This window comes from Pituophis catenifer, unplaced genomic scaffold, assembly GCF_029215685.1.
Source record: "Pituophis catenifer annectens isolate HBS135680 unplaced genomic scaffold, rPitCat1.0.hap2 SCAF_15, whole genome shotgun sequence".
In the NCBI taxonomy this organism is placed as follows: Eukaryota; Metazoa; Chordata; class Lepidosauria; order Squamata; family Colubridae; genus Pituophis; species Pituophis catenifer.
In genome coordinates this window covers 9,110,600-9,248,426 of record NW_027256895.1, presented here as the reverse complement: position 1 = coordinate 9,248,426, position 137,827 = coordinate 9,110,600, and the positions used below count along the sequence as shown (strand labels likewise).

At 39.6% G+C, this 137,827-nt stretch overlaps 6 protein-coding genes, 1 non-coding gene and 1 pseudogene across 7 annotated transcripts in view; 5 read left to right on the top strand and 3 right to left on the bottom strand.

Annotated features, from left to right (window-relative positions):
- Window positions 1–35,001: 35,001 nt before the first annotated feature.
- On the top strand, window positions 35,002–42,736 carry LOC139324992 (vomeronasal type-2 receptor 26-like). The gene is made up of 5 exons (XM_070954778.1): window positions 35,002–35,286; window positions 35,403–36,263; window positions 37,912–38,139; window positions 38,666–38,792; window positions 41,835–42,736. The coding sequence occupies exons 1-5, from the start codon at window positions 35,122–35,124 to the stop codon at window positions 42,734–42,736; spliced, it is 2,283 nt and encodes a 760-aa protein (XP_070810879.1). The 5' UTR covers window positions 35,002–35,121.
- Window positions 42,737–47,513: 4,777 nt separating this feature from the next.
- Window positions 47,514–60,062, bottom strand: LOC139324316 (vomeronasal type-2 receptor 26-like). Its single transcript, XM_070954039.1, has 6 exons — window positions 59,860–60,062; window positions 58,943–59,234; window positions 56,510–57,373; window positions 55,338–55,565; window positions 48,550–48,676; window positions 47,514–48,412 (listed from the first exon to the last, which is right to left on the bottom strand). Exons 1-6 carry the CDS (start codon window positions 60,060–60,062, stop codon window positions 47,514–47,516), a joined length of 2,613 nt encoding a protein of 870 aa, XP_070810140.1.
- Window positions 60,063–71,199: 11,137 nt separating this feature from the next.
- LOC139324315 (vomeronasal type-2 receptor 26-like) lies at window positions 71,200–71,667 on the bottom strand (the record flags this gene model as incomplete). Its single annotated transcript, XM_070954037.1, has 1 exon — window positions 71,200–71,667. A coding segment is annotated over one exon (468 nt), but the record flags the coding sequence as incomplete, so codon positions are not given.
- A 1,453-nt stretch (window positions 71,668–73,120) lies between these two features.
- On the top strand, window positions 73,121–73,227 carry LOC139325011 (U6 spliceosomal RNA). Its single transcript, XR_011601073.1, has one exon. It is a non-coding gene; the product is annotated as a U6 spliceosomal RNA (small nuclear RNA).
- Window positions 73,228–79,640: 6,413 nt separating this feature from the next.
- Window positions 79,641–85,057, top strand: LOC139324314 (vomeronasal type-2 receptor 26-like). Its single transcript, XM_070954036.1, has 6 exons — window positions 79,641–79,837; window positions 80,628–80,727; window positions 81,252–82,115; window positions 83,215–83,442; window positions 83,900–84,026; window positions 84,159–85,057. Exons 1-6 carry the CDS (start codon window positions 79,641–79,643, stop codon window positions 85,055–85,057), a joined length of 2,415 nt encoding a protein of 804 aa, XP_070810137.1.
- A 5,975-nt stretch (window positions 85,058–91,032) lies between these two features.
- Window positions 91,033–102,218, top strand: LOC139324272 (vomeronasal type-2 receptor 26-like; annotated as a pseudogene).
- A 5,614-nt stretch (window positions 102,219–107,832) lies between these two features.
- On the top strand, window positions 107,833–117,665 carry LOC139324313 (vomeronasal type-2 receptor 26-like). The gene is made up of 6 exons (XM_070954035.1): window positions 107,833–108,026; window positions 108,622–108,913; window positions 112,779–113,642; window positions 115,263–115,389; window positions 116,443–116,915; window positions 117,633–117,665. Exons 1-6 carry the CDS (start codon window positions 107,833–107,835, stop codon window positions 117,663–117,665), a joined length of 1,983 nt encoding a protein of 660 aa, XP_070810136.1.
- A 9,684-nt stretch (window positions 117,666–127,349) lies between these two features.
- Window positions 127,350–137,827, bottom strand: part of LOC139324312 (vomeronasal type-2 receptor 26-like) — a 13,773-nt gene continuing 3,295 nt past the window's right edge. Inside the window, exons 4-8 of the mRNA XM_070954034.1 lie at window positions 133,544–133,771; window positions 132,887–133,013; window positions 132,566–132,740; window positions 132,323–132,463; window positions 127,350–127,440 (exon numbers count right to left, since the gene is read on the bottom strand). Coding sequence (XP_070810135.1) covers window positions 127,350–127,440; window positions 132,323–132,463; window positions 132,566–132,740; window positions 132,887–133,013; window positions 133,544–133,771 — 762 coding nt within the window. The remainder of the gene's footprint in view (window positions 127,441–132,322; window positions 132,464–132,565; window positions 132,741–132,886; window positions 133,014–133,543; window positions 133,772–137,827) is intronic.

The following is a 137,827-nucleotide window of genomic DNA, read 5'->3' as shown; positions in this document are numbered from 1 at the left end:
TATGTTTAAAATTGTTGTTGTTCAAACACTAACTCATGTCTGACTCCCTTCAACTTCATGGCCTTGTAATCAACTGTCTCCTGGAGTTTGCCCAAATTCATGTTCATTGTGTAGATGACAGTATCTAACCATCTCATCCTCTGCCGTCCCCATCTCCTTTTGCCTTCAATCTTTCCCAACAACAGAGTCTTTTCCAATGACTCTTCTCTTATTTGGTGGCCAAAATATTTGAGCTTCAGCTTCAGTATCTGTCCTTCCAAAGAACAGTCTGGATAAATTTCCTTTAGGGTTGGATTTTCAATATAGGGAAAAAGTATCTTACTGTGGTCCCTGATCTCGGCCTCTCCTGTAGCCGGAACACCAAGACACAAGAAGCACACGAGTCCAGGAATCGGGGTCTCTTGGTTTATTCAGTGACAACAGCTCTCGGTGGAGACCGGATTGCAAAAATACAAGTAAAGACGTGGCTGCCGGGAGCCGGCGTCCGAAACCTTTATAGGAGTGGGCACGGAGTGCTACCAGCTGGGGTTAATTCAAACTTCCCGCAGCTGTCATCCCGAACGCGCGCAGCGATGATGTCATCCGCCCTGGTCTTTGGCGACGGCTGCATTGCCTATAGGCTCTCCACCCACCCACGCGGCCCCGGTAAGCACCCGTGAAAAAGACGCCTATCGCCATCCCTAGCCCCTTCACCTAGCACCCAGTGCCCCCCTCCAACCCCCAGTCCCTCTCCGGCCCCCTGGCAAGTACGCCGTCCATAGCAGCTGGGATCATGGTGTCGAGTGCGTCACGCCGCTCGACAGGCGGCCCCCCTCACCAGGTATCCACCTGTAAGGGAAAGAGATAAACAGTTATTAGTGACTTCTCTTTGGGCGCACCTTATGGGGGTTGGTTTTGTGGAAACGTTTCAGAAGACGTGGGGCGTTTATGTCAGCCACTGGAACCCATGAGGATTCCGTATCTGGGTAGCCTGTCCACCTCACCAGGTATTGCAGCTGGCCTCTATGATATCTAGAGTCGATAATGTCCCTAATCTCATAGTAGGACCCGGACACCGGGCCAGGGGTCTTGTATGCATTGGTTGTTGCGGCAGCTGGTTTCAATAGGCTGGAATGAAATATCGGATGGACTTTCCCCAGTAAAGGGGGTAATTTCAACTGAAAGGTGACTGGGTTTATCACTTTTATGATAGGAAAGGGACCTATATATTTGGGACCTAGTTTTTTGCTCGGTAATCGCAACCTTAGGTACTTAGTGGAAAGGTACACTCGGTCTCCGATCTGGAATGGGGGACAGGTGGTTCGTTTCCTGTCTGTATGCGTTTTATATTCCTCGGCTGCTTTCCGTAAAGCTTCCTTTACTAGAGGCCAGATCTTCTGGATATTACATGACCAGTCAGTTGGAGTGGTGGGTTTTGAAGGGTGGAGATCCAGTTCGGGGATAGCCGGGAAGTCTCGTCCCATGACAATTCGGAAAGGAGCGTATCCGGTGCTGCGGTGTACCAAATTGTTGTATGCTGTTTCAGCGAATGGTAAATAATCCACCCAGTCGTTCTGTTGGTATGAAATATAGGACCGCAAATACCATTCCACCATGGCATTGGCTCGCTCTGCTGCCCCGTTCGTACTTGGGTGGTAAGCAGAACTCAAACTCTGTGTTGCTCCTATGTCATGGAGGAAACCACGCCAGAACTTGGCCGTAAATTGTACTCCTCTATTCGATATGATCCGTTTGGGTACCCCGTGTAAGCGATAGATATGTTGAATGAATAAGCGGACTAGCCGCTGTGCCGAGGGTAGCCCCTTACACGGAATAAAGTGAGCCTGCTTTGAGAACAAATCAAGCACTGTCCATATCACAGTATATCCCTTGCTACTGGGTAGGTCCACAATGAAGTCCATGGAGATCTCCTCCCATGGTCTGTTCGGTTCGGCTACAGTTTGTAGCAATCCTAGGGGCTTCCCGGGTCTTGGTTTGGAGACTGCACAAATGTGGCATGTTCCGACATATCTGTCAATATCCTTCCGCATCTTTGGCCACCAAAACTGTCTCCTGGCTAAGTGCAGAGTCTTCAAAAAGCCGAAGTGTCCTGCAGTTTTATGATCATGACAATGGGTTAGGACATGCTTTTGTAACGTCTCAGGTATGTATAATTTATCCCCCCACCAGGCTAGTCCATCACGGTGGGTTACGAGTGACTGATTATCACACAGCCACTCATCAGTAGATAGGGCCTGTTTTAGTTCCGACATCCAATTGTAGGTTTGTCGTGTTCCCATAACACAGGCTCCGACAGACATAGGAGGGAATAGAGATTGTAATTCTTCTGCCCTTTTACTGTGATACTGCGGCATGCGGGATAAAGCATCGGCTAGGAACAACTTCCCCGCGGGCTTGTACTTTAGGACGAATCGAAATCGTTGGAAGTATTGCGCCCATCTGACCTGTTTTGGGGACAACCTGCGAGGTGTCTGGAGCGCTTCCAGATTTTTGTGATCCGTCCAAACCTCAAACGGCTGTGGACTACCCTCTAGAAGGTGTCTCCAAGTCTGCAAGGCCCACTTGACTGCAAAGGCCTCTTTTTCCCATATGGCCCAATTCCTTTCTGTTGTTGTAAATTTACGTGAAGTGTAGGCGCAGGGTCTTAGGACGTTGGTCATGTCATTCTGCAGAAGAACAGCTCCCACAGCCACGTCACTGGCATCCGCTTGTACCACGAATGTCTGTGACGTATCTGGATGTTTCAGGACAGGTTCTTTGGCGAACAGGCGTTTGAGCTCCTCAAACGCCTTTTGGCAAGTGGAGGTCCATGGTAATCTGTATCCCGGTTTGGGTTTTGTGCCGGGCTTCACGACCCCTTTCGTTCGTAGTAGGTCCGTGAGGGGTAATACCGTCTTAGCAAATGATGGGATAAATCGACGGTAAAAGTTCGCAAAACCAAGAAAGCTCTGCAGCTAATTTCGTGTTTGTGGGGCCTGCCACTCTAGTACTGCCTCTACTTTTTTCGGGCCCATTTGTATGCCGGTTTCATTGATGCGAAACCCCAGATAATCAATCTCCTTACGATGGAACTCGCACTTTGAGAGTTTAACGAATAACCGGGCTTCCAATAATCGGGTTAGTACAAGTCTGACTAATTGAACATGTTCTTCCATCGTCTTTGAATAAATAAGGATGTCATCCAGATATACCAAGACCCCCCGGTACAGGTAGTCATGCAACACACCGTTAATAAGCTGCATAAAGACAGTGGGGGCACCCTGCAGACCAAAAGGCATCACGAGAAAGTGGTAACTACCCAGGGGACTGTTGAACGTGGTTTTCCATTCGTCCCCCGGGCGTATCCGCACCCGGTAGTACGCTTCACGGAGGTCTAACTTCGGGAAGATTTTTCCTGTAGCTAGGGTTGTGAGTAAATCAGACATCAATGGCAATGGATACAACGGTGCTCGCTGGCCTCCAACGTATCGTCGGCCACAGCCCCTTCCACCTCCTCCTCCTTCTCCATGGTCAGTGGTCCGCCGGGCAGTGCCTCCGTACCTTCTGCCATGGCGCTCCGCCAAGAAAAGTTCGGTGAAGCGGACCCGCGTCTTCCTCTCGGCATCTCCTGTAGCCGGAACACCAAGACACAAGAAGCACACGAGTCCAGGAATTGGGGTCTCTTGGTTTATTCAGTGACAACAGCTCTCGGTGGAGACCGGATTGCAGAAATACAAGTAAAGACGCGGCTGCCGGGAGCCGGCGTCCGAAACCTTTATAGGAGTGGGCGCGGAGCGCTACCAGCTGGGGTTAATTCAAACTTCCCGCAGCTGTCATCCCGAACGCACGCAGCGATGACGTCATCCGCCCTGGTCTTCGGCGATGGCTGCATTGCCTATAGGCTCTCCACCCACCCACGCGGCCCCGGTAAACACCCGTGAAAAAGACGCCTATCGCCATCCCTAGCCCCTTCACCTAGCACCCAGTGCCCCCCTCCAACCCCCAGTCCCTCTCCGGCCCCCTGGCAAGTACGCCGTCCGTAGCGGCTGGGATCATGGTGTCGAGTGCGTCACGCCGCTCGACACCTGAATTTTGTCCTGAATTTTATGATGCTTCTGTATTCTATGATGACAGCATGAGTAGGTAGATGGATGGATGAAAATTAATGGATACAACAATGGAGATATGGTAAATCAATGGATGGAAAGTAATCAAGGAGAGGAGCAATGTGGAATTAGTGACTAAGAGTGACAAGAATTAACCAGGGGAACAACTTGCTGTCAGAAGTTGTGGGGACTTCATCACTTGAGGTTTTTAAGAGACTGGACAGCCACTTGTCTGAAATGGTATAGGGTCTTCTGCTTGAGCAGAGGGGTGGACAAGAAGACCTCCAAGGTTCCTTTCATGTAACACTCTCTACATGGGGCTCCCCTTGAAGAGCACTCGGAGGCTCCAACTGGTCCAGAATGTGGCCGCGCGGGTGATTATGGGGGTGACTCATCGAACCCACGTAACACCTCTCCTGCGTGAGCTGCACTGGCTCCCAGTGGTCTTCCGGGTGCGATTCAAGATGTTGGTCACCACCTTTAAAGTGCTCCATGGCTTAGGACCGGGGTATATACGAGACCGCCTTCTGTCGCCAACAGCCTCCCACCAGTCTCCCACAGAGAGGGGCTCCTCAGGGTGCCGTCGGCCAAACAATGTTGACTGGCGACGCCCAGGGGGAGAGCCTTCTCTGTGGGGGCACCAGCCCTCTGGAACGAGCTGCCACTAGATGTGCGTATGATCCCAGACTTGCGCACCTTTCACCGCGCTCTGAAGACCCTCTTGTTTCAACAAGCCAGGCTGGCCTAACATGAATATGAATTTTAATGGGTGTATGTAAGTTTTTTTTTAATTTGTGTGCCACATTTTTGTATATTTGATTTTAATGGTTTTTAAATTTTGTAAATTTTATGTGTTTTAATATGGCTGTACACCGCCCTGAGTCCTTCAGGAGAAGGGCGGTATAGAAGTCTAATAAAAGTAAAGTAAAAGTTTCAGCTCTATTCTGATATATTAATTATGTTCTACAGGTATTAGAGTCTTATATGAATATTTGATCCATTTACAGATCTTTCCTTCTCTATTGAAGCTTCTTTTTTTTCCCTTACTTTCACATTTTCATAGAAGATAAAGTCCCAGAAAATGGCAGATCAAGTGACAGTTAACAATTAATAGAGTTGGAAGGGACCATGGAGGTTTTCTAGTCCAAACCCCTGCTTGGTCCGGTAACCTTATACCCTTTCAGACAAATGGTTGTTCAATAACTTCTTAAAAATTTCCAGTGTTGGAGCAGTCACAACTTCGGGACGCAAGTTGTTCTACTGATTAACTGTTCAACTGTCAGGAAATTTCTCCTAGTTCTTGGTTGCTTCTCTCCCTGATCTTGTACCAGCCATAGGTCCAGGTTTTACAAAAAGAGAGAAGAACAACTAATTCAAATAAGGTTGAATATATATATATATATATATATATATATATATATATATATATATGTCTTTGGTCTTTGGTTATTTGGGTTTTCTCCCACGTAAAATTGGAGAAAACCCGAATAACCAAAGACCAACATACAAACACCTGCGAAAACCTCACAATATATATATATATATATACATACATATATATATATATATACATATATAAATATAAATATATATCTATATCTATATATCTATATATCTATATATCTATATATCTGTATATCTATCTATCTATCTATCTATCTATCTATCTATCTATCTATCTACACATATATATGTCTTTTTCTTTTTTCATAGGCTTTTATGTGCATATTCTTTCTAGCCAGGTTCCACCTATGTAAGCCCTAGTTCTGTGAAATCTCATTCACAAGTTTCTGGACTTTTTGTATCCTGCTGAAAAGCAACAACTCTGTGCTGCAATTTGGGAGACTCAAATAGCTATTTCTGCTTTATAAGGCGTCATCAGTGAGCCACACCCTCTTTTCAAGTATCCTCCCTGTAAAGGTACAATGTGTCTTTTTCTTTTTTCATAGGCTTTTATGTGCATATTCTTTCTAGCCAGATTCCACTGTATGTATGTATGTATGTATGTATGTATGTATGTATGTATGTATTTATGTATTTATGTATTTATACTTTTTAATTTATAGGTTTAAATGTATGATATTTTTGTAATCAGGGTTTTTTCCTATGTAGATAAAGTTGTTAAATTTAAATTAAAATTTAATTTTAATTTAATATGAATTAAAAAGTATAAATATTTGACCTTTACAGGGAGGAGTCATAAAATATGGGTGTGGCTGGCTGAAGAGGTTCAAAAAAACTGAAATAGTGCTATCCCAGTCTCCCATAAATCTCAGAATAAACAACACAAAATGTCTGACAGGCCTGAAAGTGATGATTGGAGATTTCATCCCACCATGGCCATTTAACAACTTTATCTACATAGGAAAAAACCCTGATTACAAAAATATCATATATATATATATATATATATATATATATATGTTTTCTCAGGTTTTCGCGGGTGTTTGTATGTAGGTCTTTGGTTATTCGGGTCTTCTCCCACGTAAAATTGGAAGTGTCTTGGCGACGTTTCGACGAAGTCTCATTCGTCATCTTCAGGCTGGTGTTCTCGGCTTCGTGCTTCCAGGAGCACGAAGGAAGCTCCTGGAAGCACGAAGCCGAGAACACCAGCCTGAAGATGACGAATGAGACTTCGTCGAAACGTCGCCAAGACACTTCCAATTTTACGTGGGAGAAGACCCGAATAACCAAAGACCTACATATATATATATATATATATATATATATATATATCAATTTTCTTACTTCTTCGTAGGGTCTATGTGTGTTTTTCTTCTAGCCAGGTTTTCCCTACGTAGCCAAGGTTAGATGAGATTCTACTGAGCTGGAGCTACAAAAAAACCTTGGCTACGTAGGGAAAACCTGGCAGGAAGAAAAACACACACACACACACACACACACACACACACACACACACACACACATATATATATATATATATATATATATATATATATATATATATATATAGAGAGAGAGAGAGAGAGAGAGAGAGATTGAGATTATTGATCATAGAGTTTATATGATGACATGATGTCTGTCTGTCTGTCTGTCTGTCTAGCTATCTAGCTAGCTATCTACCTATTTAGCTATCTAGCTATCTATCATCTAGCTCTCTAGCTCTCTAGCTATTTGGATCCACCCACCCATCCCCCCACCCACCCACCCACCCATCCATATATCATCTGTCTATCTATCTATCTATCTATCTATCTATCTATCTATCTATCTATCTATCTATCTATCTATTTATCATCTATCTCGATAGGAAATACTACCTGCAGAAACCTGAATGATAAATGGATTGGAATTGGAATAATGGATGGAAACTGAACAAGCAGAGGTTCAACATGGAAATAAGGATAAATTTTCTGACAGTGAGAACAATCAACCAATGGAACAGAAGTTGCCTTCAGAAGTTGTGGGAGCTTCATCAATGGAGCTCTCACTTTCAAGGAGAGACTGGGCTTCCATCTATCAAAAATAGTGTAGGGTCTGCTTGTGTGGAGGGTTGGACTAGATGACCTACAAGGTCCCTTCCAACTCTGTTAATCTGTTAATAAATTAAGATTGTGATTCAAGGATTAAAAAATGAATATTTGCCCTGAAATATTCATAAATCTAATAATGATATGCATCCTAAAGTAATGTGTTACAGTTTGCTTAAGGATATCTGCTTAAGAAAAGCTTCCTGGAATGTCTAACATACCCATTTGATTTGAAATCTTCCCTTCCAAACATCGAACGCAGTCATAGCAACAGAATTTTTTTCCTTCATCTCCTTTTTTCCAATATCCAGGGAAACAATGGTCATTACATCGAGAATGTGGAAGAACCTGGTGATGAATATAAAAGGTTTTGAAAAGGGAGATCTTTAAAACAGTTTCTGATGTTTTTCCTTTATGGAGGCAGATAGTATTTTATTTCCCAATTGGCTGCTGAATTTTATCAACTTGGATTTCTACTGTGCATATTTGTGCAGGTTTTTACACAATCATGATTACCTACCTGGTTAAATCCAGGGTGCCAAAGGATTGTGTTCCTCTCAATGATGAGTTCTTTTCCTTCTGGAGCATTGGACCTTAACTCTCCAACTTTAACTCTCTGAAAAGATCTGTTCGGAAAAGTGATCATGTTGACAATGTCAAAACCACCTTGACCTTCCCTTTTGTCTTTAAAGAAGACTCTTTCTCCAGCTGAGTTGTTAAAAGAAATCCCTTGAAGAAATTTGTGGAGCTACTTGAAGAAGGATAAGAAAAAGGGAGTCCAAAAGAAAACAAATTATTAGGGATAAAAGGATTAAAACTTCCCATTATGTTATTCCCAGTTTCCAGGAAATGAAGTCTAACAACCCGGTCTTTTGACTAAATCACAAAATACTAATCAGAAAAATGAAATCTCCACATTTTAGAAAAGTGTATTGGGCACAAAGTAAAGAAACACTGCCTTCAGATGTTTCTTCATTCAATTTTTCTTGGAACTGGGCTGGATACATTTACAAGACAGGTCAATTCTATGTGGAAATGACTATTCACTAAAACAAAAGATAGTTAAACATCTTTTGAGACATTACCTGCCAAGGCTGAAGATCTGGAAATTCAAATCTTAGAATCTCTCTCTTTTGGGATCTTGAACTCACCGCTTCGTGCAAAGAATGTGCCACTGCATAGACAGCATTGTAGATACTGTAGCTTTGGCCAGTCATCTGCAACTCAAACAGAGGCGCAGGCAGATTCTCCAAATGTTCTTCTCCACTACAAGTTTGATCAGATATTAAGGAAAATCCTTCATTTGAAAATGAACAGTCAAACAATTGCTCCCAGACTTCTTGAAAAAATCCATTTTTGTGGGTTGAAGGCTTGATGCCTTGAAGAAATTCTTTGAAGCCTTGAACTTCTCTTGAGTGCACTGTAAAGGAAAGAGCCCCGTGGAACACCTGGAGATCAAAACTTCTTTGCAATCCTGTCAGTATGAAATCAGTTGGGTCCATCAGGATCCAAACCTTTCTAAAGGATGTGCTTTCTTTATCCTCTAGATCACATAGAAACACAACCATTCTGAGCCACAAAATTGTGAACGATTCTCCATAGACAAGAAAAGCATTTGCTTCTTCCTCTATCAGTTTATTACAAATAGATGAGTTTCCCTGAAGTAATTCAGACATGTTTCCCAAGTTTTCAAATTGTGGAATATTTTGTGAGAAAGCTATGCAGATGCCATTCTGGGAAAGCAATGACTGCAGTTTCTGGAAGAAACGTTCTCCTTTAATATTGTCAGGAGTGAAGACTCCTATCCACGTCCATTCAAAATGAAGAAGAAGTTGTATAACTCCAGTGTACTGATGGTCCTCATTTGGGACCATGCAATAAAGTGAAGATAACTTAGTAGTCTGGAACTCTTCTTGGGCAAAAGAGCCATAAGTCAACTAAACTAAAAAAAAGGGAGAGCCATTATTCATGAGAAGCAAGGGGGAAATATGGGAACAAATGATTGTTGCCGGAAGTAAATTGAATGAAGGTGTCCCTACAGTGAAAATTTTTCCAATTATACATAGATTATGGAAGATGAACTTTATAAGCAATAAAGTTTCAAAATAAAATATTTTCTCACCTATGCAATACAATTGAATTAGAGTTCTCATGAACACCTGGAATGTAGCTAAATCTGGACAGAGGCTACCTTGAAGCAACCAAAAAGAGAAGCAACCTAGAACTAGGGAGAAATTTCCTAAATCAACCAATAGAAGAGCTTGCCTTCAAAAGTTGTGGGTTCTCCATCACTGAAGACTTTCAAAAAGAGACTAGACAATCATTTTGGGATGGAGAGGTACCACCTATTGCCAGATAGTGGTCAAAAAACAAGTTTAAGGTTGTTCTCTAATTATATGTTTTCCATTTTAATTTTCTGATCTGTGATCATGATAAAAGATTTTGATTTTTTAAAATTGCATTACCTCGAGCCAATATGCTGTATTGTGACATCCAATTAGAGAAGGATTGCAAAGTGGACTTCAGTGAAGTCCTGCAGAAAGGCATAGAAAACATCTAATATCTAACATTCATTAGAAGTCAAAGTTTCTCTCTCATCCCCCACCCAAACTACCTGTGGAATTTTGTAGACATTTACACTTTCTGCCATATAAGATGATGTATCCGAGCCTAATCCTCCTATGATGGCCATGAGATTCTTCTGGCTATCACATTTGTAGTTAGGGACAAATTCCTGGGATTTGAAAAGCAGGTCCAGAGTGGTGCGATAGGTCATCCTTGGATTGTGATAACTATCATAGATGTGGAATCCAAGAGTGATGTTAGGTAAGATCTGGGAGTCCTCATTGATCTCCTTCACAGCAAAGGCTAAGGCAAGGACGTGCTGGTAGAATTTGGTTATTACACTGCAAATAGGTTAAATACCTCAGTTCAAAAATGATTCTACAATTCTTGTAAGGTGGCAACATAATATAAGAAGAAGAAACATTTCTGCCTCTTACTGAAGTAGATAGCTTACAGGTTTTCTAAAACCCTCAATAATTAGTGCAGAATTAAAATATACTTTTTACACAATAATTCTATGATTTGCAACAGATGTGTACTACAACCATAGATTAGATTTTTTCAAGCTACCACTTTTATTTTCTATCCACAAAACACTAATCTGAATATGAATAGAACATGTAGACCTTTTAAAAAAGTACCTTCATCTCACTAAACGTTCCTCAAAGGACTTCTTGCATACATTTTACAAGAAAGACTTTAACATAATATAATGGAAATTATTCCTTCTCCCACACCCAAATACACTTGAAAGACAAACAGCGTTAGATAACATTACAAAACCCAGCATTTATGTTCAAACGGGTTTCATTTGTTTTCAGAAAGTTTTGGAGGATTTGGTTAAGATTAGAAACTGCGTGGAAAGTAAAGAAAACCCTTACAGTGGTAAGCCATAACCTTTTAAAGACGGATGCTCCTTAAAGTTAATTTCATAAAAATGGTAAACAATGTGAGACACCATCCCACCAAAGATAAGGCCACCAGGCTGGTACCACTCATGTGGCAGAAGGAAAGCATCACTTGCAGGGCAGCTCAGAGTCACCACTTTGTTCATCAGGAATACCAGAAGAAGTAACTTCATGACTCTCTGCTTGGGGAGAAAATATTTGGGTCTATCATTGAAAGAGACGTTCTGGCCGAGAAGGCAGGAGATAGAGAATGTGTGGAAGTGAAGCCCAGAGATTCAGCATTAGCCCTTTCCTGCCTCCATGTGGCTCTTGAAATATTTATGTGGATGGTTTCTCACTTCCTATTCCTTTCTGCACAGAACTTCTGGTGTTTTGGCCTTCTAGAATAATGCAGTGATTTCAGTAATTCATAAGGGACATAATTATCATTGAACAATAGGCAACCTAACAATTTTCTTTATGTAGCCAGTCGACATCTTTCTTTTAGATAATGTAATGCATGACTGAGACTGAACCTGTTTTGAAAACACCTGGAGAAATAGCATTGGACACTTAGTGGGTTAAGAGTTGATATTGTACTTTGTATTTTTATATTATTCTGTACAGACGTGCATACTGGATTTGTAAATAATATTTCCCTTTGTATATAATCTAAGACGCTAGCATGCTGAAGGTGATAAAATTGGCTTCACTAAAACTTGCAGGTCATTTTCAAGCATGGAAAGCCACAATGAATCTTCCAATGGCTAGGAAGCCCATGTAGCCAGGGGTGAAATCCAGCAGGTACTGACAGGCTCTGGAGAACCAGTAGCGGAAATTTTGAGCAGTTTCAGAGAACCGGTAGCAGAAAATTTGAGTAGTTCAGAGAACCAGCAAATACCACCTCTGTCTGGCCCCAGAGTGGGGTGGGAATGGAGACTTTGCAATATCCTTCCCCCAGGAGTGGGGAGGGAATAAGGAGTTTGCAGTATCCTTCCCCTGGAGTGGGTGGGAATGGAGATTTTGCAGTATCCTTCCCCTGCCACACCCACCAAACCACACCATGCTTGGTGTGCCCATGCCCACAGAACCGGTAGTAAAAAAAAATTGGATTTCACCACTCTATGTAGCCTAGGACAAAATAGAACTTTGTTGAAGATCCTTCAATACCCTGCCCAATGGTTTCTCCAATGAACAAATTCACATCTAAATCGGCACCCGATCTCCACTCTTTCCGCCGTGGCCTAAAGACTTGGCTATTCCATCAAATGGGCTGATTCTGATTCTGGGGTTTTTACTATTTAATTATTTTAGATTTCTAATTGGTTTTAATTAGGATTTTATTCTGTTGTTGTTTGTTTTTCAATCTTCTGTTCACTGCCCTGAGTCCTTCGGGAGAAGGGCGCCATATAAATACATGTAAATAAATAAATAAAATAAATAAATCAGGGTGGGGGGGGAGGGAGAGTGAGCCAACCGCATCAGATAGATGCCCATTTGAATGACAGAGAAAGAGAAGACAGTGGAAAGGGCCATTTTTTCCCTTATGCATTTCTTTCTGAATCGGACCGGACACTGGTAAGATCCCATATTAGGACTTACCTAGTGGCGATAAAAGCAGCAAAATGTACGCATTTTGCTGCTCTTATTGCATCATCAGATAATCGCCCGGCCGCCCTGTTTAGGGTGACCCGCTCCCTGCTCCACCAGGAAGCGCGGGAGGACCCCTTGGAGGAAAGAGCCGAGGACTTTGTTCAGTATCTGTATGACAAAATCACTCAGATTCGGGAAGGTCTGGACTCTGACTGGGTAGATCCAGCGAGAGTGATGGAGGCAGGTCTTGAGACTGTTATCTGGGATGAGTTTGATCCTGTGACCCCAGATGACGTGGACAGGATTCTGGGTAGATTGAACGCGACCACATGTTTGTTGGACCCGTGTCCCTCCTGGTTAGTGCTGGCTTCCCGGGAGGTGACACGAGGCTGGCTCCAGGGGATTATAAATGCTTCATTGGGTGAGAGTGTCTTCCCCGCCGCCCTTAAGGAGGCGGTGGAGAGGCCCCTCCTCAAGAAGCCTTCCCTGGACCCGGCAATATTGGCTAATTATCGTCCAGTCTCCAACCTTCGTTTTGTGGCAAAGGTTGTTGAGAGTGTGGTTGCGAGACAGCTTCCCCAGTACCTGGATGAAGCGTCGTATCTGGATCCATTCCAGTCGGGTTTCAGGCCTGGGTACAGCACGGAAACGGCATTGGTCGCGTTGGTTGATGATCTCTGGAGGGCTCGGGACAGGGGCTGCTCCTCTGTCCTGGTCCTGTTAGATCTCTCAGCGGCTTTTGATACCATCGACCATGGTATCATGCTGCACCGGTTGGAAGAGTTGGGGGTGGGAGGCACCATACTAAGGTGGTTCTCCTCCTTTCTCTCTGACCGGTCGCAGTCTGTGTTGACAGGGGGGCAGTGGTCGACCCCGAGGCCCCTCATATGTGGGGTGCCACAGGGATCGGTCCTCTCTCCCCTTTTGTTCAACACTTATGTAAAGCCGCTGGGCGAGATCATCCGTGGTTTTGGGGTGAAGTACCATCAGTACGCGGATGACACCCAGCTGTACATCTCCACCCCGGACCACCCCAACGATGCCCTTGAAGTGATGTCCCAGTGCCTGGAGGCCGTACGGATCTGGATGGGGAGCAACAGACTCAGGCTCAACCCATCCAAGACCGAGTGGCTGTGGTTTCCGACGTCCCGATATAGTCAGCTAGTGCCATCTCTGACTATTGGGGGCGAATCATTGACCCCCACGGAGAGGGCTTGCAACCTGGGTGTCCTCCTGGATTCACGGCTGTCGTTAGAAGAGCATGTGACGGCTGTGTCCGGGAGGATTTTTCATCAGGTTCGCCTGATCCGCCAGTTGCGTCCCTATTTAGATCGGGACTCCCTACACACAGTCACTCATGCCCTCATTACTTCTCGTCTGGACTACTGCAACGCTCTCTACATGGGACTCCCCTTGAGGTGCACTCGGAGGCTCCAACTGGCGCAGAGTGCGGCCGCGCGGGTGGTGATGGGAGCGACATGGAGTTCCCATGTAACACCTCTCCTGCGCGAGCTGCACTGGCTCCCGGTGATCTTCCGAGTGCGCTTCAAGGTTCTGGTTATCACCTTTAAAGCGCTCCATGGCTTAGGACCTGGTTATTTATGGGACCGCCTGCTACCACCAATAGCCTCCCACCGGCCAGTACGCTCTCATAGAGAGGGGCTCCTCCGGGTGCCGTCGGCCAAACAATGTCGGCTGTCGGCCCCTAGGGGGAGAGCCTTCTCTGTGGGGGCACCTACGATTTGGAACGAGCTCCCCCCGGAGATACGTAGGATCCCGGATCTGCGCACCTTCCGCCGCGCGCTTAAGACTTTTCTATTTTATCAAGCTGGCTTGGCCTAAATCTTCCCCCTTTTTAAATGTGGAAATTTTAAATTTTTAAATTTTAAATTTGTCTTATTTATAGGGGCATGGCTAAGGCGTTTTAAATTGGGGAGCCATTTTGGATTTAATTCTGTTTTAAACGTATTTTAATGTTTATATTGTATGTTTTTTAATTTTGGCTGTTCACCGCCCCGAGTCCTTCGGGAGAGGGGGCGGTATAAAAATCTAATAAATAAATAAATAAATAAATAAATAAATAAATAAATAAATAAATAAATAAATTTGTGGTTAAGTCTGGTTTTATGGCCACGAAGGCAATAGAGACAAGGATGGTTTTGGTTAGTATAATGTATACTAACAGTATACTAACCCCTAACAGTATTAAAGAAATCTAGATTCTCAAAATCTTCTTGAGGTGAAGCGTTGAAAGGGTGAGAGGAGTTAGGTTAAACAATCTTCAAAAATATTTGAAAATGCAGCATCATGAACACTTCTTTTTGAATGGGTGACATTAATAAATCTTAATAATCATAATAATCTTCCAAATATCCACCTTTCACAGAAATAACTTCTATTTGTTTCATATACACAGAAAATAGGTTTTTTATTCTTCTTTGTCAGTATAGCAAGAAAAAGTATATGATGTACTAATTCCTCTTTATTAGTTGCTCCCTGTGGTTCAGCTGAGGCCTGAAAACAATGATGTAGCATTTTGGCAAAAATATGCATCCCAGTAATGCAGCGCTGGAAGCCAAGATGGAGAAGATCTCCACAGCTGCCATGGCTTTTCCTTTTGTGCTCAGATAGGCTGGAAAGAAGGAGATCCACACACTGCAAAAGGCCAACATGCTGAAAGTGATGAACTTGGCTTCATTAAAGCTGTCGGGTAATTTACGGGCAAGAAAAGCCACAATAAAGCTGGCGATGGCCAAGATACCCATGTAGCCCAAGACATAGTAGAAGAATGAAGCTGACCCCTCATTGCACTGTAAAATCATTTCTTGGAGCTCTGAGTGCCTATCCAACTCAGGGAATGGGGGAGATGTTGACAACCAAAGAATACAAATGCATACTTGTAAAAGAGAGCATGAGAGGACAATAGAAAAGGCCAATCTTTTCCCCACCCATTTCCTCATCTGAGATCCTGGTTTAGTGGCCATGAAAGCCACAACCACAGTAATAGTTTTGGCCAGGACACTAGAAATGGCCACTGAGAAAGTGATGCCAAAAGCTGATTGTCGGAGAAGGCAGGTCACTTTGCCAGGCTGGCTGAGGAAGAGGAAAGAGGAGAGAAAACAGAGCAGAAGAGAGACAAGCAGGGTGTAGGTGAGGGACCGGTTGTTGGCTTTGACAATGGGAGTATCCCTGTGTTTAATAAAAGTGCCAAGTACCCACATTGTGAAGAAGAAGAAAGAAAGAGCCGTTGAGGCTAAACCAATTCCTAGGGTTTCTTCAATATTTAGAAAGATCACCGGTTTCACAATGCATTCTATCTTTTCCTTATTTGGATAATGATCTTCTGAACATTCAAAACAGTCATCCATATCTGAAAAAAAAAAGTCAAGGAATTTGTTATCTATGCATTCCCTATTTTTAAATTTTATTTCAGAGTGGGAGCCACATGTTATTCTTTTGAGTTGTTTCCAATGGTTATCAATTCGATCTTGTTTCTATATAAACACAGTTTTACTTCTATTGTATCATTTAAGATTGGCATAAAATAAAGTGCAATTACTCTTAAAATGCAGTCTTTTTAACATTTTCAAAATTACTACAATACTACTTCTCCAAAAATGGAGAAGAAAACTCTGATGATGGATATAAGATTTGAATAACAGAAGCAGATAAAGAACTTCTTATATTCATTCCAATATAATTAATTTAAACCCTCTAGCTTTTCTCCTTCCTAAAGAGTGAGTAATCTAGGAAACATTGGTATTTTTATTTTGAAGAAAAAGGTGTGGTTCAACAAGCAAAAATAAAATTACACACATTTACTTTTAAAATTGATTTATGTATTATTTATTAGTCCAATTTATATGCCACCCTTCTCCGTAGACTCAAGATGTTTTACAATGCATTATAGCAATAGCCTGCATACTTTTTTGTATATACCTGCTTATTAAGGCTTTCGGCCCCCCCTAAGCGGTGTTGTTCTGCACCACCAAGGCTCTTAAAATTGTTGTTGTTCAAACACTATCTCATGTCTGACTCCCTGCAACTCCATAGCCTTGTTGTCTACTGTCTCCTGGAGTTTGCCCAAATTCATGTTCAATGTGTCATTGACACTATTTAACCATCTCATCCTCTGCTGTCCCCTTCTCCTTTTGCCTTCAATCTTTCCCAACAACAGAGTCTTTTCCAATGACTCTTCTCTTATTTACCTACAGGACCGCCTACTACCACCAATAGCCTCCCACCGGCCGGTACGCTCTCATAGAGAGGGGCTCCTCCGGGTGCCATGAGCCAAACAATGTCGACTGGCGGCCCCTAGGGGGAGAGCCTTCTCTGTGGGGGCACCACCCCTCTGGAACGAGCTGCCACTAGATGTGCGTATGATCCCAGACCTGCGCATCTTTCGCTGCGTCCTGAAGACCCTCTTATTTCAACAAGCCAGGCTGGCCTAACATGAATATGAATTTTAATGGGTGTATGTAAGTTTTTTTTAATTTGTGTGCCAAATTTTTGTATATTTGATTTTAATGGTTTTTAAATTTTGTAAATTTTATGTGTTTTAATATGGCTGTACACCGCCCTGAGTCCTTCAGGAGAAGAGCGGTATAGAAGTCTAATAAAAGTAAAGTAAAAGTTTCATCTCTATTCTGATATATTAATTATGTTCTACAGGTATTAGAGTCTTATATGAATATTTGATCCATTTACAGATCTTTCCTTCTCTATTGAAGCTTCTTTTTTTTCCCTTACTTTCACATTTTCATAGAAGATAAAGTCCCAGAAAATGGCAGATCAAGTGACAGTTAACAATTAATAGAGTTGGAAGGGACCATGGAGGTTTTCTAGTTCAATCCCCTGCTTGGTCCGGTAACCTTATACCCTTTCAGACAAATGGTTGTTCAATAACTTCTTAAAAATTTCCAGTGTTGGAGCAGTCACAACTTCGGGACGCAAGTTGTTCTACTGATTAACTGTTCAACTGTCAGGAAATTTCTCCTAGTCCTTGGTTGCTTCTCTCCCTGATCTTGTACCAGCCATAGGTCCAGGTTTTACAAAAAATATTTTGTTTATTGAGTTGTAGAGAGAAGAACAACTAATTCAAATAAGGTTGAATATATATATATATATATATATATATATATATATATATATATATATATATATATATATATATATATGTCTTTGGTTATTTGGGTTTTCTCCCACGTAAAATTGGAGAAAACCCGAATAACCAAAGACCAACATACAAACACCTGCGAAAACCTCACAATATATATACATACATTACATACATACATACATACATACATACATACATACATATATGTATATTGCTCCTGGAAGCACGAAGCCGAGAACACCAGCCTGAAGATGACGAATGAGACTTCGTCAAAACGTCGCCAAGACACTTCCAATTTTACGTGGGAGAAGACCCGAATAACCAAAGACATATATATATATATATATATATATATATATATATATATATATATATATATATATATATATGTGTGTGTGTGTGTGTGTGTGTGTGTGTGTGTGTGTGTGTGTGTGTGTGTGTGTGTATAGTTAATATTTCGGGTTCCTCCCCATGTAATTGTGGATATATCCCTAAAAGGGTAGAAGCGACGTTTCGACAGAATCCCATCTGCCATCATCAGGCTTATGTCAGCAGTCATTTTGCACTAACTGCCGTTGGTATTGGTATTTTGGTATCCAACAAAAAATTATTCCCAGAGAAAAATCATCAAAATGCCCAAAACTGTATGGCCTCCCAAAAATACACAAAGATGGAATACCTCTCAGACTCATAGTAAGTTCCATAGGCTCACCTTTACAAAATCTAGCCAGATATTTAGCAAAACATCTTCAACCTTATGCAGAATCTGCTGCTTCATATGTACAGAACTCATACCATTTCATACAAATAATAAAAAAGCAACACATAAAAGAAAGTGACCTTCTTGTAAGCTTTGATGTTGTATCACTATTCACACAAATACCTATCAAAGAAGCCCTGTCATCAATTAAAAACAAATATCAACTACCAAAACATATCACAAACTTAACAGAACATTGTTTATCCAACACATATTTCATACACAGAGGACAGAGATATAAACAAGTAGAAGGTGCACCAATGGGATCACCATTATCACCAGTCATCGCTAATCTTTTCATGGAAGAATTCGAATCCAATGCCTTAGAAAAAACTGTTAACAAACCAAAATTATGGCTCAGATACGTTGATGACACCTTTGTGATCTGGCCACATGGAAGAGATAAATTGGAAAACTTCTTAGTATATTTGAACAGCCTCCATCCAAAAATAAAGTTCACCATGGAGATAGAATCAGAAAACCAGTTACCTTTCCTCGATGTATTAATTTATAAAAAATCTGATGGCACCTTAGGACATACCATCTATCAAAAGAAGACACATACAAACCGCTATCTCAACGCCAAATCACACCACCATCCAGCACAAATAAACTCTGTTGCCAAAACATTAACCACAAGAACTAAACGTCTGGCTGATGAAGCACATTTACAAACTGAATTATATACACTAACTAATGTACTGACATCAAATGGGTTCTGTAGAAATAAAGTCATCAATATGATCAAACATACAACACCAAGACAGAATAAAAAACAACAAGAGGAACAAAACAATGGGAAAGCCATCTTGCCCTATATAAGGGGAACAACAGATAAAATTAGCAAAGTACTACATAAACACAACATCAAAACCATATTTTGCACAGATAGAAAGATATTGTCCATTCTGAGAAACCCCAAAGACAAAATAGAATTAGAAGATCAAGGCATATACAAAATCCCGTGTGCTTCCTGCCCATCAACATACATTGGACAGACCAACAGAAGAATGAGTGTGCGCATCGAGGAACACAAAAACTCAATACAAAAGCAAGAACACACATCATCATTAGTTCAACATATAAATACAACAGGACACAACATTAATTTTAATAAAACAAAAACAGTTGCAAAAATAGAACATCTCAATGGCAGGATAATCAGAGAAGCAATAGAAATAGAAAAAAGACCATATTGCATGAATAAACGGGATGACACTTCACGTATGCCTACTATTTGGAAACCTGCTCTCATAGATAGACGAATCTTAACACCATATATAAAACATAGACGAAACATTAAACAAAAAAAATCCCAACCAAATCATATTCAAACCAGCCACAAAGATGAAGCCCTGCCACCTAGTGGAGAAAAACCGACCATACACCCGAAGCCAAGCCAATAAACACATACTGGGACTCCCAACCAATCAGAATGAAAAGGTGGAGCCATCCCAGAATACCAGCACCAGATTTGAAATACCAACGGCAGTTAGTGCAAAATGACTGCTGACATAAGCCTGATGATGGCAGATGGGATTCTGCCGAAACGTCGCTTCTACCCTTTTAGGGATATATCCACAATTACACAGGAAGAAACCCAAAATATTAACTATACACACATACATACCCGTGAAAACTTACATAAACAAATTATATATATATACACATACATATATACATACATACATACATACATACATACATACATACATATATACATATATATGTCTTTTTCTTTTTTCATAGGCTTTTATGTGCATATTCTTTCTAGCCAGGTTCCACCTATGTAAGCTAAGTTGTTCTTCAGCCCTAGTTCTGTGAAATCTCATTCACAAGTTTCTTGTCTTTTTGTACCCTGCTGAAAAGCAACAACTCTGTGCTGCAATTTGGGAGACTCAAATAGCTATTTCTGCCTTATAAGGCATCATCAGTGAGCTACACCCTCTTCTCAAGTATCCTCCCTGTAAAGGTACAATGTGTCTTTTTCTTTTTTCATAAGCTTTTATGTACATATTCTTTCTAGCCAGGTTCCACTGTATGTATGTATGTGTGGAGAGAGAGAGAGAGAGAGAGAGAGAGAGAGAGAGAGAGAGAGAGAGAGAGAGAGAGAGAGATTATTGAGCCATAGAGTTTATATGATGACATGATGTCTGTCTGTCTGTCTGTCTGTCTGTCTGTCTGTCTGTCTGTCTAGCTATCTAGCTAGCTATCTACCTATTTAGCTATCTAGCTATCTATCATCTAGCTATCTAGCTCTCTAGCTATTTGGATCCCCCCACCCATCCCCCCACCCATCCATATATCATCTGTCTATCTATCTATCTATCTATCTATCTATCTATCTATCTATCTATCTATCATCTATCTATCTAGCTATCATCTATCTATCTATCTATCTATCTATCTATCTATCTTCATCATCATCTAGCTAGCTATCATCTATCTATCTATCTATCTATCTATCTATCTATCTATCTATCTATCTATCTATCTATTTATCATCTATCTGGATAGGAAATACTACCTGCAGAAACCTGAATGATAAATGTATTGGAATTGGAATAATGGATGGAAACCGAACAAGCAGAGGTTCAACCTGGAAATAAGGATAAATTTTCTGACAGTGAGAACAATCAACCAATGGAACAGAAGTTGCCTTCAGAAGTTCATCAATGGAGACTTTCAAGGAGAGACTGGGCTTCCATCTGTCAAAAATGGTGTAGGGTCTGTTTGTGTGGGGGGTTGGACTAGATGACCTACAAGGTCCCTTCCAACACTGTTAATCTGTTAATAAATTAAGATTGTGATTCAAGGATTAAAAAATGAATATTTGCCCTGAAGTATTCATAAATCTAATAATGATATGCATCCTAAAGTAATGTGTTACAGTTTGCTTAAGGATAACTGGTGAAAGCTTCCTGGAATGTCTAACCTACCCATTTGATTTGAAATCTTCCCTTCCAAACATCGAACGCAGTCATAGCAACAGAATTTTTTTTCTTCATCTCCTTTCTTCCAATATCCAGGGGAACAATGGTCATTACACCGAGAAAGTGGAAGAACCTGGTAATGAATATAAAAGGTTTTGAAAAGGGAGATCTTTAAAACAGTTTCTGATGTTTTTCCTTTATGGAGGCAGATAGTATTTTATTTCCCAATTGGCTGCTGAATTTTATCAACTTGGATTTTTACTGTGCATATTTGTGCAGGTTTTTACACAATCATGATTTCCTACCTGGTTAAATCCAGGGTGCCAAAGGATTGTGTTCCTCTCAATGATGAGTTCTTTTCCTTCTGGAGCATTGGACCTTAACTCTCCAACTTTAACTCTCTGAAAAGATCTGTTCGGTGATCATGTTGACAATGTCAAAACCACCTTCACCTTCCCTTTTGTCTTTAAAGAAGACTCTTTCTCCAGCTGAGTTGTTAAAAGAAATCCCTTGAAGAAATTTGTGGAGCTACTTGAAGAAGGATAAGAAAAAAGGAGTCCAAAAGAAAACAAATTATTAGGGATAAAAGGATTAATACTTCCCATTATTTTATTCCCAGTTTCCAGGAAATGAAAAAAAAGTGCCTTTCTAACTTGAATTATAGAAGAAGAAAATGTTAACCCACATTGAATGATCAATAAATAAGGTTTGGAACTCACTTTGATTGTACAAGTAAATGATGACAAGTATTTTAAGCTCAACAATTTTCCTGGGAGTTTACCTTAAGTCTAAAAACTAACATCATTTCATGGAAATAGTACACCTCTACTGCAGAGGTGGTATTCAGCAGGTTCTGACAAGTTCTGGATAACTGGTAGTGGAAATTTTGAGTAGTTTGGAGAACCGGTAAATGCTACCTCTGACTGGTCCTGCCCCCATCTATTCTCTCTGCCTCCCCAGTCCCAGATGATTGGGAGGAAATGGGGATTTTGCAGTAACCTTCCCCTGGAGTGGGGAGGGAATGGAGATTTTACAGTATCCTTCCCCTGGGGTGGGGTGGGAATGGAGATTTTACAGTATCCTTCCCATGCCACGCCCACCAAGCCATGCCCGGTAGTAAAAGATTTTGAATCCCACCGCTCTCTACTGATAAAAAAAGGATTGCCATAGCCTTTCAATTCACAGTCTAACCACCCTGTCTTGACTAAATTGAAAAATACTAATCAGAAAAATGAAATCTCCACATTTTAGAAAAGTATATTGGGCACAAAGTAAAGAAACACTGCCTTCAGATGTTTCTTCATTCAATTTTTCTTGGAAATGGGCTGGATACATTTACAAGACAGGTCAATTCTATGTGGAAATGAAATGACTATTCACTAAAACAAAAGATAGCTAAAGCATCTTTTGAGACATTACCTGCCAAGGCTGAAGATCTGGAAATTCAAATCTTAGAATCTCTCTCTTTTGGGATCTTGAACTCACTGCTTCATGCAAAGAATGTGCCACTGCATAGACAGCATTGTAGATACTGTAGCTTTGGCCAGTCATCTGCAACTCAAACAGAGGCGCAGGCAGATCCCCCAAATTCTCTTCCCCACTACAAATTTCATCATACATTAAGGAGAATTCCTCATTTGAAAATGAACAGTCAAACAATTGCTCCCAAACTTCTTGAAAAAATCTATTTTTGTGGGTTGAAGGCTTGATGACTTGAAGAAATTCTTTGAACCCACGAACTTCTATTGAGTGCACTGTAAAGGAAAGAGCCCCGTGGAACACCTGGAGATCAAAACCTCTTTGAAATGATGTCAGTATGAAATCAGTTGGGTCCATCAGGATCCAAACCTTACTGAAGGATGTGCTCTCTTTATCCTCTAGATCACACAAAAACACAACAATTCTGAGCCACCAAATTGTGAACGACTCTCCATAGACAAGAAAAGCATTTGCTTTTTCATCTATCAGTTTATTACAGATAATTGAATTTCCTTGAAGTAATTCAGACACGTTTTCCAAATTTACTAATTGTGGAATATTTTGTGAAAAAGCTACGCAGATGCCATTCTGGGAAAGCAATGACTGCATTTTCTGGAAGAAACGTTCTCCTTTATTAGTGTCAAGAGTGAAGACTCCGATCCATGTCCATCCAAAAGGAAGAAGAAGTTGTATAACTCCAGTGTACTGATGGTCCTCATTTGGGACCATGCAATAAAGTGAAGATAACTTAGTAGTCTGGAACTCTTCTTGGGCAAAAGAGCCATAAGTCAACTAAACTAAAAAAAAAGGGAGAGCCATTATTCATGAGAAGCAAGGGGGAAATATTGGAAAAAATGATTGCTTGCCAGATATAAATTGAATGAAGGTGTCCCTACAGTGAAAATTTTTCCAATTATACATAGATTATGGAAGATGAACTTTATAAGCAATAAAGTTTCAAAATAAAATGTTTTCTCACCTATGGAATACAACTGGATTATGAACCAAAATTAGCATGATATAGAGTTCTACCTGGAATGTAGCTAAATCTGGACAGAAGCTACCTAGAAGCAACCCAAAAGAGAAGTAACCTAGAACTAGGGAGAAATATCCTAAATCAACCAATGGAAGAGCTTTCCTTCAAAAGTTGTGGGTTCTCCATCACTGAAGACTTTCAAAAAGAGACTGGACAATCATTTATCTGAAATGGTATATGGTCTCCTGCTCAAGCAGGGAGTTGGATTAGAAGACCTTTAAGGTCCCTTCCAACTCTATTATTCTATATTCTATGTTCTTTAGAGATAGATCTATTGAATTACCTTCTGCTCTTCTTTGTAGCTGCCAGAATAAAACATTTAAGTATAAAAAAAACTATCCATGAGTTTCTGGAGAATATCTAATATCTAATGTTCATTACAAAAGAAGTCAAACTTTCTTTCTCATCCACTGCCCAAACTACCTGTGGAATTTTGTAGACATTTATACTTTCTGCCATATAAGATGATGTATCCGAGCCTAATCCTCCTATGATGGCCATGAGATTCTTCTGGCTATCACATTTGTAGTTAGGGACAAATTCCTGGGATTTGAAAAGCAGGTCCAGAGTGGTGCGATAGGTCATCCTTGGATTGAGATAACTATCATAGATGTGGAACCCAAGAGTGATGTTAGGTAAGATCTGGGAGTCCTCATTGATCTCCTTCACAGCAAAGGCTAAGGCAAGGACGTGCTGGTAGAATTTGGTTATTACACTGCAAATAGGTTAAATACCCCAGTTGAAAAATGATTCTACAATTCTTGTAAGGTGGCAACATAATATAAGAAGAAGAAACATTTCTGCCTCTTACTGAACTAGATATATAACAGGTTTTCTAAAACCCTCAATAATTAGTGCAGAATTTAAATATACTTTTTACACAATATTTCTATGATTTGCAACAGATATGTACTACAACAATATAGTAGCTTTTTTCAAGCTACCACTTTTATTTTCTATCCACAGAACACTAATCTGAATATGAATAGATCATGTAGACCTTTTAAAAAAGTACCTTCATCTCACTAAACGTTCCTCAAAGGACTTCTTGCATACATTTTACAAGAAAGACTTTAACATAATATAATGGAAATTATTCCTTCTCCCACACCCAAATACACTTGAAAGACAAACAGCGTTAGATAACATTACAAAACCCAGCATTTATGTTCAAACGGGTTTCATTTGTTTTCAGAAAGTTTTGGAGGATTTGGTTAAGATTAGAAACTGCATGGAAAGTAAAGAAAACCCTTACAGTGGTAAGCCATAACCTTTTAAAGACGGATGCTCCTTAAATTTAATTTCATAAAAGTGGTAAACAATGTGAGACACCATCCCACCAAAGATAAGGCCACCAGGCTGGTACCACTCATGTGGAACAAGGAAAGCATCACTTGCAGGGCAGCTCAGAGTCACCACTTTGTTCATCAGGAATACCAGAAGAAGTAACTTCATGACTCTCTGCTTGGGGAGAAAATATTTGGGTCTATCATTGAAAGAGACGTTCTGGCCGAGAAGGCAGGAGATAGAGAATGTGTGGAAGTGAAGCCCAGAGATTCAGCATTAGCCCTTTCCTGCCTCCATGTGGCTCTTGAAATATTTATGTGGATGGTTTCTCACTTCCTATTCCTTTCTGCACAGAACTTCTGGTGTTTTGGCCTTCTAGAATAATGCAGTGATTTCAGTAATTCATAAGGGACATACAGTAATTACCATTGAACAATTTTCTTTATGTAGCTGATCAACATCTTTCTTTTTGATAATGTAATGCAGGACTGAAACTGAACCTGTTTTGAAAACACCTGGTGAAATTGAATTGGACAGTTAGACTTAGAATAATTTTATTGTCACTTTGAATGTACACTAATGAGCATACATTAAAATAAAGTTTGTTGCATACAGCTCTCAAAGGGTCTCCACCTCCAATATACACTACATAAACATAACAAAATAAATAAATACAAAATTATGCATATACCCACATATATTATATGACACAGAGAAACACCACAGTCTAGTTTGGATATATACATGTATAAGACAAGAAAAATGAATCTTTCAAAACTGATGGCCTAGGGAACAAAGCCATTACAGAACCTGGTAGTTGTGCTAGAGATAGTTTTAAACCTCCTCCCAGAGAGGAGCAACAGAAACAGAACGTGAAGTTTGTGTGTGTGGTCTCTAACAATGCTTTGTGCTCTAGGACATAGCGCTTGTAAGCAGCATCCTGAATGACAGGAAGTGAGCTTCCTGTAATCTTCTCCGCTGTCCTTACTACTCTCTGTATGGACTTTCTATCTGAGGCACTTCTGCCACCAAACCAAACAGTCATGCAGTTTGTCAAAATGCTCTCAATCATGCCTCTGTAAAAAGTGGCCAGGACAGAAGGAGAAATATGTGCTCTCCTCATCCGACTCAGGAAATGCAGATGCTAGTTTGCATGCTTCACTAAGGATGTCGTGTGGAGAGACAAGTTCAGATTGTTAGTTATCTATGCCCCCAGATATTTAATACAGTTGACCACCTCTATGGCTCCATCCTTAATACTGAGTGGAGTATGACCATGCTGGCTCTTCCTAAAATCTACGATGATCTCCTTTATTAACATTTAGAACCAGGTTACTTTTATTGCACCAGTCCATCAGAGCCTTTACCTCTTCCCTATAAACATCTTCACTGTCATCCCAGATAAGACCCACCACTGCCGTGTCATCCACATTAAATCACAATATGATTGAAACTATAATCAGTTAAGAGTTAATTAAAGGACCCAGATTATGGGGGCAATAAACTGACTTTGTATAAATATACAAAAGTATGAAGGCTATTGCTTAACACATTGTAAGCTGCCCTGAGTCTCCAGAGAAGGGCGGCATATAAATCAAATTTTAAAATAATAATAATAATAATAATTGGGATTATTGGTTAACGTATTTCATATGGCATAATAGAATACAGCAATGTTTCTCAAGCTTGACAACTTTAAGCTGTATGGAGTTCAACTCCCAGAATTCCCCAGTCAGCTCTGGAATAGAGCATTAATGCATAAAATTCACAAAAGCAGCATATAGAATATGTATCAAAGTATAAAACATCAGAACAATGAATTATTTTGAAAATGCACAATATGGATGATGAATAAAATTATGAAAAAAATAAATTATGTATGAGCAGTTATTAGACTACTTAGACTAATAACCTAAGCCTAAGGCCAGATATCTAGATCATTTAGACTTTGGATAGCAATATCCTCAAGATGATGTAGTTCTTGCAGGGAACCAAGGAACCTTCATTCCATATTGGCATTCCACTCACATTTAGTATTATCAACCAGCCCCCATTTGTTTTTCCAATATTTTGCTGTTGTTAGTTGCGAAGTCATGTCCAACCCATCACAACCCCATGGACAACGTTCCTCCAGGCCTTCCTTTCCTCTACCATCCTCTGGAGTCCATTTAAGCTCACGCCGACTGCTTCAGTGACTCCATCCAGCCACTATATTCTCTATCATCCCCTTCTTCTTTTGCCCTCAATTGTTCCCAGCATTAGGCTCTTCTCCAGTGAGTCCTTCCTTCTCATTAGGTGGCCAAAGTATTTCAGTTTCATCTTCAGGATCTGGCCTTCTAAAGAGCAGTCAGGGTTGATCTCCTCTAGGACTGACCGGTTTGATTGCCGTGTAGTCCAAGGGAGTCACAGGAGACTTCTCCAGCACCATAGTTCAAAGGTCTCAATTCTTTGGCACTCAGCCTTTCTTATGATCCAACTTTCACAGCCATACATTGCAACTGGGAAAACTATAGCCTTGACTATACACACTTTTGTTGGCAGGGTGATGTCTCTGCTTTTTAGTATACTGTCTAGAATTGCCAGAGCTTTCCTCCCCAGGAGCAAGCATCTTTTAATTTCTTTGCTGCAGTCCCCATCTGCGGTGATCTTGGAGCCTAGGAAAATAAAATCTATCACTACCTCCATTTCTTCCCCATCTATTTGCCATGAATTGAGAGGACCAGATGCCATAATCTTAGGTTTCTTAATGTTGAGTTTCAAGCCAACTTTTGCACTCTCTTTTTTCACCTGCATCCAATATTGGTACCTGCCAATTGGGATCTGATTGAGTGCTGTCTAGTTTTTCCTTGGTCTGTTTGGTAGGAACTGCTGCTGTTCCCTGACTGACCAATGGAAACTCCTGGAAACATCCATAGGGTGTGTCGGCTGTTTTTTGAATTGGCTTGCCGTAGGATCGTTGCTGGATACTTGGTTCTTCAGGTATGTCCTCCAGTTCCTTCAGGATTGAATTAGCTGTGGAAGGAGTGTGTTTTAAGATAGTTTTAGTGCTTCTGGACTATTGTGGCATTCAGGTTCTCTAGTGGTGGACAGGCTGAGACTGCTTCTGAGTTGGTCTATGTGCTTTCTCCATAGCCGTCCATCGGTTAGCTCTATCTGGTATGAGCGAGGACCTGTGATACCCATTATTTTACAGGGTACCCATGGTGCTCTGTTAGCATAGTTGTGTGCATATACTTGGTCCCCTATGTTAAAGGATCAGGTTTGGCTGGCTGAATAGGATGGGTGCTTGGTAGAGTAGTTTGGGTGCAACTGGTCTAAGATAGATCTTAGCCGGCAGCCCATTAATAATTCCGCAGGGCTTTGGCCTGTTGTTCCACTGGGTGTAATATGCTGTACTAGGTGGAATTTATCTATTTTGGCCTGCCAATCTCCTCGCCCCATTCTTGAGAGCGCTTCCTTGGCTGTCCTCACCATTCTCTCTGCCTGCCCATTACTGGCTGGATGGAAAGATGTGGTCAAGGCATGCCGGATTCCCTGCTCTGCTAAGAATCCCTTGATCTGGGTGGCCATGAATTGTGGCCCGTTGTCCGAGACCAAGACATTAGGCAGACCATGTGTGGCAAACATTTTTCGGAGCACTCTGATCATGGCCTCCACTGTTGTTGTATTCATTGGGACTACCTCTAGCCATTTCAAATAGGCGTCCACAACAATCAGGAATGGTTGGTCATGCACAAGTCCTGCAAAGTCTATATGTACCCTGGACCAGGGTGCTCGGGGCTTGTCCCATGCCAGTACTAGGGCCACTGGTGGAGCTGGTCAGGATTCCTGGCACTGGGAGCAGGTGGTAACCCATTCCGTAATATCTTTGTCCATGTTAGGCCACCATACATAACTCCTTGCCAGAGCTTTCATCCAGACAATCCCCAAGTGCCCCACATGCAATGCAGTTAGCACATAATTTCTTAGTTTAGGTGGAACAATTACTACCCCCATAACAAACAGCCCCCTTGAGCTGACATTTCATGCTGTTTTGCAATAAACGGTTTAAATTCTGTGCCAACCAACCTTTACGCCAGCCCCTCCACATCCAGTTCAAAACAGAGCGGAAAACATTGTCTTTAGCCGAGTGCCTGGCAACCTCGGTGAATGTCTGGGCCTGAGTCTAGACAGTCAACCAGCAGGACAGGGATGCCAGGGTTCAGGTCTTCCAGCAGTTCTGGCAATGGGCACCTGCTGAGGGCATCAGCATGCCTCAGGGTCTTCCCGGACCAATGGATCAATTTGTAGGTGTAGGCCGCAAGGGTTAGGGTTAGGATTAGGGTCACCTAGTAAGACGAGGGGCCAATGCAGCAGGGGTGGGGTGGTCCCCAGAGAAAAGGCCCAACAGTGGTTTGTGGTTAGTGATAAATTCAAAAGTCCGACCATTATAGGTATTTATGGAATCATTTTATCCCAGCCACCGTAGCCAGTGCTTCCCTGTCCAGCTGGTTGTAGTTCCACTCCGCACTAAACAGAGTCCTGGAATAGTAGGCGACTGGGGCCTCCATGCCATTGGGAAGATGATAGCTGAGGACAGCCCCAACGCCAAAGGGGGAGGCGTCACAAGCTAGCACAAGAAGCAGGATCTCATTATATTGGATTAGGAGACTGTCAGCTGAGAGTAGTTTTTTAACAGCATCAAAAGCTGCAGCTTCTGCTCAGCCCCAGGTCCATTTGGCCTTTTTACCCAAGAGTTTGTGCAGCAGCTCAGCTATGGTTGCTTTGTTACGGAGAAAAACACAGTAAAAATTCAATAGACCGAGGAAGGCCTGCAACTCAGTCCGTTTTCAGGGTGTGGGAGCATCCCGGATAGCTCTCAGTTTGCTCTCAGTGGGGTGGATACTGGCTCCATTGATCCAGTAACCCAAGAACTCAACTTCGGGTACTGCAATCTGACACTTGTCGCTTTTTACTTGGAGACCCACATCTCTAAATTTGGTTAGGATGTCCCGCAATCAGCTTCTGAGTTGTTCGTCATTAGCAATGATAAGTACGTCATTGAAATAGGGCACCACCCCAGGGATTTTTTGCTTTCATTCTAATGGGACCTATCTGTGTGTCTAGATTGAAAGATATTGGAGTTCCCACATACTTGCCCAGGTCTGTGCTGAAAAATTCTGAAATTCACAGAGTAGGTTGTCCGTGTCACCGTTGGCAATGGTGTTGATATCTGACACTCACATGCCGAGGGACTTGAACCAATCTAAGCTGAGCAGGCTTGGCAAGTTCCTGCTGACTACAGTTAGTGACAACTCTCCATCAAACTTACCAAATTATACCTGGAACTTGCCGCAACCCACAATGGGGATCCGATTCCCTTAATAGTCACTTAATTTAAGGTGTTGGTGTCTTAGCTATCTTCTCTGGAGGTGCGGAATTGCCTTTTTGATTGGCCAGGAAATGATGGTCACTGATGAACCGACGTCGATCTCCATCATGAATGGAGACCCTTCAATATGGATTGTTACATGTGGTTTCTTGTTGTAGGGAGTGCTAGCTTGCCTTATTCGCATCTGGTATGTCTCTGGCACCCCAGGATAGTTGTTTTTATGCTTTGGTCTCCCTGAGTCTCATTTGAGTCTCCTGGCTATTTGATGGCCTGGCCCATTGAAACGTGGGTTGGCTTGCTCTGTAGACCCGGGCTAGGTGCCCCTTCCATTTGCATCGCCTGCATATAGCGTCTCTGAAATGACAGAAAGCTCTTTGATGTTGCCCCCCACATCTGGCACACCCTGGTTGCTTTTCCCCAGCCTCAGGGTTCTTTTTTTGTTCCATGCGGAAAACGTCTTCATCACTGTCCTTGGCACATTCATATTGTATGGATTCTTTATGGATGGTGGCCATTTTTCAGGCTACTGGGGGGGGGGTGGCCTGTCTTTGTAGTGACTCTGCCACTTGGTTGATGATTCCGTTGCTCTCACTTTATCTAGAGTGATGTACAGAATGAGGTTTGTCTTTGCCAACAATCGGCGTTGTAAACGGATGTCTCTCATGCCGCAAATGAGTTGGTCAAGGAGAATGTCGTCTAGATCTCTGAACTCACAGTGTGTGGCAGCCCTCTGTAATGTCATGATGTATTGGTTTATCAATTCCCCATCCTTCTGGTTCCATTGGCAGAACTCATGGCATCACACCACTTTTGACAGAACTGGGGCATAGTGCGTTCTCAGCGTATTCTCAGCACTTGCCATGGCACCAATTGTACCAGGGTTGGCTCTGATAGTGACTCTGCCATGTTGAAAACATCGTGCCGGCAATGACTGAGAAATAGAGCCCTCTTCCGATTATCCGACAACCCGAGGAGATCCTTTGCCTCCATTAAGCATTCGAAATGAGTCATGTAGGAGCTCCATTGCTCCCTGGCTGGGTCAAATGGCATTGGCGGGGTGAACGCAGTCATCTTTGCCAGTTTCTGGAGTTTTGATTTTGGTGTGCAATATGTCCGTTGCTCCGATGTCCGTTCCTACCTGGCTGGATATAGTTGTCAGCTCTTTTTCTCCGTCTACTTTATCCCACCTTCGTCGCCAGTGTTAAGCAGAGTGATTGAAGAGACAGAAAAGTTCTTTGTTATAACTATGTACAATCCAGCAGCTTGCCTACCTGACAGCTTGCCCTTATATAGGGAACTGTCAGGAGGCTCAACCAATCAAGTTCTAGTATTTTTCTCGCTTGTTCAGCGGACCTGAGTGAAGCCTATTGCTTCACTGGTAATATCTAACAAGTTTTAATTGGCTCCATAGATTTTCAAATGGGTTAAGGTCTGGGCTGTTCCCAGACCATTACAGCAGTGGAATATAATTATCTTGAAACTATCAAAAAAAAAGTGTGTTATTAGACTTCAAACCTCAAAAATACACTTTTCCCAAAAGGTTTCCACAATTTTGGCCACTACTGTAGTCCAGACAGGGTCTCATTAGGGCATGAGTGATAGTGAGCAGAATTTCTCAGTCCAGGAATGAGCACAAGTGGTACATTACTGAAGATGTGCAATGGGTCCTCTGGCCATGGATGCCATTTGTTCTTCCAGAAGGCTCTAAGCATACAAAACTCTCAGATCAGCTGTGAGTTTCACATATTCTTACCACCGGTTCACCACATGTGCGTATGCTTGCTTTGCTTGTGCCCATGCCTTCTGCGCATGCGTCCGGCCTCAAAAACATGGCTAGGGTGGCATTACGTTCAGACAGGTGAACGGGCCCACCTGCAGTCACCGCTACCAGTTCGCCTGAACCAATACGAACCGGCTGAATACCACCTCTGTCTCAGATGTATGCTGGGTCTGTCTGGGCCAGTGCTACATATTTTATTATGCTATTTATTAATTGTGTTGTTGAGATGAGAGGAAAGGAGTGTTAGCTATTGCATTACATTCTTGTAAGTTATTGCATTACATTCTTGATTAAATTATCTTTCCATTGATATATAATTTTATGGTACTACTAAAAGAAATAAAAAAAGCTAGTTTTAGAAAATACATCTTTCCCAAAAGATTTCCACAATTTTGGCCACTAATATACGTTGAGGACTACCTTAGATGAACGTCTCACCCAAACCTTGCTTTTTTTAGAAGAAGCTACTCCTGAGCTATATTCTGTTATCCATGTATAAAATCCTACAATCCCACCTAAAAAAAGCTCTGTTCTCTATATGAAATACTGGAAAATAATTCCATCGAAGTATGAATTTTAGTAAAGCAATAACAACTGCAAATATGTTTCTGCCATTTGGGGTTTGGTTATTTTAAAAGTTGAATTTACAGAGAATTTGCAAAGTTGACGATGGCTGTACTTCCCCTAAGAGAAGAGTGCTTCTGGGAGAAACTGGGAAAACAATTACACGATCAAATCTAATTTTTACTACTTCATTATTTATAAAATAGTTTCTTTTAATGACAGATGACATTCAGAGCGAAAATTGATGCTCTCCACTAGAATTATTTTAGTGACTGTCTTTTGTTCTCTTGGGCAAAGACGTAAACATCTGAAGCAAAGACAAACAATCTGTCAGTGAGAATGAGAAAGTATATAAAGGTTTTATCCCCATAGAGAGTTGCAAGTAAGAGTAAAATCTGGGAAGGGTAGAGTCTGTGTTTTCATTTGCTTCGAACTGTGGTTTTCAATAGTACCAGGGAGCTATCCTTTGAGCATAGTGTTGGGTGGATTTGGCAACTTTAATAAAGGACGTATATTGAACTACATTCTTGTTTTATATTAGTAGTAGCAAAGTTCTTAAGAGATGTATTCAGCCAGGCTAATAGTTGCTAAGGCAGGATTTTGATTGTAGTGAAATCAGATCCACTCCTATTGCAGAAGACGTTCAGATGTTTTTTCTTCTTCTGTTAATGATCCCAATAGTCAGAGTGAATAGTTTAGCAGGTCATGTGGGGGATCCAATACCTACTCTGTATGAGTGGTACCAGCAAGGTGACATCATTTTTGGAGGGATGTCTGCTCTGATACATTACCATTTCAATGAAGTTTCATTTAAGAAGCATCCTTCTCAAGATTTTTTTGCATTTGAAGAGTATGGATTTTCTATCTTCTCCTCTTTAGTAGTTAGGAAAGTTTCAATGCATGGATGGAAAGAGGGAAGAGTGGATGCTTTCTTACATAATGGCAATTCTTTCTCTCTGAGGGTGTTTCTACAACTCTGGAATTCCAGACAGCTTTTAATGAATGAAAATTCTGTCTGCCAAATGTGCAAAATTAGATCAGGTAACCTAGTTTATGTGGTGGCAGGGTGCTAGAGAGAAATAGCATGGTGTTTTCTCTAACATCAAGCCTACAAGATGAGAGCAAGCTATCATATCATTATAAGGCTTTATTTTAAGTTTGTAGGGAAGAATGAAGAACAGCTTTAGGTTTTGAAATTTTATTCGTGAAAACTGATGATATGTTGATTCATTCAGTGACCATGCCAATCGCAGACAATATTTAATTATGACAGAATTGTCAATTGACATAAAATATCTCTACCTAAAACATAGAGAGTAGAGAGTAGAATAGAATAACAGAGTTGAAATGGACCTTGGACGTCTTCTAGTCCAACCACCTGCTTAGGCAGGAAACCCTACTCCACTTCAGACAAATGGTTCTCCAACACCTTCTTTAAAACTTCCAGTGTTGGAGCATTCACAACTTCTGGAGGCACGTTGTTCCACTGGTTAATTGTTCTAACTGTCAGGAAATTTCTCCTTAGTTCTAGATTGCTTCTCTCCTTGATTAGTTTCCACCCATTGCTTCTTGTCCTACCCTCAGGTTCTTTGGAGAATAGCTTGACTCCCTCTTCTTTGTGGCAGCCCCAAAGATATTGGAACACTGCTATCATGTCTCTGCTAGTCCTTCTTTTCATTAAATTAGGCATACCCAGTTCCTACAACCGTTCTTCATATGTTTTAGCCTCCAGCCCCCTAATCAGTGGTGGGATTCAAGTAATTTAACAACCGGTTCTCTGCCCTAATGATTTCTTCCAACAACCAGTTTTCCAAACTGCTCAGAAAGTTAACAACCGGTTCTCCCGAAGTGGTGCAAACTGGCTGAATCCCAACACTGCCCCTAATCATCTTTGTTGCTCTTATCTGCACTCTTTCTAGAGTCTCCACATATTTTTTACAGGTTATAGATATATTTAACTCAGCTAAAGCAATTGTTGTTGAGACATAAAATCTCCTTTAAAATTATTGATTTTTTGTTAACACTTTGTAAATTTTGTTTACAGGGTGTTAACAAAATACTACCAACATGTCCTTTCCTTGGCCTTTGCTGTAAAGGAGATCAATGAGAATCCACAAATCCTGTCTAATGTCACTCTTGGTTTTCATATCCATGACAACTATTATCACCCAATGATGACCTATCGGACAACCTTGGACTTACTCTTCAAATCCCAGCAATTTGTCCCCAACTACAAGTGTGACACTATGAAAAACGTTATGGCCATTATTGGGGGACTCACCTCTGAAACATCATCCTATATGGCAGACATTGTAGGTTTATACAAGATACCACAGGTAGGTGCTTGAAGAATAGACACAAGAGAGTTATGTTTCGGCTTACAATGAACTTACTAAAGAAGTTAAATATGTTACTGGCAATATCTTTCCACAAAATGTGTTTTTCCTTTTAGCTGACTTATGGTTCATTTGCCCCTCGGAATAGTGATAACGGTGAAACGCCATCTTCATACTCCATTGTCCCAAATGAATCTTCTCAGTACATTGGTATTATCCGGCTGCTTCAACATTTTGGGTGGACCTGGATTGGGATCCTTACTACTGATAATATGAATGGAGAACGTTTCTTGCAGATCATGGAAACCCTCCTTTCCCAACATGGAATCTGCTCTGCTTCCATCCAAAGAATTCCATATTTAACCCAATGGGATAAAATGTATGACATGATTGGAAAAGCAACAATTATTTATGATGGCATAACTGATGAGAAGATCAATACCTTTATTGTGTGTGGAGACTCTTTGACAATTGCATGGGTGACTACTATTATATTCATGCTGGATCCCGGAGTTGGGCAGAGTTTCTTGAAGAAAGTGTGGATCATGACCGCCCAGATTGATTATGTTTTAACAGGAATTCAAAGAAAATGGGATCGACAGTTCTTTGATGGTGCCCTTTTTTTCACAATTCGCTCAAAACAAATTCCAGGATTCAAGGAATTCCTGAAATTGATAAAACCTCCTTGGATTCAAGAAGATGGATTTTTTCCATGTTTCTGGGGACAAGTGTTTGATTGTTCATTACCATCACCTCCTTCGACCCCAGAGGACAATGATATTTGTACTGGAGAGGAAAAGTTGGAGGATATTCCTGGGTCTATGTTTGAAATGCATCTTTCTGGGCACAGCTATAGTATCTACAATGCTGTCTATGTGTTGGCTCAAGCTTTACATACTCTCTTCTTACTTGGATCTAATCACAGGCATTTGAGGAGACATAAATTATTAGACTATGAAGATACACAGCCATGGCAGGTGATTTGTGTTGTAAAAATACATTATATGAAACCATGGTAAATGCAAAGTTAGACTATATGATTCAAACAGGGAAGAAGCAACTGTTCAAATAGTTCATCCTTTGATAAAATTTATATTTATTCCTTTATTTCCATACTTCAAAATATTTTCCATTTTACTCCATGAACAACTTCAGAATGCAAGGATTAAGATTTTAATGAAGTGAGGTCCGGGTCCTGGTTTTCAAATTCCTATAGCTTTTTAGGCATTTCACTGACTGATATTATTATTTTTTTAAAAAAAAAAATTATTATACATTTTCCTTTATTATACATCACATTTTAAGTTTTGCAATGACAGTGTACTGGTTGTATCGTCCTTTTTAAGTATACATAATATTATACACCCTGATTATAACCATAATTCTCGTAGTCATACAAGTATAGTCTCTTTTCAATACATCATATTGTATGTCATAATTATAACCATTATTTTCAGAGTTGTACCATAATGCTCTATACATGTATCACTCTATACGTTTTAATCTATAGTCATATATCGTCCAATAATACTATTGCTTACAATATATATGCTTATATGTATCTATACAACTTTATTTATTTCTATTTTGTAAATCTTCTTTCGTTATTAAGTTACTAATTTCTGCACCTGTTATCTAACCATTTGTACAATGAATCCCGTGTTAAGCAATACTCTGATTCCTCTTTATCTTTAAGTTCCATTGTTAACCTGTCCAATTTGACACATTCTAATATTTTCTTTATTACCTTTTCATCTATAGGTATACTTTTGTTTTTCCAATTTTCTGCATATGTGATTCTAGCTGCTGTTATTACATGTAACATTAAGTATGTGATTCTTTTAATGTATTTTCCTGGTAGTATATCTAGTAAGAATAGTTCTGGTTTTAGATCTCTTTGTTGTGCTGTCATTTCTTCTAACCACCTTTTTATCTTTGACCAATATTTTTTTGCCATTAGGCAGGTCCACCACATATGATAGTAGGATCCTGGTACCTGTTTACATTTCCAACACTCTGGTGACATATTCAGGAACATTTTTGCTATTCTTGCTTGTGGCAAATGCCATCTATAAAACATTTTGTACAGGTTTTATTTGTATGCTGTTGACATCATTAATTTGTAATTTCTTTCCCATAACTACCAATATTATTGAAGACAATAGAGGGATTTTATTTAATTGTGTCAGCTATCTTTCAGTCTTTACCATATTCATAGCAGCTTTATGTCTGTGAGAATTGAATGAAATGAAAATTGGGTGGAAAGTCACAAGAAGATCAGTCAGGTGAGGCTTACTTATAAAATGAGGAAGAGATCAGAGATAGAATGAGATTTTGGAAATCTAGTTCCACATCATTTCCTAGGCTATGTTGGACTGGGAAAAAACTTGCTGCAATTCATTTCTGTTATTTGACTATGACTCAGAAAAAAAGTATCTGACCATTCGTATTATCCCCCAAATGTAGAGGGCAGGAAACACATTCTCAAGAGAAATATTTCTCTCAGGACAAATAGTCTTTCCATATTTTCAGAGTTTCTCATTCAAAACCTTACCACAACTAAGACAAAATTACTGATATCTTTCTATTCTTTGTTTTCTATTTTTTTTATTCCCAATAATATAGCTTCACCAATTTCTTAAAGGCATGAAATTCAATAATTCTCTTGGAGACATCATGACATTTTATGACCAAAAGAACATGGAAGGTGGATTTGATATCGCCAACATAGTCACCTTTCCCAATTCCACTTTCCAGAGATGTCAGATTGGAAAAGTGGATCCTGATGCTTTCAAAGGACAGGAAGTAGTCATTAATGAGGACATGATTGTTTGGCATAGATCATTTAACCAGGTATGGTTTCAAAGAGAGTTTATATGACATTCTCATATGGATAATTTGGATTGGAAATTTATTATTCTCTTTCCAGGCAGATCCTGAGGGATAACTAGATCAAAATTACATTTTCCACTTTGTTGAAAACTAACTTCACTAATATTGTGTACCAATATGTGAAAGAAAATAAAGGCATTTAAATGACTATATTTCCTTAGTTAAGTGAAACTTTGATGTGATTTAGAGCAAATTTGGTTGACTCATTCCTTTTGATTAAATGGATGAATTGATGTAATGAGTCACACATTCAATTTCTGGTATGCTACAAAATTGGAAATCCAGATCTAGTATGCTCATTAATTCAAACAGCAGATTTAAAGTTGGTTTGAAATACATTCTGAAATCCTATTTATTTCTTGATCCTTTTATACATATTACGGTTTGGACATTTCTTTTTAGTGTAACAGTGAAACACAATTAACAACTGGTTTTTATTCAAAATAAGAAATCCTCATTTTCCAACATCTTTGATATTGAAAACTAGGTGCTTCCCATCTCTCGGTGCAATGAACATTGTCAACCTGGTTATCAGAAAAGGAAGAATGAAGGGAAAAAATTCTGCTGTTATGATTGTGTCCCATGCCCAGAGGGAAAAATCTCAAATACGATCGGTAAGTTAACAAGATCTCTGATTTTGTTCTTATAGAGATGAACTTGAAATATCAGCCAGAGTGCTAATACAAACAAGTACACCATGGGAACAAGATTTCTGCAACATGATTTCAGCTAATTAGTTTTCAGGTTGCATATTCATTAGTTTTTATTTGGAAACAGCAAAGATATACAAAAGTGATTGTAAAATATAAAAAAATCTAGCTATATTACAGTATCTGAAAATGAGGAAGGGAAAGGAAGAATGCCAAGCTCTAAACAATTAGATCATCCTCTTTTAATGACCCCATAATCCCCTGCAGGGTGAAGTCTAAGTAACTGAATGGAGCTGAGTGTTTACTGGCCGGATACCCTTCCTGTTGCCAATGTGGAGTTTTGTTCAGCAGATATATTCTCATTGTGCCCAGAGAGAGAAATATCTGCCTCTACCTAGGATCGAACTCATAGCCTCCTGATTGTGCGGCGAGAGCTCCACCTCTAGGCCATCACATCACCCAAGCTCTAAACAATTAGATGATTTTATTTATTTATTTAGAAAATGTATATGGCTGCCCAACTCACTCTGGGAAGTTTCTAAAAATAAAACCCCAATACAAAAGCCAATAACCTCCAAAGACCTTAGTGACAACAATCAAACCAACCACTTGATGAGCTCCATGGTACACAGGAGACCCCAGGCCCATTGTTAAAACCAATGTTTTCAAGGCCTTTCTATAGAACGTCGAAGGGGGACCAATCTTAATTCTACAAAGAAGATGTTCCACAAGGAAGGAGCACCATGGAAAAATCAGCAGATTGTTCCCTTCAGATGGAGTTCCTTAAGAAAGCAAGCTCACAACATATCCCACTTCCTATCTCAAGTTGGGTATAACTGGGAAAAAACAATATCTCAAATAATCTGGTCCCTAAGATATGTAGGGCTTTAAAGGTGAGAAAAAACATGTTGAAATGGCATCCAATGGAACTTCTGTAAAAGAGGTGAAACATATATAAATCTTGGGTTGCCTAGAACCATGCAGGCCACCTCATGCTGTCTTTAGAAGATCATTTGACGGCCGTGGCCAGGGGGGCTTTTTATCAGGTTCGCCTGATACGCCAGTTACGCCCCTTTCTAGATTGGGACTCCCTACGTACAGTCACTCAGGCACTCGTCGTTTCCCGCCTGGACTACTGCAATGCTCCCTACATGGGGCTCCCCCTGGGGTTCACCCGGAGGCTCCAGTTGGTCCAGAACGCGGCCATGCGGGGGATTATGGGAGCGACAAGGCGCTCCCATGTGACACCTCTCCTGCGCGAGCTGCACTGGCTCCCGGTGGTCTTCCAGGTGCGCTTCAAGGTGTTAGTGACCACCTTTAAAGCGCTCCATGGCTTAGGGCCGGGGTACTTACGAGACCGCCTTCTGCCACCAATAGCCTCCCACCGGCCAGTACGCTCGCACAGAGTGGGCCTCCTCAGGGTGCCGTCCGCCAAATAATGTTGGCTGGCGACCCCCAGGGGGAGAGCCTTCTCTGTGGCGGCGCCCACCCTCTGGAACAACCTCCCCCCAGAGATACAGACCTCCGGATTTTTTGTTGGGCCCTGAAAACTTATTTATTTCAACTAGCTGGGCTGGCTTGAGTTAAATTTTAAATTGATTTTAAATTGGGTTGTTTTAATTTACGGCCAAAATATTTAATTATTTTAAACTGTTTTTAAATTTTGTATGTTCTGTTTTTTACTTTGGCTGTTTACCGCCCTGAGTCCTATTTGGAGAAGGGCGGTATAGAAATGGAAACAAACAAATAAATAAATAAATGTTGAAACAATTGAAGCTCCCAGATACATTTTAAGGGCAACCCCATGTAGAGCACTATCATTCAAATCTGAATGATAGTCATTTAAGCTCCATTGGTGAGGAAGGAAGGAAGGAAGGAAGGAAGGAAGGAAGGAAGGAAGGAAGGAAGGAAGGAAGGAAGGAAGGAAGGAAGGAAGGATGGATTGAGAATTTATGTTTTGTTATTAGACTAATGAAACATTTTGTCAGCTGTCTGACAAGTGAACCCAAAAAACAGAAACACTCTTGGGATCTTTGAATTTCTGAAAAGTAAAACTTTATGGGATACACCATTTTGGTACTGAAGAATCAAAACCAGCTCTGGTTTTCCTGTGCAAATGCTTTCTTAGTTAAACAGTACTTTCCCATTCTTCCCACCCCTAGGTGATCACATTGTCCAATTATGACCCGTCCTTTTGTTATGAGAATAGTCCATCTCTTTCTCAATCACCTGCAGCGGTGACCTCTCACAGTCCATGCACACATTCAAACATTCTATTTTCCCCCCCTTTCCTCCCTCCAGTTCATTGACGTTGAGAAGTGTTAGTTTTGAAAGAAGTAAAACAGTTCAATCTTAACAAGTTTATTTAAAAATAACAACAACAATAATACTTTATTTCAAATGCTAATCATTTTCATTTCCCAATTACATTTATTATGCTCCACAAAAATGAACTTTAAAAGAAGTGAAGAGGTGAGAGAAATAATATATATTGAAGAATATAGGATATTGATATTGTAACAATTCAGATATTATAGGTAGATGTCATTAAGATGTTGCTTGTTGTAAATTGTTTTACTTGCATTTATAAATGTATTATGTGGTTTCTTAAATTAATAAAAGTTTAAAAATTTAAAAAAAAAGAAGTGAAGAAAGAAAAAATAGAAAATAAAATTATTATATAAAAACTATGTCTTGTAGCATCAGAAAATTATGTTTTTGATGTAGTTTCTCCTCAAAATATGCGTAAAATATTGATCTTTTTGGAATTACCTCTTTGATAGTTTGTTTTCCCTTTTCACTTGAAATTTAGGGGAAACATTTCATTTCATTTACTTGCTTTCAATGTCCTGGAGATCTGTAAGCAATTATAACAAAAAGGAATACATATTAAAAACAATTAGTGACTTGTCTTACACAGAACTTTCAGGAATCAGTTTAGCCAGTGTTGCTACTCTACATTTATTCACTGCAACATTGGTGGGGTTTTTTTTCCTTCAATTTCAGACATGGTAGCTTGTTTCCAATGTCCAGAAGATCAGTATGCAAACCAAGAAAGAAATGGATGTCTCCTGAAAATGATAAACTTTCTGTCTTATGAAGAACCTTTAGGATATAGTTTAGCTGGTCTTGCTGCTGTGTTTTCCCTCATTACAACATGGGTGCTGGGAACTTTTATTAAGCACAAGGACAGCCCTATTGTGAAAGCCAACAACCGGGATCTCACCTACACTCTCCTCATCTCCCTTCTCTTCTGCTTCCTCTGCTCTTTGCTCTTTCTTGGACCACCTGGGAGAGTCACCTGTCTCCTCAGACAGTCTGCATTTGGTCTCATCTTCTCATTGTCCATCTCTTGTGTCTTGGCCAAAACCATCCTTGTTTCTCTTGCCTTCAAGGCCACCAAACCAGGATCCCGGATGAGGACATGGGTGGGGAAAAGACTGGCTGTTTCTATTGTCCTTTTCTGCTCTCTATTCCAAGCAAGCATCTGTATTGTGTGGTTGTCAACTTCTCCCCCATTCCCAGAGTTAGATGTGCACTCAGTCACTGAAGAAATGGTTCTACAATGCAATGAAGGTTCAGTTGTTATGTTTTATTGTGTCCTGAGCTATATGGCCCTCCTTTCATTTGCTAGTTTCATTGTGGCTTTCCAGGCTCGTAAATTACCTGACAGCTTTAATGAAGCCAAGTTCATCACCTTCAGCATGTTGGCTTTCTGCAGTGTGTGGGTCTCCTTTGTCCCAACGTACCTGAGCACCAGGGGAAAAGCCATGGTGGCTGTGGAGATCTTCTCCATCTTGTGCTCTACAGCTGTGCTCCTAGGATGCATTTTTTCCCCCAAGTGTTACATTATTGTGTTGAGGCCTGATTTAAACAACAAGGAACAACTGATAAGAAGACATGCTTAAATATATTTTTATTTGCTTGATTATGTTTTTAGGTTAATAGGAGTAAGATTCATCAAAATTAGAAAATAAATTTTAAGTTATCCATATTAAAGGGTCTTTAACATTCTGATTTACTTGTTCTGAAATCTGGATTTAGGGGAAATCTGCATTAAGGGAAAGCTTAAGCTTTTCTCCAATGATATTTTAGGATGTCTCACAAATATAGCGTGGGAACTAGAGAGAAACAATTTTATAATCAAGCATTGATAATTTTCCAACTGTCCTCATATATTCTCTGGGCTGACACAATTAGTTTTCATGAACTACCCATTGTAAATGTGAGTATAATGATGAAGTTTAAAATGTGAAGCGGAAGTCCCACTCTGCATTAGAAAGTTTCTTTTTTAAGTGAAAATATAGGGTATCTACTATATAGTCACAGAAGTAATGTAAAATAATGTAATGTAAATAATTTCTTTTAAAATCAACAATTATTTTTAACAATAAAGCAAGAAAACAAAATTGATCATCTTGAATCATTGGAAGGATGTTCTAACACGTGTTTGCTTGAGTTTGTTCCTCTGGGGAATGGTGCGCCCCTGGGCCTCTGCCCCCGACCCAAGGCGAAGAGCGAGTTGGCATCATGCATTGCTTATCTTTGGTGAGCTGAGCTGAGTGAACGAAGCAATTGGTGAGGTGATTAGCTGGGCCGCATGGCGAAGGCAACATATATAGGGTGGAAGGGCTGGAAGAGGTGAGTGTCGAGCCGCCGGAAGAGGCGAGCGGCCGGAAGGGGCGAGTGGCCAGAAGGGGACAGTGTGGGTGGGACCAGTCAGTACCAGTTCGGCGAACCAATTGAAATTGCTGCTACCGGTTCACCCAAACTGGTCCAAACCGGTCAAATACCACCTTTGGAACAAATCTGTTCCAAAGAAGTCCTCCTTCCCCTCATCCAAATCAGCAGTTGACACCCATGTTGCTGGCTGGAAAACATCTATAATGTCAGCAAGTATCTCCCCCTCATCCTTGGGACATGAATGCCCAAGTGGATAGTTGTGCATCATCAACCATTCTGCTTCTCCCTAGTGGTACCCACTGAGGCTGGTTAAACCTGTCATCTATGGATTACTTGGGTGAAGTGTGGTAGGGAGCTGGAAGTTTGGTGAGACAAGGCTTTTCAGGGAAATATTGGTGGAATTGCTGCAAAAAGTTGGGAGCACTCAGAATTTGGGTCGAATACTGGATGCCCTTGCCTGGATGCCTTCATCTAGAACCCAAAATTTCTTCCATTTCATATACTCTCCCCTCCAATAACAATGGCAAAAGTGGTGTCAGAGTTCCAAGTAACACCCTCAATGAAAGAAGACTCCAAGGCTAGTCATTCCTCAAAGTTCTATTTTACTAGAGATGTCATATTGGCACATCTGGTAAAACCCAAATCTGAGAGTTCCGGGTTTTCCACACCCAAAAGAAAGTCAAAGATCAATCTCCTGCACCCACAAGTCCATCACATGGTCCAATTATTTCAATGTCCCACCTGGAAATGGCCCCCAGTCACTCCCATTCAGGTGCAGGCTGAATGCCCTTGACTCCCAGAGAAAGGAATGTTGTTATGGCTAATCGTCCTCCACTCTGTGCAATCCCCCTCCCGTTTTCCAAGACACTAAATGTGGCAGCCCTGAAGCTCCAAGGATAAATATGGCATCCAGGGCTGACAGGCATAAGAGTTGAGAGCACAAGGTGCTTAGGGACTCTTTGAGCAACAACAAATGGTGAAAAACTGGAATTTGAAAGGAACTTCCCTTCAGCAGTTCCAAGAAGATTCCATCCCCATTTGCACTCTGATACAGCTGGCCTCAAGAGCTCTCAGGGAGAGTGCTAAGACCAGATGACTGCAAAGAAATTTGAACCTTCCAACCCTTCCCTTCCCCATCCTGGCAAAACCTTACCCCCATGGCCCCCACCATCCTGGCCAGAATCAATGAAGCTTCCTGGATGAGAAGTTTTATTTAAAGTGGCTTTGTTTATCTAACATTTAAAGGCGATAGAATAGAATAACAGAGTTGGAAGGGACCTCGGAGGTCTTCTAGTCCAACCCCCTGCTCAGGAAGGAAAACATCTACCATTTCAGACAAATGCTTGTCTGATCTCTTCTTTAAAAATTCCAATGCTGGAGCATTCACAACTTCTGGAGGCAAGTTGTTCCACTGATTAATTGTTCTAATTGTCAGGAAATGTCTCCTTAGTTCTAGGTTGCTTCCCTCCTTGATTAGTTTCCACTCACAGCATCTTGTCCTGCCCTCAGGTGCTTTGGAGAATAGCTTGATTCAGTGGTGAAATTCAATTTTTTTTACTACCAGGTCTGTGGATGTGGCTTGGTGGGCGTGGTGTGGCTTGGTGGGCATGGCAGGGGAAGGATGCTGCAAAATCTCCATTCCCACCCCACTCTGGGGCCAGCCACAGGTGGAATTTGCCGGTTCTCCAAACTACTCAAAAGTTCCACTACCGGTTCTCCAGAACCTGTCAGAACCTGTTGAATTTCACCCCTGGCTTGATTCCTTCTTCCTTGTGGTAACCCCTGAGATATTGGAACCCAGCTATTATGCCACCCCTATAATGTCTTTGTCTCTTTCTTCCTCAGGGAAAAAACATCCTAGCTGTCTTTTTCCAGTTGCACCAAATTCTGCATCTTTTGTATTGTTTGGTGAATTGTCAAAGGGCACAGATTTCACAAATGGTGCAGTACAGCATTCACTATTGGATGGTCGGTTGCTGCTTCTGCTTCTAGATTAGCTGCCGTTCCAATCAGTGGTGGGATTCAATTTTTTTTTTACCACTGATTCAGTGGGTGTGGCTTGGTGGACGTGATTTGGTGGGCATGGCATGGGAAGGATACTGTAAAATCTCCATTTCCACCCCACTCCAGGGGAAAGATACTGTAAAATCTCCATTTCTACTGCAATGTTCTCTACATGGGGCTCCTCTTGGGGTGCACCCGGAGGCTACAGTTAGTCCAGAATGCGGCCGCGCAGGGGATTATGGGAGCGACGGGGCGCTCACATATGACACCTCTCCTGCGCGAGCTGCACTGGCTTCCTGTGGTCTTCCGGGTGCGCTTCAAGGTATTGGTGACCACCTTTAAAGCGCTCCATGACTTAGGGCCGGGGTATCTGCGAGACCGTCTTCTGCCGCCAATAGCCTCCCACCGACCAGTTCGCTCACACAGAGAGGGCCTCCTCAGGGTGCCGTCGGCCAGACAGTGCTGGCTGGCGACCCCCAGGGGGAGAGCCTTCTCTGTGGCAGCACCTGCCCTCTGGAATGACCTACCTCCTGAGATACGCACGATATCATACCTCCGGACTTTTCATCGGGCCCTGAAAACACACCTATTCCATCTAGCCGGGCTGGCTTGATCCCATCCTCTCAGTTTTAATTGAATTCGGTTTTAATTGGGTTGTTTTTAAATCTTGGGCCGAAATTATTTAATTGTTTTTTTAATTGTTTTTAAATTTTATATGCAATGTTTTATCTTGGCTGTACACTGCCCTGAGTCCTGCAGGAGAAGGGCGGTATAGAAATAAAATAAAATAAAAAATAAATAAAATAAATTTCCACCCCACCCCACTCCAGAGGAAGGGAAGGATACTGTAAAATCTCCATTCCCTCCCCACCCACTAACCTGCTTTCCAGCTTTTGTGTGGGGCAACAAAAGCAAACCCAGCCAATCAGCTGGGACTCGATCAGCTGGGAATCAGGAAGCAGTGAATAGATGGAGGCGGGGCCAGTCAGAGGTGATATTTGCTGGTTCTCCAAACTACTAAAAAATTCCCCTACCGGTTCTCCAGAACCGGTCAGAACCGGCTTAACACCACCTCTGGTTCTGGCATTTTCCTTTGCTCCCCAGTAAAAAAAATTGAGAGTGGAGATAATGTCAGGCAGAAAAAAGAGATCCACAAGTGAAGGTTCAAATAAATTGATTTATTGCTTAAAGTCCATCCAGAGGAATCTACTCAACTAATGGTAACCATACTTTGAGAAAGGATCAATGGCTTTCAAGGGGGTTTTAGACTTAGTTCACTTGTGGTTAGGTCTCTAAACTAATCCCTTTTTTCACTCTACCAACCTTCCATACAAATAAAATCACTCGTCATTATAGTTATTGGGTAGCAAACACCTTGAATATAGATGAGGCAGAAGCAAGAATACATTTCATTTCATTTCACTAAATTTCAAGTATTATTAATATCTGATAACTGATAAGATTGAAAATAAATTTCTGGGTAGAGGGTGAATGTCCCAGCTAAAAAAAAGTGTAATTTTTAAAGATTAAACTTAAACGTACGGGATTCACAAACTCAATAAATTTTACATTTGAAAGAACCATAAAAAATCCAAAATTGATATTCTGTGATACTGAGTTAAATAAATGTTTCTAAAATAGAAATCAGCTTTTTACTGAATTCAAAGTATTAAAACCATGAAAATGTCTCTGCAAATCTGGAACTTCATTTGAGTCAATTTGTCAAACACCTTAACAGGAAGCAGGAAAGCTAAATTATCAAAGTCAATAGGTATGCTGAAAAGGAGAAAGCATTAGGTTAAATAATCTTGGAAAATGGTGAAAATAAAGCACAATGAGCACTGATTTTGGAATGGGCAATCATAATAAATAATCATAAATGCCCTACACAAATCTTTCTTTGACAGAGGTAAAAACTTATGTTATATATTTTTCCTACAGATAGAAGTCTTTTTATTCCTTTTTTCAACAATTTCTCTGACCCAGAAATATAACACATTAATTTCTCTTTGTGAGTTGCTCCCGGTGGTTGAGGTCAGGCCGGAAAACAATGATGTAGCATTTTGGCAAAAATATGCATCCCAGTAATGCAGCACCAGAAGACAAGATGGAGAATATCTTCACGGCTACCATGGCTTTTCCCTTTGTGCTCAGATAGGCTGGAAAGAAGGAGATCCACACACTGCAAAAGGCCAACATGCTGAAGGTGATGAACTTGGCTTCGTTAAAGCTGTCGGGTAATTTACAGGCAAGAAAAGCCACAACAAAACTGGCGATGGCCAAGATTCCCATGTAGCCCAAGACACAGTAGAAGAAGAAATCTGACCCCTCATTGCACTGTAAAATCATTTCTTGGAACTCTGAGTGCATGTCCAACTCAGGGAATGGGGGAGATGTTGACAACCAAAGAATACAAATACATACTTGTAAGAAAAAGCATAAGAGGACAATAGAAAAGGCCAATCTTTTCCCCACCCATCTCCTCATCTGAGATCCTGGTTTAGTGGCCATGAAAACCACAATCACAGTGCTGGTTTTGGCCAGTACACTAGAAATGGCCACTGAGAAAGTGAGGCCAAACAGTGATTGTCGGAGGAGGCAGTTCACTTTGCCAGGTTGGCTGAGGAAGAACAAAGTGGACAGAAAACAGAGCAGAAGAGAGACAAGCAGGGTGTAAGTGAGGGACCGGTTGTTGGCTTTGACAATGGGAGTATCCCTGTGCTTAATAAAAGTTCCAAGAACCCAAGATGTCAAGAAGAAGAAACCGAGAGCTGCTGAAGCTAAACCAATTCCTAAGGTTTCTCCAAAAGTTAAAAACACCACCAGTTTCAGGATACATCCTTTCTTTTCTTTATTTGGATAATGATCTTGTGGACATTCAAAGCAATCTTCCATATCTGGAAGGGAAATCAATGATATTTTTTCATCTAGACATTCCAAATTATTAAAAATCACTTTATTAATGTTATGTAACATAAATAAAGTATTAAAGCTTGCTTAAGTCTAATGAAAATTGGTAGAATTTCAACCATACCGTTTTGATTTGAAATCTTCCCTTCTGGGCATAGAGCACAGTCATAGCAGCAGAACTGATCCCCCTCAATCCCCTTCTTCCAGGATCCAGGGAAACAAGGGTCATTGCATTGAGAAAGTGGAGGAAGCTGATGATAAACATGAAAACATTTGGAAAAGAAGAATTTTTAAAACAGTTGCTGAATTTTCTTCTTAACGGAGTGACATGATTATTGACTTCCCAAAGGGATACTGAGTTTAACAACTTCACCAAGAACTTAAAATCATATAAAAATTATAATGATGTACTTGTTTGAAAGGCAGGGTGAGTACATAATTGCACATGGTATCAATCTCGTGGAAACATGTCCATTCGTATGATTTCAAACAGAAATGGAAACCAAATATGCAAACATGGCTTTTACATTATCATTTTGTCAATTTGAGGAATGCTTGATCATCAGACTTGAACATTAGGTGCTATCTAACAAAATGAAATTCAACAGTGAAAAAAGCAAGGTTCTACATTTGGGGAAGATAATCAAAATGCATAGGTACCTCATATGTGGTACCTTGCTCAATAGTAATAACTGTGAGAGGGATCTTGGAGTCCTAGTGGACAACCATTTAGATATGAGCCAGCAGTGTGCAGCAGCTGCCAAAAAACCCAAGACAGTTCTGGGCTGCATAAACAGAGAAATAGAATCAAGATCACGTGAAGAGTTAATATCACTTTATAATGCCTTGGTAAGGCCACACTTGGAATATTGCATTCAGTTTTGGTCACCACGATGTAAAAAAGATGTTGAGACTCTAGAAAGAGTGCAGAGAAGAGCAACAAAGATGATTTTGGGACTGGAGGCTAAAACATATGAAGAACGGTTGCAGGAACTGGGTATGTCTAGTTTGATGATGAGAAGGACTAGGGGAGACATGATATCAGTGTTCCAATATCTCAGGGGTTGCCACAAAAAAGAAGGAGTCAAACTATTCTTCAAAGCACCTGAGGGTAGAACAAGAAGCAATGGGTGGAAACTAATCAGGGAAGAAGCAATTTAGAACTAAGGAGAAATTTCCTGACAGTTAGAACAATTAATAAGTGGAACAACTTGCCTGCAGAAGTTGTGAATGCCTCAACAATGGAAATTTTTAAGAAGATGTTGGATAACCATTTGTCTGAAGTGGTGTAGGGTTCCCTACCTGGGCAGGGGGTTGGACTAGAAGACCTCCAAGGTCCCTTCCAACTCTATTATTCTATTCTATCAACAACATTTGAAAGAATATGCCATTGTTTATTCAAAACACAGAAATTAGACTTCTAAAGAGAATACATTAAATATGGAGTTATAATAGATTAAGGCATTGTGGATTCATTAATTCGATACCTGTTTAACATCTGGGTGCCAGACAAACCAAATATGCAAACATGGCACATACACTGTAGTATCATTTTATCAATTTGAGGAAATGTTATTGATCATCAATAACATTTGAAAGGAATGTTTCACTGTTTATTTTAAAAAAATCAGAAATCAAATTAGACAATTAGTCAATATGGGATCATAATGGATTAAGGCATTGTTATATTCAATAATTAGAAACCTGGTTAAAAGCTGGGTTCCAGACAATCACATCTTCATCAATGAATAATTCTTTCTCCTTTGGAGCCTGTAGATCTTTCCAACTCTAACCCTCTGAAAGGATCTGTTTGAAAAAGTGATTAAGCTGGTGATGTCGAATCCATCTGTTGCTTCCCCTTTCTCATTCAGGAACACTCTCTCGCCAGCTGAATTGTTAAAAGAAATGCCTTGAAGACATGAATGGAGCTACTTGGAAGGGAATAAAACATAAAGGGAATTAAAAGCAATAAAATAGAGAAGAGAAAATCATATTCAAGTTTCATTCACTCATTCTTCCCATTCCTGTAACTAGTTTTAAGTATGTAAACTTAGAAATTTGATAATCAATATTGCATGATAATGTGCATGTCCACACTATACATCTAATCTGATTTTAATATAAGGAAAGGTAAGAATGGACTGAAGCAGAATGAAAAAAGGATTTTGGAAATACAGGTGAAACTCGAAAAATTAGAATATCATGCAAAAGTTCATTTATTTCAGTAATGCAACTTAAAAGGTGAAACTAATATATGAGATAGACTCATTACATGCAAAGCGAGATAGTTCAAGCCTTGATTTGTCATACTTTTGATGATTATGGCTTACAGCTCATGAAAACCCCAAATTCACAATCTTAGAAAATTAGAATGTTACATGAAATCAATAAAACAAGGATTGTACATAGAAACAATATCAGACCTCTGAAAAGTATAAGCATGCATATGTACTCAGTACTTGGTTTGGGCCCCTTTTGCATCAATTACTGCCTCAATGCGGCGTGGCATGGATGATATCAGCTTGTGGCACTGCTGAGGTGTTATGGAAGACCAGGATGCTTCAATAGCGGCCTTCAACTCTTCTGCATTGTTCGGTCTCATGTCTCTCATCTTTCCCTTGGCAATGCCCCATAGATTCTCTATGGGGTTCAGGTCAGGTGAGTTTGCTGGCCAATCAAGCACAGTAATCCCATGGTCATTGAACCAGGTTTTAGTACTTTTGGCAGTGTGGGCAGGTGCCAAGTCCTGCTGGAAGATGAAGTCAGCATCCACATAAAGCTCATCTGTGGAAGGAAGCACGAAAGGCTCCAAAATCTCCTGGTAGACGGCTGCGTTGACCCTGGACTTAATGAAGCACAGTGGACCAACACCAGCAGATGACATGGCTCCCCAAATCAACACAGACTGTGGAAACTTCACACTGGACTTCAAGCATCTTGCAGTGTGTGCCTCTCCGTTCTTCCTCCAGACTCTGGGTCCTTGGTTTCCAAATGAGATGCAAAAGTTGCTCTCATCAGAAAAGAGGACTTTGGACCACTGAGCAACAGACCAGTTCTTTTTTTCTTTAGCCCAGGTAAGATGCTTCTGACATTGTTTGTTGTTCAGGAGCGGCTTGACAAGAGGAATACGACATTTCAAGCCCATGTCCAGGATCCGTCTGTGTGTGGTGGCTCTTGATGCACTGACTCCAGCCTCAGTCCACTTCTTGTGAAAGTCCCCAACACTTTTGAATGGCCTTTTCCTGACACTCCTCTCCAGGTTGTGATCATCCCTGCTGCTTGTGCATCTTTTTCTCCCACACTTTTCCCTTCCACATAACTTTCTATTAATGTGCTTTGATACAGCACTTTGGGAACATCCAACTTCTTTTGCAATTAGCTTTTGAGGCTTTCCCTCCTTATGGAGGGTGTCAATGATGGTTTTCTGCACAACTGTCAGGTCAGCAGTCTTTCCCACGATTGTGATTCCTACTGAACCAGACTGAGAGACTATTTAAAGGCTCAGGAACCCTTTGCAGGTGTTATGGCTTACTTAGCTGATTAGAGTGGCACTTTGAGCCTCGAATATTGAACCTTTTCACAATATTCTAATTTTCTGAGATTGTGAATTTGGGGTTTTCATGAGCTGTAAGCCATAACCATCAAAAGTATGACAAATCAAGGACCCTCCTTTTGAAGCAGAGTATTTCATGATGATACTAGTGATGTATAAAGAAGCTCTTGGAATGCATAGTTCAGTAAAGAACCTGTATTAATTTAGAGGGTCCTTCCTTCCTTCCTTCCTTCCTTCCTTCCTTCCTTCCTTCCTTCCTTCCTTCCTTCCTTCCTTCCTGACAGCTGACAACCCACTATACAGTCCTAATACATATAGTAAAAAAATATGTTTCCACAGCCTTTTTACAGCCCCATCTGAATCTCTGAGGAAATTTTCAATAGTCACTATCTGTCAGCATAAATTGCTTGGAAGTTGACCTTTTGAGCCCACAATTAAACTTTGTGAGAAGTGTCACAGAAGATGGCTTCCTTATTGGAATTCCTCTCTGGGTTTTCCTGTATCATTGGTACTTAGCTACTCAGAAAATGAGCCTAGTGTAGGGAAGCTAACCTTAACCTTAACCATGCCCTGAAAGTACTACTGACATCCAATCGATGCACCATCCAAACTGGAGATGCCTCCCAGTCACACCCCTCCAGGTGCAGGGCAAGGTGTCCTTGACTGTCTGAGAAAGGAATGTTATTATGACTATGTCAGCCTTCCAGAAAACCCCAACTCCAATTAAAATCTCCGAGACAAGCATTTTCTCAAAGTTCCATTTATTAGAGTAGGTATACTGGCACATCTGGGAAAACCCGAATCTGAGAGTTCAGGGGTTTTCCCTCAGTAAATCAAAATCCCCAAATCCATCCCCTGCACCCATCAGTCCATCACATTGTCCAATCACCATCCATCCCATTTCAAGATATCATTCCAACCATTCCTTCTCCAGATGCAGGACTGCCATGACCTTGACCGAAAGGAAGAATGCTATTTTGTCTAACTATATTCCCTCTAGTAAATCCCCCCTCCTACTTTCCCACACTCAAGAAGATGGCAGCGTGGAAGCTTCCCTTCCTAATATGGCTTCCAAAGCTGACATATATCACCCCTGCTCCATACAATCCCCCCTCCCAGTTTCCCACAGCATTAAATGTGGCAGGCCTGAAGGCCCAATGCAAAAGATGGCTTCCAGGCCTGACAACAGCATTCACTGTTGCATGGGCCCCTGCTTCTGCTTCTAGATTAGATGCAATATTGGTGTTTTCCATTGGTCCTCAGTAAAAAAAAATTCAAGGGGTGTTGGACTTAGTTCACTTGTGCCTATGTAAGGCCTCTAAACTAATCCTTTTTTCACTCTTCCCTCTGGCTCTACCAGTCTTCTATACAAATAAAATTACTCTTCATTATAGTCATTGGGCAGCAGCCATTTTGAAGATAGGATGAGGCAGAAGCAAAAATACATTTCATTTCACTAAATTTCTCGTATTATTAATATCTCATAACTGTTTGCAGTGGAAATTGATTTAGGGACTGAAAGTATAAAAACCATGAAAATGTCTCTGCAAACATTGGACTTTGTCGAAGTCAATATCTGAAATACCCTAATAGTAAGAAAGAAAATTAGATTGTCAAAGTCAAGCTCAATGGATGTGTTGAAAGGGAGAAAGGTGTTTCTTGGAAAATTGTGAAAATAAAGCAGCATGAGCACTGATTTTGGAATGGGCAATCATACTAAAACTTAATAAACATAAATACACAAATCTTTATTTGACAGAAGTAAAAACCTCTATGTTTCTATAACTTTATATATGTTTCCTATAGATAGCAGTCTTTCTATTTATTTTTTAAAGGAATTTCTCTGACACAGAAACATAACATGCTAATTTCTCTTTGTGAGTTGCTTCCTGAGGTTGAGGTCAGGCCGGAAAACAATGATGTAACATTTTGGCATAAATATGCATCCCAGTAATGCAGCACTGGAGGACAAGATGGAGAAAACCTCCACGGCTACCATGGCTTTTCCTTTTGTGCTCATGTAGGCTGGAAAGAAGGAGATCCACACACTGCAAAAGGCCAACATGCTGAAGGTGATGAACTTGGCTTCATTAAAGCTGCCAGGTAATTTACGGGCAAGAAAAGCCACAATAAAGCTGGTGAAGGCCAAGACACCCATGTAGCCCAAGACACAGTAGAAGAATGAAGCTGACCCCTCATTGCATTGTAAAATCATTTCTTGGAACTCTGAGTACATGTCCAACTCAGGGAATGGGGGAGATGTTGACAACCAAAGAATACAAATACATACTTGTAAGAAAAAACATGAGAGGACAATAGAAAAGGCCAATCTTTTCCCCACCCATCTCCTCATCTGAGATCCCGGTTTAGTGGCCATGAAAGCCACAACCACAGTGCTGGTTTTGGCCAGTATACTAGAAATGGCCACTGAGAAAGTGATGCCAAACAGTGATTGTCGGAGAAGGCAGGTCACCTTGCCCGGTTGGCTGAGGAAGAACAAAGTGGAGAGAAAACAGAGCAGAAGAGAGACAAGCAGGGTGTAGGTGAGGGACCGGTTGTTGGCTTTTACAATGGGAGTATTCCTGTACTTAATAAAAATTCCAAGAACCCAAACGGTCAAGAAGAAGAAACAAAGAGCTGCTGAGGATAAGGCAATTCCTAAGGTTTCTCCAAAAGTTAGAAACATCACTGGTTTCAGGATACAACCTTTCTTTTCTTTATTTGGATAATGATCTTGTGGACATTCAAAGCAATCTTCCATATCTGGAAGGGAAATCAATGATATTTTTTCATCTAGGCATTCCAAATTATTAAAAATCACTTTATTAATGTTATGCAACCTAAATAAAGTATTAAAGCTTGCTTAAGTCTAATGAAAATTGGTAGAATTCCTACCCTACCATTTTGATTTGAAATCTTCCCTTCTGGGCATGGAGCACAGTCATAGCAGCAGAACTGATCCCCCTCAATCCCCTTCTTCCAGGATCCAGGGAAACAAGGGTCATTGCATAAAGAGAGTGGAAGAACCTGATAATAAACATGAAAATGTTTTGAAAAGAAGAATTTTTAAAAGAATTTATGAAATTTCTCCTTAATTGAGTGACATGTTTATTGACTTCCAAAATGGACAGTAATTAACTGGGATTTATAGTGTAAATGAAAATGATGTAGATATTACAATGTTTTACCAAGTGCTGTTGCACCATTTTTTTCAATTTGAGGAATGATTGATAATCAGCATTTGAAAATAACATTTCACTGTTTATTTTTTAAAAAATCAGAAATTAAATTTCTAAAGAAACTATTTTCAATATTGGATCCTAATGGATTTAGGCATGGTTGATTCACTAATTCGATACCTGGTTAAAAGCTGGATTCCAGACAATCACATCTTCATCAATCCATAATTCTTTCCCTTTTGGAGCCTCTAGATTCAGCTTTCCAACTCTAGATCTCTGAAAGGACCTGTTTGGAAAAGTGATCAAGTTGGTGATGTCGAATCCACCTGTTGCTTCCCCTTTCTGATTCAGGAACACGCTCTCCCCAGCTGAATTGTTGAAAGAAATGCCTTGAAGAAATGAATGGAGCTACTTGAAAGGGAACGCAAAAGAGAAGGGGTTAAAAGCAATATAATAGAGAAGAGAAAATCATATCCAAGTTTCATTCACTAATTCTTCCCATTCCTATAACAATTATTAAATATATATACTAAGAAATTTGATAATGGATGGAAATGTACATCTCCCCACTTATTATTCTATTATTAATTTGATATTACTTAAATAACTAATTCAACTTAGATCATATCTAATCTTCCCTCATTGGTACAAAGCTATTTGGCAGCCTGGGGTCAGGCTAATTTTCTTTGGCCAAATTTTAGAATCTGAGACTCAAGCATTTTTCCATAGATAGATGAGAGATTTAGGGATTTAAAAATGACCACTTTTATTTCATTCCTCTAAAACTCTGATAGAGACAGAAAGTTGTTTGTCAGACTGGAAAAATTCCTAAGCCACACAGAAATTTCTTGGAGAATTATTATTCTTGGAAGAGACAAATAAAATAATCTAAAATATCATTTTAACTATCTCTCATTGTGCAAGCTATGCTGATTTACTAAATAACTCCTATCAACACTTAAATCATGATTGATACAGAAGTACCCGGATGATCAGAATAACAACAGAAATCAGTTTTTCTGTATCTAACAGAGCTGGAAGGGACTTTGGAGATCTCCTGGTTTAACACCCTTGTTCAAGAAGGGGACCATACAACATTTCAAACATATTGCTGTCCAATCTTTTCATAAAAATCTCCTGTCATGGAGCACCCACAACTTCTGAAGGCAAGCTGTTCCATTAATTAATTGTTCTCACTGTCAGAAAATTCGTACTTATTTTTACGTTGTTTCACATACTTAAATTGATTCCACATGTAGAAAATGTCAAGACTTTCAAGAAGGGGTTCAAACGATAATTCTACATTAAACTGTTCTTTGAAATAAAAGAAGAGTCCAATGCAAAGAGAATACCTGCCACGCCTGCAGATTTGGAACATCAGATTTTTTACCCATCATAGTTTTCCTCCTATTGGACCCCAACATGTGTAGAGCCTGCAAAGCATGAGCCACAGCATAAACAGCATTGTAGACACTGTAGCTTTGTCCAGTCATTTCCATTTCAAACACAGGCCCAGGAAGATCCTCCAGTTTCATCTCCACAGTGCACTGCCTACTGTGTGTTTCTTGTAACTCTGGCTTTGGAAAAGAACAATCAAATGCTTGTTCCCAAACTTCCTGCAGAAACCCATCTCTGTAGTCTGAAAGAGGATTTATGGTCTGAAGAAATTCCTTGAAACCTACAACTGCTGTTGAATGAACAGTGAATGAAATGGCCCCATGGAACATCTGGAGATCCGAACTGATTTGAATGCCTGAAAGTACAAAATCAATCTGTGCAGTCATGATCCACACCTTTCTAAATATTGCACTTTCCTTACTTGCAGGATCTACCAGAAATGTTACAAATCTTAGCCACAAAATTGTCACTGATTCTCCATAGAGAAGAAATGTCTTGGCTTTGCTATTCATCAAATTAATGGAAATAATGGAGATTGTTTGATAAAGTTGTGGGAAGTTTTCTATGGGAAGTTGTTGAGAAAGCCTTTCTATAAACGCTGAGCAGATTCCGTTCTGTGAAAGTAAGGGATGTATTTTCTGTAAGAATTTTTCTCCATTGTTATTATCAACAGAAAATATCCCAATCCACGTCCACCTGAAATGGTGAAGCAGTTGGATGATCCCAATGTACTGATGGTCTTCTTTTGGAACCATGAAATAAACTGAAGAGAGTTTACTGGTCTGAATTTCCTCTTGGGCTAATGAGCCGTATGTCAGCTGAAAGAAAGGCCAGCAGTATTCTGTTGGGTTATTAGATGAAACTTGACAAGGGAAAAGCAATAGACGCAATTTACATAGACTTCTGCAAAGCCTTTGATTGGTACACAACAAACTACTGTTAAAACTAAGTTCTTAAGGCATTTCTGGATCACTATACAAATGGACAGCCACATTCCTGTCAAACAGGCAACAAGTAGTCAAAATAGGGAGGGCCCTATCAAATCCTGCACCAGTTAACAGTGGTGTTCCCTAAGGCAGAGTTCTAGGACCCACACTCTTTCTGCTTTACATCAATGACCTATGTGATCATACTAAAAGTAGCTTCATCCTCTTCACTGATGACGTCAAATTATTCAACACCACTAACAATACCACTACCCTACAAACCGACCCTGACCATGTGTCTGAATGGTTGCGGAATTGGCAACTCCAAATCTCAATTAATAAACGCTCTGTTGAACACATCGGCAATAAAAATCAGAACATCAAATACAAGTTGGATGGAAACGACCTCGTAGACAACCCCCACTATGTCAAGGATGTAGGAGTATTCATTTCAAACGATCTAAGCCCCAGATACAGCTCATCTGCCTGGAATCCACATTGTATAGTGGACATTAATACGATTGAGAGGGTCCAGAGGTACTTCACAAGAAGAGTACACCTCTCCTCTACTCACAATAGAATTCCCTATGCCACCATTGAAATTTTGGGCTTGGAAAATGTGAACTGTGCTGCCTGCAGTATGATCTAAGCACAGTACACAAAATTATCTGTTACAACATCTTACCTGTCAACGATTTCTTCAGCTTCAACCTCAATAATACACAGGGAAACAATTGGTACAAACTCAAGGTAAACTGCTCCAAACTTGATTGCAGAAAATACAACTTCAGCAATAGAGTGGTCAAAACCTGGAATGTTCTACCTGAGTCAGTTGTTACATCCTCTAACTCTTACAGCTTCAACCTTAAACTGTCTACCATGGACCTCACCCCATTTCTAAGAAGTCCGTAAAGGGGGCATGCATAAATGCACCAGCGTGCCTACCATCCCTGTCCTACTATCCCCATTTATTTCTATTCATTTATTTCACTCATATCCATGTTTATATTAATATATCTCTATCTTGTACATGTTTGACAAACTATAAATACAAATACAAATACAAAATATAATTTTCTTATCTAGATTTCATATAAAACATATCCAATGAACATTTTTCCCTAGAATTCTTTTAAGTAATAATATAGAAAGGAATTTCTTAGAAATATTTCAAACAGATATACTAGATCAATTGTTTTAATAGAAACAATTCAAATCTTCTTTTACCTATGCCTAAGGGTTGGACTTGAAGATCTCCAAGATCCTTTCCAACTCTGTTATTCTATTCTATGGAATGACCTTTGATGATCACTTCCTGACATTACAATTTCAGAAAATATTGCTAACTAGTAGACCTTAAGCTAGCAGAACAGAAACCTAAGCTTAACCTTTGACGCTCATTAATCATTCCATAATAACAATAAGGTGAAGAATTTTCTGCTCAACCCCTTCAGAACTTACTTGTGGAATCTTGAAGAAACCTGTAACTTCAGCTACATAAGATGATGTATCAAAATCCAGTCCTCCAATGATAGCCATGAGTTTCTTCTGTCTATCACATTTGTAGTTAGAGACAAATTCCTGGGATTTGAAAAGTAGGTCCAGAGTGCTGCGATAGGTCTTCCTTGGATTGTGATAACTGTCATAGATGTGGAACCCCAGAGTGATGTTAGGTAAGATGTGGGAGTCCTCATTGATCTCCTTCACAGCAAAGGCCAAGGCAAGGACGTGTTGATGAAATTTGGTGATTACACTGCAAATAATTTAAATATCCAAGTTGAAAAAGGAAGTTTATAATTCTAATTAGTTGGCATCATTTCCTTATGAATAAGAAGCATTTATTTCTTTGATGAAAGAAGCAACATAATAGATCTTCTAAAATGCTGACTAATTTAACAAATTTTAAAAATGGTATTTCCATTTTTCCATTTCCAAATTTTCGATGGTATTTCCATGATAAGCAACAAGCATCTACTACAATAAATAAAAATGCCTAGTACTTTCTTTCATGGTACTAGATTTATTTTGTAACACATTCCCAATATAGAATATGAACAAATCCAGCAGTTATCAGTCATTTCTTGTATGTATGTTTTGTGAAGAACGACACTGCAGAATTTTTTAAGCTCACTAAATGTTAAACCTTAAGCTCACTAAATATTCTTCAAAAGCTTTCTTGAACCAACGTTTCGCATATTTTATGATACATCCTTTATCACCAAGTAAAGAAAATTGTTTATTCTCCCATAACTAGAAACATTGAAAGGCAGAGAGGCTTCGGTTTAGATATAAAGCCTACATTTATGCCGAAAACCTTTTACTAATATCAGCAATTTAGTGAGAATCGATTAAGATCAGAAAAAAAAGAAACCCCTTACTTTGGTACATCATAAAATGTTATATAAGGATTGTCCTCAAAATTTATTTCATAAAAATTGTAAAAGATGTGAGACACCATCCCACCAATGATGAGGTCACCAGGTTGGTACCACTCATGAGGAATAAGGAAAGCATCACTTGCAGGGCAGCTCAGAGTCACTATTTTCTTCACCAGGAATACCAAGAGGAGCAACCTCTTCATTCTTAGAAATGTCTCGCTTCCATCATCTTCTATCCTACCTCAGTGTATTATTATTCCAATGGTTAATCCATTGATTAATTCAAGGTTTATATCTGAGAGTGCATCTAATCAGAAAATCCACCATTGTCTATTTGAAGATCAACGAGAGTTCAAATTTGTTTCTTAATATCATCACCATTTGAACAGATATTCTGGCAGAGGATAATAGAGGGAGTCAACTTGTAGCAATGGCTCTGACACAACAATTATTGTCCTTCTGCCAATCTCCCTGGGGTTCAAGTGTTGCTGTATAACTATATGTTGATTGTTGTTGACTTGAAATAGCCTTCTATGCTGTCCTGATTTTAGGGCTGGTTTTTAAAATTTTGATATGAATTTTAAATTGGAAATGTTTTAAATTATGGGCCAAATCTTATTTAATTATTTTAAACTTATTTTAACTTTTGTATATAAATGCTTTTATTTTTGGCTGTTCACCGCCCTGAGTCCGAAAGGAGAAGGGCGGTATAGAAATTCGAACAAATAAATAAATAAAATAAATAAATACAATCTTTGATGATTTTGCCTATTAAGAAAATATGATGATTCCTATAGGAGATAATTATTTTGTTTTCGATGAGAGAATAAATGTTTTTTTTTTCAAATGCACAATCGCTAATAAAATGTACAAAGGGGAATTTGCAATATAAAATACCCTTGATTTTTGAAATTGATCTTATTTTTTTATAATGAATGATGAATGCAGTTCACCTTCATTTCTTTTTTCTTTTTTAATTTTTTATTGAAATTTATTATAATACAATACAGTACAATCAGTCAGACAGTGTTATTTTTCTACCCAGATTAGATTGATTCTTCTTTTACTTTTCATCATAATATAACATAATTTACATATGCATTTTAAGATTTATATTAACTCTTATCTTTTCTTTATTCTATTATCAATCCACCTGTACCAATCATCTCACACCGTATAATATTCTGAGTCTTGTTTCTCATTTAATTCTAACGTTAATTTGTTCATTTCGGCACATTCTAGAACCTTCTGAATAATATGTTCCTCTGGTGGTGTGTCCTTTCCTTTCCAATATTGGACGTAAACTATTCTTGTTGCAGTGAGTATATATATGATTAGATATCCCCCTCCCACCCGATATTTCGTCTTTAGTATTCTCAGGAGAAATGTTTTAGGTATCAATTCGATTTTTTCATTGGTTGAGTCTTGTAGCCAATTTTGAATTTTTCTCCAATACCTCATCGCTTCAGGACAGTTCACCTTCATTTCTATAGCATTAAGGTGCATAGAAATTTTGGCATTCCCTCATTTTAAGAAGTTTTCCATTATTTCTTTCCAGATTCCCCTAGAAGGGAAGGGATAGCTTAATTGTTTCCACAACATATAGGTTTTACTTATGTTAGCCATGAGGAGGCAGTATATTTTTATTCTATTTGGAAATGGACAGGGCCCTGTAGCCTTAGATATTACTTTGGGTTTCAATCCTTCTGTGGATCAATTCCGGCACAGGGCTTAACTCCATAGTAAAGTCTGTGGTCATCTACCCCTCACAATTTCCAAAGAGAGGAAAGTTGTTTTTATTTTATTTCCTTCTTTTCTCCCTCTCTTCTCCCATCTGTTACTCACTCACATTATCAGATTTCATTTTACTATCATTGCTGAACACAACAGAACTAAAAATTCCACAGACTAAAATGCACAATGTATGAATTCACTACTTTCTTCTTCTTCTTCTTCTTCTTCTTCTTCTTCTTCTTCTTCTTCTTCTTCTTCTTCTTCTTCTTCTTCTTCTTCTTCTTCTTCTTCTTCTTCTTCTTCTTCTTCTTCTTCTTCTTCTTCTTCCATATCCATCACCGGACATCGGCGATCATGTAGGCGAGTCTATTTTTATCACCACCCATATGAAAAAGTGCTGCTGAGTTTTGTCCAAACCAGTCCCTTACATTTGGAAGCCATGATGTTATTCTTCTGCCTGGACCTCATTTGCCTTCAATCTTTCCCTGGAGGATTAAGTGACGGATGCTATATTTTTCTGGGTGTCGCATCACATGTCTGAAATATTCTAACTTTCACTTTTTAATGGTTTTGATGATTTCCCTTGGCTTTCCCAGGTGGCTAATCACCTCCTCATTTCTGATTTTGTCAACCCAGCTTATATGTAACAGCCATCTGAAAATCCACCATGTGGTCCTGTTACTTGTCCCAGCTTCTGCCAACCTAGCAGTTTGAAAGCCTGTAAAAAATGCAAGTAGAAAAATAGGGACCACCTTTGGTAGGAAGGTAACAGCGTTCTGTGCGCTTTTGGCATTTAGTCATGCCGGCCACATGACCACGGAGACGTCTTTGGACAGCGGTGGCTCTTTGGCTTAGAAACGGAGATGAACACTATCCCTTAAAGTTGGGAACAACTAGCACATATGTGCAAGGGGAACCTTTACCTTTAAGTACCAAACAAAAATTCCGAGAGGAATTCCAGTAGGAAAAGGCTGTCGCTCTTCCATCCTCTTCTATCCTACCCCAGAGGGAAGTTTGCATTATTCCAATGATTAATCCAATAATTAATTCAAGATTTATGTCTGAGAGTGCGTCTAATAAAAAAAAAATCCACCATTACTTATTTGAAAACCCATGGGAGTGAAAATTGATATCTGGAATATCAACAAGGGTTCCAGCAGAGGAGAACAGAGGGAGGCAATGGCTCTGACACAGCCATGATTATCCTTCCGCCAACCTCACTGGGGTTCAAGGGTTTGTACTTGGTGAAGTTGGTAATTTGGAGCGGTAAAAGACAAGAGTTCCAGCCTCCAATCTATCATGGGATGAAGTTTTAGCCACTCATAAGATAAATGGAAAGTGAAGGTGGCTGGTGACACACAGGGTTAGCAATTCAGTATGCTGGGCTATTGCTATTTGCAGCGGGGACCACATAATTGGGCCCACTTAAAAATTGTTGATCATGCATTGTTTTTACTTGCATTGGAGTGTCTAGAATTTATAGGGATTTGTAAACTTTTAACCATTAAGAAGTCTATAATGTCGGCTCTTTATCCACTGATACTGCAATCCCTTATTCCCACTAATGTGATAGGGTCAAGGCAACATAAAATTCCAACAATGGACTTTTTAATGTTTAATGTTTGAACAGTCCCTTTTGTGAGCTATGTGTTCAATACATTGATCTCCCATGCCCTGACTGAGAGGTCTTTTTTCCTTTCTGGAGATTCTGGTTGGACAGATTCTCACTACATGCCCAAAATCACCACAGTAAAAAGCAGAGGGTCAGGTCATTGCATTTCTGTCTTTCTTCAGCAGCCAATAATCTCTTTATGGCTCCTATTTGCATGGGCTTCTCTCCCTGGGGCTTCATCTTTGTCAGCAGTAAGCTTTATCAGAAGCTAAACTGTGATGTTAGTTGTCTCTGACATCTGAATTGGCTTTGAATCACTTCCAAGCATGAGCTGATGATAATACAAAGGAGGTAGAAGTCCTTGCCTTTGTCAGGGTTCCAAGTAACACCCTGAATGAAAGAAGAGGTTTGAGGTTTGAGGAAAGAAGAATCTCTGAGACTCTGACATTCCTCAAGGTTCCGTTTCATTAGAGATGTCATATTGGCACATCTGGGAAAACCTGAATCTGAAAGTTTCCAGGTCTTCCCCACCCAAAGAAAAGTTCAAGTCCCTGCCCAACACCCACAAGTCCATCACATGATCCAGTCATTCTTCTAACTCAATGTTGTGCCCAATATTTTTTGCTCATGCTATCATTGATCCCTTTACAATTTCTTCTAAGTCAAAATTTAATAAATAATTATATATTTTAGATAATAATTTCTCTTCCGGGCCTGTCAATAATTAATCTAATTGTGTAAATTTTGGTTCAAATCCAAATTCCTCTAAATCTTTTCTGTATCTAGATTGCAATTGAAGATACAGCCACCAATCTATGATTATTCCCTGTTCCTTTAATTCTTGGTTAGTTTTTAATCTTTCTCCATTGTCCAAAATTTCATTGTATTTTACCATTTTACCAATATCTAATGTGTTGGGGTAGATCATTGCCTCCATAGTGGATAACCAGCTGGTATTTTGAGATAATGTTTCTTCCTAATTCCCTCAAAAGTCTGTATCAGTGAATCTCGAATTGTATATCTATAAAAATATGAATGTGAATGTTTCTTATTTCTGGTGTTCCATATGAAGGCATGCCACCCCATCTGGAGATCATGTCCTTCTAATTTTAAAATTCTCCTATTCTTTAAATTAATCCATTCCCTAACCCAGATCAAACTCGCTGCTTTGTAATAAGTTTCCCATGCAGGGAGTCCAAAGCCACCTGTGCTTCTTCTATCCTGAACTGAGATTAATTTTATCCTCACCTTTTTTCTTGCCCATACAAACTTCATAATTGTTTTATTTAACTCTTTAAAAAACTTTTTATCTAATTTTATAGGAATCGTTTGGAATAAATAGAGTAGTTTTGGCAAGATAGTCATTTTAATTGTTGTGATTTTCCTTAATAGTGACAACTGTAATTTCCCCCATCTTTCTAAGGCTTTCCCTATTTGTTGTATTAATTTCATATAATTATTCTTTTTTAATGCTGAACATTTTGCTCTTAACCAAATGCCTAAATATTTCACTTTTTTTACAGTTTGAAGTCCCATTCTTTCCTCTAGTTCTCCTTTTTGTTTTTCTGTTAAATTCTTAACTAGCATTTTAGTTATTCCTTTGTTAATTTTAAGGCCTGCAACCTCCCCATATTTCTCTATCTCTTGCAGTAGTATTGGTCCAGATTCCAATTCCAGATTCCAAATACCATATCATCTGCAAATGCCTGCACTTTAAATTCTTCCTGTTTAATTTTGGTTCCTTTTATTTCCGTTTTCTGTCTAATTCTCTGTAATAATATCTCAAGGGTCAGGATAAAGAGCAGAGGTGACATAGGACAACCCTGTCTAACTCCTTTCATTATCTTAAATGAATTTGTAATCTCCCCGTTTATTATTACCCTTGCCTTTTGCTTGGAAGAGATCGATTCAATCATCTTTTCAAATTTATCTCCGAATTTCATGGCTTTAATTTGTCGAATCATAAATTCCCAATTCACATTATCGAAGGCTTTTTGTGCATCCAGAAAGACAAGGGCAACTTGTCTTTCTGGATGTGCCTCGTAATATTCCATTATATTAATCACTATTCTGGTATTGTTTCTAATTTGTCTCTTAGGAAGAAATCCATTTTGATCTGTGTGTATCTTATCATTTAGTATTTTTTTTACCCGTTCCGCCATAATGTTCATAAATATTTTGTAATCCGAATTTAAGAGTGAGACTGGTCTATAATTCTTGATTTGTTTATTATCTGTGCCTTCTTTAGGAATCAAAGTAATATATGCCTCCTTCCATGATTCTGTAATTTTGCTTCCCTCAGGACTTCATTACATACTTCCAATAATAATAATTCTACCGAATCTCCTAAGTGTTTATAAATTTCCCCTGGCAATCGATCTGATCCTGGGGTCTTGTTATTTTTTTTTTCGAATGCTTCTTTAATTTCTAATAATGTTATCTCCTTATTCAATATTTCCCTTTCTTCTTCCATCAGTGAAAACCCAGTCCCTTCCTTCAAGTAATCACTTATTCGTCCCTGTTCTGTCTCTTTCTGTCTATAGAGCCTCTCAAAGAATTCTTGTGTGATTTCTTTTTTCTTCTTCATATTGCTTTCCACAATTCCATTTTCATCCTGTAGTTGGTGATTATTCTTTTTTCTCTCTCCTTTTATAATTGATAAGCCAGCCACCTCCCTGGTTTATTTGCATGTTCAAAATAATTTTGTTTTGCAAATTTTAAGTTTCTTGCCATTTCTGTTTGGTCCAAAATTTTCAATTTATGCTTGACTAGGGTCATTTTGCTTTTAATTTGTTCATCCTCCGGATCTGTTTGTAGTTGATTTTCTAATTTCTTAATTTCCTCTGACAACATGTTATGTTCTCTCCACTTATCTTTATTTATTTTTGCACTATATGCTATTGTAATCCCCCTTAAATAAGCTTTTGTAGTGTCCCAAAGATTTTGTAATGAGGTGTAGTGTTTTTTATTGTCTCTAAAAAATAATTCCAATTCTTTGAGAATCTTTTGAATATATTCTTTCTCTTTTAAAATTTGTGGATTCAATGTCCATCTACTTTTCTTTTATGCCCTTTCCATATTATTTTGAGAGGATTATGATCGGCCCAAGTGTTTGGCATAATCTCTACAGTTTCAACATCTTTAACTAGATCTCCATATATCCAGGCCATATCGATTCTTGACCAGGATCTATAGGGGTTGGAATAGAAGGTAAATTTTGTTTCTTGTGGGTTACAAAATCTCCAGATGTCTAATAGATTTAATTCTTCTGCCATTTCAAAAAAAAAAAAAAATGGGTAAAATGTCCCTTTTTATTTTTGTTTTTTGGTTATTTACATAATCTTTTTTAATGTCCACTATTGCATTATAATCACCAATCAAACAAACATTGTCATTCCCTATCTCTATTATCTTATCATATACTTTTTTATAAAAATCCGCTTGGTTCTTATCAGGTGCATATATCACCACTAACAAAATCTTTTTTTGACCTATTACTATTTCAATTATCAACATTCTACCTCTTGTATCTGTGTATATTTGTTTAGCTCTTATCCCCTGTTTAATGTATACCACCACTCCTCTTTTTTTTTCTTCTGCCAATGTTATATAAAGTTTCCCCAATTTGTTATATTGTAAATATTTTTTATCTTGTTTTTGGATGTGTACCTCATGGAGGCACACAATATCTACTTGTTGTTTTACTAATTTGGAAACTATGAGTCTTCTTTTAGATGGTGAATTTAAACCATTCACATTTAATGATAGTAATTTCAGTTCCTCTTCCATTATTTATTTTGTGTCTCTCATTGCCTTCTTTGGATCCTTGTTCTTACACCCTCTTCTCCTTGATGATGTTTCTCCTCTTTTCTTTTCTCCTCTTGGTCTTTCTTTTGTGTCTCCTGTCTTTGTTTGTCTTGGCTGGCTGATTCCAATTCCTCCCTGCTACTATAATCTTCTTCTGAGCCAGTTAGCTGGTCATACAGTTCTTGAGCTTTCTCCATACTATCCACTTTATTTTTTTTATTTTTTTCCTTCCAGGAGACTAGGAATGAATCCCCTCCAGAGTAATCCATCGAAACTGTATATCCCTTTTATTTAATTGGGTTGCTAAAAAGCAATAATCTTTTCATAGTTCACGGACCTTCCTAGGGATTTGTTTTAGCATAATAATTTCTTTTCCTCTGTACATCATTGGTTCCTCTCTTGTGATCTTATATATCATACCTCTCACTTTCTTATGAGTGAATCTTATGTGGACTTCCCTGGGGAGTTTATGGCATCTAGCATAACTTGTATAGACCCTGTACACCTCATCTAATTCATTTCTAATCTCTTGTTTATCCCTTTGCAGTGCACCTGCAATTAAGCCTGCCATCAGTATCCCTAGGTCTTCATCTTTTGTCTCCATGATGTTTTGGAACCTCAGAAAAAAGGAAGCCTAATCCATCTCCAATTTTAATATGGAATCTTCTAGTTCCTTATTTATCCCAGCCATTTTCTGATCTACCATTTCTAAATTTTTCTCAGTTTGTTCTGTTCTATACTATTTTCAGTAGTTTTCATTCTCTCTTCATTCTTCTGTATTGCTTCTTGAATGGCGCCCATTTTTTCATTCAACTTGTGCAACTCTGTCTTCATCTCTCCCATTTCTGTTTTTATGTCTGATCTAATTTCTCCATGACTTTTTGTCATATTTTCCTGTAGTTTTCCCATCGTTTCTTGTAATGATATCAGGACAGCTTGCATCGCCTGCATATTTGGAGAGTCGTTTGATTTTCCAGTAGTTAACATTCCTTCGGTGAGTCTTTGGTTCGATGGAGATGCAGTCTGTGTTGGGACTAATGGTGTAGCCTTCTTTCCTGTTTTCAGGGTTGTAATGGTGGTCATTTCTCTTATAATTTTATGCTGTTCACCTAAAATTTTATCTATATTCTCCCAAATTACCATCCAATTTTATTGATCTAGTTTGTATTTATATATATATATATATTATACTTTTCTGTAAATTAAGCTAATTTCCTTCTACTCAATGTAATTCTATCTCTTTAAATCAATATCAGTTTTACTATTATGTATCAATAAGTAGGTTAGTTGATAATAAAAATAGTAAAGATAATATGAATAATAAATATTAACTATTAGGTATTAAGTACAATAAATATAAAAATAAAATAAATATAATAAATACTCTTCAGTCTAATTATAAGGATCAAATTATTCACAAGTACATTTAATAAAGTTAGTAATTACAATAAATACAGTTGGTATTGGGTACAAGAAATATTATTATATTTTTCTACAACTATCACCACAACTCTACATTGACTATTTCCTAACTTTCTTAAATAGATATAATTTTGTCAGCATGGTTAAATATTTATATATTTCTAAAAACTATATATGATCTATAGCCAGCTCTAACAATACTAAGTAATATTTTAAACATATAGATATGGAGGGATATTAAGCTAAAAAAAGTTGATAAGAGCACAAAGAAAAAGAAAGAAAAGGGGTATTTGAATTTTTGAATATTATTATTCCCGTTATATTCACTATTGCATCAGCTTCCGTCTTACGATGTCAATCTCTCTCTGTTTGCACAGTCACTTTTCATAGTTTGCATAGTCTTTTCTTCTCAACTGTAAGCCTTTCGTTTCTCCGTTGGAGCTCAAGTTTCTGAGATTCAAAGTCCAAAATACAGTTCCTTATTTGCATTCCTTGTTTATCTCACAGAGTGAAACTCTGCTCCCTTTGCTTTTTAAATGTTTTTGTTCTCTTCTGCTCACTATACTGCTCCTGATGCCAGAATGCCACCAATTGTTCAAAATAGTCCTTCTCTATTGGAAACTCACTCTGTCCCTTTAATCGTTCCTCCGGCTACTTCTTCGCTGGTCTTCAAACCTCGGCTAAATCCACTGCTCGGGTTATGCCTGCTGTACTGTCTTTTCTCCTCACTTCCCTTTTCTTTGGCCGGTGCATCACACCTCCAGGACTGCCATTAGGGCAGGCTTCTTCCAGGTCGGGTTGGAGGTTCTCTTCCTAGCACTGCGGGAAACCGCACCTTTCTTCGCTGCCTCAGAGACTTCCTCCTTCTATTGTTTGTCCCTCTAGGACAAAACTTCGCCTCTCAAGGCCCCCGATCCCTAGAAATCCGGCACAAGGAATGGAGTTTCAGTTCCTCTGAACCACCACAGCACGATGCCACCACTGGAAGTCAAAGTCTGACCTTTCTATTACCCCACTCAAGCTAATGAATTGTGAGGGATAGTTATAAACTATTGGATAGGTATCCAATCTCAGAGATGGCCATGAAATTCTGATAGCAATCCATAATCAAGTCATTAGCTAAGTGATCTAAGTGCCCAGCTGAGGCTGTTAATGTTGTAGTCTGCCAGCAGCCTGCAGAGCTGGTAGCAGAGTCGGACAGTGAGGAGGCTGGGGAGGACAATGGGCCAGTCCTGGAGTCAGGGGAAGGCCCAGACGAGGGCTCTGCGTCTGAGACAGAGATGGGGCCAGGGCCATCTGGGAGCGATGCATGGACTCTGGAGCCTCCAGAGTAGGACAGCAGGGAGGCAGAGGAACAGAAGGAGTCTCTCCCTAGTGCACACATGAAAAGAGCTTCTAGAAGACAAGAGCAGCTAAAGCAAAAAGGACGACTTGGGAGTAAGGCCAGGAGATGATTGGCCCTCCCATAAGGTTTAAAAGAGCAGCAACGGCTCTTGGGATCTTTGTAGGAAAACAATGTTGCTACATTTGTTTCTTGTCGGCATCGCTTCCTTTTGAACTTCGTGGGGGTTTTGCCAAGAAAAGCCTTTGGCAGGGTGCCAAAGAAGACAAAGGTTTGTGATAAGGCCAAAGGACTGTTTATGAAGGACTTGTTTTGGAATTAATTTAGACTAAGCTGAGAATGAAGTAATTCTCAGCTGTTCTAATAAAATATGTTTGTTTAGGACTGATTGTGTCTGATAATAACTATTTGGGCCTAGGTCACAACAGTTAATAGACTCAATAAAGGAGATTCATGACTGGTTGATTGGGAATCCCACTGCTAAAGTTCCCACAAACAACTCTCCTTGTGCTTTGAAGGTTGTCGTCCATTCTGATTCTCCTCTGAATCTTTCTGGTAAGCTTCCATGACTCCTTTGCAGCATGAATTGTAGTACCGAGGCTGCTGCTGGTGTCAGAGGAGCAAGAGGTACCAGTTATACCAAATCTGCATTTGTTATGTTCTTAGAGCGCTGTCAAATTGCACAAATTGCACGCAGGGTGCAGGACAGTGTCCACTGTTGTGTGGTCAGCCATTGCTTCTGCTTGTAGGTCAGATGCCATACTGGTGCTTTCCATTGGTCCCCAGTGAAATTTTTTTCGAGTATAAATTAATCAGGCAGAAATAAACAGATGCACAGATGAAGGTTTAAGTAATGTGATTTATTGCCTAAAGTGTATGCACAGGAATCTAAACAAATAATGTCAGCCTTTTTTTAAAAGTACAAGATTCAACACATTTTACATTTGAAAGAACCCTAACAAATCCAAAATTGCTATCCTACAATACAGTGTTAACTATACGTTCATAAAATGATAGTCAGCCTTTTACTGTATTTTTGCAACATTTTAGGAATGGATAGTATAAAAATGATGAACATGTCTCTGTAAACATTGGACATCATTTGAGCCAATAGCTGTAATATCCTAACAGAAAGCAAGAAAGCCTGATGACCAAAATCAAGTTGAAGGTATGTGTTGAAAAGGAGAAAAGACTAGGTTAAAAAAAAAAAACTTGGAAAATGGTGATAACACAGCAATGTGAGCACTTCTTTTGGAATGGGCAATCATAAGAAATCTTAATAATCATAAACATCATATACAAATCCTTCTTTCACAAAAATAAAAAATAACTGTTCCTATAATTATATATGTTTCTTACAGCCTGCATTCTTTTTATTTCTTTTTTCAACAATTTCTCTGACCCAGGAATATCACATGGGGTATTAATTCCTCTTTATAAGTTGCTCCTTGTGGTTGAGATCAGGACGCAAAACAATGATGTAGCATTTTGGCAGGAATATGCATCCCAGTAATGCAGCGCTGGAGGCCAAGATGGAGAAGACCTCCACAGCTACCATGGCTTTTCCTTTTGTGCTCAGATAGGCTGGAAAGAAGGAGATCCACACACTGCAAAAGGCCAACATGCTGAAGGTGATGAACTTGGCTTCATTGAAGCTGTCAGGTAATTTACGGGCAAGGAAAGCCACAATAAAGCTGGCAATGGCCAAGATTCCCATGTAGCCCAAGACACAGTAGAAGAAGAAAGCTGATCCCTCATTGCATTGTAAAATCATTTCTTGTATCTCTGAGTGCATGTTCAACTCAGGGAATGGGGGAGATGTTGACAACCAAATTATACAAATACATACTTCTAATAGAGAGCATGAAAGGACAATAGAAAAGGCCAATTTTTTCCCCACCCATCATTTAATAGCAGGAACCAGAGCTCTGATTTACTGTGTGAGAAATGCAGAGGGAGAGAATTCTCTTGTTTGTTCTGGGCATGCCTCGGTTGCTTGGGGAGATGTGCAGCCTGCTCTCCACCCCAAGACACTGGCCTGACCCAGCCACAACCTAAGCCGGCCTTGTTAACATGAGGACTGGCGGGGTGGGAATGGGATCTGGGAGGAGGGCACAAAAGAAAGGGGGATGGGCTAGCAGTGCCCAGCTATGGCTTTAAGAAGCTCAGGGCAGTGGGAAAAGGGAGTTGGCCCTGCCAAACCTCGCATGCCTACCCCAGGGATCAGGCTTGGAGAAAGACGCTCACCCATCTTCCAGTTTCCCCCTCTCTCTTTATGTCTCTCTCTGTGTGTTTAGCTCTCTCTCTCATGTGCACTCTCTATCTCTCTCTCTGCATCTCTTCTCTCTCTCTTGGAGCGCCAAGGTTGGGACAAGCTGGAGAGCTCTCCTCAGAGCTCTTCACTATTCCTTTTCTTTCTTCTTTTTGGAAATCTGGGCTAACTGAGGAACATGCAGGAGCCACAGCAGAAGCTTCCCTTTGGGCGACCCTCCTCCTCCTCTCCCCCTCCTTCTCCTCCCATGAACCCCTGGCTGGTGTGGCAGGGCCAGGAGGGTGCGCATGCACAGGAAGACCCTCCTCAAGCAAGCGGCCGCCCACCCATGCGCACCTTTGCTGCGCTTTGCCTGAGTCTGGCCGCTCACTTGAGGAAGGTCTCCCAACATGTGCACCCTCCCGGCCCCACCACAGCACTGCCGAGCCCGCTTGCAAATTCTGCCGAGCAGGGTTCCAATTGTTTAGCTCGTGCATACCTCCCAGCCAGCACCATCATGGTGGTGGGGAAGGTGCACATGCTGCCTGCTCTGCTCTCACCAGCAGAGCTACATTTGTTTGCTTGCTGGCTGTCTCCAAGATGGGAGCTGCGCTCAGGCTGCACGGGTCCCCACCATTGGTTCTGTCCAGTTCTATAGAACCAGCAAAACTGGCGGGAGGTTTCACCCACCTGCCACGACATCATCATGGGTGATCTGCACATGTGCAGAAGCACACACAATCCTGTTGCGAACCAGTAGTAAAGGTAAGTGGAACCCACCCCTGGTCCCCACCTCGGGGGGACAGAAGAAGAGGGAAGGGGGCGTGTCTCCCCAATAGGATTCAGGTTGGAGTTGCCTTATTTTGCATGGATTTCCAACACTAGGCTTTCCTGCCAGCCTCCACTCCCCCTTCTGCTGCTTAAAATAAAGTAAAATAAATCTGATGTGTGAGAAGGACTAGAAGTTGAAACACGTGTGATGACATGGTGATATAAATTCAATCCAATTTGTAACTGCATAGTGAGCCGCACAAAAGGATGATGCCATCAATAATAGGTTGAGTGTTATGCTTTATTAAAATTCCCATGAATAGTGCTCGCTTCGGCAGCACATATACTAAAATTGGAACGATACAGAGAAGATTAGCATGGCCCCTGCGCAAGGATGACACGCAAATTCGTGAAGCGTTCCATATTTTTTGCACGGATTATCGATCGTATTGATATTGGAGGGAAAGAAATCTTTCAACAAAAATTAATTAAAGAAGCTTTTGTGGACTATTATACTAAATTATATGCCAAAGAAGAGGTGCAGAATGGACTTATAGAAAAATATTTAAATGATAAGAGAGTTACAAAAATTACCGATCAACAAAAGGAAAGAATGAATTATCCTATAACAGAGGAGGAGATAACAGCAGCAATTAAACAGCTAAAAACAGCCAAAGCTCCTGGCACGGATGGTTTGACTGCAGTGTATTATAAAACTTTACAAGCTGAAATGGTGGGACAACTTAGAGATTTATTTTGCAATATTCAACAAGGGGGTAAAATACCCCCATCTTGGACAACTGCTTATATATCTTTGATACGAAAAGAACAAGTTGGTCCTAAAAAACCAGAGAATTATAGACCAATATCTCTTTTGAATACAGACTATAAAATTTATGCGAAGGTATTAGCCAACAGGTTGATGCCAGTAATCCAAAAGGTGATTCATGAGGACCAAGCGGGATTTATTGAGGGTAGATATATGAAGGACAATGTAAGGCAAGTAATAGACTTATTGGAATATCTTGATAAGAATAAACAGATTCCTGCAGTGCTGGTTTTTTTGGATGCAGAGAAGGCCTTTGATAGAGTGGATTGGAATTTTCTACTAAAGACTTTAAAAAAGATGGGCTTTGGGGACCAATTTATACAGGCGATCTCAGCAATTTATCAAGAGCAAAAAGCACAGATTATTATTAATGGAAGTTTGACGACAGAGTTTAAAATTGAAAAAGGAACAAGACAGGGATGTCCGTTGTCCCCACTTTTATTTATTTTAACATTGGAAGTCTTGCTAAATACAATACGGGACTCTAAAATTTTGAAAGGCATAATGATAAGGCAAGAGGATTATAGAATAAAGGCATTTGCAGATGATCTGGTTGTTTTATTTATTTATTTATTTATTTATTTATTTATTTATTAAATTTCTATACCGCCCTTCTCCAAATAGGACTCAGGGCGGTGCACAGCCAAGATAAAAACAAAGCATACAAAATTTAAGAACAGTATTAAAATAATTAAATATTTTGGCCGAAATTAAGATAACCCAATTTAAAATCAATTTAAAATTTAACTCAGGCCAGCCCAGCTTGTTGAAATAAATAGGTTTTCAGGGCCCGACGAAAAATCCGGAGGTCTGTTATTATACGTAACTCTGGGGGAAGGTTGTTCCAGAGGGTGGGCGCCGTCACAGAGAAGGCTCTCCCCCTGGGGGTCGCCAGCCGACATTGTCTGGCGGACGGCACCCTGAGGAGGCCCACTCTGTGCGAGCGTACTGGCCAGTGGGAGGCTATTGGTGGCAGAAGGTGGTCTCGTAAATACCCCGGCCCTAAGCCATGGAGCGCTTTAAAGGTGGTCACCAACACCTTGAAGCGCACCCGGAAGACCACTGGGAGCCAGTGCAGCTCGCGCAGGAGAGGTGTCACATGGGAGCGCCTCGTCGCCCCCATAATCCCCCGCGCGGCCGCGTTCTGGACCAGCTGGAGCCTCCGGGTGCACCCCAGGGGGAGCCCCATGTAGAGAGCGTTGCAGTAGTCCAGGCGGGAAATGACTAGTGCCTGAGTGACTGTGCGTAGAGAGTCCCGATCTAGAAAGGGGCGCAGCTGGCGTATCAGGCGAACCTGATAAAAAGCCCCCCTGGCCACGGCCGTCAAATGATCTTCTAAAGACAGCCGTGTGTCCAGGAGGACGCCCAAGTTGCGAGCCCTCTCCGTGGGGGCGAGTGATTCGCCCCCAATAGCCAGCGATGGCGTCAGCTGGCTATATCGGGACGCTGGAAGCCACAGCCACTCGGTCTTGGAGGGGTTGAGTCGGAGCCTGTTTCTCCCCATCCAGGCCCGCACGGCCTCCAGGCACTGGGACATCACTTCAAGGGCATCGTTGGGGTGGCCTGGGGTGGAGATGTACAGCTGGGTGTCATCAGCGTACTGATGGAACTCCACCCCAAAGCCACGGATGATCTCACCCAGCGGCTTTACATAAATGTTGAATAGAAGGGGCGAGAGGACCGACCCTTGTGGCACCCCACAAGCAAGGTGCCTCGGGGTCGACCGCTGCCCCCCCCGTCAACACAGATTGCGACCGGTCAGAGAGGTAGGAGGAGAACCACCGCAGAACGGTGCCCCCCACCCCCAACCCCGCCAACCGGTGCAACATGATACCATGTTACCCTATCACAACCAATGGAATCAACAATCCTGATGAACGACATTATACAAGACTATGGTAGAGTTTCAGGTTTTAGACTGAATTCAAAAAAGACTAAAATGATAGTTAAAAATATGACACAAGATCGTAAACATGAGCTTGAAAGGAGGGCAGGTTTTGAAATTGTACCTAAGGTAAAATATCTTGGAGTTCAGGTTGCAGAATCAAACATGAAATTGTTTCAAAATAATTATGAGGTGTTGTGGCGAGAGGTTCAGAAGGATATGGAGACTTGGAAAAAGCTGCAACTGTCTCTACTTGGAAGAATAGCAGCAGTTAAGATGAACATTTTGCCAAGATTTCTGTTTTTGTTTCAAATGATTCCGGTGCTTAAAAGTGATAAACAACTGAAAGTTTGGCAGTCTGGTGTGAATAAGTTTGTCTGGAACGAGAAGAAGCCGAGAGTGAAATTGAAAATTATGCAAGATGTTCCAGAAAGAGGAGGTCTTAAACTCCCAAACCTACAGTTATATTATGATGCAGCAGCTTTAACTTTAACAAGTGATTGGTTTGGAAGTAAAAAGACTGGAATATTGAAAGCAGAAAGTTTTGACCTTGAACTTGGATGGCATGCCTACTTATTCTACGATGACAAAGTTGATAAAGTATTTAAAAGTCATATACTTAGAGACTCTTTGATGAGAGTTTGGAAGAAGCACCGACTCAAATGGGATTACAAAATACCGCTATGGCTGGATCTTGGTCATACTTTGTGGAATACAAATATAATGTCACTCGGGGGGTTTTTATACAAAGAGGTTCTTTTTACAGATGCGGGCAGATGGCAGCTGAAGACATTACAGACACTGTTGGATGAAGGGCTTAATTTAACTTGGTTACAATATAATCAATTACAATTGAGATGGAAAGAGGACCAAAAAACTGGTATTATGTTGCATGAGGAAGAATTGGTTAGACATATAAGAGAGAAAGGTCCAATGCATATCAAAAGGCTTTATAATGTTTTGCTAGAAAGAGATTCAGAAACTGAATTAGTTAAAGACTGTATGATTAAGTGGGCACAGAATTTTGAAGAACCAGTGATGCTGGAAACATGGGAAAAAATTTGGGTTCAGAATGTTAAATTTACACAGTCGCAAAACCTGAGAGAAAATTTTTATAAAATGTTTTATAGATGGCATTTAGATCCCAAAAAGTTGTCATGTATGTACCCTAATGTTCAGCCAAAATGTTGGAGATGTGAATGTTTAGATGCCACGTATTATCATGTTTGGTGGACCTGTAGGAAAGTTAAGGCTTTTTGGATAAAAATTTGGTGGGTCATGCAGAATGTTTTGAGGAAAAAAATTCAATTTTCTCCACAGTTGTTTTTATTGGGTATAGTTAAGGGTTTTACACGGGGTGAGATAAAACTGATATTGTATATGATAACAGCAGCAAGATTGTTGATAGGTAAATATCGGAAGAATGAAGCTTTACCCACTATCGAGGAATGGACTTTGAAGATGGCTAGTTTTGCTGAGATGGCGAAGATTTCAGCATATTTAAAAGACTGTTCACAAGAGACTTATGAATGGGAATGGAAAAGGTGGATAGAATATGTTCAGAACAAATACCAAACTAGAAAGTATCAAATAGCTTTTATTTGAAAATAATGTATTAGAAATATTTTAATGTATTAGAAATATTTTAATGTAAAGAGATAAAGAGGAAAAATTATACAGGGGGAGGGATCAGTTTAAGCTTGTTTACTAGTGTTACTAGTTATGAGTATATAATAGCCATTTTGTAGCTTTTTCAGGGCTGCCACAGTAGGACTGGCTGTAGCTTGGGGAATGGAAGGGTGAGATAGAGATAGCTGGGGACTTGTAGCCAGAATAAAATTCTTTCTCCTGGGAACAAAGGACGTTCTCACCAGGTTCTGGGGAGGCATGGACTGAAACCAACTGGAGTTGGGATGGTGACCGGATTGGACCATGTGACAGACATATGGACTGGGGAAATTTTTTTTTTCTTTTAATTTGGGTGGGGAAAACCATGGGACTTTCAGAGTTGGGTTTTCACCAAATGTGCCAATATGGCATGCCTAATAAATTTGGACTTCGAGGAGCACCTTGGCCTCGGAGTTATGATTGTGTTGTATCTATTACTTGGGACCCTGACACACTCTTTCTGGGAGATACATTCCTCCAGGAGTTTACTGATTTCTTTATCTGAATTTTGATTTGCTGGATGGAACAAAAATTTTCTGTCAGAATCAGCTTCCTGGTTTTGCTCAGAAGATCAGGCAAAATTAGTCAGTGTGGTTTTCTGACAGTAATTCAGGGCAGTGTCAGTAGCTGACAAGGAGTTCAACTGAAGGGAAAACTCATTCTTGGCATTGTCTGAAGTAATGGTGGTGCAGCTCTAAAGAAAAGATGAATACCATTTGCTTCCATCTTAGGGGTAGATTCCGCCAATGCATTGTAACCATTTTCCTGGAGGCTGACAGATCCAGTCCCAACCATAGTTACTATTAGTGATGGAGACAACTGTAACCTTACAGAACAAATTGAGATTTCAATTTGAGAAAATTGAGAGTTCAAAACCCTGGAGAAAGAACTTGTACATCAGAAAGGGACCCTAAAGAAGGAGAAGAAATAAAATTAGAATTCACATACATTGGGGCGGGGGAAAACAATCTCTAAGAGTTTTTTTGGGCATGGCTATCAGACAAAAGAAAAACAGCAAGAATTTCAAAGTGTATCTTTAAATGAATTTCCTACAACTTGACATATACAGTTTGAAGATGTTCTGCCTGGCTTAAGCTCTATTAGTTAGCATGATTTTGAAACTACAATGCCAAATACTAATTTTATCTAATTACTAATTACCCTGTCCTAATGTTCCCTTTTATTCGTATCCATTTCATGTATTTGTAATTATGTTTATACTTGTATCTGTTATCTAATACATGCTTGATGAAAATAAATAAATAAAAAATAAAAATAAAGTATGAATTCATAGCCATTCCATACAGGAGGGAAGATTTGAACTGTTTGCTTCTATGGAAAAAAAAAAAGATCAATTAGATGTGTTTGAAATAATTCCAAAAAAAAAAATTCCTTTTTGTATTAATACTTAGAAGAATTTCAGGAAAATAAATCCTTTCTTGGATGTATTTAATATAAAAACAAGATCAGGACAACCAGATTTTATCTAACAATTCAAGAGAATACTGCTCCGCTTTCTTACAGCTGTCATATTGAGCTCCTTAGACCAAGAAGAATTTTGGACCAGTAAGCTCTCTTCACTTTATTTCATGGTCCCAAAAGAGGAACATCAGAGCATTGGGATTATCCAACTGCTTCATCATTTCAGGTGGATGTGGATTGGAATTGTTGCTGTTGATAACAATAATGGGGAAATTTTCTTCTTCTTTCATCTCCCTTCTAGGGGGATCTGGAAGGAAATCATACACAATTTCTTAAAATGAGGGAATTTCAAAATACCTATGGATCTTAGTGCTATGCAAAAGAAGGGGAACTGCATTTATTATTCATTGTAAAAATAACACACATTTCAAAAATGAATCAATTTTGTATTGCAAATTCCCCTCTGTACATTTTATTTAGCAAGTGTGCATGATTATAATGATTATGATGATGTTTATATTTTAACACTTTGGATACCTATTAAACACACTGTTCAATATAGAAATAGAATTTGTGATACAAAAACAATAAAAAAATATTAAAACCAAAAAAAAAAAAACCCAACAATCATCAGCCACTTATTCTCTCATCAAAAACGAAGTAATTATCTTGTACAGGAATCACCATATTTTCTTCACTAGGCAAAAAACATCAAAGACTGCACAGAAGGCTATTTCAATTCAACAACAATCAATGTATCTTGAACCTCAAGGGATTGTCACAAGGGATTGTCTGTGTCAGAGTCCTTGCTATAGATATCCTCCCTCTGTTCTCCTCTGCCAAAATATCTGTTCAAACACTGATGCTATTCAAGTCACCAATTTCTACTCTCATAGACTTCAAATAGATAATAGTGTATTTTCTGATTAAGTGCATTCTCTGATATAAACCTTGAATTAATCATGGGATTAACTATTGGAATAATACAACCTTTATTTTAGGATGGGATTAAAGACAGAGACATTTTCAAGAGTGAAGATGTTGCTCCTTCTAGTGTTCCTAGTGAAGAAAATAGTGACTCTGAGCTGCCCAGCAAGTGATGCTTTCCTTGTTCCACATGAGTGGTACCAACCTGGTGACCTCATTATTGGTGGGATAGTATCCCACACCTATTACAACCTTCATGAAATTAATTTTAAGGAACACCCTTATATAGCATCTTGTGACATACCAAAGTAAGGTTCTTTTTCTAATTTTAATTACTTTTTATGAAAGTAAAGGATTCTCAGTATAAATGTAGGCTTTATATTTTATTACAGTCTTTATATGACAAATAAATCTTTCAAATGTTTTTAGTTACGGGAAAATAAAGATTTTTCTTTACATTATGGTGAAGTGTTTGTCATATAATGTATGAAACTTTGGTGCAAAACATCTTTTGAAGAGCATTTAGTAAGCTTAAGGTAATTTTTTTTTTTTAAAAAAAATATGTATTGTCACTCTTAACAAAACATACATACAATAAATTGCTGATACATGCTGGAATTGTCCATATTCCATTATGGGGAAAAAGTTAAGGTATGGGTACCATAAATGGGGTTCCATCAAAAAGCACTATTTTTATTACTTGTAGCAGATATTAGTTGCAAATAGTGCAAATAATGTAAAAAATCAAATTTGAACTGTGTACAGATTATTCAGTATTTTAGGAGACCTATTACTTTCCTACCTTCATCGGAGAAAGAATTCTTTGCTATTTTATATAGAAATTATGCCACCTTATGAGAATTTGCCAACTTCCTTTTTCAACGGGGGTATTTAAAACATTTGCAGTGTAATAATCAAATTCTACCAGCACATCCTTGCCTTGGTTTTTGCTGTAAAGAAGATCAATGAGGACTCCCAGATCTTACCTAATGTCACTCTTGGGTTCCGCATCTATGACAGTTACTATAGTTCAAGGATGACCTATCGCACCACTCTGGACCTACTTTTCAAATCCCAGGAATTTGTCCCTAACTACAGATGTGACACCCAGAAGAATCTCATGGCTATCATTGGGGGATTGGATTTTGTCACATCATCTTATATAGCTGAAATTATAGGATTCTTCAAGATTCCACAAGTAAGTTCTGAAGGGGTTGAATGGAAAATTTTTAATCTTATTGTTGTTATGGAATAATTAATGGGCATCAAACATTAGGCCATGTTCTACATGGTTTTAGGTCTACTACTTGGTCTTCTTTTCTGAAACTACAATGCCATTTACAGGAAGTGAGTATCAGGGATACCTGAGGGTAGATTTGAATGGCTTCTATTAAAACAATTGATCTAGTGCATGTGTTTGAAATATTTTCATGCAATGAGAACATCCTCAGAAGAACAGAGGAAGGGACATTGGAGGTCTTCTAGTCCAAGAAATCTGTTAGTATATTCTTAAAAGAATGCTAGGGCGGGAATGTTAGAATAGAATGGAGTAACAGAGTTGGAAGGAACACAGGAAGTCTTCTAGTCCAAGAAATTGGTTACTATATTCTTAAAAGAATATAAGGGGGAAAATGTTCCTTGGATATATTTTATATGAAAACAAGATGGGAAAATTAAATTTAATCAAAAGACTCAACAGAATACTACTGGATTTTCTTTTAGCTGACATATGGCTCATTAGCCCAAGAGGAATGTCAGGCCAGTAAACTCTCTTCACTTTATTTCATGGTTCCCAAAGAGGACCATCAGTACATTGGGATTATCCAACTGCTTCACCATTTCAGGTGGACGTGGATTGGGATATTTTCCTTTGATAATAACAATGGAGAAAATTTCTTACTGAAAATGCAGCCCTTACTATCACAAAATGGAATCTGCTCGGCGTTTATAGAACAGCTTCCTCAACAACTCCACTTTGAAAGATTCCCAGAATTTTATCAAACAATCTCAATTGTTTCCATTAATATGTTGACTAGCAAAGACAATGCATTTCTGGTCTATGGAGAAGCCTGGATAATTATATGGCTAAGGTTTGTTACATTTTTGGTTGACCCTGAAAGCAAGGAAACTGCATTACTTAGAAAGGTGTGGATCATGACTGCACAGATTGATTTTGTACTGTCAGGCATTCAAATCAGTTCAGATCTCAAGATGTTCCATGGGGCTATTTCCTTCACAGTTCATTCAACAGCAGTTATAGGTTTCAGAGAATTTCTTCAGACCATAAATCCTCTTTCAGACTACAGAGATGGGTTTAGGCAGAATGTTTGGGAACAAGCATTTGATTGTTCATTTCCAAAACCAGAATTACAAGGAATGGACAATACTCGCTGCACTGGGGAGATGAATCTGGAGGATCTTCCTGCACCCATATTTGAAATGGAAATGACTGGCCAAAGCTACAGTGTCTACAATGCTGTTTATTCTGTGGCTCATGCTTTGCAGGCTCTAAACATGTTGGGTTTCAATAGGAAGACAACTACGATGGGTAAAAAAATTGATCTTCCAAATCTGCAGCCTTGGCAGGTATTCTCTTTGAATTGGACTCTTCTTTTGTTTCAGTGAGCAGTTTGGTGTAGAATTATTTTTTTGAACCATTGTGGAAAGTCTTAATATTTTCTGCATGTAGAATCAACTTATTTATGAGAAAAAATGTAGAAGTAAGGAAGAATATCCTGACAGAACAATGAATCAGTGTAAAAAAGTGCCTTCAGAAATCCTTGGTGCTACATAACTGGAGATGTTTATGAAGAGATTGGAGAATCATTCGTCTAAATCGTTGTAAGGTCTTCTCCTTGATCAGGGTGGTGTAATGGAAGACATCCAAGGTCCCTTCCAATGTTGTGTTGTATAAAATAGATACAGAAAAACTGGCTTCTGTTCTTATTTTGTCATTCAGGTATTCTGATAATCTGATCATCCAGAAACTGCTATTAAAAATTATGGTTTAGGTTCTGGTAGGAGTTATTTAATAAATCAGCATATATTGTACATTAAGAGTTATTTAAAATGATAATTTACATTACTTTTATTGTCTCTTCCAAAAAAATAATCAATTCTCCAAGAACTTTTGTTTGGCTCATGAACTTTTCATGAGTGAAAAGCTCAGCTTTCTGTCTCTATCAGAGATTTGGAGGAATGAAGTGGTGGTCCTTCTTAGATGTGGCTTGCATAGTTTGAAACAATTCTATGTTTGCAATGGTCATTGCTTCTCATTTATCTATCAAAGAATGCTTAAGTCTCAGATTCCAAAATCTGGCTAAAGGCAATTAATTAGACTCTCAAATAACTTTGGACCAATGAGGAAAGATTAGATATGATTTTTCTTGAACTAAGGGTTTTTTTTTTTTTTTTTGTAAACTTAATTGGATAAAGTGACATCATTCCAAAAGCTTATTTTCATTCTGCTTCTGTTGATTGTTATATTTCCTTAAAATAATATCAAATAAATAATGGAGTGGACATGTACATTTCCATGCAATATTGATGATCAAATATCTTAAGCATACATATTTAATAATAGCTATTGGAACATAAAGAATGAGTGAATGAAACTTGAATATGTTATTCTCTTCTCTGTTAAATTGCTTTCAATTGTCTATCTCTTCTATTCTCTTTCAATTAGCTCCACTCATTTCTTCAAGGCATTTCTTTTAACAATTCAGCTGGGGAGAGAGTGTTCCTGAATGAGAAAGGGGAAGCAACAGGTGGATTCGACATCACCAACTTGATCACTTTTCCAAACAGATCTTTTCAGAGAGTTAGAGTTGGAAAGCTGGATCTAGAGGCTCCGAAAGGGAAGGAATTATTCATTGATGAAGATGTGATTTTCTGGAACCCAACTTTTAACCAGGTTTTTAATTATTGTATCAAACATGCATAAATCCATTATGTTCCCATATTGAACAGAATCCCTTTAGAAACCTGATGTCTGGTTTTTTTTTTTAAATAAACAGTGGTACATTCTTTTCAAATGTTGTTTATGATCCAGCACTCATCAATGTGACAAAATGATATCACAATACAAAAGCCATCTTTGCATATTTGGTTTGCATTTGCATTTGAAATCACAAGAGTGACCATCTTTCCATGAAATTGTCACCCTGTGTAATTATTTACTCTCCCTGCCCTTCAAACAGGGAGGACCTTTTCTACATGAATGAACTTTCTAAATCTTTTTAAGTTGTTAATGAAATTGATAAATTCAGCATTCTTATCGGAAGTAAAAAATAATTTCTCTATATAAATGATAAAAAATATGAACAGTTTTAAATATCTCCCTTTTCAAAACCTTTTATGATTATCACCAGGTTCTCCCACTTTCTCGATGCAATGACCCTTGTTTCCCTGGATCCTGGAAGAAAGGGATTGAGGGAGATCAGTTCTGCTGCTATGACTGCGTTCCCTGCCCAGAAGGGAAGATTTCAAATCAAAATGGTAGGGTAGAAATTCTACCACTCTTCATTAGACTTAAGCAAAAATTAACATACTACATGATGCATAATATTAATGAAGTGTTTTTCAGTATTATAGAATGCAAATGATAAAATCCCTTTATTTTTCTTTCAGATATGAAAGATTGCTTTGAATGTTCAGAAGATCAGTTTCCAAATAAAGAAAAGAAAGGATGTATCCAGAAAGTGGTGGTTTTTCTAACTTTTGAAGAAAATTTAGGAATTGGTTTATCCTCAGCAGCTCTTTGTTTATTCTTCTTGACCTCTTGGGTACTTGGAACTTTTATTAAGTACAGGGATACTCCCATTGTCAAAGCCAACAATCGGTCCCTCACCTACACCCTCCTTGTCTCTCTTCTGCTCTGTTTTCTCTCCTCTTTGCTCTTCCTCAGCCAACCTGGCAAAGTGACCTGCCTTCTCCGACAATCAATGTTTGGCATCACTTTCTCAGTGGCCATTTCTAGTGTACTGGCCAAAACCATCACTGTGGTTGTGGCTTTTATGGCCACGAAACCTGGATCTCAGATGAGGAGATGGGTGAGGAAAAGATTGGCCCTTTCTATTGTCCTCTCATACTCCATCATCCAAGTATGCATTTGTATTCTTTGGTTGTCAACATCTCCCCCATTCCCTGAGATGGACATGCACTCAGAGCTCCAAGAAATAATTTTACAGTGCAATGAAGGATCATCTTTCTTCTTCTATTGTGTCTTGGGCTATATGGGTATCTTGGCCATTGCCAGCTTTATTGTGGCTTTCCTTGCCCGTAAATTACCTGACAGCTTTAACGAAGCCAAGTTCATCACCTTCAGCATGTTGGCCTTTTGCAGTGTGTGGATCTCCTTCTTTCCAGCCTATCTGAGCACAAAAGGCAAAGCCATGGTAGCTGTGGAGGTCTTCTCCATCTTGTCCTCCAGCGCTGCATTACTGGGATGCATATTTGTACCAAAATGTTACATCATTGTTTTGCGGCCTGAATTGAACCAAAGGGAGAAACTCATAAAGAGGAATTAGTACCCCATGTGATCTTTTTGGCTCAGTTGAAGGGGGGGGGAAGAATAGAAAGACTGTTTCTACAGGAATCTTATATAAATCTATTCATACATCTTTTCTCAGAGCAACCTTTTATCAGATACGAATAATATGGGAAATGTAGTGAAATGAAAAGGAATGTATTCTTCTTTCTGTTTCATGCTTTATTCAAAGTGTATGCTGACCAATGATCATAACAAAGAGTGACTAGAATTAGTTTACAATAAGAAGTATGACGTTTTTAAAGAAAATCTGCTGAAATTCAGCTCAAATCGTAGAAAAAAATATATACCACACTCTGATTACAAACTATATCAAGAGGGCAACATCAAGATTAGCTCGAGGAAGGTTTAAAAAAAGAACTTGTATTCCTTGAACGAAGAGGTGAGAAATAGTCGACCTGAGAGGTGGCCAAGTTGAGAGGTGGCCCATCTGAAAGGTAGCCTAGCTGAGTTTTGGCCCAACTGAGAAGTGGCCCATTTGAGATGTGGCTCAGCAGAGAGGTGGCCTAGTGGCCCAACTGAAAGGTGGCGCAGTGACCCAGCCTGACACTTGAATGGAGCCAGTGTGGTGCAAACAGAGGCCACCAAGCAGCAGGGAAATGTAGCGAGGTGGCATTAGACCAGTGGCTCTGAGCTGCATGACAGTCCTTGAGCAGCAGCAGTGCAGAGCTATGTGGTAGAGGAGTGAAGTACCCCAAGCAGTGACCAAGAGCAGCGTGATGAACTAGCAGTGGCTGAGAGAAGCATAGATGACCAACTGAGCAGCAGCACTCACAACAGTGGCTGAGAGCAGCATGGTAGACCAGCAGCAGCTGAGAGCAGTGTGGTGAACCAGCAGTGGCTGAGAGCCAAAGGTGGGATTCACATTTATTTATTTATTTATTTATTTATTTATTTATTTATTTATTTATTTATTTATTTATTATTTATTCATTCATTCATTCATTCATTCATTCATTTATGTATTTATTTATTCAAATTGTATGCTGCCTTTCTCCAAAGATTCAAGGCAACTTACAATTCATTTAAAAACCATATATAAAACATTAAAAGTTAAACCATTTAAAGCAATTAAAACCCATTCACACCATTCATGGCCGGATCTTGCCAAATCGCAGCAGCAAGATCAATGGCCCCAGGCCTGCCGGAAGAGCCAGTTCTTCACAGCTTTTCGGAAGGCCAATAGGGTGGGGATGGTCCGGACCTCAGGAGGTAACTGGTTCCAGAGAGTTGGGGCAGCCACAGAGAAGGCCCTCCCCTTTGGGCCCGCCAGCTGGCATTGTTTATCTGATGGGACCCTGAAGAGACCAACTCTGTGGGATCTTACTGGTCGCTGGGAGCTATGCGGTAGAAGGCAGTCTCGAAGATACCCTGGCCCTGAGCTATGTAGGGCTTTAAGGTAATAACTAACACCTTGAATTGTGACCAGAGACCAATAGGGAGCCAGTGCAGCTTGCGGAGAATTGGTATAATGTGGTTGTACCTTGGTGCACCCACGACAGCTCTCGCGGCTGCATTCTGGACCAACTGTAGTCTCCGAACAGTTTTTAAGGATAGCCCCATGTAGAGCAGGTTGCAATAATCTAACCATGAGGTGACAAGGGCATGAGTGACTGTGAGGAGAGCCTCCTGATCCAAGTAGGGTCGCAATTGGTGCACCAGACGGACCTGTGCAAAGGTTCCCCTAGCCACAGCTGACAGATGTTGCTCCAATCTTAGCTGCGAGTCTAGGAGGACACCCAAATTGCGAGCCCATTCTGAGGGGGACAATTTCTCCCCCCCCCCGGAACCAAGGATGGACAATCAGCATGGTCTTTAGGAGGCAAATACCCACAGCCACTCGGTCTTGTCTGGGTTAAATCTGAGCCTGTTGACTCTCATCCAGACCCTCACGGCCTCCAGGCACTGGCACATCTTCCCTACCGGTTTGCAAATGTGAACTCCCGCGCATGCGCAGAGGCTCAAGCATTACATCCAGGCAGGTGGGCAGAGCCTCCCACAGGTGCAACTACCGGTTCACCCGAACTGGACAGAACTGGTGAATCCCACCTCTGCTGAGAGCAGTGCAGAGGACCAACTGAGCAGCAGCACCCACAGCAGTGGCTGTGAGCAGCATGGTAGATCAGCAGCAGCTGAGAGCAGTGTGGTGAACCAGCAGTGGCTGAGAGCAGCATGGTAGACCAGTGGCAGCTGAGAGCAGTGTGGTGAACCAGCAATGGCTGAGAGCAGAGTAGTGAACTAGCAGTGGCTGAGAGCAGCACAGATGACCAACTGAGCAGCGGCAGCCACAACAGTGCCTGAGAGCAGCATGATAGAAAAGCAGCAGCTGAAAGCAGTATGGTGAGCCAGCAGTGGCTGAGAGCAGTGCAGTGGACCAGAAAACCAGAGTGCCCACATCAGCACATCTTACCTAAAAAAAATCTCCTAGAAAATAGCCTGAGACTTCCACCAAAAAAAGGACGTATTACTTCATAAAGAGCCAAAAACTCTGGTAAATTCTTAAATTTTTAAAATCCCTAAATTCCCTTTCATGGAGATAGAGACTGAAACTATAGTGATTTGCAAAGTGTGCTGTATGTTTCAGCTTATGCTCACAAAAATTCTAAACTATGTATGTATCCAATGTAAACTATTTGAATTACTAGAAGAAGGGTTTAGAGGTAACTCTAGCTACTGTGGAACTTAATGAGCAAAGTGAGAAATCCCAACCTAAACAAAATAATAACAAGCGATTACAAACAGCTAGGAAAGAAAGTTAAAGAATTAGGAGCACGAGTGGTATTTTCATCTATACTTCCAACAAAAGGCCAACATCCAATGAGAGAGCAAAGAATTTTAGAAATGAACCACTGACTGAAAAGCTGGTATCATCAACAGAACTTTGGATTCCTAGACCATCATCTGTATTACCTAGATGAACAGCTACTGGCAACGGATGGACTGCAACTAACAAGAACTGGAAAAATACATTCAGAAAATGACCGTCTCATCTTCTCCAAAGGGCTTTAAACTAAAATTGGGGGTGGGGGGCAATATTCATGATCTATAGAACCTAATTCCAAGCAAAAACCACTAGATAACCAACCACATAAGGAAGAAGGGAGTAGAAACCATATGGATCAATATAAAAGGGGGGAAATGATAATGATATACAATAGGCCACACAACCAAGCAGAAGAAATAGATGAACTCTTTGCTAATCAATTAATAAATGTATGTAGAAAAAATATCACAGTAGTAATGGGGGACTTTGCATCAGTCTTCACACAAAAAGAAACTATAGCTCAACCTATACAAAAAACATAACTGTAAAAGACAAACTAGAAATAAAAATTAAAATAAGCAAGAAAATGGTAAGGGAACACTTGTCTGATGAAGATAAATTACAAGGACCTGATGGATTATATCCCAGAGTTCTGAAGGAGCTGAAAAAGAAAAAAAGAAAAAAAAGGGGGGGGAGCAGGGATAGGAAACTACAGACCAATCAGCTTAACTAAAACTAAAAGACATGGCTGTTTAAATCGCCCAGCCTGGACTGATGGGGTTTGATCATTTTAATGAGTTTTAACATACGTTTAATTTGTACTTTAATATGTTTTTATCTGGTTTGATTTTAATTGTTGTGAGCTGCCCTGAGTCCTATGGAGATAGGGCGGCATACAAATCAAATTAAATAAATAAATAAAATACCTGGGAAAATACTGGAAAAAATAATTTAAAAACAGATCTGTGAACATCTGGAAATGAATAAAATTATAACTAGTAGCCAGCATAGGTTTGTTAAAAACAGATCATGCCAAACCAATCTTATTTCATTCTTTGACAATGACATGGAGTAGCAGTGGGGTAGCACAAGGTTCTGTCTTAGGCCCAGTAAACTTTAATAGTGTTACTACTGCAATGCTCTCTACATGGGGCTCCCCTTGAGGAGCACCCGGAGGCTCCAGCTGGTGCAGAATGCGGCCGCGCGGGTGATTATGGGAGCGATGTGGCGCTCCCATGTAAGACCTCTCCTGCGCGAACTGCATTGGCTCCCGGTGGTCTTCCGGGGGCGCTTTAAGGTGTTGGTTCTCATCTTTAAAGCGTTGCATGGCTTAGGGCTAGGATATTTGTGAGACCGCCTGCTGCTATCAATAACCTCCCACCAGCCAACATGCTCTCACAGAGAGGGCCTCCTCAGGATGCCGTCGGTCAGGCAATGTCGGCTGGTGGCCCCCAGAGAGAGAGCCTTCTCTGTGGGGACACCCGCCCTGTGGAACGAGCTGCCTCCTGGAATACGACTGATCCCGGACCTCCGGACCTTCCGTAAAGCCCTGAAGATGTTTTTATTCAATATTTACACAATATTTTATTGTGGAATGAACTGCCCCCGGAAATACGCAAGATCTCTGACCTCCGGGTGTTCCGCTGCGCTTTGAAGACCTTGTTGTTCCGCCAGGCAGGGCTGTCAATATAATAATTTTAAATTGGGGTATTTTAAATTTTAGAGTTTTTAAAGCAGCCAAATCTATTTAATTATTTTAATTTTTAATTATTGTTGTGTCTTGTGTTTTAAACTGGCTGTACACCGCCCTGAGTCCTTCGGGAGAAGGGCGGTATAGAAATAAAATTATTATTATTATTATTATTATTATTATTATTATTATTATTATTATTATTATTATTATTATTATTATTATTATTATTATTATTCCACCAAGCCGGCCTAGCCTAAATGGTTCTTAATTGGGATTTTAAGTTTTATGGACTTGGGGGTTTTAAATTGGGAAGCTAATGATTTAATTCTTTTTAATTATCTTAACTTTTGTATTTGTATGTTTTTTAATTTTGGCTGTTCACCGCCCTGAGTCCCCTCTGGGAGAAGGGCAGTATACTAACTAACTAACTAACTAACTAACTAACTAACTAACTAACTAACTAAATAAATAAATAAATAAATAAATAAATAATATCTTCATAAATGACTTAGATGAGGGAATAGAAGGGGAACTCATTAAATTTTCAGATGACATTAAGCTGGTAGGAACAGCCAACACCCCAGAAAACAAGCTCAGAATTCCAAAAGGTCTTGGCAGACTTGAACAAAGGGCCCTATCCAACAAAATGAAATTTAATATGGAGAAAAGCAAAGTTTTAACCTGGGGAGGAAAAACCAAAGTTACAAGTATAGATTAGGTGAAAACTAGCTTAAAAACAGTAACTGTAAGAGGGACCTTGGAGTGTTAGTGGACAATCACTTAAACATGAGTCGGCAGTGTGCCACCACCAAAACAGCTAATACAATCCTTGTGTCAGCTAACCTGCTTCTTGCTGCCATGGAAAATGGGGGAGAGGTCAGTGGAGAATTTTTCACTGCAGCTTTGCAACTACGGTCTGCATTTTGCTTATGACTCCAAGATCATTTCTTTTAGCTTTGGTATGAAAGTCTAACTCTAATTCAGATAGAAACTAGTTACTCTGTACTTCTCAGCAAGTGATGCTTCCTCTGTTTTCATCATTGGTGGCATGATGTCAGTGGTGAAATCCAAATTTTTTTACTACCGGTTCTGTGGGTGTGGCTTGATGGGTGTGGTGTGGCTTAGTGGGTGTGGCTTGGTGGGCAGGGGAAGGATACTGCAAAATCTCCATTCCCACCTCATTCCAGGGGAAGGATGCTGCAAAATCTTCATTCCCTCCCCACTCCTGGGGGAAGGATATTGCAAAATCTCCATTCCCTCCCCACTCCTGGGGGAAGGATATTGCAAAATCTCCATTCCCTCCCCACTCCTGGGGGAAGGATATTGCAAAATCTCCATTCCCTCCCCACTCCTGGGGGAACGATGCTGCAAAATCTCCACTCCCACCCCACTCTGGGGCCAGCCAGAGGTGGTATTTGCCAGTTCTCCAAACTACTCAAAATTTCCACTACCGGTTCTCCAGAACTTGTCAGAACTTGCTGGATTTCACCCCTGCATGATGTCCCACATAGTTTACCAGTTTTATAAATTGAAATTTAAGGAACATCCCTGAATAAACCAGATGGCATACATTGGAAGAAGTTTTATTTATTCATTTAAGAGATAAACAAACAATAAAAACACACCCCCTAGGGATAACAATCAATCAGATGAGCTTCTTGATAGGTTCCAACTCACACTGGGTTCCACAGGCCTATTGGTGAAACAGGTGCTCAGGGCTTTGCACAAGAGTGTCAAAAAGGGAACCAATGTAATCTCAGTGTGGATGATGTTCGAGACAGAGGGATCCAGCTACCATTTTGCCCCAGATCAGACAAACTGGTAGCGGCAGCGGCTGGAGGCTCCGCCCACCCACCTGGACCCTTCTGCACATGCGCAAGCCTACGAGAGAACCAGTAGCGACGAGTTTTGAAACCCGTCCCTAGAGGGAGCCATCACAAAGAAGACACTTCCTCTGGATCCCACCAGATGTCCCCACTTAAGAGAGAGGACCCACAATATTCCCAGCCTCCCTACTCTAGTGGATCTCATGGATGTTACCAGGAAGAGACAGTTATTCAAATAACCTGTGTATTTTGTGTTGCAAATTCCCCCTTGTACATTTTATTAGCAATTGTGCATTTCAAAAAGGATTTAAACATCAGACACCTTTTTTTTGTGTGTGAAAAAAAATATATTTATTTTTTGACATAAAACATAAAACAACATCTTTTTAGAACAAGGGTTTGATCCGGTATAAAATAAGTATAAATTCCAAATTTCATCAATTAACATCTTAAAGGGAAAAAAAGAAAAAGAAAAGAAAAAGAAAAGAGAACAAATCTAAACCCAATTTTTGTCATTCAATCTAACATCTTATTCTAACATTTAGCTATTATGTAATCATCCTAAATCTTAAACTTCAAATCTAAACAGCTCTTTATAATATTCATTTATCATTTTAACAATCAGTATTTCATATATTTTTTTTACTTCAAAGACTCAAATCAAGTCAATGTTTCTTTTAAATCACATCTAATAGTCAACATAAAATATTTTATTCCTCTCAAACATTTCAAAATCAGTAACTGTTCTTCAAAAATATCTCCTTCACTCCTCCTAGGTTTATTTTTAGCTGGATTGCAGCTTAATTAGCTGGTTTCCAGGGATGCTTTCCTCCACTCCAAATCTTATTTATTGGCTGGATCACAGTTTGGTTTTAACTGCTTTCCAACATTTTCTCCTTCACTCCTCCTAGGTTTATTTTTAGCTGGATAACGGCTTTTCAGCTGTTTTCCAGGAATGCTTCCCTCCACTCCTAACCTATATTTCGCTGGTTCACAGTTTAGCTTTAACTGCTCCCCAGTATTGTCTTCTCCTCTCCTCCTAAATTTATTTTTGGCTGGTTCACAGCATAATTAGCTGTTTTCCAGGGATGCTTTCCTCCACTCCTCACCTTATATTTAGCTGGTTCACAGTTTAGCTTTAACTGGTCCCCAGCATTGTCTTCTCCTCTCCTCCTAAGTTTATTTTTGGCTGGTTCACAGCATAATTAGCTGTTTTCCAGGGATGCTTTCCTCCACTCCTCACCTTATATTTAGCTGGTTCACAGTTTAGCTTTAACTGGTCCCCAGCATTGTCTCCTGCACTCCTCCTAAGTTTATTTTTGGCTGGTTCACAGTTTAGTTAGCTGTTTTCCAGGGATGCTTTCCTCCACTCCTTACCTTATATTTAGCTGGTTCGCAGTTTGGCTCTAACTGCTCTCCAGCATTGCCTCCTCCACTCCTCCTAAGTTTATAGTCAGTTGACTCCATCACTGACTATTGGGGGCGAGTCTTTGGCCCCCACAGAGAGGGCGCGCAATCTGGGAGTCCTCCTGGATACGCAGCTGTCCTTGGAGGAACATCTGACAGCTGTAGCCAGGGGGACCTTCTGTCAGGTTCGCCTGATTCACCAGTTGTGGCCCTTTCTTGATTGGGATTCCCTGTGCAGTCACTCAAGCCCTCGTCACCTCTCTCCTGGACGCTCTCTACATGGGGGTCCCCTTGAAGAACACCCGGAGGCTCCAACTGGTCCAGAATGCGGCTGTGCGGGTAGTCACGGGAGCCGCATAGCACTCCCATACAACACCTCTCCTGCGTGAGCTGCACTGGCTCCCAGTGGTCTTCTGGGTACACTTCAAGGTGTTGGTTATCACCTTTAAAGCGCTCCATGGCATAGGACCTACTTATCTTCGAGACCGCCTGCTGCTACCGATGGCCTCCCATCGACCTTTGCACTCCCACAGAGAGGGCCTCCTCGGGATGCCATCAGCCAAACAATGTAGGCTGGTGACCCCCAGGGGGAGGGCCTTCTCTGTGGGGGCACCTACCCTCTGGAATCAGCTGCCCCCAGAGATAAGGAGAATCCAAGACCTCGGTGCCTTCCGCCATGCCCTTAAAACCTTCTTTTTCCAGCAAGCCAGGCTGGCCTAAACTTTTTAAAATGTTTTTAATTGTCTGTTATTGTTTTTAACCATGAGGCCAAATTTATATATATCTTTTTAATTGTATTTTAATGTTTGTAGTTTATGTTTTTACTTGGCTGTTCACCGCCCTGAGTCCTCAGGGAGAAGGGCGGTATACAAATTTAAAAATAACTAAATAAATAAATAAATAAATAAATAAATAAATAAATAAATTTATTTTTGGCTGGTTCACAGCTTAGTTAGCTGTTTTCCAGGGATGCTTTCCTCCACTCCTTACCTTATATTTAACTGGTTCGCAATTTGGCTCTAACTGCTCTCCAGCATTGCCTTCTCCACTCCTCCTAGATTTATTTTTGGCTGGTTCACAGCCTAATCAGCTGTTCTCCAGGAATGCTTTCCTCCACTCCTAACCTTATATTTGACTAATTCACAATTTAGCTTTAATCATCTGATCCCCAAAATCATACTTTCTTACCAATTTAAAATAATAATCCGTTTTAACATATATCTTCTCTCCTACTCTTTCCTGAACTATTAATTTTCTTTAAATTTCTCCCATTTCTTATTTGTTTCTTGCTTTTCTATGTAAAACAACATTTTAAACCATTTTAAAAACCAATTTACCATAGTTATAAAATCTATAAACAAGTCATTATTGATATTCAAAAATTCATTCCCATTTTCTTATTTACTATGAAAAAAACAACATTTTAAACCACTTTCAAATCAATTTTCTGTACCCATTAGAATGCTTAATATTTTTAAAAAGTTCTTTCAAAATATTCACATTTTTTGTAGTTTTTCTATAATGATATTTCTCGCTTTAAAAGTAATCATAAAGTCTATAAACAATTCTTGGTAATATTCAAAGCTTCATTCATGTTTTCTTATTTTCTATAAAGAACAATATTTTAGACCATTTTAAAGAAACAATTTTCTGTAGTCATTAAATCTATCAGCAATTCTTATTAATAATCAAAAATTCATTCATAATCTTCATATTTCTTATAGTTTTTCTATAATCACATTTTCCCCACCTTGAGAATCACTTCTCTTAATAGTAATAATGAAAGATAAAAGTAGGAAAGAGAAAGGGAGAAGAAAAAAGGAATAAAAGTATAGCAGAAGAAATTTTAAAAAAGATTCAAAAAAAGAAAGGGAAGGGGCCCTTCCCCTTTTTGTTACAATGCCATTAATCAGCAATTTTAATTGTTCCAATTAATTTCTTCTTTCCAACTGTTCATAAGCAGTCCAAAAACAGTTTTTAAGTGCATCTAAAGTCAAGCCTCAAACATCAGTCAAGTCAAACATCAGACACTTATTCTTTCATCAAAATCAAAGTAATTATCTCCTACAGGAATCACCATGTTTTCTGAACTAGGCAAAAACTTCAAAGACTGCACAGAAGGTTATTTCAATTCAACAACAATCAATGTATCTTGAACCCAAAGGGATTGGCACAAGGATAATAATGGCTATGTGTCAGAGTCATTGCTACAGGTTTCCTCCCTCTGTTCTCCTCTGCCAGAGTATCTGTTCAAACCCCAATTGCTATTCAAGACACGAATTTGCACTCGTATGGATCTCCAAATACCCAATGGTGGATTTTCTGATTAGATGCACTCTCAGATATAAACCTTGAATTAATCACTGTATTAGTTATTGCAATAATACAACCTTTCCTGTAGGATAGGATGAAAGACAGAGACATTTTCAAGAGTGAAGATGTTGCTCCTTCTGGTGTTCCTGATGAAGAAAATAGTGACTCTGAGCTGCCCTTCAAGTGATGCTTTCCCTATTCCACATGAGTGGTACCAACCTGGGGACCTGGTCATTGGTGGGATGGCATCCCGCATAATTTACAACCTTTTTAAAATAGATTTTAAGAAATATCCTATTATAACATCTTATGATATACTAAAGTAAGGATTTTTTTTTCTTTTTGTAATCTTAATCAGTTTTCCCAAAATTGCTTATGAGAGTAAAAGGGTTTCAGCATAAATGTAGGCTTGATATCTAATCTAACTCTCTCTGTCCAACAAATGTTTCTAGTTATGGAAGCATAAACAATTTTCTTTAACTTATGGTAAAGTTTGTCATATGATGTATGAAACTTTGGTGCAAAACATCTTTTGAAGAACATTTGTAATATTAAAAAAAATCTATACCATCAATCTTAACAAAACAAACATAAAATAAATGACTGATACATGCTGGATTTTTTCATATTGTATTTTGTGGAAAAAAATGTGGTATCATGAAAAAACACTATTTTTATTTCTTGTAGCAGATATTTGTTGCAAATACTGTAGAAAAAGAAAATTTGAAATTAGTTCAAATTATTCAGCATTTTAAGAAACCTATTACTTTCCTACTGTCATCTGAGAAAGAAATGTCTGATATTCATATATAAATGATGCCATGTAATGAGAATGACCACCTTCCTTTTTCAACTGTGGTTTTAAATCATTTGCAGTTTAATAATCAAATTCTACCAGCACATCCTTGCCTTGGCTTTTGCTGTGAAGGAGATCAATGAGGACTCCCAGATCTTACCCAATGTCACTCTTGGATTCCACATCTATGACAGTTACTACAACCCAAGGATGACGTATCGCACCACTCTGGACCTTCTTTTCAAATCTCAGGAATTTGTCCCTAACTACAAATGTGACACCCAGAAGAATCTCATGGCTATCATTGGGGGATTGGATTTTGTCACATCATTTTATGTAGCTGAAATTATAGGATTCTTCAAGATTCCACAAGTAAGTTCCGAAGGGATAAGAAGAAAACTCTTAATCTTATTGTTATTATTGGATAATTAATGGGCATCAAATGTTAGGGTTAGATTTCTGTTAAGATGTTCTGCATGGCTCAAAGTCTACTACTTGCCATTCTTTTCTGAAACTGCAATGCCAGTTATAGTAAGTGAGTATCGGGGTCATTCCATACTAGAGGGAAGATTTGAGCTGCTTCTATTAAAGCAATTGATTTAGCAAATATGTTTGAAATATAATCCAACAAATTTGTTTCTATATAGTTTCAAGAATGCTGGGGGCAAATGTTCCTTGGATATATTTTGCATGAAAACAAGATAGGAAAATTAAACTTAATCTAAAGACTCTAAAGAATACTACTGGACTTTCTTTTAGTTGACCTATGGCTCATTAACCCAAGAGGAATTCCAGACCAGTAAACTCTCTTCACTTTATTTCATGGTTCCCAAAGAGGACCATCAGTACATTGGGATTGTCCAACTGCTTCACCATTTCAGGTGGACGTGGATTGGGATATTTTCTGTTGATGACAACAATGGAGACAAATTCTTACAGAAAATGCAGCCCTTACTTTCACAGAACGGAATCTGCTCAGCGTTTATAGAAAGGCTTGATCAAAAAGTCCACTTAGAAGATTTCCAAGAATTTTATCAAACATTCTCAATTATTTCATATAATATGTTGTATAGCAAATCCAATGTATTTCTGGTCTATGGAGAATCCTGGACAATTATATTGCTAAGGTTTGTCACATTTATGATAGACCCAGAAAGCAAGGAAACTGCATTACTTGGAAAGGTGTGGATCACGACTGCACAGATTGATTTTGTACTGTCAGGCATTCAAATCAGTTCAGATCTCAAGACGTACCATGGGGCTATTTCCTTCACTGTTCATTCAACAGCAGTTGCAGGTTTCAAGGAATTTCTTCAGGACATAAATCCTTTTTCAGACTACAGGGATGGATTTCGAAAGGATGTTTGGGAACAAGCATTTGATTGTTCATTTCCAAAGCCAGAGTTACAAGAAATGCATAGTAAGAAATGCACTAAGGTGATGAAGTTGGATGATCTTCCTGGGCCTCTGTTTGAAATGGAAATGACTGGCCAAAGCTACAGTGTCTACAATGCTGTTTATGCTGTGGCTCATGCTTTGCAGGCTCTAAACATGTTGGGTTTCAGTAGGAAGACAACTACGATGGGTAAAAAAATTGACCTTCCAAATCTGCAGCCTTGGCAGGTATTCTCTTTGCATTGGACTCTGCTTTTATTTCAATGAACTGTTTGGTGTAGAATTATTTTTTTGAATGATTGTGGAAAGTCTTAATATTTTCTACATGTGGAATCTACTATGTGAAAAACATAGAAATAGGACAATTTCTTGACAGCGATAACAATTAATTAGTGGAAAATTTTGCCTTCAAATGTTCTGTGTGCTCCAAAATGGGGAATATTGATGAAGAGATTGGACAGCCATTTGTTAGAATGATGTAGGATCTTTTTCTTGAGCTATTTTACTAGAAAATCTCCAAGGTATCTTCCAACTGTGGTATATTGTTTTGTATAAAATAGATGCCCCCCCCCAAAAAAAATTCCCCAATTTCTGTAGTTATTCTGTCCTTTGGTTATTCTGCTATTCAGATTATCAAGAAGCTCCTATAAAAACCATGGTGCAGGTGTTGATAGGAGTTATTTGAGAAATCTCCATAGATTGCACTGTACTAATTAAAATGATAATTTATATTACTTTTTGTCATCTCTTCCAAAAATAAATAATTCTCCAAGAACTTTTCATCAGTGAGAAGCTGAGCTTTCTGTCTCTATCAGATATTTAGAGGAATAGGTGGCCCTTTTTAAATGTGGCATGCATAGTATGAAACAACCCTATGTTTGCAATAGTCTCTAACTCTCATTTATCTATTAAAGAAAGCTTGTGTCTCAAATTCTAAAATCTGGAAATTAGTCAGACCTCAGATTCTCAAATAGCTTTGTACCAAATATTAGATATGATCTATCTTGAATTAGGTTTTTTTTTTTTAGTAAACTTAATTGGGTAAAATGACATCATTCCAAAAGGTTATTTTCATTCTCCTTCTGTTGATTATTATATTTCCTTAAAATAATATCAAATAAATAATACAGTGGACATGTACATTTTCATGCAATATTGATTATCAAATTTTTAAGTGTACACATTTAATAATAGTTATTGGAATGGGAAGAATGAGTGAATGAAACTTGAATATGTTGTTTTCTTCTCTATTATATTGCTTTCAATTTCGTTTCTCTTCTATTCTCTTTCAATTAGCTCCATTCATTTCTTCAAGGCATTGCTTTTAACAATTCAGCTGGGGAGAGAGTGTTCCTGAATGAGAAAGGGGAAGCAACAGGTGGATTCGACATCACCAACTTGATCACTTTTCCAAACAGATCCTTTCAGAGAGTTAGAGTTGGAAAGCTGGATCTACAGGCTCCAAAGGGAAAGGAATTATCCATTTATGAAGATATGATTGTATGGAATCTGGCTTTTAACCAGGTATCAAATTAGTGAATTGACCATGACTTAATCCATTATGATCCCATATTAATATCAAAATCTGATTCCTGGATTTTAAAGAAACAATGAAATATCTATTTCAAATGTTGATGATCAAGCACTCATTAAATTGACAAAACGACATTACAATACAAAAGCCATGTTTGCATATTTGGTTTGAATTTCCATTTGAAATCACAAGAGTGGTCATGTTTCCATGGAAGTGTCACTCTGGGAAACTATTTACACTCCCTGTTCTTCAAACAGGACCTTTTCTATGTAATTATGGTTTCTACATCTTCTTAAGTTGGGAAATTAATAAATTCAGTATTCTTTTCCATGAGATTGTCATCAAGTGTTATTGTTTGCCCATCCTGTTCTTCAAACAGGAAAGTTTGGACATCATCCTGATTTCCACTTTTTAAAATTTCTACTTTAATCTTTTTATCTATTCTTTGGGAAATAAAAAAATAATTCCCCTCCATAAATGAGGTTTGCAATTTTTACAAACTGTTTTAACTAGCTCTAATTTCAAAACCATTCATGTTTATCACCAGGATCTTCCACTTTCTCGATGCAATAATCCTTGTTTCCATGGATCCTGGAAGAAAGGGATTGAAGGGGAACAGTTCTGCTGCTATGAATGTGTTCCATGCCCAGAAGGGAAGATTTCAAATCAAAATGGTAGGGTAGAAATTCTACCATTTTTCATTAGACTTAAGCAAACTTTAATAAACTACTTGGATGCATATAATTAATAAGGTGACTTTAAAAAATACGGAATAAAGGAGAATATATCTAGCTCAGGATTGAAATGAGGGATCCTTGGTGCTCTCTGATCTTGTTTGTTTTCTGGCAGACATTTCATTACCCTAAGTAGGTAACATCATCAATGCTAGTGCTGTTTGCTGACAGTTGTCTGGGTATCCAGTGTAAATACTTTATTTAAACTAGCCCAAACACAATTCTGCAAACCAGAAAAACAGAAAAAAGGAAATGGGGCATACACAACACATTCCAACAAAATGTATATCCACACAACTTTATCAAAAAAAACCCTGACCACTCAATCCAATATAGCACAATCAACACAAATCCTAAAAAGAATTACACTGCCATACATCAAGAATATCTCAAAAGCTATGAACAGATTATACAACCACATGGAATCAGTGTAGCACACAAGCCAACTGAACCCCTCCAAAACATCCTAAACAAACCAAAAGGCCAAGTAACCCTAGGAAAAAAAAAAAACAGGAGTTATGTAAACATACAATGTAAAAACTGCAACAATCACTATATAGGACAAACAGGAAGAAGGCTGGCTGAATGCATTTATGAATACCAACGGGTGATCAGAAAGCATGAAGAAAATTCTTTATTTTCACAACATATAGACAGATTTAACTATCGTTTCAATTGGAAAAATGTGACAATCCTAGACCAGGCCAAGTCCAAAAATGCCAGGGAATTTCTAGACACCTGGCACTCTGACAAATCAGCCATCAATAGACACATAGACATTAACAACATCTACAGACTATGCAAAAGAGGCAATCAATCAGCCCCAAGGAGAACAAAAAGACTCCAGGACCTCTCCACCAGTAATCAGCACCCAGATCAGCAAAGCTTCAGGGTTCCAAGTAACACCGCCGACGAAAGAAAATTCCAAGGCTTGAATTTCCTGAAAGCTACATTTTATTAGAGATGTCATATTGGCATATCTGGGAAAACCCAAATCTAAAAGTTTCCAGGTTTTCCCCACCCAAAGAAAAGTTCAAGTCCCTGCCCAACACCCAGAAGTCCATCACATGATGCAATCAAACCACCGTCCCAACTGGAGATGCCTCCCAGTTCCAGCGCCCAAGGTGCAGGGCAAGACGGCCTTGACTTTCTGAGAAAGGAAGGTTATTATGACTATACATCACACATGCTCCATACAATCCCCTCCTCCCAATTTCCCACAGCAGTAAATGTGGTAGGCCTGTAGGCCCAATACAAAAGATGGCTTCCAGGTCTGACACATAGATTAACTCCAATGTTAACTTCTGACCAATAGTCAAGTAAAAAAATAGCCCAATCAAAAAACTGTCAAAGAGCCATCAGTAAACAGCCCAACTATAGACTCTCTAAGAAGGTCCCCATCCACATAGATAGGCAAGATACCAGAATATAAACTGACAGCAAACAGCACTCCTTATTAGCACTGATGATGTTACCTAGTTAGGGTAATGAAATGTCTGCAAGAAAACAAGCAAGCTCAGAGAGTACCAAGGACCCCTCAATAATATGGAATGCAGGGGTGGGTTTTTTTAACCTTGCTATTGGTTTGCTCACCCGTGCGCTTGCTTCACTTGTGCACACGCCACTTCTGCATGCGCAGATCGTATTTGATGATGTCCAGTCAGGTGGGCGGAGCCTCCCGCTGCTGCTGCTAATGGCTCGCCCGAACCGGGGTGAACTGGTAGCAACCCACCACTGATGGAATGCCTAGATGAAAAAATAACCTTGATTTTCCTTACAGATATGGAAGATTGCTTTGACTGTTTAGAAGATCATTATCCAAATAAAGAAAAGAAAGAATGTATCATGAAACAGCTGGTTTTTCTAACTTTTGAAGAAACCTTAGGAATTGGTTCAGCCTCAGCAGCTCTTTTTTTCTTCTTCTTGACATCTTGGGTACTTGGAACATTCGTTAAATACAGAGATACTCCCATTGTCAAAGCCAACAATCGGTCCCTCACCTACACCCTGCTTGTCTCTCTTCTGCTCTGTTTTTTCTCCTCTTTGTTGTTCCTCAGCCAACCTGGCAAAGTGACCTGCCTTCTCCGACAATCAATGTTTGGCATCACTTTCTCAGTGGCCATTTCTAGTGTACTGGCCAAAACCATCACTGTGGTTGTGGCTTTCATGGCCACGAAACCAGGATCTCAGATGAGGAAATGGGTGGGGAAAAGATTGGCTTTTTCTATTGTACTTTCCTGCTCTGTCATCCAGGTATGTATTTGTATTCTTTGGTTGTTGACATTTCCTCCATTCCCTGAGTTGGACATGCACTCAGAGCTCCAAGAAATGATTTTACAATGCAATGAGGGTTCAGCTTTCTTCTTCTATTGTGTCTTGGGCTACATGGGTATCTTGGCCATTGCCAGCTTTATTGTAGCTTTCCTTGCCCGTAAGTTACCTGACAGCTTTAATGAAGCCAAGTTCATCACCTTCAGCATGTTGGCCTTTTGCAGTGTTTGGATCTCCTTCTTTCCAGCCTATCTGAGCACAAAAGGAAAAGCCATGGTAGCTGTGGAGGTCTTCTCCATCTTATCCTCCAGTGCTGCATTACTGGGATGCATATTCCTCCCAAAATGCTACATCATTGTTTTCAGGCCTGACCTCAACCACAGGGAGCAACTCATAAAGAGAAATTAGTACATCCTGGGATTTTTCTGGCTCAGAGAAATTGTTGAAAAAATGACTAAAATGACTATTATCTATACGAAACATAGAAGTGATAGGAACATAGACATTTTTATTTCTGTCAAAGAAAGATTTATGTAGGATGTTTATGGTTATTAAGATTTATTATGATTTCCCATTCCAAAATCTGTGCTCATGCTGCTTTATGTTCACCATTTCCCAAGATTCTTTAACCTAATGCTTTCTCCTTTTCAATACATCCATTGAACTTGATTTTGGTCATCTAGTTTTCTTATTCTCTGTTAGGATATTTCAGATATTGGCTCAAATGAAGTCTAAGGTTTCCAGAGACATTTCATGGTTTTTATACTTTGAATTCCTAAAGCATTACATAAATACAGTAAAAAGCTGTTTTCCATTTTAAAAACATATATTTAACACAGTATCATAGTATATTAATTTTGGATTTTGTTAGTGTTCTTTCAAATGTAAAATTGATTGAGTTTGTGATGACTGTAAATTTAACTGCATTTTAGAAAAGGATGATCATTATTTGAGTATATTCCTCTGCATAGATTTTAAACAATAAATTAGATTATTTGAACCTTGATGTCTGGAGCTGTTTTTTTCTGTCTGATATTAATCTCCACTCCTACAATTGTTTACTGGGCAAACAACGGAAAATATCAGAATGTTATCTGATCTAGAAGCAGCAATAGCAGCTGATCATGCCACAGTGGATGCTATACTACACAATTTATGCAATCTGTTGTCTTTGACAATGCTCCAAATACAAAGGATGCAAAATTTAATGAATCCAATATCTGTCAACTTCAAACCGAACCTGGCAGCAGCCATTTCTCATTTCTCAGTTGCCACATACTATGGAGGTGGGGGGGGGAGAGAAGTTGGAATACATTGCCAGACAAAGCACCAATTTTCCTCTTGGGAACCAAGGACATCTCCACAGGTGTCAGATGAAGAGGGTGGGATTTGCTTTGAACATGCAATGAAAGAACGGGATAGGTGGGTGATGTAGGAGATTATTTATTTTTCTCTTCATTGTGACATTATAGCAGTGTCCCAATACAAAAGGGGTTACCATAAAGAAGAGGGGGTCAACCTATTCTCCAAAGCAATGGTCTGCACCAAGGCAGAACAAGAAGCAGTGGGTGGAAACTAATCAAGGAGAGAACCAAGCTAGAACTAAGGAGAAATTTCCTGATAGTTAGAACAATTAATCAGTGGAATCATTTGCCTCCAGAAATTTTGTGTGCTCTAACACTGGAGATGTTGGACGAGATTGGACGAAGAGATTGGACAACCATTTGCCTGAAATAGTATAGGACTTCCTGCCTGAGCAGGGGGTTGGACTAGAAGACCTCAAAGGTCCCTTCAAATTCTGTTAGTCTGTAGAAATAATATCCTGGACATAAATTGTTTCAACTCCTACCCTCAAAATGACGCTATAGAGCACTACACACCAAGACAACTAGACACAAGAACAGTTTTTCCCCCGAATACCATTACTCTGCTAAACAAATAATTCCCTCAACACTGTCAAATTAATCACTAAGGCTGCATTACTATTACTATTAGTCTTCTCACCTTCCTATCACCCATCTCCTCCCACTTATGACCGCATGACTGTAACTTGGTTGATTGTATCCTTACGATTTATATTGATATTGATTGTTTCCTGATTGCTTATTTGTACCCTGTGACTATCATTAAGTGTTGTACCTTAGGATTCTTGATGAATGTATCTTGTCTTTTTATGTACTCCAAGAGCATATGCACCAAAGAAAAATTTCTTGTGTGTCCAATCACATTTGGCCAATAAAGAATTCTATCTATCTTCTATCTATCTAATAAAATTAAAATAAAATAAAAAATAAAGTGAAATAAAAATAAAGTGAAATAAACTAAATCTGATGTGGCGAGTGAGAAGGACTAGAAGATGAAACATGTGTGACGACATGGCGATATAAATTCAATCCAATTTGTAACTGCATTGTGAGCTGCACAAAAGGATGTTATTTCCATGCCATCAACACTGTTATGCTTTATTAAAATTCCCATGAATAATCAGCCTAATTTTTTTGGGCTGGACTCAGCCAGCTGGATCAATTTGACGGTTGTTTATTTTTCAACCTCTCTTTGACTTGTACTTCTGGCTAGGTCCACTCCTTCAGATGTTCTTCTGGGAGATATATTCCTCCAGGAGTTTACTGATTTCATTATCTGAAATTTTGGTCTGCTGGATGGAACAAAAATGCCCTGTCAGAATCAGCTTCCTGGTTTTGCTCAGAAGATCAGGGAAAATTAGTCAGTGTGGTTCTCTGACTAATACAGGGCAGTGTCAGCAGCTGACAAGTTCAACTGAAGAGAAAACTCATTTGTGGCATTGTCTGAAGCAATGGTCCCATGGCTTCGAAGAGAAGATGAATATCATTTGCTTTCATCATAGAGGGATGGATTTTGCTAATCCTTCCTGGAGGCTGACGGATCCAGTCCTAACCATAGATACTATTAGTGATGGAGACAACTGTAACTTTACAGAGCAAATTGAGATTTTTGCCCTAATCTTAGAGTTTACGGCCCTAATTAAAAAGTTGTACATCAGAAAGGGACCCTAAAGAAGGAGAAGAAATTAAACTAGAATTCGCATACATTGGGGGGGGGATATATTATTGCTTTCTCTAAAATTATGTGTTCATGTTTTGACATGGCTATCAGAGAAAAGAAAAAACAGCAAGAATTCCAGTGTATCTTTAAATGAATTTCCTGCAACTTGACATATACAATTTGAAGAAAATGTAAAGATCCAAAACCAGGACCCTCCTTTTAAAGGGAAGAACTTCATGATGATATTTGCATAAGCCCAATGATATACAAAGGAGCTCTAGGAATGTAAGGTTCAAAGGAGAACCTGAATTAATTTAGAGCTTCCCTCCTTCCTTTTTTTTTTAATTTGATTTATTGCCCCCACAACTGGGTCCTCAATTTACCTACCTTAGAAAGGATGGAAGGCTGAGTCAACCTTGAGCCTGGCGAGATTCGAACCTGCAGTAATTGCAGGCAGCTGGTCTTAATAACAGGGTGCTTTACACCACTGTACTACCAAGGCTCCTTCCTTCCTTCCTTCCTTCCTTCCTTCCTTCCTTCCTTCCTTCCTTCCTTCCTTCCTTCCTTCTTTTCTTTTCTTCTTTTTCCTTCTCTCTTCCTTCTCCTTTCTTTCTTCTTCCTTCCCTTCTTCCATTCTTTTCTTTATTCTTTAGGGGATGATAGGGAAAGTGTTCCTTGGATATATTTTATATGAAAACAAATAGAAAAATTAAATTTGATCAAGAGACTCTAAAAAATACTACTGGACTTTCTTTTAGCTGACATATGGCTCATTAGCCCAAGAGGAATTTTAGACCAGTAAACGCTCTTCACTTTATTTCATGGTCCCCAAAGAGGACGAGCAGTACATTGGGATCATCCAACTGCTTCACCATTTCAGGTGGATGTGGATTGGGATACTTTCTGTTGATAATATCCTCCCTCCCTCCCTCCCTGATGTCTAACAACCCACTACCCAGCCCTAATGCATCTAGTAAAAAGCTATATGGTTCCATAGCCTTCTTAACAGCCTCATCTGGATCTCTGAGGAAATTTTCAATACTCACTATCTATCAGCATAATTTGCTTGGGAGTTGACCTTTAGAGTCCACAGTTAAACTCTGTGAAAAGATTAGATATCACAGAAGTTGGCTTCCTTCCCCTATAGGAATTCCTCTCTGGATTTTTCATTGGGACTTAGCTACTCAGGAAAATTAGTTTAGTATAGGAAAGCAGAGGAAAACTTGCTCTTCCTGACATTTTTCTCCCTTGTACATGACAAATGATTGGCTTCATCATATGTTCCAGAATTAGCTATCTGTCTATGTAGCCATGCCCTGAATGTACTACTTATTTTTTTTTTCACAGCAGCCCAGAAATTGTCTCTGCTCTAATACAGAAAATTAAATGGGCAAAGATTTCAAATATAAGATCTTACAAAGATCTCAGGAAGTACTGTCGGAAGAAATATCCATCTGGGTTCAGTTCCAAGTGGGGAGAAAGACACTGGAAACATGGAGGCTGATTGGAAAGATGGTTTATTTGTGGACAGGACCACATTGGTTTGAAGTCTGGTGCACCTGAACATATGGAGTTGAGCAGTGGTGGGATTTAAGTAATTTAACAACTGGTTCTCTGCCCTAATGATTTCTTCCAACAACCAGTTTGCCAAACTGCTCAGAAAGTTAACAACTGGTTCTCCCGAAGTGGTGTGAACTGGCTGAATCCCACCACTGGAGTTGAGAGAGAGAGAGGTTTTTATATCCTCTCTTGGGCCTTGTCCTTGATCTTCCTGTTCCTGTGGAAGAAATTCCACAATAATTTCTATACTATTGGTTGTTGCAGACTCCCAGAGGACTATGCAGGGGTCATAGCTAAGTTTGTAGGCAGTCAGAATCAAGTTTGGTTGAACCTTGGGCTGATGTAATGTTCCCAGATGCCATGTGGTTAGCTCTGCTGAAAGATGGGTAGAGGGCTAATCCTATTATGTCCTGGGGATGAAGGTCTTTTGTCTTGTAGATAGGCTGGCCCAGTCTTTTGTCTTGTAGATACGCTATCACCAAAATATCTGCTGGGAGCAGGGAGCTGAGGCTGAGTTTATGTTTCCTTTGAGATTTTTATTTCAGTTTTAGGGGAAATATTCTGCCTTTTTAATATTTCCTAAAATATTTCATTTTTCTAGGAGAAGGGAGGGTGCTAAGTTTCTACAGTACATTGTGAAACACCTTCTAGGGAGATCTGGAAATAATGGAAAATGTCTTAAAATGAGGAAATGCCAAAACATCTATGCATGTTAATACTGTACAAAGGAAGGTGAACTGCATTTAGCATTCATAGTAAACACAATACAAATTTCAAAAAAAAAGAAGTGTATTTTATTTATTTATTTATTTTATTATATTTCTATACCGCCCTTCTCCTGCGGGACTCAGGGCGGTGTACAGCCAGGATAAAACATAGCATATAAAATTTAAAAACATTTTAAAAAACAATTAAATAATATGGGCCTGAATTTAAAACAACCCAATTAAAACCGAATTTTGTGTTGCAAATTCCCCTTGTACATTTTATTAGCAATTGTGCATTTCAAAAAGAATTTAAACATCAGACACTTATTCTTTCATCAAAATCAAAGTAATTATCTCCTACAGGAATCACCATATTTTCTTCACTAGGCAAGAACATCAAAGTCTGCACAGAAGGTTATTTCAATTCAACAACAATCAATGTATCTTGAACCCCAGGGAGATTGGCACAAGGATAATAATGGCTCTGTGTCAGAGTCATTGCTACAGGTTTCCTCCCTTTATTTTCCTCTGCCAATGAATCTGTTCAAATGCTGATTCTACTGAAGACATGAATTTTCACTCTCATGGATATCCAAATACCTAACGGTGGGTTCTCTGATTAGATGCACTCTCTGATATAAACCTTGAATTAATCACTGGCTTAGCTATTGGAATAATACAACCTTTATTGTAGGATGGGATGAAAGACGGAGACATTTTCAAGAGTGAAGATGTTGCTCCTTCTAGTGTTCCTCATGAACAAAATAACTCTCAGCTGCCCAGCAAGTGATGCTTTCCTTGTTCCACATGAGTGGTACCAACCTGGTGACCTCATCGTTGGTGGGATAGTGTCCCACACCTATTACAACCTTCATGAAATTAATTTTAAGGAACATCCTTATAAAACATCTTATGACACACCAAAGTAAGGATTCTTTTTTTCTTTTTCTAATGTTAATCAGTTTCCCAAAAATTCCTTATGAGAGTAAAAGGTTCTCAGTATAAATGTAGGTTTTATATCTAATCTAAGTCTATCTTTCAAATGTTTTTAGTTATGGAATAAACCTTTTTCTTTACTTTATTGTGAAGTGCTTGTCATATAATGTATGAAACTTTGGTACAAAACATTTTTGAAGAACATTTAGTAAATTTAAGAGAATATTTTTTTAAAAAAAATCTGTATTGTCACTCTGAACAAAACATACATACAATAAATGACAGATACATGGTGAAATTGTTCATATTCCATTTTGGGAGGAAATTAGAAACTAAATGGACTTCCATGAAAAAAGCACTATTTTTTATTTTATTTTATTGGAGAGGATATTTGTTGCAAATCGTGCAATTACTGTAGAAAAGCAAATTTGAACTGTGTACAAATTATTCAGTATTTTAGGAAACATATTACTTTCCTACCTTCATCAGAGAAAGAAATGTTTGTTATTTCATATACAAATGATGCCACCTTATGAGAATTTGCCAACTTCCTTTTTCAACTGGGGTATTTAAATCATTTGCAGTGTATTAATCAAATTCTACCAGCACATCCTTGCCTTGGCTTTTGCTGTGAAGGAGATCAATGAGGACTCCCAAATCTTACCTAATGTCACTCTTGGGTTCCACATCTATGACAGTTACTATGATTCAAGGATGACCTATCGCACCACTCTGGATCTACTTTTCAAATCTCAGGAATTTATTCCTAACTACAATTGTGATCGCCAGAAGAATCTCATGGCTATTATTGGGGGATTGGATTTTGTCACATCATTTTATATAGCTGAAATTATAAATTTCTTCAAGATTCCACAAGTAAGTTCTGAAGGGGTTGAGCAGAAAATTCTTATTCTTATGGTTCTTATGCAATAATTAATGGGCATCAAAGATTAAGCTTAATTTTCTGTTAAGATGTTCGGCACTGTTTACAGTCTACTTAGCATTTTTTTCTTATACTACAATGCCAATTACAGAAAGTGAATATCAGGTGCCATGCCATAGCTGGGAGATTATTTGAACTGGTTCTATTAAAACAATTTAGTACATATATTTGAAATATTTCCAACAAATTTGTTGCTTAGGTTTCTGTTAAGCTGTTCTACATGGTTTAAGGTCTACTACTTGGCATTTTTTTGTGAAACTACAATGCCAGTTACAGGAAGTGTGTATCAAAGATCAATACCTGAGGGAAGATTTGAATGGCATCTATAAAAATAATGGATCTAGTACATGTGCTTGAAATATTTTCATGCAGTGAGAACATTCTCAGAATAACAGAGATGGAAGGGACCTTGGAAGTCTTCTAGTCCGACCCCCTGTTTAGGCAGGAAACCCTACACCACTTCAGACAAATGGTTATCCAACATCTTCTTAAAAACTTCCAGTATTGGAGCATTCACAACTTCTGGAGGCAAGTTGTCCCACTGATTAATTGTTCTAACTGTTAGGAAATTTCTCCTTTGTTCTAGGTTGCTTCTCTCCTTGATTAGTTTCCACCCATTGCTTCTTGTTCTACCCTCAGGTGCTTTGAAGAATAGTTTGACTCCCTCTTCTTTGTGGCAGCCCCTGAGATATTGGAACACAGCTATCATATTTCCCGTAGTCCTTCTTTTCATTAAACTAGACATACCCAGTTCCTGCAACCGGTCTTCATATGTTTTAGCCTCCAGTCTCCTAATCATCTTTGTTGCTCTTCTCTGGAGTCTTTCTAGAGTCTCCATGTCTTTTTTTACATCGTGGCAACCAAAACTGAATGCAGTATTCCAAGTGTGGCCTTACCAAGGCATTATAAAGTGGTATTAACACTTCATGTGATCTTGAATCTATTCCTCTGTTTATGCAGCCTGGAACTGTGTTGGCTTTTTTGGCAGCTGCTGCACATTTCTGGCTCATATTTAAATGGTTGTCCATTAGGACTCCAAGATCCTTCTCACAGTTGCTACTATTGAGCGAGGTACCAAATATACTGTACCTGTGCATTTTGTTTTTCTTGCCTAAATGTAGAACCTTACTTTTTTCACCATTGAATTTCATTTTGTTAGATAGTGCCCAATGTTCAAGTCTGTCAAGAGCCTTCTGAATCTTAAGCCTATCTTTTAGAGTGTTAGCTATTCCTGCCAGCTTGGTGTCATCTGCAAATTTGATGAGTTCCCCATCTATCCCCTCATCCAAGTCATTGATGAAGATGTTGAAGAGTACTGGGCCTAAAACAGAGCCTTGGGGTACTCCCATGCATACTTCCCTCCATGTAGATGCAATTCCATTGAGGACTACACGTTGATCAGCCAGTTACGATTCCAACTGATGATGATGCTGTCTAACCCACATTTTTCTACTTTATCAAGTAGTAGGTTATGGTCTACTTTATCAAATACCTTACTGAAGTCCAAATAAGTTATATTGACAGCATTCCTCTGGTCCACTAATTTTGTTACTTTGTCAAAGAATGCAATAAGATTAGTCTGGCATGATCTGTTTTTGACAAACCCATGTTGGCTTTTGGTTATTACTTTGTTTGCTTCTAGGTGTTTGCTGATTCGTTGCTTGATTATCTTTTCCAGAATCTTCCCTGGTATTGAGGCCAGGCTGACAGGTCTGTAGTTTCCTGGATCTATTTTTTTTCTTTCCTTTTTTGAAGATGGGAACTACATTTATTTATTAATTATTATTAATTTAATTTGTATACCGCCCTTCTCCCAGAAGGGACTCAGGGCGGTGAACAGCCAAAATTAAAAAACATACAAATGCAAAAGTTAAGATAATTAAAAGAATTAAATCATTGGCTACCCAAATTTAAAACCCCAAATCCATAAAATTTAAAATCCCAATTAAAAAACCATTTAGGCTAGGCCGGCTTGATGAAATAAAAACGTCTTCAGGGCTTTACGGAAGGTCCGGAGGTCCGGGATCAATCGTATTCCAGGAGGCAGCTCATTCCACAGGGCGGGTGCCCCCACATCAGCTCTTTTCCAGTCCTCTGGCAGTTCCCCTGTGCTCCAGGATCTTTGAAAGGTATAATTCAGTGGTTCTGAGATCTCATCTGCCAGTTCCTTCAGAACCTTGGGGTGTAATCCATCTGGACCTGTTGATTTGAACTCGTCTAGGGTAGACAGGTGTTCACTTATCATTTTCTTCCCTATTTTAACTTGTATTTCTAATCTGTTTTTTCTGGTGCTGTTTTTGATAGGTTGGACTATTTTTCCTTTTGTGTAAAGACAGACGCAAAAAAAAAATGAGTTAAGTAGTTCTGCTTTCTCCATGTTGCTTGTCACCTTCTTGCCACTTTCTCCCAGCAACGGGACAATTGTTTCCTTGACTTTTTTCTTGTTTTTAACATGTTGGAAGAAGCTTTTTTTTTTTTTTTTTTTGTATATTTTACTTTTGTCGCAAGCCTTTGTTCACTGTGAGCCTTAGCTTTCCTCAATTCATCTTTACAGGCTCAGGCTATTTGCTGATATTCTGCTTTAGTTATGTGCCCCTCTTTCCACTTTTTATACTTGTTCTTCTTGTCATTCAACTTGTCAGAGTTCTTTATACAGCCACGCTGATTTCTTTTGAGAGCTGTTATTTTTCTTCTTCATTGGTATTGTGCTAGTCTGGACTTTTATAATCTCACTTTTCAAAATTTCCCAAGCTTTTTAAGTTGTTTTCCCCTTGAGGATTCTCATCCATGGAATCCTTCCCAAGCTCTCTCTAAGTTTATTGAAATTAGCTCTCTTAAAGTCCGAGACTCTAGTTTGACTTTGTTCTACTACTTGTGCTTGCATAATGTTGAATTCCAATATCGCATGATCACTTGCCCCCAAGGTTCCTGTAGCTTCAACATCTTCTATCATTTCATCTCTGTTAGTGAGAATTAAGTCCCATATGGCTGATCTCCTTGTTCCCTTCTCTACTTTTTGGGAAACAAAGTTGTCTGTTAGGTTTGTTAGGAACCTGTTGGATCTTCCACTTGGTGCAGAGTTTGTCTCCCAGTTGATGTCGTGGTAGTTAAAATCCCCTATTACTATTGTGATGTGCTTCCTACATACCTTAGTTAGTTAGCTGACTAGCAAAAAGTTCACCTATTTCCTCTGTTTGATTGGGTGGCCTATAGTAGAGAGCTATGGCAATGTCATTCTCCCCCTTTAATATTGACCCAAATGCATTCAAGATAATTTCCATCATTGTTGTGCTCTATGTCAGCGATTCAACATAGAAGCATCGAAGCATCAAAGTCTGACACTCTATTTCTTGCAGTTATTTCTTATATATAGTGCAACTCCACCTCCTCTTTTATTTGGTCTATTTCTTTTAAATAATTAAATCCTTCTAGCTATATATTCCATTTGTGGCTTTCATCCTACCATGTTGTTGCAATGGCAACAATATCATATCTGCCCTCATTTACTTGAACTTCTAATTCACCCTGTTTATTCCTCATACTCTGTGCATTGGTGTATAGACATTTGAGTCCATTTTGACTGACCCTGTGTTTACTGTCTACATAACCTGTGTTGTACCTGACTGCCCCTATTTTCTTGCCACCTGTTTGATTAGTGCACATGGTATGGCATTCACTATTAAATTCTTGGTTTTGCTTGCTTGACTTTGTTCCTTGGATATATTTTATATGAAAACAAGATAGGAAAATTAAATTTAATCTAAAGACTGTAAAGAATACTACTGGATTTTCTTTTAGCTGACATACGGCTCATTAGCCCAAGAGGAATTCAAGATCAGTAAGCTCTCTTCACTATATTTCATGGTCCCCAAAGAGGACCATCAGTACATTGGGATTATCCAATTGCTTCATCATTTCAGCTGGACATGGATTGGGATATTTATTATTGATAACAACAATGGAGAAAATTTCTTACAGAAAATGCAGCCCTTACTTTCAGAGAATGGAATTTGCTCAGCATTTATAGAAAGGCTTCCTCAACAACTCCACTTGGAAAGATTCTCAGAACTTTCTCAAATGATCTCCATTATTTCCATTAATATGAGGCATAGCAAAGCCAATGTGTTTCTTCTCTATGGCGGAGCCTGGACAATTATATGGCTAAGATTTATAACATTTCTGATAGATCCTGAAAGCAAGGAAACTGCATTACTTAGAAAGGTGTGGATCATGACTGCACAAATTGATTTTGTATTACCAGGAACTCATATCAGATGGAATCTGAAGATGTACAATGGGGCTATTTCCTTCACTGTTCACTCAACAGCAGTTGTAGGTTTCAAGGAGTTTCTTCAGACCATAAATCCTCTTTCAGACTACAGAGATGGGTTTCGGCAGAATGTTTGGGAACAATCATTTGAGTGTTCATTTCCAAAAGCAGAATTGCAAGGAATGCAGAGTGGGAAATGCACTGGGGAGATGAAGCTGGAGGATCTTCCTGGGCCTGTGTTTGAAATGGAAATGACTGGCCAAAGCTACAGTGTCTTCAATGCTGTTTATGCTGTAGCTCATGCTTTGCAGGCTCTACACATGTTGGGTTTCAATAGGAAGAAAACTATGATGAGTAAAAAAACTGATCTTCTAAATCTGCAGCCTTGGCAGGTATTCTCTTTGAATTGGACTCTTCTTTTATTTCAATGAACAGTTTAATGTAGAATTATTTTTTGAACCTATTCTGGAAAATCTTAATATTTTCTGCATGTAGAATCAAGTTAAGTATGAGAAAAACATAGAATAAGGAAGAATTTCTTGATAGAACAATGAATTAATGCAAAAACTTGTCTTCAGAAATCCTGGGTGCTACATAACTGGAGATTTTAAGCGATTGGAGAGGCATTTGTCTAAAATGTTGTAGGGTCTTTCCTTGAGCAGGGTGGTGTACTAGAAGAGGTCCAAGATCCCTTCCAACTCTATTGTGTTGTATAAAACAGATACAGAAAAACTGGCTTCTGTTCTTATTTTGTCATTCAGGTATTCTGATCATCTGATCATCCAGAAACTGCTATTAAAAATCATGATTTAGGTATCAGTAGGAGTTATTTAACAAATCACCATAGATTGTACAATAAGAGTTAGTTAGGATGATAATTTGTACCAGTGAGGAAAGATTAGATACAATTTCTCTTGAATTAGTTGTTTAAGTAGTGGACATAAAACATAATTGAAGGACCTGACACAATTCCAAAAGTCTATTTTCATTGTGCTTCAGTTCATTCCTACCTTTCCTTAAAATAATATCAAATAAATAATGGATTAGACATGTATATTTCCATGCAATATTGATTATCAAATTTCTAAGCAAACATGTTTAATAATAGTTATTGGAATATGAACAATGAATGAATGAAACTTTGATATGTTGTTCTCTTCTCTGTTATATTGCATTCAATTGTCTGTCTCTTCTATTCTCTTTCAAGTAGCTCCATTCAATTCTTCAAGGCATTTCTTTTAACAATTCAGCTGGGGAGAGCGTGTTCCTGAATGAGAAAGGAGAAGCAACCGGTGGATTCGACATCACCAACTTGATCACTTTTCCAAACAGATCCTTTCAGAGAGTTAGAGTTGGAAAGCTGGATCTAGAAGCTCCGAAAGGGAAGGAATTATTCATTAATGAAGATATGATTTTCTGGAACCCAACTTTTAACCAGGTTTCGAATTATTGTATGAAACATGCTTTAATCCATTATGTTCCCACATTGAACACAATCCTTTTAGAAATCCATTTCTCTCTCTTTTTTAAAATAAAGAGTAGCACATTCTTTTCAAATTTTGTTGATGATCAAGCACTCATCAATGTGGCAAAATGATATTACAATGTAAAAGCCAAGTTTGCATATTTGGTTTGCATTTCCGTTTGAAATCACAAGAGTGGCCATGTTTCCATGAAGCTGTCACCCTGTGCAATTATTTGCTCTCCTTCTTCTTCAAACAAGACCTTTTCTACATTATTGTGGTTTCTACATCTTTTTAAGATGAAATTAATTGGATGAAATTAATAAATTCAGTATTCTTTTCCATGAAATTGTCACTAAGTGTTATAATTTTCACACACTGTCCTTCAAACAAGAAAGTTTGGACATCATTGTGATTTCTACTTTTTTAAATTCCTACATATTTTTATCAATTCTTTGGCAAATAAAAATAATTCCCTTCCATAAAGGAGAAAAATTACAAACTCTGTTAAATATCACCAATTTCAAAAACTTTTATGCTTATCACCAGGCTCCTCCACTTTCTCGATGCAATGACCCTTGTTTCCCTGGATCCTGGAAGAAGAGGATTGAGGGGGATCAGTTTTGCTGCTATGACTGTGTTCCATGCCCAGAAGGGAAGATTTCAAATCAAAATGGTAGGCTAGGAATTATATCAAACTTCATTAGACATAAGCAAACTTTAATAAACTACTTGGATGCCTAACATTTATAAGATGACTTTCAATAATATTAAATACCAATAAAGGAGAATATTTGTAGCTCAGGGTTGGAATGAGGGGTCCTTGGTGCTCTCTGAGCTTACTTGTTTTCTTGCATTTATTTAATTATCCTAACTACGTAACATCATCAGTGCTAATAAGGAGTGCTGTTTGCTGTCAGTTGTCTGGGTAACCAGCGTAAGGACTTTATTTAAACTAGCCAAACCACACTTCCGCAACACAGAAAAACAGAAAAAGGAAATGGAGCATCTATACAACACATATCAACAAAATATACACCCACACTTTATCAAAAAATCCCTGACCACTCAACCCAATATAGCACAACCAACACAAGCCTTATAAAGAATTACACTGCCATACGTCAAGAATATCTAAAAACTCACAAACAGACTATACAACCATATGGAATCAGCATAGCACACAAGCCAACTGATTTAACTATAGTTTCAATTGGGAAAATGTGACAATCCTAGACTAGGCCAAGTCAAAAAATGCCAGGGAATTTCTAGACACCTGGCACTCTGACAAATCAGCCATCAATAGACACACAGACATTAACAACATCTACAGACTATGAAAAAGAGGCAATCAATCAGACCAAAAGAGAACAAAAAGACTACAGCACCTCTCCACCACTAGTCAGCACCAGATCAGCAGAGATTAACTCCAATGTTAACTTCAGACCAACAATCAAGTAAAAAAATACCCCAATCAAGAAACTTCCAAGGAGCCATCAGTAAACAGCCTAATGAAAGACTCTCTAAGAAGGTTCCCATCCACTTAGACAGGCAAGACACCAGAATATAAACTGAGAGCAACCAACACTCCTTATTAACACTGTGATGGTATCTAGTTTGGGGTAATGAAACATCTGCAGGAAAACAAGCAAGCTCAGAGAGCATCAAACACCCCTGAATAATATGGAATGCCCAGATTAAAAAAATATATCCTTGATTTTCCTTACAGATATGGATGACTGTTTTGAATGTTCAGAAGATCGTTATCCAAATAAAGAAAAGAAAGACTGTATCATGAAACTGCTGGTTTTTCTAACTTTTGAAGAAAGCTTGGGGATTGGTTTAGCCTCAGCAACTCTCGGTTTCTTTTTCTTGACATTTTGGGTACTTGGAACATTTATTAAGCACAGGGATACTCCCATTGTCAAAGCCAACAACCGGTCCCTCACCTACACCCTCCTTGTCTCTCTTCTGCTCTGTTTTCTCTCCTCTTTGCTCTTCCTCAGCCAGCCTGGCAAAGTAACTTGCTTTCTCCGACAATCAATGTTTGGCATCACTTTCTCAGTGGCCATTTCTAGTGTACTGGCCAAAACCATCACTGTGGTTGTGGCTTTCATGGCCACTAAACCAGGATCTCAGATGAGGAAATGGGTGGGGAAAAGATTGGCTTTTTCTACTGTCCTTTCCTGCTCTCTCTTCCAAGTATGTATTTGTATTGTTTGGTTGTTGACATCTCCCCCATTCCCTGAGTTGGACATGCATTCAGAGCTCCAAGAAATGATTTTACAGTGCAATGATGGATCAGCTTTCTTTTTCTACTGTGTCTTGGGCTACATGGGTATCTTGGCCATCGCCAGCTTTATCGTGGCTTTTCTTGCCCGTAAATTACCTGACAGCTTTAATGAAGCCAAGTTCATCACTTTCAGCATGTTGGCCTTTTGCAGTGTGTGGATCTCCTTCTTTCCAGCCTATCTGAGCACAAAAGGCAAAGCCATGGTAGCTGTGGAAGTCTTCTCCATCTTGTCATCCAGTGCTGCATTACTGGGATGCATATTCCTCCCAAAATGCTACATCATTGTTTTCCGGCCTGAATTGAACCACAGGGAGCAACTGACAAAGAGAAATTAATACATCCTGGGATTTTTCTGACTCAGAGAAATTGCTGAAAAGATTACTAGGAGGACTATTATCTATACAAAACATATAAGTGTTTGGAACATAGAAGTTTTTATTTCTCTCAAAGAAAGATTTGTTTAGGATGTTTATGGTTATTAAGATTTATTATGATTGCCCATTCCAAAATCTGTGCTCATGCTGCTTTATTTTCACAATTTTCCAAGATTCTTTAATCTAATGCTTTTTTTCCTTTTCAACCATTGATCTTAATTTTGGTCATCTAGTTTTCTTATTCCCTGTTAGGATATTTCAGATATTGGCTCAAATGAAGTCTAATGTTTGCAGAGAGATTTCATGGTTTTTATACTTTGAATTCCTAAAGCTTCTCAGTTGCCACACACTATGGAGGTGTGTATGTGGGAGAGGGGAGGTTGGAATGCATTGACAGACAAAGCACCAATCTTTCTCTTGGGAACCAAGGTGACAAAGAAGGGGTTGTCACGCAGTGACAATGCAGTGACAACCCCTTCTTTGTCATACTGGGGTGAAGCTATTAAATATGCAAATTACATTGTCAGCCGTACTTGGAGTAGTGTCATAAATCAGACTCCATTCTTCATGTTGTATGGGTACAAGCCTGATCTCAAAAACTCCATATTTTTGGTTCATACGCTATGGTGAACATTCCCTTAGCTCAAAGAAGGAAAGGAGGTCCAGCAGCAAAGAGATTGAGATTTATGGGTATTCATGATAATTCAAAATGGAGCAAATTTATTGATTCCAAACATGTGATAGTGATTTCCCAATCCACTAATTTTGAGGAAGATGCTGACTGGTCCAGGATTCACTCCAATGATCCTGGAGTTTATTTTCCTAGAGATGATGTTGCTGATGCCACGCAGTCTGATGACCAAGATTCACAGGCAAATGTTCCATCCACTAGTTCTTCTCAACCTGATGTTCCGTCTTCGCAAGCTGCGGATGCTGATGCTAGAGACGATGGTGAAGACGAGGACAAAACAGAAGAGGAATGGACGGCTGTTCCAAGGTGTTCCAACAGGGTCACAAAGGGGATCCCTCCACAGAGATATTTGTGGCAACTGACAAAAGCACCCTTGCCTTTGATTTGTACTGTTACACTTCCTCCTGATAAGTTCACACAAATCAAGCATCTTCCTGACTCCGAGCAAGAGAAGTAGTATCAGGCAATGCAGGCTGAGATGGACAGTCTAAAGAAACTTAAGGTGTTTATGCCTGCAAAATCTCCAGCTAACAACAAAGTCATTGGCACTCTATGGGTCTACAGAATCAAGAAGAAGCCAAATGGTGAGTCATTGTACAAGGCCAGACTTGTAGCTCAGGGTTTCGCTCAACGTTATCCTGAGGACTACACAAATACCTACTCACCGACAGTCTGGACTGAAAGTGTAAAAATTGCTTTAGCCACTGCAATTATTCTTGGTTTAGAAGCTTTCCAGTTCAATGTTGACACGGCTTATCTACATGCTGACCTAGATGAGGAGATCTGCAATGAGAGGTCCTCCAGGGTTCCGACAGCAAGAAGGGGATACCTGGTTTCTAAACAAAAGTCTTTATGGTCTGAAACAGTCTGGTTTAATGTGGTAAATTGGGCTTTATTAAGTCTGAAACTGATGGATGCGTGTTTACAAAAAGATCTGATAATATGTATGAGATAGTTCTTGTTTACGTTGATGATATTGTTTATATTGGTCCAAATAAGCAGATGAGTGAGAATTTTGCTAAAGCTTCGCAGAGATATTTCACGTTGAAATCTTTAGGTCATGTTAGCACTTATTTAGGTGTTCAGATTGACAAAACACAGAAGGGGTTTAGTTTTTCACAAGAGGATAAAATTGAACAAATGTTGCATCATTGCAACATGAAAGATGCTAATGCAGGACACATACCCATGCAAACAGATTTTCACAATATAGCACATGAACCAAGTCCTGAGTTCGAGGATCAAACACTTTATCGTTCAGTTATTGGGTCACTGTTGTATATTAGTAGTTGGACTAGACCCGACATTGCACTTAGTGTTAATCTCTTGTCTCGACACGTAGGTAAAGCAAAACAGTTTCATTGGACATGTGTTAAGAAATTATTGAAATACCTAAAGCACACTAAACATATGAGGTTATTGTTAGAACCGACACATACTGATCATGCAGAATTATGTTGATATGCAGATTCTGATTGGGTGAGTGATTAAAAATCACGTAAAAGTACTTCAGGTTATATGATGTTCTTAAATGGATGTCCTGTTTACTGGCATGTGCGAAAACAGAATTTTGTTTCTTTGTTTCTTGTTCATCTACTGAGGCTGAATATGCTTGTGTTTCAGATGCATGTAATTCTCTAATGTGGTTTGATGCTTTGGTCACAGATATCTGGACACACCTGAGCCGACCAATCACCGTAATGGAAGACAATGAATCTGTGGTTTATATTTCTGAATCACGTTTCATGGGTTCTAGGTCCAGACACATTGACATCAATTACAAAAATATAAAACAATTAGTGAAACAAAATTTTGTGAAATTGCAGTATGTGCCTACACATGATCAGATTGCTGACATGCTCAACAAACCACTTCCAGCAGCTCAGCACGAGTATCTGCGTAAGATGTGCCTTAATTGATGGCAGTACCTGATGTCCGCTCAACTTACAAAGAAGGGGTTGTCACTGCGTTAAGTTTTTGCCAGCTGAGCTCCCATTCTAAGATTTACGGTAGCCTGGCCAGGGAACTTAGCTGTAGCTGAGATAAGACTGGTCTTGTGAGACATTGGACTACTGAGCATGTCTACATTCTTTCTTTTCTAACTTCCTTTGTCCGTCTGTATGATAACTGCCAGTAAAATGTAGTTAGCTGGTTTTGTACTTTTATAATAAAATGTTTCTTAGAATATATACTTCGGGTTTTCTTTCTTTGAGAGTATACACCATGGAAAACAAGATTCATTCACCTCTAATTAATTACAGTTTCCACAGGGGGGGGGAACGAAGCTGATTCACGCTTTGACAATCTCCACAGGTGTCAGATGAAGAAGGTAGTGCCTAAAGAGCCCACCAATTGATTTAATTTGACAATTTGACCAGTAATACTTGGGGAGGGAATCATTTGCTATTTTATTTATACTGAAACACTGGGAAATGTTTAGAGTACTTTTCCATTTAAGTGCGCCGATATGATGTACCCAATACAATACAAATTTAAAAATAAATAAAATAAATAAAGAAGCTCTTTGAGGAAGATTGTTTGATCATGAGATGTACAATAAATGTAGACTGACTTTTAGCTACACATCTTCCTAGCAAACAGCATATTTTGAAGCTCCAGATAAAGAGGATTCATTTTCGGTTGAGTATGTTGGAGATTCCTAAAGGAATTCTGGGAAAGTCTGTATTTTAAAGAACATTTGAGGGAAGGGTGCAGAATATCCCTTCTCTTCCTGAGGCTGTAGAGACCTGGCAGCAATCAAAACACTGTTTGTGAAGCAACTGATCAACACTAACAGGGGGAAGCCACTAGTATATGAAAATAAGAGCAGACTCCACTCCTTTCTAGTACTGATGATGTTATGTAGTTTGGTAATGAAACATCTACAAGAAAACCATGAAGCTCAGAGAGCACCAAGGACCCCAGAGTTCAACCTTGAGCTACAAATACTCTCTTCTATCAATAAACACTTTTTGGTTAGAGGGACTCAGAGTCTGCTTTATATAAGATTGCTCCCAGTGGATTTCATTCTAAATGTTGATATGATTTCTGTAAATAAGGAATGTAGAATTATAATGGTTGAGTAGTTGATCCTTCGTACATAAAAAAAAATTACAAAGCTAAGGGATAAACAAATAAAAAACTGATTTGAAAAAAGAAAAGGCTCAGGAAAGAAAAAGAGTGAAAGTGTAAGAAAGAAAGAGGAAAAAAAGGAAAACTGAAAAAGAGTGACTTCCAAGTTTTTTTGGTATGTGTCTCTGTTCATCTTGCAGTTTGTTTATCACCCTTTTCTCTCTTTCTTTTTTCAGTTTATACACCAGCCATCTTCCTGGTTTATTTGCATTCTCCAATATATATATATATATATATATATATATTTTCTCAGGTTTTCGCGGGTGTTTGTATGTAGGTCTTTGGTTATTCGGGTCTTCTCCCACGTAGAATTGGAAGTGTCTTGGCGACGTTTCGACGAAGTCTCATTCGTCATCTTCAGGCTGGTGTTCTCGGCTTCGTGCTTCCAGGAGCAATGTGAGATCGCAGCTGTCTCTTCCTTTTAACTGCTAGTGGAGGTGTGAGCTGATTGGGTGGGAACTTGGCTGTGTTCTGATTGGGTGGAGGTGTGTTCTGATTGGTTAGGGGCTTGGCTGTGCTCTGATTGGCTGGGGTTGTGTTCTGTTTGGGTGGGGGCTTGGTTGTGCTCAGCTTAGTCTGAGTTGCAGGGGGATTTGAGCTGGTGAGCTGCGTTGTTGTTGTTTGGCTTCGTGTTTGTGGCCGTGCGAGCTCTTCATGGTGGGTGTCAGTCTGCTTCATGTATGGATTGGAGGGGTTTAAAGTGGCTAATGATGCAGCTGCGGTCTGGCTTCTGGTCCTTGGTCGTGGCTCATTATCAGTGTGGGTTTGAGTCTGCTTTCTGCGTGGATGTGTGGTGGTGACATCAGGTGTGGCACTTGTGAGTGTGGGTCTGGTGTCATTCGTCGTGTTAGGGACTCGTTTGTCAATAAGGGCGGGTTTCCAAATGGCTGGTAGGCGGGAGGTATCGTCTCGTTTGTTCATGCTGTGTGGGCGTTTTTCTATCTCAATGGCTTCTCTGATTATTCTGTTGTTAAAGTGTTCAGTTTTGGCGATAGTTCTGGTCTTTTTAAAGTCAATATCATGTCCTGTGGCTTTAAGGTGTTGGACCAGGGAAGAAGTTGGTTCCTCTTTTCTGACTGAGTTCTTGTGTTCTTCTATGCGTGCACTTATTCGTCTGTTGGTTTGTCCGATGTATGTGGTGGGGCAGGCGGTGCATGGGATTTCATATACTCCTTGATTTTCTAACTCAATTTTGTCTTTGGGGTTCCTTAGGATGGTGGATATTTTTCGGTTTGTGCAGAATGCTGTCTTGATGTTATGTTTGTGGAGGATTTTGCTTATTCTGTCTGTGGTGCCTTTTATGTATGGGAGGAGGGCTTTGCCGTTTTCTTGTTCTCTGTCTTGGATTTTAGTGGGGGTTTCTTTTTGGATTAGGTTGGTGATCTTATTTCTTTGGAATCCATTGGATGTGAGTACGTTAGTGAGGGTGTGTAGTTCGGTTTTTAGGTGTTGTTCGTCAGCTAAGCGTTTTGTTCTGGAAATGAGTGTCTTGGCTACAGAGTTGATCTGGGCAGGGTGGTGGTGTGAGAGTGCGTGCAGATAGCGGTTTGTGTGTGTTTTCTTCTGGTATATAGTGTGTCCTAGGGAGCCATTGGATTTTCTGTAGACTAAGACATCCAGGAAGGGAAGTTGGTTGTTCACTTCTGTTTCCATGGTGAACTGTATTTTGGGGTGTAGGCTGTTGAGGTGTGTGAGGAAGTTGTCCAGTTTTTCTTTCCCATGTGGCCAGATTATGAAGGTGTCGTCCACATATCTGAGCCAGAGTTTGGGTTTGTGATCGGATTTTTCTAGAGCTTGGGTTTCAAAGTATTCCATATAGAGGTTGGCAATGACAGGTGAGAGGGGTGATCCCATGGGTGCTCCTTCTGTTTGTTTGTATTTCTGTCCATTATAGATGAAGTATGTGTTGGATAGGCAGTGGTTGGTCAGATCTAAGATGTGCTTGGGGGGGTTATATTTGTTTTGGATAACTGTCAAGGCTTCTTTGATTGGTACTTGGGTGAAGAGGGATATGACATCAAAGCTCACGAGTAGGTCACTGGGCTGTAAGTTTTGTTGCTTTATGATGTCTATGAACTGGAATGAATTTTTTACGTATGAGGTGATGGATTCTGCATAGGGCTGTAGTTGTTTGGCGAGAAATTTGGCTAGGTTTTGTAGAGGTGAGCCTATGGAGCTGACTATGGGTCTAAGTGGGGTTCCTTCTTTGTGTATCTTGGGGAGACCATAAAGCTTAGGGCATCTGGATGATTTCTCTCTGGGTATGATTCTTTGCTGAATCTCTTCGCTGATGGGGGAGGCTTTTATTTTGGATCTGGTGGTTTTTTCCAGGTAGGTGGTGGGGTCTGTGTTTAGGGGTTTGTATATGGAGTCTTGGAGTAGGTTGGTTAATTTGGTTTGGTGGTCAGATGTGTTCATAACCACTGTGGCATTGCCCTTGTCTGCTGGTAGGATTATTATGCTGGTGTCTTCTTTCAGGTTAAGTAGTGCTGTCTGTTCCTCTTTGGGTAAGTTACTTTTGGGTGGCTTGCTGGTGCAGAGGATATTGGTGATTTCGAGTCTGATTCTGTTTGCATCGTCGGGGTTATATATATATATATATATATATATATATATATTTATGTAAGTTTTCACGGGTATGTATGTGTGTATAGTTAATATTTCGGGTTTCTTCCCGTGTAATTGTGGATATATCCCTAAAAGGGTAGAAGCGACGTTTCGGCAGAATCCCATCTGCCATCATCAGGCTTATGCCAGTAGTCATTTTGCACTAAGTTAGTGCAAAATGACTACTGGCATAAGCCTGATGATGGCAGATGGGATTCTGCCGAAACGTCGCTTCTACCCTTTTAGGGATATATCCACAATTACACGGGAAGAAACCCGAAATATTAACTATACACACACATATATATATATATATATATATATATATATATATATATATATATATATATATATATATATATTTTGCCCTTTTGATTTGTTCGGCTATTTCTTCTGAGGCTATTAAATTCAATTTGTGTTTAATTATCGCCATTTTTCTTTTAAGAGCTTTCTTTTGTGGGTCACTTTGGAGTTCTAACTCCAATTTCTTATACTCTTCTTTTAACATATACCCTGTTCTCTTTTTAGCCCTAGAGGTTATAGGTAATCCTCTGAAGGATGCTTTAGCTGTATCCCATATGTTCTGGAGTGAAGTATCTTCTCTTTTATTTTCTTTAAAGAAAAATTCCATTTCCTTTGCTGTAGGTTCTGTAAATTCTTTCTCTTTTAATATGGATTGGGTCAATGTCCACCTGAAATTCTTCTTTACTCTTCTCCAAGTCAATTTTACTGGGTTATGGTCAGTCCAAATGCTAGGTTCTATCTCCAGCCCAAGTATGTTGTTTCTAAATTCAGGGGTCATCCATATCATATCAATTCTAGACCATGATTTGTGTCTATCTGAATAGAATGTGTACTGAGCCTTTTTTGGATTTATTTCTCTTCAGACATCCTGTGTACAAATTTCTTCTGTCATTTTGAAAAGTGTCTTATTTATTTATTTATTATTTATTTATTAGTCCAATTTATATGCTGCCCTTCTCCGTAGACTCAGGGCGGCTTACAATGCATTATAGCAATAGCCTGCATACTTCTATGTATATACCTGCTTATTAGGGCTTTCGCCCCCCCCCCCCCCAAGCGGTGTTATTCTATACAAAGCTGGCTTATTGCCCCCACAATCCGGGTCCTCAATTTACCTACCTCGAAAGGATGGAAGGCTGAGTCAACCTTGAGCCTGGTGAGATTTGAACTCGCACTAATTGCAGGCAGCTGGCAGCTAAGTGCTAGTACTTAACAGCACTTAGTCCGCTGCACCACCGAGACTCATTTAGGTAATCAGATCACCACTTAGGTAATCTCTTTCTTCCAGTGGTGGGATTCAACTGTTTTGCACCACTTTGGCCAAACCAGTTGTTAAATTGCTGGCTAGCCCTGCCCTGTCCTGCCCTGCCCTGCCCTGTCCTGCCCTGTCCCGCCCAGCAACTACTTATTGGCCTCACACCTTGGCTGGTGGCTTAGAACATTAGTCAAAGGTTTCTCACAAACTCTCAAGCAAACATAAAAACTTGCTGGATTTGTGATTATTTCCCCCTTATATTGAAAGTTCTTCTGCTAATGGAAGCAGCTATCTGTTAACATAACAAAGAGCCTTGGTAGTACAGGGGTTTAAGGCACCCTGTTATTAAGCTGGTTATTAAGACCAGCTGCCTGCAATTACTGCAGGGTTCGAATCTCACCAAGGCTCAAGGTTGACTCAGCCTTCCATCCTTTCTAAGGTAGGTAAATTGAGGACCCAGTTTGTGGGGGCAATAAGCTGACTTTGTATAAATATACAAAAGGATGAAGGCTATTGCTGAGCACATTGTAAGCTGCCCTGAGTCTTCGGAGAAGGGCGGCATATAAATCAAATTAAAAAAAAAATCACACTGTGCAGAGTTTGGCAAATGGCAAATACCACAACTGGCTGGCCCCACCCACTCCGCCGCTCCTAGTCACTCCTTATCTCACCTCGCCTGCCTTGGCCGGTGCTTAGAGTCATGCTTGAGGCATAGATGCTGCTGCTCTTTGGTTCCCTTGCTTGCCATGACCATGCGGCGCAGATGATCTCTGCCTGGTACAGGCCAAAATGGAGGGTCCCTGGCTCCGATCTGCCCTCCCAGGCCCCATCCGGGCCTTCCTAGGGCTCCCCTGGCTTCTTACAGGCCGAAATGAAGGGTCCCTGACCCTGATCTGCCTTCCCCACCCCGTTTCCCATGGCTTTACTGTACTTACTTTTCAAAGAGCTGAAGAAGAGGCTGAGCCATGTGGCAGAGAAGCCGAAGTCTTTTATTCAGAAGCAAGAGCCTTGGTAGTACAGTGGTCTAAGGCACCCTGTTATTAAGCTGGTTATTAAGACCAGATGCCTGCAATTACTGCAGGGTTCGAATCTCGCCAAGGCTCAAGGTTGACTCAGCCTTCCATCCTTTCTAAGGTAGGTTAAATGAGGACCCGGATTGTGGGTGCAATAAGCTGACTTTGTATAAATATACAAAAGGATGAAGGCTATTGCTGAGCATATTGTAAGCCGCCCTGAGTCTCTGGAGAAGGGCGGCATATAAATCAAATTAAAAAAAAAAATGAGGCTGTAAAAATGTGAGATATAATGAAAACAGCTTTCCCCATCTGAATAAAAGACTTCGGCTTCTCTGCCATGAGGTCCTGCAGGCTTAGTTTTTACCCAGTCAGGTCAGGCTTACTTTGGGCCCAGTCTTCTTGCTGCTGACTGGCAAGTTCAGCCAGCCTTGATAGTACAGGGGTTTAGTGCACCCTGTTATTAACACAGCTGCCTGCAATTTCTGCTGGTTCGAATCTCTCCAAGGCTCAAGGTTGACTCAGCCTTCCATCCTTTCTAAGGTAGGTGAAATGAGGACCCAGTTTGTGGGGGCAATAAGCTGACTTTGTATAAAAAATATACAAAAGAATGAAGGCTATTGCTTAACGCATTGTAAGCCGCCCTGAGTCTCCGGAGAAGGGCAGCATATAAATCAAATTAAAAAAAAAAAAAAAGTTCGAATGAGCAGCTTCAGTGATTGGGGTGTGGCAGCCAATCAACAAAGGTCTTATAGTTCAGCCTGATGAGACAAAGGAAGCTACCTCCCCTTTCATTGGCTGCTGCTGTTGCTGCCTCAATCCCTGAAGCAGGAAGCTGCTGTGGTCCAGTTCAGACCTAGGCCTGCTGGCCACATGGCCCCAGCCGAAGTCTTTTACTCAGAAGCTGGTGAAACTGTTTTCCTTAGATTTCACATTCTTACAGCTTCACCATCACCTGAATAAAACATTTTGGCTTCTCTGCCAGTGGGTCAGCCTCTTCTGGACCTCTGGAGATCTTCAAAAAGTACGTAATAAAATAAATAGCATGATTAACATTTCCATTATTTTCAATGGGAAGTAAAGGTAACTAAGTTAGCATGAATGTAACCTATTAAGATTATGTTTAAAAATATAAAAAAAACTATATGTTAAAAATGTTCCTGATTTTCAACTAAATCATTTATGTCCATCCTTTGATTTTTGTCGCAAGTTGCACATTTTTGTTTTGATAAAAGCAAAGTGAATATTCATTGAGAATCAATCTGTTTCTTCAGAGTAGTTCCTCTCTCACCATCCTCTAAAGCTCTACCCCTTAACTGATTTTTCTTAATAATTTGTCTATTTAGAACAACATAAAGGAAGAAGAAAAAAGGCAACAGAATTCCTAAGGGAGCAAAATCCCTAAACAGCTATATAGAGACCCTGCAGTAGTTTCTAAAGTGATCTTATTACTGTTTCCAAAAAATATATACTGGTACTTGCTAAAATTTTAGAAGGTACCTATATTAACAGCTAGCTGCTTCCATTAGCAGAAGAACTTTCAATATAAAGGGGAAATAATCACAAATCCAGCAAGTTTTTATATTTGCTTGAGAGTCTGTGAGAAACCTTTGACTACTGTTAGAATGAGACTGCACTGAACAACTAATATAGTTTTGTCTTGTAGTTCTTGAAATCCATGTCACAAAATTCGGTGTTTCAAAGATATTCATATCATTTTACATAAGTTTTGACGTAAGATTGCCAGATTTAAAAATTCTGAGTGTTTAAACATTTCATGAAAAAAGTCTTTTTATAATGCTACTATCAAGCATTGTACATATGGCTTGTCAAATTTCTTGTTTCTGATCAGATTGTATTTCACAATGCTTCAAGTATATAATGGCTTATTTAGTTATATTAAGACAATAGATATCAGTAAAAAAATATACTTTTATAGCAAAAAAAGGTAAAGTAATCCCTGGAAAATTGGATGGGGAGGTGTTAAGTGGAAACTGAGATGCTAGCAAAGCAGGCCCAATCTGTGGAGACGCAGCAGATGGGGTAGAAGAAGCAATTGTGGGGACCTCAGGGGAGCATGAGGTATATCAGTGAATTGGGGGAGGCCTTGGATGGTTTGCTCCAGCACTAGGCCCCACATGCTGTTCCCCAGCCTGAGATACCTCATGTACATTTAAAGAACTGCACATTCAATTAACAGATGCATTGGGAAAAGCAGGGAGTGATCATGTTCATTTAATGTGATTCAATCAAACAAATCCCCAGGTTACAGTTGTAAATGGCAAGCTCTATTACATTTGTAACTGGAGGATTACCTGTATAATGAGAGTGAGTGAGGGTCTAAGAAGTCCTGCCTTAGCATCACATGAGTCCCGTGTCATGCCCACCCTGGCCATGACCATCCATCCACACCCACCCACCCAGTCATTAGGGAAGAGAACTGGTCGTTAAAAAACTTGTAGCCCACCACTGACACCGTGGCATAGCTGCAGCTGTCCTTTGGCTCCCTTGCCTCGACCATGTGGCCATGTGGCCAAGCCTGCTTGCCTGCCTTTGCTGAAGCCTATGATGTGGCAGCCTCCCACTTGTCTTGGCCTGCTCCCAACTGCTCCAGCAGCAGAATAGTAAGCACAGCTGGGCACCCCCTCAGGGAAGTGGGGCTTGGAAGGGTGCTCATCTCCAAAGCCTCATGTTTCTCTGACTTTCTGCCTCCTATCACTTCTCTCATCCTCCTACCACTTCTCTCTCTTTGCCTTCTATCATTTCTCTCCCTCTGCCTCCTACTGCTTCTCGAGGGCCAAGACAAGGTGCCTGGTCTGGGCACACAGCCCTCCAGGATGGAGCCCTTTCTGGGGAGCAAAGCCTTGGATGACCTGATCTGTTCTGAAGGCCTTGAGAAGATCCAAACTTTCCATGCACCTCCACTGGCCCAGGTGCCCTGCCCTTCAGATCCCAATGGGGCCAGCACCCAATGGCAGTGGTGCTCTGGGAGGGCGGGTGGATGTCCTGGGGCTGAATTCATGCACTGTAGTGGAAATGTAGGCTCGGGCCCAGTGCAGTGTCTCCCCTGAGGGCTACCCGCCATTAGCCTTACCTTTATGGACAGCTGCACACTGGCCCCATTGGGATCTGAAGAGCATGGCATTCAGGCAGGCAGAGGTGCGAGGAAGCTCTGGAAGGTAAGGCTGATGCCTACGGCAGGGGAGGGAGAGCCACTGCACTCAGCCAAAAAGCATACTCAGGCAGACACGGCGAGGCTCGCTCACCTTTTGGCCTGGTGTGCTGGGATTCTGCATGGGCTCGAGGTGATTGCTGCCAGCTCGCCTTCCCTCTGCCTTGGGTCCCATATTCAGCCCGTGACGGGGGCACATGCTGCAGCCGGCCCAGCCAGCAGGCGGGTGAGTGGCCCTCAGGGAGATGCCACACTGGGGCCAAGACTGCTGCTCTGTAGCGGTGATCACATGCAGTGCAGACCCAGGACATCTGCCTGCCCCTCCAGAGTACCGCCACTCTGGAGCTTGCCTTCTGCCACCACTGCTGCCTTCTGCCACTGCTCTGGAGCTCACCTTCTGTCACCGCTGCATGGGCCTCCCACCTCGCATGGGGCAGTGGGAGGAGGAACTGTGTGGCCGGGGAGGCTGCCTGCAGTTCTTGCAGCCAAAGCCAGGATGTCTGTAAATCCATGAATGAATGAATGAATGAATGAATGAATGAATGAATGAATGAATGAATGAATAAATTTATTGTCATTGTATGTGTATACACAGTATACCCATACAACAAAATTCACTTAACACCCAAAGACCAGGTCCAACACACATAACAATCCCCAAACACACTCCCACCCACCACAATTCTCCACCTCTAAACCACCCAAACATCCACACAATAGACCAAGTATGTATAAGGTCTTCTGCCTTGAGCAAAAGTTTGAACTATAAGACCTCCAAGGTACCTTCTGCTAGCCTATGATTCTAAAGTCCCCAAGACAAGGGAATTTGCTTAAATTTTGTGTGTGTGTGTGTGTGTGTGTGTGTGTGTGTGTGTGAGAGAGAGAGAGAGAGAGAGAGAGATGGCTTCTTGAGGGTGCAATTTGAAGAAGAATCAAGACAAATGATAAAAGGGCAATCAGTTTGGGATTAAATTCCAAATGAAATTGGGTCTTCAGGGTAAGGAGACATGAAGAATTTTCAAATGCAGGTTTCTAAAAATCTTGTTAAAAGGAATGTCTAGAGGCAGCTCTTTAACTCATGAGTCCAGAGGGAGCAAAAGAGAGAGGATCCCAATGAGGGTTTTAGCTATTTAGCTCAGGAATAACAGAATAAACAGAGTTGAAAGGGACTTTGGAGGTCTTCTAGTCCAACCCCTTCTATGGCAGGAAAACTGAGGATGCCAAAATCTGAGTGGAGGGCCTGGGAAAGGTGTCAGAATAACAGAATAATACTTAGAAGGGACTGTGGGGGGGGGACCCTATACTATTTCAGAGAAATGGCTGTCCAGTTTTTTCTGAAAAACTTCCAGTGATCAAGCACCCAGAACATCTCGAGACAGGTAGTTCCACTGGTTAATTGTTGTCACTGTAAGGAAGTTTCTCCTTAGTTTTAGGTTGCTTCTATATTTGTTCAGTTTCCATCCATTCCTTCTTGTTTTGCCTTCTGCTTCTTTGGAAAATACACCCACCCCCCTTCTTTGTGGCAGCCTCTCAAAAGCCTGTTTTGTGACCTGCATATCACACTCGGGGGCAAAGCATGTGAGCCATTTTCTCCTTTCAGTGGTCCATGAAAGTACATCTATAGTATATACTGTAGATGCAGATAATAAAGTCAAAAAAAGGTGAACAACATTTTTACAGAACTATAGATACATTGAGGCCGGGCATGATAAGGAGTGACTGGGAGGGGAGGGGCCAAGCGAGGCATCCCTTGAAGTGAGTGACATTGAGTTGGCCACTCCTACCCAGTCACATGACCACACAGCCACTCCCACCTAGTCACATGACTACCTAGCCACAGCCACAGAACCTGTTGTTAAACTATTTGAAGCCTATCACTGGTTGTTTCCATTGTCCCCAGAAAACTTTTTTGGAGTGGGAATCAACGTCAGACAGAAAAAAAAAAACAGGTCCACACATAATCAAGTTCAACTAATCTCATTTATTGCTTAAAGTCTATGCAGAGGAATCTGTGCAAAATAATGGTCAGCCTTTTTTAAAACGGAGATAAATATAAAAGATTCACAAATTCAATGCATTTTACATTTGAAAGAACCCTAACAAATCCAAAAGTAATATTCTATGATATTGTGTTAACTTTATGTTCATAAAGTGGTAATCAGCTTTTTACTGTATTTATGTAACACTTTAGGAATGGAATGTTAAAAATGATGAACATCTCTCTGCAAACACTGGACATCATTTGAGCTAATATCTGAAAGATCCTAATACGGAACAAGAAAGCTAGATGACCAAAATCAAATTCAAAGGATGTGTTGAAGAGAAGAAAGGACTTGGTTAAAGAATCTTGGAAAATGATGATAACACAGCAACATGAGCACTTCTTTTGGACTGGGCAATCATAATAAACCTTAATAATAATAATAAATATCATACACAAATATTTCTTTGACAAAAATAAAAAATAACTGTTCCTATAACTTTATATGTAGTTTTTTCCTATACACAGCATTCCTTCTATTTCTTCTTTAGGCAATTTCTCTGAGCCAGTAATATCACATGATGAACTAATTTCTCTTTGTGAGTTGCTCCCTGTGGTTGAGGTCAGGCCGGAAAACAATGATGTAGCATTTTGGCAAAAATATGCATCCCAGTAATGCAGCGCTGGAGGACAAGATGGAGAAGACCTCCACAGCTACCATAGCTTTGCCTTTTGTGCTCAGATAGGCTGGAAAGAAGGAGATCCACACACTGCAAAAGGCCAACATGCTGAAGGTGATAAACTTGGCTTCGTTAAAGCTGTCAGGTAATTTTCGGGCAAGGAAAGCCACAATAAAGCTGGCAATGGCCAAGATACCCATGTAGCCCAAGACACAGTAGAAGAAGAAAACTGACCCCTCATTGCACTGTAAAATCATTTCTTGGAGCTCTGAATGCATGTCCAACTCAGGGAATGGGGGAAATGTTGACAACCAAACAATACAAATACATACTTGGAAGAGAGAACTGGAAAGTACAATAGAAAAAGCCAATCTTTTCCCCACCCACTTCCTCATCTGAGATCCAGGTTTAGTGGCCATGAAAGCCACAACCACAGTGATGGTTTTGGCCAGTACACTAGAAATGGCCACTGAGAAAGTGATGCCAAACATTGATTGTCGGAGAAAGCATGTTATTTTGCCAGGCTGGCTAAGGAATAAGAAAGAAGAGAGAAAACAGAGCAGAAGAGAGACAAGGAGGGTATAGGTGAGGAACCTGTTGTTGGCTTTGACAATAGGAGTGTCTCGATACTTAATAAAAGTTCCAAGTACACAAGATGTCAAGAAGAAGAAACCAAGAGCTGATGAGGATAAACCACTACCTAAGGTTTCTTCAAAAGTTAGAAAGAGTACCAGTTTCAAGATACAGCTTTTCTTTTCTTTATTTGGATAATGATCTTCTGAACACTCAAAACAATCTTTCATATCTAAAAGAAAAGTAAAGGAGTTTTATCATGCATTCTATAATACTCAAAATCTGCTCTTTAATTTTATGCAAGTAGTAAACTACTAACAAGTAGTTGGGTTTTTTTTTGCTTAAATTTAACAAAAAATGGTAGGATTCCTAGCCTACCATTTTGATTTGAAATCTTCCCTTCAGGGCATGGAGCACAGTCATAGCAGCAGAACTGATCCCCCTCAATCCCTTTCTTCCAGGATCCAGGGAAACAAGGGTCATTGCATCGAGAAAGTGGAGGAACCTGGTGATAATCATAAAAGGTTTTGAAAGAGTTTGTAATTTTTCTCCTTTATATAGGGAAATTATTTTTGACTTCCAAAAAGAATACTGAATTTATTAATTTCATCCACAACTTAAAAAGATGTAGTAACTTCATGGTTGTAGAAAAGGTCCTGTTTGGAGGGCAAGGAGAGTAAATAATTGTACAGGGTGACAATTTCATGGAAACATGGCCAATATTTCAAATGATTTCAAATGGAAATGGAAACCAAATATGCAAATATGTCTTTTGTATTGTAATATCATTTTGTCACATTGATGAGTGCTGGATCATCAACAAAATCGGAAAAGAATGTGCCAATCTTTATTTTTAAAAACCAGAAATGAGATTTCTGAATGGTATATAAATCTAATAAAAGAAAGAAAGAAGAAAGAAAGAAAGAAAGAAAGAAAGAAAGAAAGAAAGAAAGAAAGAAAGAAAGAAAGAAAGAAAGATTGTGTTCAATAGTGGATCATAATGGATTGCAGTATATTTGATACAATAATTCAAACCTGGTTAAAATTTGGGTTCCAGAAAATCCCATCTTCATCAATGAATAATTCCTTCCCTTTTGGAGACTCTAAATCCAGCTTTCCAACTTTAACTCTCTGAAAAGATCTGTTTGGAAAAGTGATCAAGTTGGTGATGTCAAATCCACCTGTGGCTTCCCCTTTCTCATTCAGGAACACTCTCTCCCCAGCTGTATTGTTAAAAGAAATGCCTTGAAGAAATGAATGGAGCTACTTGAAAGAGAATAGAAGAGATAGACAATTGAAAGCAATATAACAGAGAAGAAAACAACATATTCAAGTTTCATTCACTCATTCTTCCTATTCCAATAACTATTATTAAATATGTAAGCTTAGAAATTTGATAATCAATATTGCATGGAAATGTACATGTCCACTCCATTATTTATTTGATATTATTTTAAGGAAAGATAGGAATGAACTGAAGCACAATGAAAATAGGCTTTTGGGATTCTGTCAGGTCATTCAATTATGTTTTATGTCCACTACTTAATTTATTTTTTATTTTTATTTTAATAATTTTAATTTTTAATTTATTTTATTTTTTATTTAATTTATATACCGCCCTTCTCCCGAAGGACTCAGGGCAGTAAACAGCCATAATAAAAACAATGTACAAAATAGAATTTAAAAGCAGATTAAAATAATTAAATCATAGGCCAAATTTAAAACTCTTATTTTAAAACCAATTTTAAAACCCCGTTAAAACCAAATTAAAATCATTTATCTCATTAGAACGGCTTGCTGGAATAACAGGGTCTTCACTGCACAACGGAAGGTGCAGAGGTCGGGGATCCTTCTTATGTCCGGGGGTAATTCATTCCAGAGGGCAGAGCCCCCCACAGAGAAGGCTCTCCCCCTGGGGGTCGCCAGTCTACATTGTTTGGCTGATGGCACCCTGAGGAGGCCCTCTCTGTGGGAGCGTACCGGTCGGTGGGAGGCAATCCGTGGCAGAATGTGGTCTTGTAGATAGCCAGGTCCTAAGCCATGGAGCGCTTTAAAGATGGTAACCAACACCTTGAAGCGCACCCGGAAGACCACTGGGAGCCAGTGCAGCTCGCACAAGAGGGGTGTTACATGGGAGCGACAGGTCGCCCCCATTATTACTTGTGCAACTGCATTCTGGACCAGTTGGAGCCTCCGGGTGCTCTTCAAGGGGAGCCCCATGTAGAGAGCGTTACAATAGTCCAGACGGGAACGTGACGAGGGCGTGAGTGACTGTATGCAAGGCGTCCCGATCTAGAAAGGGGTGCAACTGGGAAATCAGGCAAACCTGATAAAAAGTCCCCCCTAGCCATGGCCGTCATGTGATCATCCAAAGACAGCAGTGAGTCCAGGAGGATTCCCAAGTTGCGAGCCCTCTCTGAGAGGGGTAAGATCTCATCCCCAATAGTCAGCGATGGTGTGAGCTGGCTATATTGGGACACCGGAAACCACAGCCACTCAGTCTTGGAGGGGTTGATTCTGAGCCTGTTACTCCCCATCCAGATCCACACGGCATCCAGGCAATGGGACATCACGTCAAGGGCATCATTGGGGTGGCCTGGGGTTGAAATGTACAACTTTGTGTCATCGGCATACAGTTGACACTTCACCCCAAAGCCACGGATGATCTCACCCACTTAAACTACATATCTAATCTTTACTCACTGGTACAAAGCTATTTGATAGTCCAATTAATTTCTTTTAGCCAGATTTTAGAATCTGAGACTTAAGCATTCTTTGATAGATAAATGGAAAGCAGAGACTACTGCAAATATAGAGTTCTTTCAAACTATGCAAGCTAAGAAGGACCTCCACTTCATTCCCCTAAATCTCTGATAGAGACAGAAAGCTCAGCTTGTCACTCATGAAATGTTAATGAGCCACACAAAAGTTCTTGGAGAATTGATTATTTTTTGGAAAAGACAATGAAACGTAACATAAATTTTAACTAACACTTATTGTGCAATCTATGGTGTTTTATTAAATAACTCCTACTGATACCTAAATCATGATTTTTATAGTAGCTTCTGAGTGATCAGAATAGCAGAATACCTGAATGACAAAATAAGAACACAAACCAGCTTTTCTGTATCTGTTTTATATAACATAACAGAGTTGGAAGGGACCTTTGAGGTCTTCTAGTACACTACCCTGCTCAAGGAGAAGACCGACAACAATTTAGACAAATGACTCTCCAATCATGGATGTCAAGGACCTAGGAGTACTCATCTCAAACGATCTAAGCCCCAGAGTTCACTGTAACAGCATTGCCAAAAATTCAATTAACCTAATTGTTAACCTAATCTTGTGAAGCTTCTTTTCTGGCAACATTGTATTGCTAACTAGGGAGTACAAAACCTTTGCCAGACCAATTCTTGCATACAGCTCGTCCACCTGGAATCCACACTGTATATTGGACATTAACACTATTGAGCGGGTCCAGAGGCATTTCACCAGAAGAGTACTCCACTCCTCTACTCACAATAGAATCCCTTATAGCCACCAGTTCTGGGCTTGGACAATCTGGAACTGCACCACCTGAGGTCTGATCTAAGCATAGTACAAAAAATTGTTGTTGTGACCCAAGCCCAAGTAGGTATTAATCAGACACAATCAGTTCTAAACAAACAGACTTTATTAGAACATCTGAGAATTAACTCATTCTCAGCATAGTCCAAACTAATTCAAATCAAATTCCTCATAACACAATTCTTCAGCCTTATCATCAACCTTGGTCTACTGTGGCAAACTGCCAAAGGCTTTTCTTGGCAAAAGTTCAGAAGCAGAAGACGCAAACAAGAAATAAATGTAGCAAGACAAAAAACAAATCTATCAATGTTGTTTTCTGACAAACAGCCCAAGAGCTGTTGCTGGTCTTTTAAGCATTATAGGAGGGGCCAATCATCTCTTGGCTTTACTCCTGAGTCGCCCTTTTTGCTTTAGCTGCTCTTTCCTTCTGGCAGCTCTTCACATGAGTGCACTAGGAACAGAATAGAATAGAATAACAGACTTGGAAGGTACCTTGGAGGTCTTCTAGTCCAACCCCCTGCTTAGGCAGGAAACCTACACCACTTCAGACAAATGGTTATTCAACATCTTCTTAAAAATTTCCAGTGTTGGGGCATTCACAACTTCTGCAGGCAAGTTGTTCCACTGATCAATTGTTCTAACTGTAAGGAAATTTCTCCTTAGTTCTAAATTGCTTCTCTCCTTTATTAGTTTCCACCCATTGCTTCTTGTTCTACCCTCAGGTGCTTTGAAGAATAGTTTGACTCCTTCTTCTTTGTGGCAACCCCTGAGATATTGGAACACTGCTATCATGTTTCCCCTAGCCCTTCTCTTCATCAAACTAGTCATACCCAGTTCCTGCAACCGTTCTTCATATGTTTTAGTCTCCAGTCCCCTAATCATCTTTGTTGCACTTCTTTGCACTCTTTCTAGAGTCTCAACATCTTTTTTTACATCGTGGTGACCAAAACTGAATGCAATATTCCAAGTGTGGCTTTACCAAGACATTATAAAGGTATTAACACTTCATGTCATCTTGAATCTATTCCTCTGTTTATGCAGCCTGGAACTGTGTTGGCTTTTTTGGCAGCTGCTGCACACTGCTGGCTCATATCTAAATGGTTCTCCACTAGGACTCCAAGATCCCTCTCACAGTTACTACTATTGAGCAAGGTACCACATATACGGTACCTGTGCATTTTGTTTTTTTCCCCTAAATGTAGAACCTTACTTTTTTCACTGTTGAATTTCATTTTATGTTAAATAGCACCCAATGTTCAAGTCTGTCAAGATCCTTCTGTATCTTGAGCCTATCTTCTGGAGTGTTGGCTATTCCTGCCAGCTTGGTGTCATCTGTAAATTTGATGAGTTCCCCATCTATCCCCTCATCCAAGTAATTGATGAAGATGTTGAAGAGCACTGAGCCTAAAACAGAGCCCTGGGGTAACAGGCTCCTCGTGTTCCTCTGCCTCTTTGCTGTCAGCCTCTGGAGGCTCCAGAGTCTGCACATCACTCCCAGATGGCCATGGCCCCATCTCTGCCTCCGACACAGAGCCCTCATCCAGGCCTTCCCCAGCATCCAGGACTGGCCCATGTTCTTCCTCAACCTCCTCACTGTCCGACTCCACTGCCAGCTCTGAAGGCTGCTGGCGGACCACAACAATTGTCTGCGACAATGTCTTACCTCTCAATGACTTATTTAGCTTCAACCATAATAATACACAGGCAAACAATCGATACAAACTCAAGGTAAACTTTTCCAAACTTGATTGC

Bases quoted from the DNA above. Each gene is read 5' to 3' on its own strand.
- LOC139324992 (XM_070954778.1), top strand. From the start codon at position 35,122: ATGATGACCTATCGGACAACCTTGGACTTACTCTTCAAATCCCAGCAA. The intron at 36,264-37,911 runs GTGATTTGTGTT...CCAATAATATAG, and splicing joins AAGATACACAGCCATGGCAG to CTTCACCAATTTCTTAAAGG. The intron at 38,140-38,665 runs GTATGGTTTCAA...ATTGAAAACTAG, and splicing joins GGCATAGATCATTTAACCAG to GTGCTTCCCATCTCTCGGTG.
- LOC139324316 (XM_070954039.1), bottom strand. From the start codon at position 60,062: ATGAAGAGGTTGCTCCTCTTGGTATTCCTGGTGAAGAAAATAGTGACT. The intron at 59,235-59,859 runs GTAAGGGGTTTC...AATTATTTGCAG, and splicing joins ACATTTTATGATGTACCAAA to TGTAATCACCAAATTTCATC. The intron at 48,677-55,337 runs GTATCGAATTAG...GTTTATCATCAG, and splicing joins GGAATCCAGCTTTTAACCAG to CTTCCTCCACTTTCTCAATG.
- LOC139324314 (XM_070954036.1), top strand. From the start codon at position 79,641: ATGTTGCTCCTTCTAGTGTTCCTAGTGAAGAAAATAGTGACTCTGAGC. The intron at 82,116-83,214 runs GTATTCTCTTTG...TCTTTCAATTAG, and splicing joins CAAATCTGCAGCCTTGGCAG to CTCCACTCATTTCTTCAAGG. The intron at 83,443-83,899 runs GTTTTTAATTAT...GATTATCACCAG, and splicing joins GGAACCCAACTTTTAACCAG to GTTCTCCCACTTTCTCGATG.
- LOC139324313 (XM_070954035.1), top strand. From the start codon at position 107,833: ATGTTGCTCCTTCTAGTGTTCCTCATGAACAAAATAACTCTCAGCTGC. The intron at 108,027-108,621 runs GTAAGGATTCTT...AATCATTTGCAG, and splicing joins ACATCTTATGACACACCAAA to TGTATTAATCAAATTCTACC. The intron at 116,916-117,632 runs GTATGTATTTGT...ATTCCCTGTTAG, and splicing joins TTTCCTGCTCTCTCTTCCAA to GATATTTCAGATATTGGCTC.